The 109,360-nt window shown below is 34.5% G+C and overlaps 10 protein-coding genes across 10 annotated transcripts; 8 read left to right on the top strand and 2 right to left on the bottom strand.

The window, feature by feature from the left end:
* Positions 1–2,837: 2,837 nt before the first annotated feature.
* Positions 2,838–3,776, bottom strand: LOC138384466 (olfactory receptor 5J3-like). The gene has a single exon (XM_069469972.1). The coding sequence runs from the start codon at positions 3,774–3,776 to the stop codon at positions 2,838–2,840; it is 939 nt and encodes a 312-aa protein (XP_069326073.1).
* Positions 3,777–11,659: 7,883 nt separating this feature from the next.
* LOC138384465 (olfactory receptor 5AS1) lies at positions 11,660–12,598 on the bottom strand. Its single transcript, XM_069469971.1, has one exon. The coding sequence runs from the start codon at positions 12,596–12,598 to the stop codon at positions 11,660–11,662; it is 939 nt and encodes a 312-aa protein (XP_069326072.1).
* A 7,160-nt stretch (positions 12,599–19,758) lies between these two features.
* Positions 19,759–20,703, top strand: LOC138384464 (olfactory receptor 5F1). Its single transcript, XM_069469970.1, has one exon. It carries the CDS (start codon positions 19,759–19,761, stop codon positions 20,701–20,703), a length of 945 nt encoding a protein of 314 aa, XP_069326071.1.
* Positions 20,704–33,080: 12,377 nt separating this feature from the next.
* On the top strand, positions 33,081–34,040 carry LOC138384955 (olfactory receptor 10AG1-like). The gene has a single exon (XM_069470595.1). The coding sequence runs from the start codon at positions 33,081–33,083 to the stop codon at positions 34,038–34,040; it is 960 nt and encodes a 319-aa protein (XP_069326696.1).
* Positions 34,041–37,000: 2,960 nt separating this feature from the next.
* Positions 37,001–37,945, top strand: LOC138384463 (olfactory receptor 5F1-like). Its single transcript, XM_069469969.1, is given in 1 exon segment — positions 37,001–37,945. A coding segment is annotated over 1 exon segment (945 nt).
* Positions 37,946–49,006: 11,061 nt separating this feature from the next.
* Positions 49,007–49,996, top strand: LOC138384953 (olfactory receptor 10AG1-like). The gene has a single exon (XM_069470594.1). The coding sequence runs from the start codon at positions 49,007–49,009 to the stop codon at positions 49,994–49,996; it is 990 nt and encodes a 329-aa protein (XP_069326695.1).
* Positions 49,997–61,104: 11,108 nt separating this feature from the next.
* Positions 61,105–63,379, top strand: LOC138384462 (olfactory receptor 10AG1-like). Its single transcript, XM_069469968.1, has 2 exons — positions 61,105–61,120; positions 62,430–63,379. The coding sequence occupies exons 1-2, from the start codon at positions 61,105–61,107 to the stop codon at positions 63,377–63,379; spliced, it is 966 nt and encodes a 321-aa protein (XP_069326069.1).
* Positions 63,380–75,012: 11,633 nt separating this feature from the next.
* LOC138384461 (olfactory receptor 5I1) lies at positions 75,013–75,957 on the top strand. Its single transcript, XM_069469967.1, has one exon. The coding sequence runs from the start codon at positions 75,013–75,015 to the stop codon at positions 75,955–75,957; it is 945 nt and encodes a 314-aa protein (XP_069326068.1).
* A 14,904-nt stretch (positions 75,958–90,861) lies between these two features.
* LOC138384460 (olfactory receptor 5I1-like) lies at positions 90,862–91,806 on the top strand. Its single transcript, XM_069469966.1, has one exon. It carries the CDS (start codon positions 90,862–90,864, stop codon positions 91,804–91,806), a length of 945 nt encoding a protein of 314 aa, XP_069326067.1.
* Positions 91,807–100,170: 8,364 nt separating this feature from the next.
* Positions 100,171–101,106, top strand: LOC138384459 (olfactory receptor 5W2). Its single transcript, XM_069469964.1, has one exon. The coding sequence runs from the start codon at positions 100,174–100,176 to the stop codon at positions 101,104–101,106; it is 933 nt and encodes a 310-aa protein (XP_069326065.1). The 5' UTR covers positions 100,171–100,173.
* Positions 101,107–109,360: the final 8,254 nt, after the last annotated feature.

The raw sequence follows: 109,360 nt of genomic DNA, 5'->3' as shown, positions 1-109,360 counted from the left end.
GTACTTGCTGATAATAGTAATTTAAACAAATTCCAACAATAACAAAGTAAAAAAGACAGCAAAACTTTAAATACTTTCAAAACCAAAATAAAAATGTGGGAACTTAAAGCACTTAGTAAATAAAGCTTATTAAATTAAATAAATTAAAATAATATAAATCTATTTATACTTAATGTTAATAAAATAGGTAAGTTCATTTTTTTGAAAACCCACCATCTCAATCCAATTAAGGTGATATGTATCTCTAAATATTGCCAAATTATTAATCAAATACTTCCTATCCATATGTATTATTAAACCCAAAGAAAAATAAAGAGAGTTGCATTTTTTTCTCTAACTTATTTGAAAGAATTCACCAGACTACACAGCATGTACTCACACAAAGATTTTATTTAAAGCAAAAACTATATAATTTATGAGAAAAAGAAAGTTGCAAGCAAGCATTGGAGATCTCAGAGGTGCTAAGCAACAGGAAATTGCTAGGGCCCTGTTTTTTCCATGCACACAGCTGTGTTCTGGTGAGCTCTGCGAAAAATCTGGACTTCGGAAGAGCTCAGGGAGTAAAAGAATTGAAGTAGGATATAATTTCTCTTCGTCCTCTAATTAGTTCAGACTGTCAAACCCATTAGGACAGTGGCACCAATGCACTTAGCCCCTCTTTAAAAAGCCTTCACTCTCGGTTAGCTGGGGAGATGGATTTGAGGCTGTTTCACAAGATATCTTTCACATTAAAATTTCCTTTGTTCCTTGGCAATCCTCCTTGTCTCAGCAATTAGTTATTCTGTGCCTGGAGAAACGCAGTCCAAAACCCCCTTGCAGTTTCAATAAAAATATGAATATATAATATATAAATAAATTAATATATAAATAAACCACATATATGGCATCATATTTCGTACATAATATATAAGTAAATACATAAAATATAGCTTTATTCTGAAGATAGGAATTTTCCAGTCTACATTATAAAAATGTTCCATCACCCTCCCTATTTCAGTCAGAATTCTAGGAGAATAATATTTTTCTCATTGACACACCTAGTTTCTGTTTATAGTACAATATAACTATTTGTTAGAGTGAATTCGTTTAAGGTTAAAAAAAAAAACACCACTTTTTTCAGATGAAACACCACCTCCCCTCCTATATATATACCCTTAGTGAACTGTATTATTTTATTTATATCCTGGCCTGGCAGGCCAGCCTCTTTCGTGGAGTATATAATGCAACATAATTCATAAGTAGTTCAGTTTTTTCTTTTTGAGTTTCAATTATCTTGCCTGTATAACATTCTTTGTGTTTCATAATCTAGGCCTAGGATGTAATACATTGAATACTTTCATAAAATTATGAAGGGCTATATAAAATTAGGCTTACTTATCATTATTATTTTATTTCATTCTTAAAAATTTTCACATAAATGCACTTATATAAATGTCTCACATATGCAAATGTCACATATATGTGATCTTTTACCCAATTTCAAATAATATATTGAATGGTCTTAAAAAATCATGAAGGGTTACACAAATGTTATCTGTTTTTGTTAGTGTTACTACTATTTTTTTCTGAAAGTTAAACTTTCATATCAATTTCTTTGCATGAATGTCTAATATAGTAAGCATTTTAATATGCTGCCTTCATTTACATTATACAGATATTGGTGCCATTCTCTTATATCATTGTTTAATTTAGGCTGCCATGTAAAATATGAATTAATACTTATTGGGTCTTCAGCTGTCACACTGCACTGCTTAGCCTTTTTGCCTCTATTTATTTCAATATTTAAACAAACTCCAAAAATTTAGCATAATTTTATTTATAATTTAATGAATATATTCTCTAGAATACTGTTTTTTGTTGTTGTTTTATTTTTCCCACTAGGATAGCAATTTGAGAAGAGATCACTATAGAACAATCAGTATTTGTGGGTTTGAGTTTATGATGCTGCACTTGTATATATAATTTGAATTGAAGGAAAAACAATTGGCTTCACAGGTTTTCCCTACCTAGAAAATATCATCAGGGGATATTTTGTTTAATGTCTAAAAAGGATGCTAGAAGATCCTTAAAGAAAACAGAAGAACAAATCTGATTATGAATGACACCCTAATGGTCTTGGAGTTGTTCTTTCTAAATATGAAGTAAAATTCTTCAGAGTAAGCTTTCTCTGAGTATTAGGAATTCTTTCGTGTGGAGTAGTAATAAACCATAACATTCTGTCCTTTTTGAGTTCAGATGTAATAGTGGGAGCTGAGGCCAGGAATGGGAAAATGGCTTAGACTGACCACTGTTGAGTGGAGAGGTAATCTAGGACCATGTTCCTTTTCTGAGTATTTTATGTGTGTGTATTTATTTTGAAGACTATTGGGCTATAAATAATCCAGGCTAATTTCTGGAACATGTAGCTGTCCATTTTCTAGATAAAGCAAGTACCAATACTTTTTGACTTGAACGTATTTTACTTATTTCCATACTCAATAGAGAATCAAGCTAAGAGATATTTTATTATTTATGAATTTTATATTTGTCTCTGTGCAAATCTATATACATTTGACTGTCTAATTTCTACCCAGGTAAAAAAATGAAAATATTACTAATTGACTGGAGATAACGACCCTACACCTTCCCCTGGTTTTTATGTTAGTTAACACAATAAGCAGCCATGTGTTCTATGGCATTTCCCTCCCGCCCCCAACCAGGTCTTTTTCTTCTTCTGTAAAACACGGGACTCCAATTAAATAAACTCTAAGATTCCTGTGTAACTGAAACTTTACTAAATCTTTATAGATATCATTATACAAATCACCACTTTGTAGTCTATTTGCAGACTTATCAAATTAACAAGGAAAATGTTTCATGTCTATAGCCCTTTTCACAGCATCCTTCACTTCCTTGTTCCTTAGGCTGTAAATCAAAGGGTTTAACATAGGAATCACGAGGGTGTAAAATACAGATACCACTTTTTCTTGTTCTAAGGAATATTGGGAGCTTGGCTGAATGTAACTAAAGCTTATGGAGCCATAGAATAAAGTCACAGTCATTAGATGTGAGGCACAGGTAGAGAAGGCTTTGTGTCTACCTGCCGCTGAGCGGATCCTCAGGATAGCAGCAACGATGAAGATGTAGGAGATCATCACAATCAAGAAAGTGATCATGGCAATGATGCCAGAAAAAATTAAAAGCAACAATTCATTCATGGATGTATCAGAGCATGACAGTTTCAGCAGAGGGGGAAGGTCACAGAAGAAGTGACTGATGACATTTGGCCCACAGAAAGATAGTTTCACCAAGCCAATTGTGTGTGTCAGCGAATTAATTAAACCCCCTACACATGAGCCAAATACGAGCACAACACAGACTTTCTTCGTCATGGCCACTCTATAAAGTAAGGGGTTTACAATGGCCACATAGCGGTCATAAGCCATTGCTGCCAGCAAGAAGCCCTCCGCAGTGAGGAGTGACACAAATAAAAAATACTGCACAATGCATGCGGAGAATGAGATTGTCTCCTGTTCCATAAAGAAGTTCAGCAGCATTTTGGGTGCAAAAACTGATGAATAGCAGGCATCAACATATGACAGACAGCTAAGGAAACAATACATGGGTGTGTGGAGTTTGGGAGTTATCTGGATTATAAAGAGCATTCCCAGATTCCCCACCAAGGAAATGGTGTAGATCAACAGGAACAGTAGGAAGAGGAACACCTTCAGCTCAGCACAGTCTGTCAGTCCCAAAAGGATAAACTCGGTAACCAATGTAAAGTTAACATCAGCCATATGTTTTTGTTTCTTGGAACCTGTTAATGGTAAGGAGATTTGAATGAATTGAGAGTAATAGTACTGTAACATCAAGACTATTTGAAATCCCTAACTGGCTGTGTGTGTGATTTGAGTGACTTCTCTTCTCTGGTTATTTAACCTTAAAATCAGAATATTTTAAGTAGAAATTTGCTACTCTCTTCAAAAACTGTTTCTTGCCGATTCCATAAAAAAGTCCATGAATGGATAAAGAAAGGGTCTTAGCTTCAGGATGCAATTAAAATGCTGGTCTTAATGTGTACAACAAACTAAAGTGAATTTCATTCTAAAGATACATAAAGAAAAGTCCAGTTTATAAAAGCAAACCAAAGTTAGAACTTTAATATGCAATCCCATGGAAGCCTTCTCTTATATTTCTTGCTTTGAATTTATGAGTAGCTAATGCCAAATATATCAAGAGAGATGAATAAATATGAAACATAATCCTATGCCACATACAGATACTTGTTTGCATTACTTCCTGTCCTTCATGCTGCAACATGACTCTTAGAATATGCAATGTCTATTTCAAACAACTAACACATTACTACATTTTGCCTGAAAAATGTAACTATCTTTTCTTATACAAAAATAGAAATAAATATAAATATAAATTAGTAGCATCTTTTATGACTACATTTTTGTGCTTTTAGTTGACTTTGTCCAGATTCTTAAATGGAGTACTACGTATCATTTTTAAAAAATCAATTGAGGAAGAATCTCATTCTTAGTTAATCTAAACCATATCCCAAACTATTACTCACCAGTATCCCACTGGATAAGCAGAGGCTTATGACCTACCTCCTTACATAGTAATTCAAATGAACTATATTTTCTCTCATTCAATCTTTGCAAGATTTCAAAATGGGTATTTCTTTTTTTTTTTTTTAATTTCATCTTATTGTTATGGGGGATACAGAATTGCAGGTTACCTACGTTGTCCATGTACCGCCTTTCCCCCCAAGTCAGAGCCCCAGGCGTGTCTGATCCCCGGATAGTGCGCGTTGCACCCATCATGTAGGTATATATCCCTCCCTTCCCCAACCCTATTTCTAATAGTCTGACCTGGGTTCCAGTAACTCAGAACTTTGTTTTACCTTTCTTTGTTTGTGTTGTCAAAGGAAAAGAACCAAATCTCTGTAAAATAATTTAAAGAGGTTTATTCTGAGCCAAGTATGTGTGACCATGGCCTGGAGCCATGCCCAAGATACTCAGAAAGTGGTCTTGCCGTGGTTGAGTTACAATTTGGTTTTGTACAATTCAGGGAGACAGGTATTACATGTAGAGTCATCAATCCATACATGGAAGGGGTACATTGTTTGGCCTTAAAAGGTGGGATATCTCCGAGGAGGGATTGATTATAGGTTATTGGTGGGTTTTAATTTGTAATTGGTTAAAGAAATGACGCTTTGTCTAAAGGCTTGGAATGTTTTAAGATAAGGAAGTGTATTAATCAGAGACAAGCCCCCAGATAGACCCAGACTCAGGTGATCTGTTATGTAAATTGATGACCTGCAGGTGTGATTTAAGCTTGGTCTTGTATAGCCTTAGGCCTGTTAATGAATTGCAAAGGACATCTCTAAGAAAGGAGTGGGGCATGACAAGGCATGTCTGACCTTCCTCCTCGTGGTTAGAAACTCAGCTTTAGGTTATTTCTGGGGCCCCGTTGGTCATTCACTCAGCTGAGAGGCTTAAGATTTTATTTTAGTTCACAGTGGGATCAAGTCCTGTTTATTGTAGAGCATAAACAGCGGACCTAGGAAGGAGTGATGAACACAAGGCACCAGCCCTTCTGACAGGGACAGATCCGGCACAGGTCCCGTCTAAATGTGTAATCAAGTCCCACCCAACAGCCTCAGTCAGCTTTTTCCAGTGAGGACAGTGTGTGACAACCTGGGCAGAGGTGACTCTGCCATAAGGATGGACTGGAGTGAATTGGCTCTGGGTTGCTCTGGACCAGGTGAGGAAATAAATAAACATGTTAAACATATCAGGATACTCATAACATTACCTCTACAGAATAAAGAATGATGTATTTGGTAGCTTCATCCTCCTTTCATTTGGGAGACACTGTTCTTAAAGAGTAGGAAAACCTCAGGAATAGAACATTGCAAGACCACTGAAATAAAAACAAACAAGAAGACAGCTGTGAGATCTAGAGTGTCTACAGGGATAGGCGAATAATCCCATGGGAATATGTAGTTATGATTTAGATTGCAATTCATCCTTATTAAAGAATATTCCATTGTATTAAAATGCTGATTTTTTTATTACTTCAGTAGAAGTTGCACAAAAAACTTTGATGTTAATGTAGAAAAAGAGATTGATAAATAAATTTCCAACCCTTATCCTACTTGGGAAAGTTACAAATTCCCCCTGCTCCTGTAATTTGAAATGTTTATCAGATTAAAATACAAATATACTTTTTCCTCCTCTTCATTTTTTAATTTTAACTGATTTACAGAATGCATGTGTATAATATATTGAAATAAGTAAATTTAACTTACCAATAGAAGTAAAAATGTTCAACTCCTTTGCTCATTTGGAAACTTCATGTTCATCTGGCTGTAGTCCCTCAAAACAAAAACAAAACAAAACACCAAACACAATTAATTAAATTTGTCTGACTTTTACAGTTATAATAAATTAAATAAACTACAGGACAGTAGTCACGGGCAGTGGGATTAAATGAAAATTTATCCTTTAATAAATGAGAATTGAAGACACAGCCTCCTTTGTATGAAAGTAAGAGCAAGGTGATCAAAACACACTCATGCCAGAAGATAGGTTTAGATTACAAATTCAGTTATGTATGTACCTTCCTTCAAACAGGGAATAGTCCCATGAGTTAATCTTCTGATTAAAAGGATTTGATATATATGTTGCTAAGAATTCCTCCTGTTTCTTGGGGGATTTAGGAAACTCTCAGGAACTTAATGGTTCCCTGATGCATTCAATTTCTTGACTGTTAACAATGAATAGAAAGAAATGTGGGGCAGATATTGGGGGAGGCAAGAATCAGCATATATGATCTCTGAATAAAATACAACAGAATTAATTCATAGTGATGTCTATGAAGGAAGTTTTAAAAATTTTAACCCAAAATATATTTCTTTGACATATTTTGGGATGAACATCATGAGTCTCACAGATAGAAATAACACAGTAAAGTTGTCTTTAGTGGGGGAAAATTTATACCTGTAAAGAATCTGCATTAATACAGCCAGGTATTTCCTCTCCTGATGTAGATAAGATTAAGAGAGAGTCTAACACTTTCAAGATCTGAAAAGAACCACTTAACTATCTACATCTTTTCTCTTTGAGGGCTGCTACTTGTTTATTTACATAACAAGACCACCTTTGGAGCTAGTCAAGCCTCTTCTCCTCTCCTTCCCCCATCCCCTAGTCTTTAGAAATATTTTGCCTCATTGAGGAGTTGAATCTTCATTCCCAGGGTTCTGTGTGTATATGTTAAATGAAATAAATTTGTATCTTTTTCATCCTATTAATCAATCTGTCTCACATCAGTGACTTTTCAGCAAACCTTAATGGGGCAAGAGCCTTTGCTCTCTACATGTGCTCTGTACTTTAGCAAGGGTACTTTAGCACGCTTCTCAGGAGAACATCTTACTTTGGCCTAGTTATCAGAAAATACCAAAAACAAAAGCTAAATGCACCAATTCTGTTAGGGGGGCTCATACTGCAGGCTGAGAAAGAATTCTCAACTCAAAGATTAAGATAGGTTTTAAAGCAAGAAGTTTATTTTACTTTCCAACAGAGCAAAGGGCATAGCATGAAAGGAGGAAGAAAGACTGACCTGAAGATGAGTGGTTTGGGATTTTTATTGGGGTTATAGAGAGAGCAAAGCAGTTGTTGCAAAATAATAATAAAAGGTGATTGTTTTCCAGAGCAGGTGTTTTCTGTGGGTCTGGTTTCATCTGACTTCTCAGAATGCGATCTCGCAGATGCTGAGAGGCTATGTTCCCTTTTCTGTTTGTTCAGTACTCTTCCAGTTCTGCAAAACAAGCTCTTAATTAAAAAACAAACAAACAAAAAAGTTAAGCCACAGGTGGTCAAGCAAGAAGCAAGTAATGGGGGCTGGCACACCATTGTGTACAGTCATGTTTTTATGTTAGATGATTTACTAGCAATTCCATTCGAATTCTAATTCCTTGATTTTCTTGGATTATAAGAATGTCACCAAAGAAAATTAAAACTACTACTTAAAAGGCTTTCTTGAAATAAACCCAACTTCCTTATTCTTCTGAATGTTTATTCCTCCAGTCTAATATGTGTCTGCTCATAGAGACACTTTTGTGGCTTATGTCTTAAGCTTAAATTGTATTATGAAGGATACTTCATAGTTACTTGCTACTAACATATACAGACAAACTAGACTTTTATATATTGATGATGTATGCATTGCTAAGGATTTCCTACATACAGAATAATGTTTCCTGAGAATAATGAGTTATACTTCTTCCTTTCCAAGTTGAATGCCTTTGTTCATTCATTCATTGCTAAATTCTTATCTCATTTTTTATTGTTCTTCTTTGATATTTAGGCCCACCTATACCTGAAATTTACTTTGTGTGTTTTATATTATGTAATAGGTGTCTCCAATCAAATGCTGGATATAATTGCCCCACCAAGTGCAGGAAGTTTTGTCCTTTATTATTTCGTATTGTTTTGTTTTGTCTTTTACTTCCTTCTCTTGTTTCCGCATCTTTGCAATTGTGAATTGTGCTGCTATAAACATTCAAGTACAGATATATTTTTAAATAGAATTTCTTTTTTTCCTTTGGGTGAATACCCAGTAGTGGTATTGCTGGATCAAATGGTAGTTCTACTCTTAGTCCTTTGAGGTATCTCCACGTTATTTTTCATAGATGTTGCACTAGTTTGCAGTCCCACCAGCAGTGTATGAGTGTTCCTATCTCTCTCAATCCACACCAATATTTGTTGTTTTTAGACTTTTTGATAAAAGCCATTCTCACTGAAATTAAGTGAGGTCTCATTGTGGTTTTGATTTGCATGTCCCTGATGATTAGAGATGTTGAACATTATTTCATATGTTTGTTGGCCATTAGTCTAAATTCTTTTGAAAAGTAAAAAAAAAAAAAAGTCTGTGTGTGTGCGTGTGTGTGTATATATATATATGCATTTTTTTTCCTCTCTAATAATTCAGTAGGCACCATAAATCCATGGATTATGTCTTATAATTTTTTTTGGTAACTTCCATTTTAATGAAGCAGTAGTGAACATGGGAGAGGGTGGCAGATGATTTTGTTAAGATTTTTGTTGGCCGGGCGCGGTGGCTCACGCCTGTAATCCTAGCACTCTGGGAGGCCAAGGCGGGTGGATCGCTCGAAGTCAGGAGTTCGAGACCAGCCTGAGCAAGAGCGAGACCCCGTCTCTACTAAAAATAGAAAGAAATTATATGGACAACTAAAATATATATATACAAAAAATTAGCCAGGCATGGTGGCGCATGCCTGTAGTCCCAGCTACTCTGGAGGCTGAGGCAGTAGGATCGCTTAAGCCCAGGAGTTTGAGGTTGCTGTGAGCTAGACTGACGCCACGGCACTCACTCTAGCCTGGGCAACAGAGCGAGACTCTGTCTCAAAAAAAAAAAAAAAAAAAAAAGATTTTTGTTAATTCATTAGTATGTATTAGATATTGTTACATAAAGGCAGAGGGCTATATGCAGAGAAATAAAATAATGAAGCTTTACGTTAATCCAAATATTGCATAAAATTCTAAGAATTATGACAAAATTATATACAGTTGTGATGATCTCAACTGAATAACATTGCATTGCCTTTGGATACAAATGGAAGCTATTACGATGTCTTAAAAGAACAATAGAAATTCAAAATTCAACAAAACAGTCAATGGATGAATGGATTTAGGTGCATAGTGAAAATACAGTTGCAGATTCAAAGCAGAGAAAGTACAATATGATTAAATGTAGGGAAATCAATGGCACGTGCTATAAACCACTTCCTTGATAATTTATGAAGTCACTACTATAGTAACTCAAGCAAGTGATTGGTTTGAATAGATGAGGAGTTACTTTTTATGGATGAGCAAAGAAAGTGGTTTCTTGAAATGGAATCTCCTCGTGGTGAAGATGATGTGAACATTGTTGAAATGACAGCAAAGGATTTAGAATATTACATAAATTTAATTGATAAAGCAGTGGCAGGATTTGAGAGGATTGAATCCAATTTTGAAAGAAGTTCTGTGGGTAAAAGGCTATCACAATAGCATTGCATGCTACAGAGAAATCCTCCATGAAAGGGAGTGTCATCAATGTGACAAACTTCATTATTGTCTTAAGTTTCCACAGCCACCCAACCTTCAGCAACTACCACTCTGATCAGTCAGCAGCCATCAACATTGAGGCAAGACACTCCACCAGCAAAAAGATGACAACTCACTGAGGCTGAGATGATTGCTATCATTTCTTAGCAATAAAATATTTTTAAATTAAGGTATGTACATATTTTAGACATAATCCTATTGCACACATAATAGACTGCAGTATAGTTAAGCGTAACTTTTTTATGCACTGCAAAACCAGCAAATTCATGTGACTAAGGTTATTGCAATATTTATGCTATTGCAGTGGTCTGGAACTGAACTCTCAGTATGTCTGAGGTATGCCTGTACAGATTAGATAATTTAATCCACAAACCATATGTATACTAATAGCTTTACATATATTAGTTTATTCAATCCTCAACACAACCCATTTCAGTAGCTGATATCTTATTGTGTCAATGTATAAGATTATAGTCAATGTACCTAAGTCATTTATATTTTCATAGTTATTACAAAATTCACAACATTATGTGTCCACATGAATACAGTTTATTGTCTCACCTTTGTCAGAATAAAATAAAAAGTAAACAAAGACTGAAGGGTCAAAAGGAATGGCAAAAAAAATCTGATAATTTGATGATCAAAATTGATCCTGGAGAAAAAAATGCTTATAATTCAATTGGTTTTGCATTGTAAATTTACAGAATAAAATTACTAGAGCATTTTTTCATCTCTTCTTGAAGACAGTGCCTCAAAGACAATGTCAATAACATGCACAGAAATAATCAGTAATTTATACAGTTTATAATCTTGGTATTGTTCACACACTTGTTTGGTTTTCTCAAGTACCCACTATTAATTAAAGAGTAGAGGGTTTCTTGCAGTAATCAATTTAACCTAAAGAGAGACAATGTGATAAAACTTTACTTGGAATAATATTAATGAGACTATTGTTATGCACCAGATTTTCTGAGAGCCAGTGAAACCATCATCATTACTACTGAATTTAATAAAATTACCCTGTAGATAAAAGTTTTATAAATGCAAATACAGACTCATTTTCAAAACAACGAAGGCTAGATTTACCCACTCATTCATCTATCTACCCATCCATACATCCATCCCAACCATCTATCCCTTAAAAACACAGGTAAAGAGGATGTGCAATATATCAGGTGCTATACACATATTGAAAAAATAAACCAATGCACATATTCCCTGCTGCCAAGAAGATTCTAATATAGGGGTGGAGAATTGACTGGAATTCAGTATATACCTTCAATACAATATGATAAGTAATATAATGAATCATAATTCAGTAATGTTTTACAGAGTAGGATAATTTTGGAGAGAACATTTCTGTAAGAGTGAATGAAAAATTTTAAGGCATTAAGGACAAAGCATTGACTTTATTTTTAGAAAATGTAATACATTTAAAATAGTTGACACATAAGATTTTCATGGCATAATTGGAGATGATGAGATTAGAAGGGCAAGCTAAGCTTTAGATAGTCTTTAATGCAGTAAATCCTTATTCATTTGAAAATCCAATTTCTTTCAAATAGTTTCTTGAGAGCATTTTTCACATCCGTATTTCTGAAGCTGTAGATTATTGGGTTAAACATGGGGAAAACAACTGTATAAAACAGGGCAACCACCTTATCAATATCTGGGGAATAGCTGGTGGTGGGGCGTAAGTATGTAAACAGAAGTGTTCCATAGAATAAGGTGACCGCCACCAGATGGGAAGCACAGGTGGAGAATGTTTTGCTTCTGCCACCTGAGGACTTGATACTCAAAACAGCGATAAGGATGCAGAAGTAAGAGATAAATATGACCACAAAAGTGCTGGTCTGGATGAAGCCACACAAGGCAAAGAGCAGAAGCTCATTGATGTGGATATCTGCACAGGATAAAGCCAGGAGAGGTGGGATATCACAGAAAAAATGGTTGACAATATTGGAGCCACAAAATGGTAGCCTGAACGTGAGGCAGACATGAACCAATGAAGTCATGCTTCCACTGAAGTACGCCAGCACAATGAAGCAGATACAGACTCTCCTAGACATCAGTGTAGGATAGAGCAGTGGCTTGCAGATGGCTGCATAGCGGTCATATGCCATCGCTGCCAGGATAAGACACTCCGCATCAGCAAAACAAGCAAAGAAAAACATTTGTAGTGCACATCCATAGGGAGAGATGCTCTTCTTGGATGCTAAGAAATTTATCAGCATTTTAGGGGCAATTGCTGTGGAATAGCTGATATCCAAAAATGACAAGTTGCTAAGAAAATAATACATAGGGATTTGAAGGCTTGAATTAATATTAACCAGAATAACTAACCCCATATTTCCCCCCAGAGTTAATATATATGCCACAAGCAATACCAAGAACAGTGTGACTCTGAGAGGTAGATAATCTGTGAATCCAACAAATATAAACTCTGTTGGCATGGTAAAATTACTCTCCAACATCTTCTTAGCTTTCTTGTTTTTCTTGTTGGCCATAGATGGTATCAGAAGCCATGAGTCAACTTGAGTTATAGATGACCTCAAAATATCTTTATTCTCTCGTCTATTGGAAGAAAACAGAAGGTTAATAAAATCAAAGATATAGCATTTTCTGTAACATTATTTTTTTTTGTTTGTTTTTGTCCTTTTTTAAAAGGAATTAATTAGAGATCATTAGTGCTAGTAGAAAATGTTATTCAGGTGGTGGTGTTTCATGATGCTCTTTAAAAGCTATGGACTTTACATGATGATGTTAGTTCTTTTCGAGCTGAAAGGAGATGAATGTGGCTCCTATGATGAGACCTGGTGGAATAATGAGAGTAAAATCTTTAGAGACAAAGCTGTAATTTTATAGTCCTAAAATCACATTCTTCCATGTAGAGTTGAGAAAAATGTTGGGGAAAAATTTCCACAGTTAAATTATATAATTCCACGAAAGAACATCTGTGATCTTGGGAGATTGCTTGTCATACTAGTTAAGATCATTTAGTTATGCAAGAGTTGACTAGATTTAAAACTTGGCTTTGGGACAGGTGTGGTGGGTCCTGCCTACAATCCCAGCACTTTGGGATGCTGAGGTCAGAGGATCGCTTGAGGCCAGAAGTTTCAGATCAGGCTGGGCAAAATAGGCAGACCCTGTCTCTACAAAAAAGTTAAAGTTAGGTGGGCACTGTGGCATGCACCTGTAGTCTTAGCTACTCAGGAGGTTAAGAGGGGAGGATTGTTTCAGCCCAGGAGTTTGAAGATGCAGTGAGCTTTGATTGTGTCACTGCACTCCAGCCTGCATGACAGAGCAAGAACCTGTCTCTAAATAAATAAATAAATATTTCTAGTATTACTGAAGGATCTGGCAAATATACAATGATGGCTGAAATATAATTATATCTAAACTTAGTGAAGACAAATTTGTTCTATAGGTTAATAGCTTTAAAATGTGCACATTCTTTTATGATTTTCTTGTAGCACATTAATTTCTATGTCAAAGATGTGTGTTCAAGAATAGTATAAATTGATAGGTAATTTATTAATGAATATTATATATCTATACAATCCTTAAAATATGTGTTGGAATATTTTGGGGGCAATGAGAAATTTTTCATATTAATATGGAAAATAAAACTAACTGTGACCAAGAGTACATCTAATGTTTTTCACACTTGAGCCTACACTAAATCAAAAATTAAATTCTAAATATAAGGCAAGAGTGTAACTTTGTTAATCACTGATATATATGATATGGGAAAATTGATAATTTTTTCTCAATGATTTTCTGTACTTTCTAAAAATCACATTATCTGTTAATTTTGCACATCAGTTGTTTCAAAAACAGAAGATTCAATACGTAGTTATCTGCACTAATGATGACGATGGCAATGATGATGAAAATAATAGTTGCTAAAATTTATGGAGAGTTGCAAAGATATTTGCTAGGCATTTGACATGCATCATTTTGTTTAAGCCTCATGATTATCCTGTAAATTAGATATTGTCATTTCTGGTTTTTTTTTTTTACAGATGATCAAACTGACTGAAACCGAGAAATATTATTAACTTCCTCAGGTTAAACAAACAAAGAGTTAGATTCCAGTTCTGCCTTATTTTTTTTTTTTTTCCTTGACAGGTTGACAGGGTCTCATTCTGTTGCCCAGGCTAGAGTGCAGTGGTGTCATCATAGCTCACTGCAGCCTCAATCTCCTGGGTTCAAAGGACCCTCCTGCCTCAGCCCCCTGAGGAGCTGAGACTAAAGACACACACCACCACGTCTGGCTAATTTTTTTATTTTTCGTAGAGTCTCGCTCTTGCTCAGGCTGGTCTCAAACACCTGGCCTCAAGCCATCTTCCCACCTCGGCCTCCCGAAGTGCTACGATTATAGGTGTGAGCCACCACGCCCCGCCCAGTTCTGTCTTCTTGATCAAAATACTCTGATGTTGAAGTGTTTCCTACTGCTGTAGAAATTTTATGATAGGTTATTTATAGAATATTAGTGCCAAAAGGAATCTTAGGAATAATCTAATTTATACTCTTATTTTTCAGACTTGGTGGCTAAATCACATTCACAAGTTCATATAAACAAGTGACATTTATATTAATGAATTTGATGTTTATATATTATAACCATAAACATTTTATGAGATCAAAGTTATATTTTTCTTCCTTAAACTCCATGATACCTAAAAAACTGTTTAGAGGGATTTTGTAGTCAATTATTCAGAGACTGAGCATCCCAGGGCAACTTTACTTTTCTTAAATATTTCATTTCACTTTACTCTGAATTGAGATCAGAAAAATATCCTAAAATGAGTTGGACCCCACTGGATCTCAGGGAAATCTCATCTGACAAACCTTCTATTTCTAAAAGGTGTCCATTAATGAATTTGTATTTGCTACTCTTTTTGAAGGAGACATGTAGATGACAGAAATATTACAGCTATTACATTCAATCTATTCTCTCTCTTTTATAAATGACATTGTGCTGTGGTGGTTAAGCATACAGGATTTGGAGTCAGGCAAACTTGAGTTTAACCTCAAGTCTGACACCTAATCATCTAGCAGTCATTGAACTTCTCTATTGCTAAGTTTACCTGTTTATTTAATTAACATAACAATATATCTTAGAATTGAAAACAAGATTAAACTAGATAAATTATTATAGCACCTTTTACAGGGCTTGATATACTATAGATGCATAAAATAGATTAATTATATTTTATACACTATTAACACTATTAATGCCATTATGATTATTTAATAATTCAATATCTGAATTGAAAATCATAAATTATCCTAGATTGTTTTTATAAGAACAAACACAAAATTGTTAACCATACTGTGGATGAATATGTATTATATACTCATGGAATCTGAGGTTTTAGCTTCCTGACGCAGAAAATGAATTAGACCATTGGATTTCCCAAAATTCTTAAATAGGTGTAGCCAGCTGCCTTTCACAGCAATAAAGCACATAACAAATTAGGCAGTGATTTTTTTGTGATTGCAATGGATAAGGTAAGCTTAGGTCTATGCCACCACCACCCTCTGCCCTCTTCCTCGGCCCACATACACAGGCAAACTGAAAAACAAATCAAACCAAAAATACCATCACAGGGAGTCAGCAAAGAGACATTTTATCTCAGGTAAATCTATTCTCTTTGCTACATTCACAACAGACATATTGTTGATGCTTTCCGGAATAAATCATCTACCTACCGTAGCACCAGCTAGAACTTTCAATTTGTAGAACTTATTTGTCACAAGAGGCTGGCAACATTTTTCTCCAGGTTTTAGAAATAAGTCTTATAAGGGATGAGTATTTATATTCTAGTCTGCAACAAGTGGAGCACTGTCCCAAGATAATCCCCAACCCCAGTAGGCCTTGGGTAGACAATTACTCTGTTCCTAGTGGTGTGGCTTGGCTGATTTCTTGTAAATGAAAAAGATGAAAACTAGAACATAATTGGCTGTGATGTAGGCAGTAATAAAATGTGTCTTCATCATGGAGAGTTTTTTTTATTAAAACAACAACATACTGTTAATTCTACCAACCAATAAAAAAGAATAATTTTTCCTATAAATTCTATGATTTCTATCAGTGCCTACTATGAATTCAGACAATTGAAGATACTTTGAAGTATTTAGTTATGTAAGGGAATTCTAAAGTACAAACTCAATGCTATCGATAATACTGTCAGGCATTCTCATTTTTATTTGTTGCTCAGTTTTCTGGGTGCCATAAAAGAAATACACCTTGAATATTAAACAGGAATAAGACTCAGGCAACCTGAATTTGAATGTTAGTTTTGCGATTTGACAACAGTGGGACGTTCAGCTACTTATTTAATCTAATTTGTATAAATTTTTAAATTATGAATAATAATTACACACCATGAGATTCTTGTCAGGACTGAGACAGCACACGTAAGCATTTAGTACCATGTTCAGCTAATGATAATCATTTTATGACTGGTAGCTTTCTTTAACAATTATAGCAACATTTGCAGTAGTATTTCTTAATACTTTAAATTGCAGGTCTATATCTTAATTTTCCTTAAATTATTGCCAATGGCATAGTTTATAACTTTGGACACTTTAGTGGACAAACTAGAGAATGGATAAATACAGGATCCTAACTGGCCTCTTTCTTGTATCTGATGGGAAAATTGAAATCAGTTTTGTTGCTAATAGGGACTTTATATTTAACATATGAAATATCTGTATATATATTTTTAAAAGGGTTATTGTTCCTCATTCAAAAAACCAATGCGGCTCACTCTTGAAATCCTAGAAATCTGGGAGGCCGAGGTGGGAGGATTGCTTGAGCTCAGGAGTTAGAGACCAGCCTGAGCAAGAGCGAGACCCTGTCTCTACTAAAAATAGAAAAAATATTAATAGCTGGATGTCCTGGCTTCCCCCACTTAGTCCCAGCTACTTGGGAGGTTGAGGCAGGAGGATTGCTTGAACCCAGGAGCTTGAGGCTGCAGTAAGCTATGATGACACCACTGCACTCAACCCAAAGCAACAGAGCAAGACTCTGTTTCACAAACAAAAACAAAAAAAAGAAAAAAGTATGTGAGGAATTAAAAGTTGGAAAAATACAGCTGAAAATATTTCAGAGTGAGAGGTCCCCAAATTATTTTTTTCTTTCTTCTTTCTTTTTTCATTTAAGGACCTTACAAGTCTGAAAAAAATAAGTAAAATAATTTCCAAGTTGTATTTTTTGAAAACATTATTGTAAAGAAAAGTTTCCTTTCTATATGGAATGTGTGTATTATTAAAGCATAACATTAATGCTTAACTTTAAGGGTTCGATTGTGTTTTTCAAATAGTGATATTAGCACATTCAGCAATAAAATAGTTTTGCTCATTTAAAGCAGAAAGTGAATTCACTGAAAAGATATTGGATAACTTATAGATATGATAAGGAACCTGGAAAACTAATTGAGAAAACTCGCAGGAGCTAAAGGAGGCAAGGGTGATGATTTCACTGGAGGAAGAGTTTGTTCACATAGGACAATAGCCAGCCACTTCCATCTCCAACTATTGCGAACAATCTCTTAATTTGCTTCACTTTCTAAAAATTCAAAAATCAGGAATGAAATTTTTCATTAGCCAAGAGTAGTGCAAATACTCAAGCCTTAGTTTCCAAGGAGCTAAAAGAGGAAATACTTACCTTCTAAGCTTCAGTAATGACCCTTAAAAGGCACAGTGGAATTCTTAGTTTCCAATTTAATGGAATCATTGTCTTGTATCGTAGAGGAAATATTGCTCTTCTTCATACAAGAGTCTCTAAAGGAGCTGAGCCAAGAATTACAGTGCAGGGAAGAAACATTTTTAGGAGTGTGTAGGTAGTTGAACACTTAGTCCACATTATAAAGTGCATTCACATACAACTTCCTGGAATCTTCCCTTTACTACCAATTGCAACCATTGTTTGATTTGCTCAGGGTGTAATATGTCTTTAAACATTGTACAATGGATATGAATTAGTTTCCCCTTCTCGTTAATTTCAATCAGGAATAGAACTAGATTGGAAGTTAAATTTATACAGACAAAGGGAGGGACAAAGGGGATATTAAACAAAGTTTGTAAGAGGCTCTCCTTTTGGACTGGGCTCCTGCACTAGGTCTTAGCAGACCAGACCAAGCCAGAATGGAGACCCCTTGCTAAGTACCAGGAAATTGAAGCAAACTTTGAAATGGTCTTGTTTTCCAAATAAACAGAAGATTCTAGTGAACCTGAGTCAGCGTAATAAGGAAGTATCCTCTGTTTTAACCCCGCAAGGAAAGTAACTTTGAAATGACCAAGCTACTTTTTTGTTCCCTGTTTCTGCTTTCTTCAATCCATTTATGTCAATAAGGCCAAATTCCTCAGCTCATTGGAACACTCATTCTATTTTATAGAATTAGGTGTTGCCTGATTCTAGAATTGCAAATGAAAGCCAATTAGATTTTTAAGATACTTTTGGTTATTTTGCCTTTGGGCAGGGAAGAATAATAATTTGGCAGTGGGCTATGTACACAATTGGAATAAGCTCAAGATACAGAGAGAGGGGCAATGTAAATAACTGTCTGAGATATTTTCTCTGACTTTAAAATAACATGGAGGTCAGAAATCACTTCCTGATATGAACGCCATGTAATGCCTGATTCCATATATTTGGATATAATTTTCTTTAGAGACTTAGGTTCCTGCCTTTAGAGGATTGGCTCCACAATTAATACCTATTATCTAGTCCCCGTGATGATCCAAACTGCTTGAAGGAAAACAAAATAGGTGCAATAGCATGTATTTAATCAGAAGGTGTTTCAGAATTTTAACAATAGATAATTCAACTTTCCACTACGTTTGGAAAATAAATCTTCTTCTCCTTATATTTGACCTCCAAGTGAGAAATCCATACACACACACAAAAAATAATAAGCTAAGAGATAAGACACCACCTGGAAGGAATTTATAAAAATCTGTTGCTGTTATTCACTGCCATGGACAGGTATCTGTCTGCTGCTATATAGCATTAATTCAATATTATACCTTGTAACTAGAGCAACCATTTGCTTCACTATTAAAATATTACAAAATTATGCTTAAGAATAGAATAGATGTCAAAATATTGATTATTTGAAATGGTCACTATTCTTGCTGCTTGCGGTTACATGAGAGGTATTTTAAAGAGTATTGATGCATTACATTTGGAGATAAGAATGTACAGAGTGGTTTTGAGGGAAAAGATCTATTTGATTTAAATCCATATATCTTTCCAGAAAATAGGAGAAACTTTGGGAAAGATATTTCTATTTCCATTTTGGATGGAGGCTGATATAGAAAGAATACAACAATAGATTTGCATTTGCAGAAATTAAAGTGGAATATATGCACTTAAATCAGAGATTTGGGAGGTCTGCAACCCAGATTCAATACAGATAATTGTTCATTAAATTTAAATGCTTACCTATTGGTACTCTAATTTTCTTTTTACTTCAGTCACTCTAGTTACTATGCTATATTATCCTAAAATTTTTTCTATGTGTGATTATGCTTATTAACATTTCTATTTTTTCCTCTAAACTTTCAAAGGGAGAAATATTTATGCTTCATACAAAGTTTATGTAAAATCTATTTGTAATAAATGACCAGAAAAAATCATACCTCACTGACTGAGTTCATCCTACTGGGATTAGCAGACACCCTGGAGCTAAAGATTATTCTCTTTCTACTTTTTCTTGTGATTTACACACTTACAATTCTGGGGAATGCTGTGATGATCCTTTTAATCAGGATCGATTCCCGACTTCACACACCCATGTATTTCTTCCTGGCTAACTTGTCCTTTGTGGACATTTGCTATTCATCCACCATCACCCCAAAGATGTTGGTAGATTTACTATCAGAGAAGAAAACCATCTCCTTTGCTGGCTGCTTCCTGCAGATGTACTTCTTTATCGCCCTGGCAACAACCGAATGCATCCTCTTTGGGTTAATGGCCTACGACCGTTATGTGGCCATATGTAACCCACTACTTTACTTCTTGGTCATGTCCAGGACAGTCTGCCTTAAAATGGCAGCTGGGGCTTTTGCAGCAGGGCTCTTGAACTCCATGGTTAACACAAGTTATGTAAGTATTTTGCCATTCTGTAGCTCCAATGTCATCCATCACTTCTTCTGTGACAGTCCCCCACTTTTTAAGCTCTCATGTTCTGACACACACCTGGAAGAAAGCATCATTTCTACTTTTGCTGGTGTGAATATGGTCGGGACTCTGCTGGTCATCCTCACCTCCTACTCCTACATTCTCTTCTCCATCTTCCGTATGCACTCAGGGGAGGGGAGGCACAGAGCTCTCTCCACATGTGCTTCTCACCTGACAGCCATAATTCTGTTCTACGCTGCCTCTATCTATACTTACCTGAGACCTAGTTCCAGCTACTCCCTGAATCAGGACAAGGTGGCTTCTGTGTTCTACACAGTGGTGATCCCCATGTTGAATCCTCTGATCTACAGCCTCAGGAATAAGGAAGTAAAGAAGGCTTTATGGAATGTAATTACAAGGAAAAGGATTCCTTCCTTTCTGTGATTTTTGGCTAAAAATCTGAAATAGGTATTTAATTTACCTTCTAAGTCTAGTTCAAGCCTATGTTATTCATTATAATTGTTTTCAGTTAACATATTTTGTAAAAATTCAAAGTATTTGTATCTATTTAGGGATAAAGTAAATTACTGAACAAATACAAGACATGGGACCTTTACTTTATAATCATTCTTACCTCATAGGGTCCCAGAGTTAGGGTTTATTTCAATAATATTTTGACTAGGAGAAGAAAGGGATTGAGTGTTTAGAGATCAAAGTCACAATATCACTTGTTAATAACCATATACAATAATTTAGACCATTTGTTTTTTTTCTTATACATTATTTTTCCCTATTTATTATTTGCAAGAGATTATTAAATATGATAGAGTACAGAAATGTTTTAAATTATTTCCTTTTTTAATTGAATGCATTTTCACTTGGAGAGATGCTTAAATTAAATTTTTGGATTATAGTTTTAATGGAAACTGAACTCCCCATCTATTTTCCCTCCCTCTCCATACACATATATATATTCCTTAAAGAATAAGTGTGAGTGTATTCAAAAACGTGCCATCAGGAAAGGCACTGTCTAATTAGAATGCATAAATTAAAGCTCTCTTTTCATTCCCTTTCATTCTTCTGAAAAATTTCCAATACCTTTGCTAGGGTATGGATATGTTCCCCCAAAATTTATGTGTTGAAACTTAATCACCAATGTGATAGCATGAACAGGTGGAGCCTTTAGGGCTGATTAAATCATGAGACTGGAGCCCTAATGGATGGAATTAGGGCCCTTTTAAAGAAGTATGAGGGCATTGTTTGATCTTTCTGCCATGGGAGGACATAGCAAGGAGGCGCCATCTTTGAAGAAGAGAATAAGTTCTCACCAGACACCAAGTCTGCTGGTTCCTTGATCCTGGACTTCCCAGCCTCCAAAACTGTGAATACTAAATTTTAGTTTATTTATAAATTACCCAATCTGTTTTTCTTATAGCAGCCTTAATGGACTGAGCTGCCCATGTTTCTGTCTCCCAGATTGATGCATACACACAAGGTACACGCACTCACATTCAGGTGCTGCAAAGACTTTAAACAGTGTATATTTCCAAAGGAGGTATGAATGTTCACTGAGTAAAACTGACATATTCTTGAAAATAGGCCCATGGATTTTCTGCTCATGGAAGTCTTCTGTTCATTAGAAATAAAGATCAATTGTAATAAATCTTAATGTTCAAGCTAAGCATTATAAATGTGGAGTTAGGGAGTTGGCTTGGTAGAACTCTAGAGCAAACTGAATTGGGCCAAGTTTTGCTAAAGAGACAGTTATAGTTTCTGGAGCAAAACTCCCCATGGCCCTTGTCTTTACTACTGAAGTTACACCTATTAGAAGCAGTGACATTCACATAATCTGAGATGTTGTCACAGCAATATCATGGCCTGTCACAAAGAGGTCATCCAGCTTGATTTAACAAAAATTTTCATATTTTCCTGTTTGTTGTTCAATGTATTTATGTCAAAAAAAAATGTTCCAGGGTTCTTTCTTTAAAGTTTTCTTTAACTCAAAAGAAATTTTTCAAAAAAGTAGCGAAAAATGAAAGTATCCAGATCTAAGAGTCCCATGGATTCAAATAGAATAAGCAAAAAAATAAGACGATATTAGTACATGGAGTCTTACATTAAGGCAGAAAATGTGTAGAAAGGTTGGATATTACTATGTAAAAAGAAATTTGGATTTGCTTGTTAAATATAAACTAATATACACATCATTTTCATTGGTGTATAAAAAAACGGGAAGTCATACATTTTGTAAACAGTAATTAGATAAAGACTAGTACCTAGGCTAAGTGAGGTTAATTATCCCATTTAACATTATATAGGTTAATAATATCAAAGATAGTATGTTAATTCATAGTCAACATGTTTCAAAGGATAGAGACAAACAATTATGTCAAGAAGGTAATATACAAATGGTTTTGTTTATGGAAAATAATCAAGTAAAAAGTAGTTGGCTTGATGTGAGAATATGTAATCTGTAGAAGAAAACACAAAGAACAAAATCACTTTATTGAAAATAAATAGAATCTATGTCAAAGACAATGTGTGTCATCAGAAAGCAGAAAGGTGTGCCATTTGTTTCTAAAGTTAGGTACAACTTACTGTTTGGGTTTGAAAATTGGTATGTACTATCTTTAAAATTTTGTTTAAATTTTCTGATGTTAATGCTGCTATGAAAATGTTTCATATATCCATGCACCATCTCTAAGCTCCAGAAGAGTCCTTGGAATATTTCAGCCATTTGAAAAAAATTATTAGCCCCATATTTATTACTAAAATGTGTGGTGATGACTATTGATTAAGTTTTGCAAGTAAAAAATTAAACTGATGATCCATGTAAAAAATGATGAGTTTCTAAATTGAGCTTCAAATTCTCAGACTCCAGAAATTGTATAATGATAGTAACCATATGTTGTAACACAAATAGATAAAAAATAAATAAAATTCAGTTTATTTTCTAAGTTTTGGGGTGGTATATCAAATTTATTAGTATACTGGTAAGAGAAGCAGAAAGAGAAAATATTACAGACCTAGAGAGAGCTTGGAAACAGAAAGCTTATAATCATAGAAGCTGGGAAGTGAAATGCTTATAAGCAGCATGAAAATGTGAATAAAGGTTAAGAATTTATTTAATAAATCATAAAATCATTATGCCCAAAGTATGTGTTACAGAAGAGGACTGTGACAGACTCATCATCGTGAGAGGCTAGATTTGGTGAGCATTAGTCAAAAATAATAAACAATACATTTTAAGAGCAAATGATAAAAATATATCTATAGTTGATTAGAATTATATAGCTTTATTCCCTAGCAGTAAGGCCCAATAGATTCAAGTAACAGAGACTCATATAACAGTGCTGTGATGATAATTTTAGGTATTAATTTGACTACATAAAGGGATACCTAGATTATTGATTAAACATTATTTTCACTGTGTCTGTGAGTCAGTGGACTGAGTGGGGAAAATCTGAAGTCAAGGGGGGTGGGCACCATCTAATCAGCTGGGGGTCTGAATGGAACCAAAAGGCAGAGGCAAGAAGAGTTCATGCACTCTCTCTCCTGGAGCTAGAACACTCTTCTTTTCCTGCCCTTAGACATCAGAACTCCAGATTCTCAGGTCTTTGACTTCTCTTATTCTGCAGCCTTTGGACTTGGACTAAGCCATGCTACTGGCTTTCCTCATTCTCAGCTTGAAGATGGCCTATTGTGGGACTTCTCAGCTTCTTTAATTGTGTAAACCAATTCCCTTAATAAATCCCCTCTCTTTATCAATCTATAGATATATCCTATTGATCTGTATCTCTGGAAAACCTTGACTAACACAGAATTGGTAGCAGCCGTGGGTCTAGGCCACTAAGATGAGGTATACAGTTTGATCCATGAGGACATGCACTCTACCTTAAAAGAAGTACTTGAGTTTTCTAATTTATATACACAGAAATCCAGTGAACCTGTGTGGGACCAGATTCTAAGAGTGTGGGATAATAGAAGGAATATCAAGTTGAATCCAGTCAAATTTATTGATATGGGCTCACTAAGCACAGATGATACATTTAGTGTTGCAATTTGAAGAGTTAACGGAGCTAAAAATGTGTTTGTTTTTTGTCTGAAACATGGTTAAAAAAGTGGCCCACCTTGAACAAGTTGGATATGACCAATCTCCATTGGATTACCATAAAGGAAGGGATTCAAAGGCTTAAGGAGACTGGAATGTTAGAGTAGATTTGTCACTTAAAACCTACTCACTCACATCAGGAAGATCCAGAGGACATGCTTTGTACCAATACTTTAAAAAATAGATTCATGAAGGAAGCCTCAATATCCTCTAAGAGCTTTGTGACTGCTCTTCTTTGTAGGCCAGACTTCACAGTGAGATCCACAGTCATCCAATTGGATAACTTCAATGCACTGGGAATAATTGGATTCCAGAGTAGCAGGGCCAAGTGGCAGCAGCCAACTAACTGCTAAAAGCAAGATGGACATAGTTACCATGATGGACAGTAGAGACAAAGCAACAATCAGAATAATCTGATTCATGTGGACTTATGTTGTTAGCAAATTAATCATAGTTGTCCTAGAAATGAAATAGATTAAAAAAAAAACAAAAACACCCCTAATTCTTACTTGATCTGTATAAGCAGAACACCTACAGGTGAAATGAATTAAAATCTAACTCAAATCATATAAATAGAGAATCAGGGCCCCTCTATCAATTCCTATACTTGAGCCAGTTCACAGAACCAGAACCCTTTGAATGAAGAGAAGGCCAGGTCTCTTTGAGGAAGGACTCCAATATACTGTCAGCCGCTAGATTATTATTACTATATTAGAGACAGAACTATGATTTCAGGAGTTTTGCAGGGCTTTGCCCTGAAGGAATATGTAAACATGTTAGTTCGCATATCAAAAGCTGCCTGCCTCAGGAGGGCGTCTCAATGGTCAGTAGCAGCTGCTTTCCAAGTGACGCTGCAGTCTCAAGCCTGTGGTTCTCACCTGCTTTGAATGACAAAGCAGGTTTGCATGGAGTTAGGGGAAGGGAGTTGATCAAAGAGAGTTCCTGCCTGAGAGACAGACACCCATGGCTAAAAGCAATTTGCCCAAGGGTCAGCTCTTTCTTGACTTCCAACGACCTGTCTCAATTCACAATAACTAGATAAAGACATATGGAGCCACTATGTCTCTGTTTAACTTTTCTCCTAAAGTGATAGTTTTATCTTAGAAGTCAGAAGTTTGTCCTAGAAAGATTTTGTAACCATTTGTTCACATAGATAGAGTTAACTAAGGGATCTAGAGAAGCCTTGTCGGAGACTTTGAACCTAAAACAAACTACCTGTTATTATGCAAATCTGTTACCCCTGGCAATGGATCACTGTACCTATAAATACTGATGTAAAACTTTAGTCTTGGCCTCAAAATTCACGGAAATATTTTGGGGTCCCCTGAGCACCTCCGCTTTTTTTCTAGTTTCATAAATCTATTCTTTATAAACTGCAATTTGGCCTCTGTGTATTGTTTTATTTCTATTTTCTATTATTTTTTCATCCTTTGCGATGACCCCTGCCTGAGGTTCCGATTCTTTGCAGGGAGCATAGCTAACTCCCCGCAGTACACTACTGACAATTTTTCTTGCTAATCTTTCTCCCAACCTTCCCCAGAGGGAGCAAGGCCCTGCCATCATCCACAGATAACCACTCTCTTTTTGAGAGTCAACACTTGACCTGCTACTAGGCTTTACTAGAAACTCAGTACTTAACCATGGACTGCCAAGTTACCATGAGACCCAAGCTATCTATCAAAAACTAGGTATTATTTTACCAACCAAGCCATACAGTTGGGTGTATACAGCACTTCTTCATCATCAAATGGAAGTGGTATATGCATGATCAGGCCCAAGCAGGCATAAGTAAGTTACACAAAGGAGTGGCCCAAATGCCCATGATTTCTACTCCTACTACACTGCCTTCTGTCTCTCAGCCAGAATCTATAGCCTCATGAGGAGTACCCTATGATCAGTTGACAAAGGAGGCAAGTACTAGGGACTGGTTTACAGTTAGTTCTGCACGATTTGTAGGTACCACCTCAAATGTACAGCTGAAGCACCACAGCCTCTTTCTGGGATGTCCCTGAAGGACAGGCAAAGGAAATCCTCCCAGTGAGCACAACTTGAACAGTATTCCTGATTGTTCACATTCATTGGAAAGAGAAATGGCAAGGCATGGGTTTATATATTAATTATGGACTGTAGCCTAGATTGGCTGGGTTGCCAGGGACTTGGAAAGAACATTATTGGAAAATTGGTTACAAATAAATTTGGGGAAGAGGTATATAGATACACCTCTCTAAATTGTCAAAGAACATGAAGATATTTGTGCCTCATGTGAATGCCCAGCAAAAGGTGAGTCCAGCAGAAGAATTTTAATAATCAAGTGGAAAGAATGGCCCATTCTATGGATATTAATCAGCGACTTTCCACAGACACCCACAATGGGCTCATGAGCAAAGTGGCCATGGTGGCAGGGATGAAAGTTATGCATGGGCTCAGAAACATGGACTTCCACTGACCAAGGCTGACCTGGCTACGGATACCACTGAGTGCCCAGTGTGCCAGCAGGAGAGACCAACACTGAGACCCCAACATGGGACCATTTCCTGGAGTAATCAGCCAGCTACCTGGTGCAGGTTGATGACATTGGACCACTTCCATCATGGGAGTGTTGGTGTTTTGCACTTACTTGACTAGACATTTACTCTGGATATGGATGTAGAATAGGCAAGACCTATGATTCTTAAGATCTGAGAGCTTTACAAAAGAATAATTGAGGACAGGAATCCCAGGTTTAGCTTGAGGTTCTACTATGAACAGTCATTCAGAGACAAGCAGCTTTAACATTTTCCACTGGTGACTTCTTTGATTGCTGTGGCCCAGCCAGCTGAAATGGGGAGAAGTTGAGTTCTAGACGAAGACACACTCTCACACAAATGAGGTAATATCTTCACACATTGCTCTTTGTCTTATTTCATTGTCAAATGAAATAGTCAAATGGCCATTCAAGTCAATATATCCCAGGCATTATGGAAATTTTGTTTTGAAAGAAAGTACATAAATCACAATATAATCATGGGGGCCCAGTGATTATAGAACTAGTGAAGTAGGATTAGGGAGAAAAATGACATGCTTCCATTTACATCATAGAAAATTATTACCTCTGAAGTAAGATAGAGAAGATTGATAACAGTGGGATGGCACTGAAAATAAGAGAATAATTTTTAAGAAGTATATCCCTTTAAAAAGATTACAAGCATGTGCACTAAGGAAGTTTCCATAAAAATTGAGAGAAATGAGTAGAATTTATTAATATTTAGAAAGTAGAGTCAGAATGCTTTGGTGACTGACTAGATAAGATGGGTAGAAAGAGATGCATAATGATAAATATGTCAGTTTTTCTAAGTGGCTGATTTATACATGGTAAAATTTAGAATCAAACAGAGGAAAATGGGCAAAATCTTTATGTAAATCCTTCAACCACTTCTCACAATATATATTGGTGCCCCTTATTTTGGCCACCATCCTCTCCCACATAGATTATTGTGATAACCTCCTAACTGGTCTCCCTGCTTCCACTCTTGTCCACACTGAAGTATACTGTGTTCTTATTTCATATGGTTTAATGAGGACAGGACATTTTACTCACTGCTAGCAATGGAAGAAAACATGTTACACACACACATATAATTAATGATTTTGGGAGATTAAATGACATAGGTGTAATTTACTGAAAAAAACCCAGAGTGTTCTATGTGCCTGGCTCCACACTTGGAGCCAGATGTGTGCCAGTAAACAAAACTAATGCCCTAGACTCAACGAATTCATGACAAAGGGGGAAAGTTGAATTGTGAAATAAAAATTAAAGTATCATATATTAAGGGCTAAAATAGAGGTTGTATTGGAGGGATATGGGAGGATTGCATTAGAAATGTTGGATGTTGCCTGCAGGAATAATAGGTCACTTTTCACAGGGTGACACACCACCTAAGTCTAAAAGGTGAACAGAACTTTGGAAGTCAAGACATTGTGATAGGCCAGGCGAGGTGGCTCACGCCTGTAATCCTAGCACTCTGGGAGGCTGAGGCGGGTGGATCGCTCAAGGTCAGGAGTTCGAGACCAGCCTGAGCAAGAGCGAGACCCCGTCTTCACTAAAAAAAAAAAAAAATAGAAAGAAATTATCTGGCCAACTAAAATATATATAGAAAAAATTAGCCGGGCATGGTGGCACATGCCTGTAGTCCCAGCTACTCGGGAGGCTGAGGCAGTAGGATTGCTTGAGCCCAGGAGTTTGAGGTTGCTGTGAGCTAGGCTGACGCCACGGCACTCACTCTAGCCAGGGCAACAAAGCGACACTCTGTCTCAAAAAAAAAAAAAAAAAAAAAGGCATTGTGATCAATCTACAGATACAAAGAATTCCTGTGCTTTCTGAAGAGTATAGCACAACATCTTATATAGTTAGATATTTATTGAATGTGTCAATAAAGAAAAGGTAAATGTATAAATTAATTATTTTATATAATCTTGCCAAAGATCCATAACAACAATAAAAATTTTCTCTACCTTCTCTCTCTTAATAGTTTTAAATTCCTCATAGTGTCATTTCCCCATCTTCACTTTCTTGATATAGAAAACCCTGAGATTCAGTGCACTATATCCTCTTTTCTAAACTCCATTATTTTTTTCCTTATGAAAGTACTTATAAATTAAGATAAATCCTCTCCATGGCATGAACAGAGGATACTAACACATAACAACCTAGATGATGAATGAACTTTAGGTAATTTCCAAGTTGCATTTTGGGGGATTAAAAATGATATATTAATCATTTCAAATTTAGTGTCCTCTGATTTCATAAGTAGATACAGGCCGATTTAAAAACTATGAATATCTTATACAGTCTTTACCAACAGGGGAATTGCTCTACTCTCCAGGGATGGAGAGGACAGGGAGAAAGGTAAGGAGGATCGGCCAGGAGGCTGGTGCCCTCAGACCATATTCCATACAGACAGAAATGTAACTTAACGCTAATTCAATCAGAGATAGCTTTGGTTATTTTCTAAGTTACCACTTGATAAGCAGATTACTGAGCTTAAAAATGCAACCATGGAGAAAAGAATGAAGCCCTTAAAATGAATAAGGGGTTATTTCCTACCTAAGGTGTACTGATTTAAAAGTAAAGCATGCATTTCAAGGGCAAATAAGAATGGCTGGCTTTTTATTTGAATAATTTAAATGAAAAATTCACACTGCATAAAACCATATTCTCTATAAAAGAAACAATATATAGTGATTTATCCACAATATTAAAAAAAAAGGTAAGCAGTATTTATTTTACCCTGCTTATTCTGGCATTACGCTCCTCAGTTTGGATTCAGCTGAGTGACATGCTAGCATTTGACTTTGGGTAAATTAGTTAATTTCTCTGTGTTTCTGGCTCTTTATGTAAAATGCGAATAATAACAGTAACTGCTTTAAAAATGAGATAATACAGGCAATGTCATTAGCATAATAAATGTTCAAATAGTGTCAATAATTTAAAAAATAGTTTAATTAATTAGATCAGTCTATTCTCCTTTATAGCTGTGCTAGTGTCTGCTAACATAGAAAAACTGATAAAGACAGATACTTCCTTAATGGAACAGAAACTCTTTTCAGGAAAGACATTGGAACAACTAAAGTTTTCACATTAGAACTGACAAAGTACCACTAATTGTTGATGAAGGGAATAAATAGATCAAGTTCAGAAAAGAAAATAATCAAAGAAGGTTATTTATGAGAATGGTTTCATATATTAAGTAGGATCCGAGTTAGACTTCTACATTTGAATTTGCTTACATTTATAGAACACAGTCTACTTAATTTTTTTACACGCTCAAAGTGCAACTCTACAGACTGATATAAATGAGAAAAAAAGTCTAGTTAACTAGAATGTTTTTTCTCTTAGTATTGCTGCTAGTTTGTGTCCACTCAGCATAGATTAATAATTTTCAGCTCAGTATTTCTGCCAAAACACTGCCTTATACATTTGCTCTTCTCCTAGATTAAGAAAAGGCTACTCCAGGTCAGGATAAAAGCTGAGCAAAGTTCAAGAGAAAAGAAAAAGAATATAAGTTAAAATAATAATGATATAGAGTAAGTATGATAATGACCATAACAATGCCTAATAAAATTACAAATGCCTGTTGTAAGTCAAGCAGTTAACATATGTTACGACACTTATTCTACAAAACAACTTGCTGAGTTACATAGTGTTATTACTGTGAATGTTTTAAAACAAGGAAAATCAAACTTTGGTGATTTCAATAAGGACATATTATCCTAATATATCTAATTTCCTTTGTAAGTCACTCAATGTCAAGCCATGTCAATGTCCCTGTCAAATCAGAGTACTTGATTCTAGGGAAATGGAATGTGATTGCTCAGATAAATGGGAAAGGATCCCACTTCCATGAATGATCAATGAAGATTTATGAAATTACCTACTGGGAAATATTTATAAACTACTCACTCATGTAAGTAAATGACTAGTTATTGGAATACAAAACTGAATGACAATATGAAGACTATTATATTTCCTGGGAAGTATTGTATTCTCTTTTCTTAAAAGTAAAAATAACAAAGTGATTCAGTGATACCCTAAAATTTGACAAAGTCCCAGATTAGCTGTTACGTCCCTAATCTATTGTCTCATGTTCCAATGACAGCTTGTATTAATAATTCTCTCTCCGTAGACTCTGATATAGTTCAAAGTAATACAATAAAGTGGTCTGACTTCACCATTAGTCCATAAGCTTATTAAGACAGAAGCTGAGACCATATGTTTTTGTTATTGTCAATTCTTTAATATTTCACACACAACATGGTCCATAATAAATTGCAAAATATATATTGATTTACTACCTTATATACTCATTCGAACATATCTGGATGGCTGAAAATTTAATTTAATTTTTGCTCCAGTTGATTTTCCAAAGGTATAACTGATGGAGAAAATATGACTCTCTCTATAAAACATATATATATAATAAGTATATGAATAATACAAATTTTAAAGTTTTGCGAAGATATAAAGTGGAAAAATTACCAAAATATGAAAAAAGGAAGTAAAAATAAAAAGAAGAGATCAGAAAAACAAAAATAGAGATAGCAAAAGTTTCAGGGAGTGCACTAGGTCTCAGTTTACAGAAAAAAATTTTTCCTCTTAAACTTCCCAGGTTGTAAGCAGAGAAGAGCTGGGAGGGAGCTTGAAGTATGCTGTGAAAAATAAATGAGAATGGAGGATTCACTGAACAAATAAGGAACAATTAGTGAGACGAAATTCAAAATAGAGATTATAAATTGTTTCAGTTGTGTGGAATTTGTTATAGGGGAGAGAACCTTGAGGTTTTAATAGAAGAAGGGAAGTTGTTTTTTGCAGGAGATGAATATCTATTTAGAGTCTGGAGAATGGCGGAGAGAATGTAAAACTTGTGACCATGTAGATTTTGGAGTATGTGACAATCTGTGAGAAAGGTTACAGTTTAGCATTAATGTAGGGAACAAAGGCTGGATGGAGATCATGAAAAGTTATATCTAGGATCCAGTAGAGTGGAGGACAGAGTGAACATCTTTGGTTTAGAAGTGTTTAATTCTTGAAGGAGCTGATTAGCTTCAGCATACACTGCATTTAGCTCTGCGGTTCCTGATAACCATTCAGAAAAAAGTATATTTAGGACACAAGTATACATTATATACACTATATATGTATGTGTATATATATGATTTATATTATATTCAGAAACTCATATTTAGAGGTAGAAAAAAGGTACACAAAGGAAGAATTTACATTTTGTCTGGTGTCAAGTGTGACCCCATGATCAAATTTTCTTGCACATTTTGTTTTCCCTTTTCCTTGTCTATTTACCCCTGTAAAGTCCTAAACTTACCTAATGATTCCTTAAAGGCTAAAATTCAGAATATAAGTAAAGTTGTTAAGATTTTTGGGGGGTGGCATGATAGGGGTTTTTTGTTTGTTTTTTCAAATGATATATTATAACAAAACCTTTTTTCCTTTATTTCACGTCCCAAACTTCAAGTGAACATAGGACTTGCTATGATATATTATTTCTAATAAAAAGTTGTATGCCTTATTAAATAGGATTTATTTCTATAATGGAGGAAAGACAACATTTCATACTTTTCTGGTCAGTGTCTAAGTCTCTATCCTAGATAGTGAGTGCTGAAACCCCAGACGGCCTTTCCTGGGCAGGGCAGGGGGATCTCACTGACCACCTTCCTTTTAGGTTATCTGGGATGCAACTCACAGGGGAAACATCAAACCAAATATAAGAGAGATATGAACATATTGTAAATTAGAAGTTACTAGACAGATAAAATACAAATAAAAATCAAATGGAGACCAGATTGATAAGGACGTAGAAACATTTCACACTTTAGTTTTTTACGTAAAGCAACTCTTATCCTGAGAATAGGCTACCTGACATATTTTGCTCTTAGTTTATTACTGTCTGTTTTGCTGTGTTTTTTAATTCACATATCGATAGTCTTTCTTATGAGCAGGAAAAATAGATTTTAGAATTATTTCTCCTATTTACATCCTGGAATTTTAGGATATTAGATTTGAAAATATATTTCCAAAAATATAAAACAAGCAAACAAACAAAACTGGGTTTCAATACTGTGTCATTGATTTGAAATCATCTATTCAATATGTCCTGTTTTGCAGCTGAGGCCAGAGGATTGAAGTGACTTCTAAATGCTAAAATCATTTTATTCATAAATGGAATCCACAGGAAAAAGTCCCCCACAGGAAAATCACACTACCTTAATGGAATTCATCTTACTTGGCTTTTCTGACATTCCTAACCTGCAAGGATTTCTTTTTGGGGTGTTTTTGGTAATCTATGTGATTATTCTGATAGGAAATAGTCTCATTATCATATTAACCAAGGTTGATCCTTGCCTCCAGACTCCCATGTATTTTTTCCTTGGGAATTTTTCTTCCTTGGAAATCTGTTATGTGTCAGTCACTGTTCCCAGATTACTAACAGATCTTTGTAGACAAAATAGAAATATTTCCTTTTTGGCTTGTGCTACTCAAATGTATTTTTTTCTGGTCTTCGGAGCCACTGAATGCTTTATTTTGACAACAATGGCTTATGATAGGTATGTTGCAATTTGCAACCCATTACTCTACCCTCTCGTCATGAACAAGAGGCTGTGTATCCAATTGGCAGCTGGCTGTTGGAGCAGTGGAGTTCCAGTACATATAGGGTTCACCTACCTGATCTTCTCTCTACCCTTCTGTGGACCTAACCAATTGAATCATTTTTTCTGTGACATACCTCCAGTACTCACACTAGCCTGTGGGGACACTTTTCTGATTGAGATGTTAATTTATGTTATTGCTGTTCTAGTTGTCACTATTCCTTTTATGCTGATACTTGGATCTTATGTGAAGATAATCTCATCCATCTTAAAACTGCCATCAGCAACTGGGCGAGCCAAAGCCTTCTCTACCTGTTCTTCCCACCTCATGGTTGTGGCTTTATTTTTTGGATCGGGAATCATTACATATTTGAGACCAAAGTCCAGTCATTTGGCAGGATTGGACAAAGTCCTTTCTCTATTTTACACCATTGTGACCCCAATGTTTAATCCCATGATATATTGTCTGAGAAACAAAGATGTTATGGTGGCATTAAGAAAATTCCTACTGAAATGCATTATGTATGCATGACTTACAAAATTTGCTGTATTATTTGTCAAAATCTCCATATATTTGTTACGGTTCTTTTCTAATAGTCTTAGAAATCTTATTTGTTCTGAATAAGTTATTTCATATTTTTAACTCATATGAAATCAACTCTTCTTTTATTTTCAAATAGTAAATTAATCCCAAACATTAATATTTTCTATGGGCAAAGAGCAGCCACCTATGAAACTCAATCCAAGATATTGAAGAGTTGGAAATAACACCTTGAAGTCATCAAATCCTTGTTTACTGGCCATTAGTTCGCTATAAAATGTCTTTATCTCTTTTGACAGTTTATTATTAAAACCTGTTTTGTCTAATGTAAATATGGCCAACCCTGCTGTCTGTTAGTTATAATTTGCATGGAATATCTCTTTTTATTCCTTTACTTTTATTCTCAGTGTGTCCTTAAATCTAAAGTAAGTTTCTTGTAGACAGCATACATTTGGGTTGTGTTTTAGTATCCTTCCATGCTCTATGTCTTCTGATTGAGTTCGATTCATTTACATTTAAAGTATTTATAGACATGAAAAAATTTTCCATTCCATAGTGTTAGTTGTTACCTATTAGTCTTGTAGATCTTTGTCTGTTTTTTTCTTTCTTGAAGACTTCCTTTCTATCGTGTTGATTATTTTTGTATTAACTTTTTTTAAGTTCAGAATATTACACTGAACTTTATTTAAGTTCAGAATGCTTTGCTTACATGAATTGCCTTTGGACCACCTGAGTCAGAGATACAAGTGTGCCCATCACCCAGACAGCATGCATGGCATACATTAGATATGACTTTACCCATCCCCTCCTCACCACTCCCACCTGCCCAATATCTGATGAATGTTACTTCCATATGTGCACATAAATGTTGATCGATTAGTACCGATTTAATGGTGAGTACATGTGGTGTTTGTTTTCCCATTCTTGTGATACTTCACCTAGAATAATGGGCTCCAGTTCCATCCAGGATAATACAAGAGTTAGTTTACCATTTTTTATGGCTGTGTAGTAGTCTATGGTATACATATATCACATTTTATTAATCCACTCATGTATTGGTGGTCACTTGGGTTGTTTCCACATCTTTGCAATTGTGAGTTGTGCTGCTATAAACATTCAAATTCAGATATCTTTTTAATAGAATGTCTTTTTTTCCCTTAAGTAAATACTCAGTAGTGGGATTGCTGGATCAATTAGTAGTTCTACTTTTAGTTCTTTGAGGCATCTCCATACAATTTTCCATAGAGTTTAGTATTTACTGAAAGTGGGAAATGTTAGTATTCCATTTTTGTTTTTTTGTTTATTTGGTTTTTTTTTTGTTATTTTGTTTATTGCAGAGAGTTACAAATGGCCATGGAACAGTTCTAGACCATCACTGTCAGGAGGAGGCTCTCTATGCCTCCAATCATACATAGATACACACACAGGCCGGGCGCGGTGGCTCACGCCTGTAATCCTAGCACTCTGGGAGGCCGAGGCGGGTGGATCGCTCGAGGTCAGGAGTTCGAGACCAGCCTGAGCAAGAGCGAGACCCCGTCTCTACTAAAAATAGAAAGAAATTACATGGACAACTAAAAAATATATATACAAAAAATTAGCCGGGCATGGTGGCGCATGCCTGTAGTCCCAGCTACTCGGGAGGCTGAGGCAGTAGGATCACTTAAGCCCAGTAGTTTGAGGTTGCTGTGAGCTAGACTGACGCCACGGCACTCACTCTAGCCCGGGCAACAAAGCGAGACTCTGTCTTAAAAAAAAAAAAAAAAAAAAAGATACACACACACACAAAATGACAAAGGGGGAGAACAATAATTTGGTAGTGTGCTATATATCTACTCAGAATAAGCTAAAAATTACATGGAGTCAATGTAAATAGCCAATTAAAAATTATTTGTTTTCCAAAGATCATAAACCAATTTATGATGTAATCCCCTCACAATGTCTGATTCTGCATACAATCATATTTAATATTATTTTGGGATGGGAGTTCCTGCCTTTAGAGAATTCACTCTGCAATTAATACCTATAATCTACTCCCCATGGTTACTCAATCTTTTGAAGGAAAACAAAATAAAATTGCAGCGACATGTATTTACTCAGAAGGTGTCTTAAAATTTTACCAGTAGGTAATTCAACTTTCTACTGCATTTTCAGAGATCGATTTTTTCTTCTCTTTGGTAATAACTGAGAACCTCTGATCAAAAAGAAAATAATAGGCTACTTAGGTAAGACATGATCTTTGGAGGAAGATATAAAAATTTGGTAATGCTATTCAGTGAGGTAGATGGGTATCTGCTGCTTCTTGGAATTAATTTCATAATGTACCTTATAATTAGAAGAATCTGTTTTGTTCACTTTTAAAACATTATAAAATCAATTTTAATGATATGATGGATGTCAAAGTATTGTTGATTTGAAATAGTCACTGTATTTTCAGCTTAGGGTTAGACAAGAGTTATATTCAGGGGACCATGTATGAATTTTCAACGTGAAGAATGTACGAATTTTCAACGTGAAGAATGTACGGACTGTTATTGAGGGAAAGAACAAAACATATATTTGAGTTAAACTGACACAACTACTCAGAGAATGGGAGAGATTTTAGCATAATATTTCTATCTTTCACATTGGATGTGAGCTGGTATAGAAAGAATAATAAAATGTCCACTTGCAGAAAGGGAAGTGGAGTATGTGGACCTAAACCAGTGATTTGAGAGGCCTACAACCCAGTTTCAATACAGATAAACGTTTATTAAATTCAAATGCTTATCCATTTGTCCTTGAATGTCCCGTTCACATTAGTTACTCTAGTTAATATGCCATATTATCTCAGTTTTTGTTTATTTTTTCCCACATGTGATTGCTCTCTTTAACATCTCCTTTTTTATGTAAATTTTGGGAAAGGAAAATATTTACAGCGAACACAAAGATTACACAAAATATATTTTTAATAAATGACCAGAAATAATTATACCATGATAACTGAGTTCATCCTAGTTGGATTAGCAGACACACTGGAGCTAAAGATTATCTTCTTTTTCCTTTTTCTTATGATTTACACACTTACAGTTCTGGGGAATGCTGGGATGATCCTTTTAATCAGGATCGATTCCCGACTTCACACACCCATGTATTTCTTCCTGGCTAACTTGTCCTTTGTGGACATTTGCTATTCATCCAGCATCACCCCAAAGATGCTGGTAGATTTGCTATCAGAGAAGAAAACCATCTCCTTTGCTGGCTGCTTCCTGCAGATGTACTTCTTTATCGCCCTGGCAACAACTGAATGCATACTCTTTGGTTTAATGGCCTACGACCGTTATGTGGCCATATGTAACCCACTACTTTACTCCTTGGTCATGTCCAGGACAGTCTGCCTTAAAATGGCAGCTGGAGCTTTTGCAGCAGGGTAGCTGAACTCCATGGTCAACACAAGTTTTGTAAGCACCTTGCCATTCTGTAGCTCTAATGTTATCCATCACTTCTTCTGTGATAGTCCCCCACTTTTTAAGCTCTCATGTTCTGACACACACCTGAAAGAAAGCGTCTTTTCAACTTTTGCTGGTGTGAACATGGTCGGGGCTCTGCTGGTCATCCTCACCTCCTACTCCTACATTCTCTTCTCCATCTTCCATATGCACTCAGGGGAGGGGAGGCGCAGAGCTCTCTCCACATGTGCTTCTCACCTGACAGCCATAATTCTGTTCTACGCTGCCTCCATCTATACTTACCTGAGACCTAGTTCCAGCTACTCCCTGAATCAGGACAAGGTGGCTTCTGTGTTCTACACAGTGGTGATCCCCATGTTGAATCCTCTGATCTACAGCCTCAGGAATAAGGAAGTAAAGAAGGCTTTATGGAATGTAATTACAAGGAAAAGGATCCCTTCCTTTTTGTAATTGTTTGCCGAAAAATCTGAACTAAATAGTATATTTAATTTGCTTTCAAAGTCTAGTTCGAGCCTAAATTTTTTTCATTAGTATGTTTTCTCAGTAAACACTTCTGTTAATATTCAAGTATCCATATCTAATTAAGGATAAAGTAAATTGTCTAACTGATACAAAATCATGGCACCTTCTTTATAATCATTCAGGGTTCCACAAAAATAAGGAGTATTAATATTTATAATTAAAATTGTCTATAAAATGAAATAAATTGTTTAGCCACCAATGTCACATGAAATTAGATGTATAGAAAAATTTTATTATTCATTCACTTTTTTCTTATGCACTATTTTTCACCATTTATGATTTTAGTAGTATGTTAAATATGTACAACAGAAATGTTTTCAATTTAAAATGTATTTCTCTTTTTACTTATTGAATTATTTATTAGTGGGATGCTTAAATCAAATTTTAGGACTACAGCTTTAGTAGAAACTTCAAACTCCAAATCTCCCATCCAGAGATTAGCCAGGGACTAACCAGACCCTGCCTAGCTTCTTAGATCAGACAAGACTGGGCATGTTCAGGGTGGTATGGCCGTAGATCAAACTCTGAATCTTTTGTTTCCCTCCCTTTCATGCACACACGCACACACACATGTTAAAAAAGTGTGAGTTTGAGCAAAAGTGTGCTATCAAGAAAATTTTGTGATTAATATGCATCAATTACAGCTCTCCTTTCATTCTTTCATTTTCCTCAAAATTTTTCAACTCCTATCTCCCTTTCTGTCCCCTAGGCTGACATACACACACAAGACACATGCACACAGACTCAGGTGTTGCAGATTTTAATAGTCCCTAGGTAATAGCTGCATGTCAAATGAATGAATCTGATATGCATTCTTTAAAATAGGGTCTTAGGCCGGTCGCGGTGGCTCACGCCTGTAATTCTAGCACTCTGGGAGGCCGAGCCAGGTGGATCTCTCAAGGTCGGGAGTTTGAGACCAGCCTGAGCAAGAGCGAGATACCGTCTCTACTAAAAATAGAAAGAAATTATCTGGCCAACTAAAAATATATATGGAAAAAATTAGTCAGGCATGGTGGTGCATGCCTGTAGTCCCAGCTACTCGGGAGGCTGAGGCAGGAGGATTGCTTAAGCCCAGGAGTTTGAGGTTGCTGTGAGCTAGGCTGATGCCACGGCACTCACTCTAGCCTGGGCAACAAAGCAAGTCTCTGTCTCAAAATAAATAAATAAAATAAAATAGAGTCTTAGAATTCATGCTCACAAAAGTCTTCTATCAGTTGTCATTTAGGATAAATTAAAAATAGTTTTCATGTTAAAGCGAAGCATTAATAATGTGAAGGTAGACGAGGAGTAGGCTGGGCAGAACTCTGAAAGAAACTCAGTGGGGGATGCTAAGGGAATGGCCACATCTTTCTGGAGGGAAATTCCCCCATGACTTTTATGCTTGGCCTTATCACTGAATTTGCACCTGATAGAAGTGGAGCTGTTCATATCATCTGGGATGTGGACATAGCAGACACTATGGGCTGCCACAAAAAGGTCATCCAGCTCAACCATCTGATTTCCCCCAGTGGTCCAGGTAGCTGAATTTGGCTAGACAGATGTCTTGGAATGCTTCGGTGTTGTCTAGGCACCTGTGAACCTTGCCTGGACCTGGAGGCCTTACCGGGCTACTCTCAGAGATGGTTTGCTCTTTCACTGGGTGCCTCACCTATATTCTTCTGCACCAGCTGGCTGATGGTTCCCTGGATCTCTCCATTTTCTCTGTCCCAGTATATTTTAATGTAATTGTATATGGGACCAAAATATTGTGCAAATAAATGCTAACATTATATTTCTTTTGAAGTTTTGATGTAAAACAGAAATAGTAATAATGTTTGGGATATGAATTTCAATAATTCTGGAATGTGTGGTTTTAGACATATTTTGAGCCATATACCCTGCTCTCTAATTTAGCTTTCTTATACCTAATTAATCTCATTTACAAATTATTGATATTTCTAATCTTAGGACCTCTTATCAGTTAGTGATATTGATTATTTTTTAGTTTATTAAATGTGTGTTTCTTATGTCAACTTATTTACCTAACTCATCATATTAGTAATAAAATATTTGATAATTATATTTTTGCCTATTGTTCAATGCACTTACGTGAAAAACGTTTCCAATATTTTTACTTTTTTGACCCAAAATAAATTTAACCTGTAAAAGCATTCAGAAATTGCTAATTATGATAGTGAATGAGACTTTCTCATTAGTTTCCTTCTTTAGAACCTGACACTATTTATTAAACCCTCTTATATGAATGTAATATTTTAGTCTCTTTGTTATACTGCTATCTCTACTGCTTTCTGATTTTTCTAATTTCTCTAATCTTTTTTATTTTTTCACTTAGATGTTTAAGGTTACTACATTCTCAAAATATACAGATATCAACCAATGTGCTGTCTTATTCAATGGTTTTTGAATAATTTATGTATTAAAATTGATAAAGAGAATTTAAAGTGTATGACATTAGGCTGTGTTTGGTCAATATCTTCATTAGTGATTAGATGAGGTCAAGTAGAAACTAGATAACAAAACTGAATGTGACAAAGTTGGAAATAAACAAACAATTTGGAAGCAATGCAAGAATCAAATTTCAAGAATCACTTCTATACAAATAAACAAATCAAAAGAAAACAAAGAGATAATGTTAGTAGATAGAGTCCTCCATTAAGGCAGAAAATACATAAAAATGGTTTGTTTTTAGTATGTAAAAATAATGTTTTATTTAGTTTATTAAATGTAAACTTGCATGCACAATGTGGTTTTCATTGATCTATTAAAAATGGGAAATCAAACATTTGGTAAGCAATAATTAGACAAATGATGGTACATTAATAAAGTAATAATCCCATTCAAATTCACATAAGTCAAATAAAACAAAACATAGTTTAATTCAAAGGCAGCCTGTTTTAAAGTATAGAGATAAACCCTACTATGTCAAGAAGGTAATACCCAAATGGTCAGATGTCTGGATGAAAAATCAAATACAAAGTAGTTGAGTTGTGAGAATATGTAATCTCTAGGAGAGGAATACTCAATAACGTAATAGCTTTGTTGGAAATATATAGATTATGTGTGTCCAGTAGAATTTGTGGCATCAGAAAACAGAAATATGGCAATTTATTTCTAAACTTAGATGCAATTTACTGTTTTGTCTACAATATTGGTATGTACTATCTTTAAGATTCTCTTTAAAATTTTTTATTTTAATAGTACTGTAAAACACTGCACATATCCTTTCACTATCCCAGAGCCTTGAGATACAAGAATCTTTGGGATGTATCAGTCATTTAATAGAATTATTTTCTCCATAATTTTTATTAAGCATGAGGTGATGAATATTAATCAAGGAATTCTGAGGTTTTGCAAGCAGAAGAAGAACCTGATGAAAATCTGTGTCAAAAATACCGAGTTTCAGAATTAGGCTGCAAACCCAAACCTGAATTTGTATGATCGTATGTTGTAAAACAAGTAAATAAACTAACAAAATGTAATTTATTAGCTGTGAATTTTTTAGGGGATGCCAGACTTATTAATATACTGGTAAGAGAAGCAGAGAGATGAAGAGAGGTACAGACTGGGTGAGGATATTGAACACGATGTATATTTGGTTGAGAAACAGAATGCTTATAAACAACAGAAAAATATAAAATAAAGATTGAGATTTTAGTTTAAAAATTATAAAATCATCATATCCAAATAATTTGCTATAGAAAAGTACTGTGTGTCAGAATCATCTGAAATGCCACACTTGGTGACTTTTAGTGAAAAGGAACAAACAACATACATAAAGAGCAAATGAAAGTGATATATCTATGCTGACTGTGAAGACATAGCTTTAACCTCTAATATTAAGACCCAATAGAACCAACTCACATGGACTCAAAGAATGGTTCAAACAGAGATCAGAAGCAAAGTGACAAGCAAAATACTCTGTTTTATTTATTTAAAAAATTTCAAGCTTTTAAAATTGATATACAATAATTTTACGTATGTATAGGGTACATTTGATATTTTGATAAATGCATACAATGGGCAATGATCAAATCAGGGTATTTAGGGTATCCATCACCTCAAACATTTACCATTTCTTTGTACTAGGAGCATTTAAAATCTTCTTTTCTAGCTATTTTGAAATATGAAATACATTATTGTTAACTACAGTTTCTTTACTCTAATAGAATTAGAACTTATTCCTTCTGGGTGACTGTATGTTTGTACCCATTAGCCTACCTCTCTTCACTTCTCCCCACACACACCCTTCCCAGCCTCTGGTAACCACTATTCCACTCTCTACTTCCATGAGATCCACTTTTTCAGCTCCCACATATGAATGAGAACATGTGATATTTATCTTTCTGTGCCTAGCTTATTTCATTTAACATGATAACTTCCAGTTCCATCTATGTTGCTGAAAATAACACAATTTCATTCTTTTTATGGCTGAGTAGTATTTCATTTTGTGTATATACTACATTTTCTTTATACATTCATCTGTTGATGGATAATTAGATTGATTCCATACCTTGACTATTTTGAATAATGTTGCAATAAACATGGGGAGGGTGCAGATATTTCTTTGATATACTTATTTCCTTTCTTTTGGATAAATACCAAGTAGTTGGGTTGCTGGATTGCATGGAAGTTCTTTTTCTAGTTTTTTGAGTAAACTCCATACTGTTGTATGGAGTGTATGCCTGTTCTTCTTAGGCGTACACAGAACATTCTCCAGCATAGATCACAATTTAGGTCACAACACAACACAACGCAAGTACTTTTTTCTGACCACACTACAATAAAAATAGAAATAAAATAAAGCAATAAAACCTGATTCACAAATATGTGGAAACTAAGTAATGCAATCTTGAATACACACTGAATCCAAGAGACAATCAAAAGACAAGTTTAAAAAATCTTAAATAAAAATACAAATACAATATAACAAAACATATGACATGCAGCAAAAATAGTATTCAGAGGAAAGTTCACAGCAATAAATGCCTACATTGAAACAGAAGAATATCCTCAAACAATTTAATGTTACACCTTAAAAAACTAGAAAGAAAAAACAACAAACTAAGCTGAAAGTTAGCAAAAAAATAAATAAATAAATGTAAAAATTAGAGAAAAATAAAATCCAACAGATGAAACAGAAAATAGAAAAGAAACACAACAAAATTTATGTTTCTGAAAAGATAAAATTGTCAAAGCCTTAGACAAACTAAGAGAAGAGAGAAGATTCAAATAAATAATATTAGAAATGAAAGAGAAACCATCAAACAAGATGTCTCAGAAATAAAAAGGATCATTAGTGACTACCATGAACATCTATGTGCCAACAAACTGGATAACTTAGAAGAGATAGATAAACTGTTGGAAAAGTATAAGTTGATAAAACAAAATCAAGAGGTGAAAAAGGAATGCTTATACATTGTTGGTGGGACTGTAAGTTAGTACAACCTCTATGGAAAACAATAAGGAGATTTGTCAAAGAACTAAAAGTATACTTACCATTTGATCCAGTAATCCCACTACTGGGTCTATACCCAAAGGAAATGATTTTTGCAGCACAATTCACCATTGCAAAGATATGGAACCAACCTAAGTGACCATCAATTGATGAGTAGAGAAACACACACACACACACACACACACACACACCGTGGAGTACTACTCAGCCTTAAAAAGGAACGAAATAATGCCTTTTGCAGCAACTTGGATGTTATTGGAAAATATTATCCTAAGTGAAGTATCCTGGAAATGGAAAAGCAAACATGACATGTTCTAAGTAATGCATAGGAGCTAAATGATGGGTATACATGGTAATATGGTGGTGTAAAGGACATTGAAAACTAAGAAAGGGGGAGAGAAGAAGGGATGGGTACAAACATACCTATCAGGTACAATGTGCACTATTACGGTGATGGAAACAGTAAACACTGGCTTCAGCATTATTCAAGTCATCTGAGTAGCAAAAACACTTGTACCCTCTTATTATTTACAAATAAAACAAAAATAAAGCCTGAACAGGTCACTAGCAAATACAGAATTTGAATCAGTAATAAAAAATCTCCCAACAAATAAAAGCCCAGGACCAGATGGCTTTATGGTGAATTCTACCAAACTTCCAAAGGGGAATTTATACCAATCCTTATTACCTCTCACCACTCATAAAAATCAATGCACAATGGCTAACAGACTAAATATAAGGCATGAAAGTATAAGAATTCTAGAAGAAAATGTTGGAAAAACTCTCAGCCTAGGCATCAGCCTAGGCAAAGAATTTATGAACAAGACCCCAAAGGCAATCACAGCAACAACAAAATAAATAGAAGGGACCTAATTAAATTAAGAAGTTTCTGCACAGCCAAGGTAACACTCAACAGAGCAAATACACAACCTACAGAATGGGAGAAAACATTTGCATGCTGTACATATGATAAAGGGCTGGTAACCAGAATCTACAAAGAACTCAAGCAAATCAGCAAGAAAATATCAAACAACTCCAATAAAAAGTTGGCAAAAGACATCAACAGAAACTTTTCAAAAGAAGATAGACTAATGGCCAAAATACATATGAAAAAAATGCTCAACATCTCTAATCATCAGGGAAATGCAAATTGAAACCAAAATGAGATATCACCTAATCCCAGTGAGAATGGCTTATATCAAAAAATCTCAAAACAATGAATGCTGGCATGGATGTGGAGAGATAGGAACACTCATACACTGCTAGTGAGACTGCAAATTAGTACAACCTCTATGGAAAGTAGTATGGAGATAACTCAAAGAACTAAAAGTAGACCTACCATTTGATCCAGCAATCCCACTAATGGGTGTTTACCCAAAGGAAAAAAGGTCGTTTTATTAAAAAGACATCTGCATCCAAATGTTTATAGTACAACAATTCACAACTGCAAAGATATGGAAACAAGCCAAGTATCCATCAATATGTGAATGGATTAATAAAATGTGGTATATGTATATCATGCAGTAGGACTCAGCCATAAAAAATGGTGAACTAATATCTCTTGTATTAACTAGGATGGAACTGGAGATCATTTTTTTGAAATGAAGTATCACAAGAATGGAAAAACAAACACCACATGCATTCAGCATTAAACTGGAACTACTTGAACAATACTTGTGTGCACATATAGAAATAAATCTCATCAGGAATCAAGCAGGTCAAGGGGTGAAGAGGATGGGTAAATTCAAACTTAACAGGTACAATGTACACTATCTGAATGATGGGCACACTTATAACTTTGACTCAAACTGTACAAAAGCAATTTGTGTAAACATGGCTTTTCATCATTTGAGAGAACATAATAATTTGATTAAAGTATTCTTAGTTTCTGTAAGACAGAATTACCATTGTCTTCATAACAGTTACAATCACAAATACCTAGGTTTGCAAAATAAATTGGTACCCTTTAAAGATAAGAAGACATGCATAGTATGTTCAGATGATGTTACCAAGAGACATAATCTGCTGAAAAGTTCTATTCAGAGGAATTATTGAAAATAAAATCAGACAGGTAATAAATCAATGGGTAAATAATTTAAATATTTTCCTGCAGGTAATATTGGACAACTAAGAGTGTATCTTCTAGGATGTCCATGCACATTGCCTGTATTTGGGAAAGTAAGAGTGTATAAGATTATAGTCCACAGAGAGACTGCAGAAAAGTCTGGTCTGTTTGGGAGAATTGTTTGGAAAAAGACAACAAAATAATTGCAAGCAGAAGCATTTAAGTGATTTAGTTCTAGGGAGGGAGAAGACATATTCCCATTGGGAGGAAGTGACTATTTCCTCTATAAGAGCACTTGCTGTACCAAAAGCAGGTTGAGGTTGTGTTCGGAAACTGTATGGATCTTACACAATGCCATCTTTAAATATTTAAATAAATATTTAAAATACACAAAAACTTCATCAGTGAGAAAGGAGTTACTTCAGCAAAACTGAAATGGTAAATATAAACTATTAATATTTACTATATTATTTTAGTGCAGAACTATTAATTGTGAAGATTCAATAAATAATATCAATCATCTAAAATAATGAATATATCTTTGTTTTGAAAATGCATTCACTGTTTAAGATAAAAGCGTAAATTTCTGACATTCTGAATTAAAATGTTAAATTAACTAATGTGTTTCAAGTATTTGAAATATATGAATACCTAACAAATTTGTCTATTTATAATTATCATATTCATATTATTCATTTTAAGAAAATTGGTTAAACTAGAATTTCTTTACTTGTAAGGAAAAATAGGGATAAAACTATTTTCAAACAAAAAAATAACAGAAAATATGATTAAGAAAGAATTCATCCACTGGAACTAATATAATTAAATATTATTAATATAGTCACTAAAATAAACTTGGGAGAATTAAAATGATAATATTTACATCTTTTAAAAGTTCAACTAGGATATTGAGTCTTTGATTGAGGTAATATAGAGATATCTCAAATAGATAAAAGTAGAACTACCATTTGATCCAGCAATACCATTACTGGGCATCTACCCAAAGGAAAAAAAGACATTCTATAAAAAAGACATCTGCACTTGAATGTTTATAGCAGCATAATTCATAATTACAAAGATGTGGAAACAACCCAAGTGCCCATAAAAACATGAGTGGATTAGTAAAATGTGGTATATGTATACCATGGAGTTCTACTCAGCCACAGGAAACAATGGTGATTTAGTACCTCTTGTACTATCCTGGATAGAGCTGGAGCCCAATCTACTAAGTGAAGTATCACAAGAATGGAAAAATAAGCACCACATGTACTCACCATCAAATTGGTATTAACTGAACAACGCTTATGTGCACATATAGTAGTAACATTCATCAGGTTTTGGGCAGTTGGTGGTGGCAGGAGGGGATGGGTATATTTACACCTAATGGGTGCAGTGTGCATCGTCTGAGGGATGGACACGCTTGAAACTCTGACTTGGGTGGGGCAAAGGCAATATATGTAACCTAAACATTTGTACCCTTGTAATATGCTGAGATTTAAAAAAAATAAAATAAAAGTTCAACTTGGGTTGTTTGTGCAGAATGAATTGTAGGTGAGCAAGACTATCAGAATAATCCTGGAAATAAGAGGGTAAGTTTAAGGAGTTAGGAGTGCAGATAAAAAGAATAAACATATTTTGAAGGTTTGGGAACAGTGAGTGGTGAGCTTCAGCCAGGTGAGTTTATGCAAGGTCTGCAGAACTTGAAATTTGGTCTTAGAAGTAGGTAAATGTTATAAATCAACCCCTTTCTCAATCTGGCTACCCTTACCCTCCACAAAGCATTTTTGCAAGTACACTGGAAGTCAGGACAGACTGATAGAATTCATGCAGTTGTGAAAGGAAGGGATAAATCACTCTGAATGTTTTGCTGGGAAGGGATGGATTGTTTTAGAATGACTGGGTTAGACTTCTTTGGATGAAACTTCAATGGTACACTTCATCCAAATGAACCAGGAAGACAAACAAAATAAAGCTTATTTAAGTAAATGGAGACAGAAAATTAGTTAACATGAAGATATTGAAATTTGTGTGGACTTTTTCTGACTCCTTAATTAAAAGTTAGACAGTATAATCATTTAGTAGGGATGACAGGTCATATGGAATGGTGAAGGTAGATCTCTGAGAAGAGAAAATATCCACATAATTGTACTAAAAATTGGTAGAAAGATAGAGCACATATATTAAGGAAGTTTGATAGTAACTTTAAGCAAAAGTAATTCCTTGTTTTCTCTTTGTGTTCACTAGTTATTTTATTTATTTATTTATTTATTTATTTTTGACACAGCGTCTCACTCTGTTGCCTGGGCTAGAGTGCCATGGTGTCAGCCTAGCTCACAGCAACCTCAGACTCCTGGGCTCAAGAGATGCTCCTGTCTAAGTCTCCCGAGTAGCTGGGACTGACACACAGCTCACTTTTCTACTTATAGTAGAGACAGCGTCTTGCTCTGGCTCAGGCTGGTCTCCAACTCGTGAGCTCAAGCAATCCTCCTGCCTCGGCCTCCCAGAGTGCTAGAATTACAGGCATGAGCCAATGATACTGTCCTGTGTTCACTATTTTAAATGAGACCAAAGACATACGTGTTTCTCTTGAGTGTATTTTTCTCAGACGCCTCAGCCCCTGGTCAGAAAAATAAAAAGTCAGTTTTAATTAAAGCCTGGCTTTTATCATGGAACAAATGTAGGAAAAGAGGCTTAGATGTGGTTTAGGGAGGTTTTAAATAAGGAAGCTTGGATTCTAACCCTAGCAAAGGGATGAATATGAATATAATTGGTGATAGAAAATAAAAATATTTTGAATTAAATTGAGTATATATCTTGAGGTTATGAATTAATAATTATTAAATGCAATTATTATCATACAGGAGATGATAGGAAAATTTGTAAAAACAGAGGCCTAGCCTCAATTGCTTACACATTCACTTAAACAAATAAGACAATCACATGAGAATAGAAAATAAAAATGCAAAACCTTATTCCCTCAATGACAAATGAATGGGAAAACCAAATCCTGTTTGAGTATAATGGTGTGAGGGATTCAAATTCTTTGTACAAAGCAGAACAACAATGAAATAGGCAAGCTCTCAAGGAGATATTTGAGACTTTAAGGAAGAACAATATTTGAAAAGTGTGGAGTCTTTCTAAAAAGGGAGGTGGTTTGAGCAAAACCTTGGGTTAAACAAATCAGATTGAAAGAAAAGTCTCATCTGCAGTATCCCTTCTGGTATTGTAATTTGATCAAAAATATGTAGTTATGTGGATATTGTTGGTACAATTAGAGTGAAAATCTATCATTATCAATCAATTGTTCAAGCATTTAATTGACTGAATTGATTTTCTTTTTCTTCAGATGAGTTCTTTGCTTCTGGTTTCACATCAAATCTCCCAGAATCACAGAATACAAATGTGAGAAAGAAACTGAGAAATTTTAAAAATCAAAACCTATGTCTCAGTCCAATTATTAAAGACAAAAATGCAGCCAAGAAATCTAAATCCACAGACAGAAAGCAAACTGAAAATTACAGAAACAAATCTCACTACAATAATAGAATTTATTCTCCTGGGCTTTTCTGATATTCCCAAATTTCACTGGTTTCTTTTTGGTCTATTCTTACTCATCTATGTCATTATTCTACTGGGGAATGGCATCATAATTCTAGTAATAAGAGTCAATTCTACTCTTCAGACCTCCATGTATTTTTTTCTCAGCAATTTTTCTTTCCTAGAAATCTGTTATGTGACTGTCACTCTTCCTAGAATGCTCATGGATCTTTGGACCCTGAAAGGAACTATTTCTTTTTTTGCCTGTGCTACACAAATGGGTTTTTTCCTCATGCTGGGAGCCACAGAATGTTTCCTTCTGGCAGTGATGGCATATGACCGCTATGTGGCCATTTGTAACCCTCTGCATTATCCTTTAATCATGAACCACAAAGCCTGTATCCAGCTGGTAGCTGGTTGCTGGATCAATGGAATTCCAGTGGCCATAGGGCAGACATACCAAATTTTCTCTCTGCCTTTTTGTGGATCGAACCAAGTCAACCACTTCTTCTGTGACATTCCCCCGGTGCTCAAGCTGGCCTGTGGAGACACCTTTGTGAATGAGATGTTGATCTTTATGTCAAATATACTATTTGTCAGTGTTCCCTTTGTGTTGATTCTTGGGTCCTATAGCAGAATTATCTCAACCATTCTGAAGTTGCCATCAAAAACAGGGCGGACCAAAGCCTTTTCCACTTGTTCATCCCACCTCATAGTTGTAGTTTTATTCTATGGATCAGCCACTATCACCTATTTGAAACCCAAATCCAATCAGTATGAGGGAACGGACAAACTGCTCTCTCTTTTCTACACCATTTTGACTCCAATGTGTAACCCTTTAATATACAGTCTGCGGAACAAAGATGTTACAGAGGCCCTGAGGAAAGTTCTTCCCAGACTGTTAGCTTTGTGTGGCAATTGAAGTTAACAGAATTTATTGTCTGTCCTATTTAATTTTTATGAAGGTTTAATTGATTTCATTTTATTTTAATGGACTTTCATGTCCTTAGAGTTATGACAACTGTATTAATTTATTTAGCAATGGTGTATTTCAAAGATCAATCTTCCTTCTCACTATAAACTGTAAATTGCGATGTGTAACTAAAAAAGATGATGTGATATATAGTATTTCGTCATTGAAATCATGCCATTTTCCATTCCTTTGTTGAAGCCTTTCTGAAAAAACAAACCTTCTGCATACCACATAGTCATTGCTAAATAATTATCTAATAGAAATAAAAACCTAAATGCATAAGAATATGTACAAAGATGAGTAATACAAATAATAATTGTATAATATATTTATTGTAGTACTATTTGTCTAAGAAAAAGGTATAAATGAATGCACATTTTGAGAATTATTTTAATAAATATGGCTCATACATACAATAGACAATTATGCTGTCATTAAATAGACCATTCTAGGCCAGGGTCGGTGTCGCACGCCTGTAATCCTAGCACTCTGGGAGGCCGAGGCTAGAGCATCGCTTGAGTTCAGGAGTTTGAGACTACCCTGAGCAAGAATGAGAACCCATCTCTAAAATGAAAAAGAAAAAACAGGCTACACCTATGTGGTAATAACCTCAATCATTGTTTCTTATGTTGATACCTTTTTTGTTGTCCTCTCCCATATTGACCCTTGGTTTCACCATGTGATTAGCTTTGGTCAATAGGACATTAACAAGCACGAATAGTCCTCGGGCATTAGGACTGTCGTGTCTTACAGTGCAAACCTTTCTACTACTATGTCAAAAAACCCAGGCTAAACTCCTGGACAATGAGAAAGCATGTAGAAAGAGGCCACAGCTTATATCCAAACTGTATAATAATGAAGTCAAATTTAAACAGACTTACAATACAATATGCTATTTGAAAAGTTTTTAACATGTTAACATATTATTGAATATTCTCTACTATTTTTTAAACCATGTTATACTTAGGCTTTTAAATTTTGTTTATCTCTTTCTATATTGGAGAATTTGCTTTTAGATATGTTTTTAAATGTCTTTAAATGGTAGATTTTTTAAAGTCCTTGCATATTTAAAAATTTATTTCATAAAATTAAACTCTTTGGTTCAAAATAAAAGACTCTGTGCTGTACCAGAGATCAAAATTTAAAAAAAAAAAATCAGTAATAATACAAAGGGAAGGAGTATATATGCATGTATCTACAATACTCAACAAAACAGCATTATGTATCCTTTCTAAGAATTTTTAAGTGTTCACCATGATACACCAAAAACTGGAGCATAAAAAAATTCTCAATACTTTAGATAAATAATACAGAATATGTTTTTTGGCCACAATAGTGTTAAATTCCAATTTTGTTTTTGTTTTCTGTAATAGGGGGAGAGAGTGCTTGAGGAAATTTCTGGATGTGATAGATATGTTACTGGTACATTCATATGCAAACTTTTCAAATTGTAAGCTTTAAATACTTGTTCTTGATTATGTTTCAATTATGCATTAATGATAGTGTTTGAAAAATAAAAAGAAATATTGAAATTGAATTTAAAATACAGAAACTGTCAGTAAAAGAAAACTAAGAGAATCCATTACTAACAGACCTGATCTACAAGAAAGAAAAAAAATTCTTCAGGCCGAATTAAGAGGATACCAGAGAAAATTATATCTTCAGGAAAAAACAAAAGGCACAAAACATGGTAAATGTATAGGTAAATATTAAATATTACATTTTTTTAAATGTCTTTAAAATATACATAAGTTTTTAAAGCAAAAATTTTGGGGGGTTATAATGTATGAAAATCTAAGACTTATGTAGACATTGCATAAAGGGTAATGGGGGAGTGTTAAAGAGACTCATGTCCTTCCAAATTTTCTACATTTTAGATAAAGTGGTACATAATAAACTCAAATAAATTGTGTAGGGTTAAAAATATATATTCTGTTCTCTAGAGGAACAACTAAAATTCCAATAAATAAAATAAAATCGAACTTTAAAAATTATTTTATTTTATTTTTTTTTGTTCTTCAGCTCATTATGGGGGTACAAAATTTCAGGCTATATATATTGCCCATGCCTCCCCATCCCCCCCGAGTCTGAGCTTCAGTTGTGTCCATTCCCTAGACAGTGCACATCACTCTCATCATGTAGGTGTGCACACATCCCCTCCCTCCACCCCATCCCCTCCAGTCAGAACTTCAAGCGTGTCCGTTCCCCAGGCAGTGCGCATCACACTCATCAAGTAGATATACACCCATCCCTTCCACCCAGCCCCGACCTCTGTCCGATACCCAATTGGTGTTATTCCCAAATGTGCACTCAGGGAAACCAGTTTGCTGGTGAGTACATGTGGTGCTTATTTTTCCATTCTTGGGATACTTCACTTAATAGAATGGGTTCCAGCTCTCTCCAGGAGAACCAAAAAGATGCCATATCGCCATTATTTCTAATAGCTGAGTAATATTCCATGGTATACATATACCACATTTTGCTAATCCATTCATGAATTGATGGGCATTTGGGTTGTTTCCACATCTTTGCGATTGTGAATTGTGCTGCTATAAACATTTGGGTGCAGGTGTCTTTTTTATAGAATGACTTTTGTTCTTCTGGGTAGATGCCCAGTAATGGGATTGCTGGATCGAATGGTAGGTCTACTTGAATCTGTTTAAGGTATCTCCATATTGCTTTCCACAGGGGCTGCACTAGTTTACAGTCCCACCAGCAGTGTATGAGTATACCTGTCTCTCCACATCCATGCCAACATGTATAGTTTTGGGACTTTTTGATAAAGGCCATTCTCACTGGAGTTAAGTGATATCTCATTGTGGTTTTGATTTGCATTTCCCTGATGATTAGAGATGTTGAACACTTTTTCATATGTTTGTTAGCCATTTTTATATCTTCTTTTGAAAAATTTCTATTCATGTCCTTTGCCCACTTTTTGATAGGGTTGTTCGATTTTTTCTTACTGATTTTCCTGAGTTCTAAATAGATTCTTATCAGTCCTTTATCTGATGTGTAGTATGCAAAAATTTTTTCCCATTCTGTAGGTTGTCTGTTTACTCTCGTGACTGTTTCTTTGGCTGTGCAGAAGCTTTTTAATTTGATCAGGTCCCATGTATTTATTTTTGTTGTTGCTGTGATTGCCTTAGGGGTCTTCTCCATAAATTCTTTGCCTAGGCCAATGTCTGTAAGAGTCTTTCCTACGTTTTCTTCTAGAATTCTAATAGTTTCCGACCTAAGGTTTAAGTCTGTTAACCACCGTGATTTGATTTTTGTGAGAGGTGAGAGCTGTGTGTCCTGTTTTAGTCTTCTACATGTGGATATCCAGTTTTCCCAGCACCATTTATTAAATAAGGAATCTTTTCCCCAGAGTATGTTTTTGTCTGCTTTGTCAAAGATTAGATGGCTACATGAGGATGGTTTTATATTTGGGTTTTCTGTTCTGTTCCACTGGTCTGTGTCCCTGCACTTATGCCAATACCAGGCAGTTTTAAGAACCACAGCCTTGTAGTATAGTTTGAAGTCTGGCAAATTAATACCTCCCATTTTTTTGTTTTTTTTTGTTGCTTAAGATTGCTTTTGCTAAATGGGGTCTTCTCTGGTTCCATACAAAGCGTAAAATTATTTTTTCTATATCTGTGAAAAATGATGTTGGTAATTTAATAGAAGGAATACCCGAAAGGGGAAAACAGTTTCAAATACACAAGATAAAAATTTTTAAAAAAAGATTGAAAAAATATTACAAATAAATCTAAACACACCAATGACTACACTGAATGTTAATTTAATTCAATTAAATAGTATAATTGAAAAGTTGAGAATAGATTGCAAAGCAAGATTCAAATTTTAATATATTCTATCTATATGAGACATACTTGTTATTAAAATATATACATAAGTTAAAAATAAATAATAGGAAACAAATGTATGGTGCAAACCATAAGCATAAAAGCTGGAATGACTATCACAATACAGAAAAAAAGCAGCCTTTAAGATAAAAATGTATCACAAAAGTTAAAGAAGTATATTTTATAGAGATGAGAGAATTAATTCATTAGAAATATATAAATATAAGTTCATATGCATGTAGAATCAGAGACTCAAAATATAGGAAATAAAATTTGAAATAATTAAACAGATCATTTTATAATCCAGGTAGGAGAGCTTTACACCTATTTTTCAATCACTGATGTAACGCTAAAAAAAAATTTTTTTGTTGATGCTGTGAATGTTTTGAATCTTTATGCTAGCTATAGTTTCACAAGTGTATACTTCTGTCAAAATCATAGAATTTTGAAACTCATTAAATATATTTCAAAGAATGTTCTTTATTTTATTTAATGTATGCTTTATTATGTTGTGCTAATGTAAGAAAAACTCTATATTTAAACTAATAATGCCATTGAAATAGAGACAAATATACTTCAGAAAGCAACTAAAATATATCAATATGTACTAAGAATCATAAGTCTACTTAAGTAAATTTTTGTATTTATAATTTAATCTAAATGCAGACCGATATGTTACAGCATACCATTTTGCTTTTCAAAGTTGTTTGTAAACTATTATATTGTTTATTTACAAGCCAAACAACATCTACTGAAGAAATGGAGAAAGTGATCTCCCTACACCATTTGTTCCCCGATATTGAATCCTAATGTATACAGTCCGAGAAATAAAGATGTCATGATAGCACTGAGAAATTTACTAAGTTATTAACATGAGTAAAAGACTTGAAAATACAAAAATATTTGTATACCTCCTTGTCATGTAGATAAAACAATAACAACAAAAACTTTTAGTTTGTTTCTAAGTTCCTAAATGTGTGTGATAATAACATCGCATTTTATCAAGGTACCTTTGTTTCACAGGGTTTAGTTAAGGGCTTCTGTGTAATCAAAGCACGATTCTTTTGAGTAAGACCTCAAAAGCACAAGCAAGAAAAACAAAAATAAACAAAAGAGATCATATCAAGCTAAAAAGTTTCTGCATAGCAAAGGAAAGAATCAACAAAGCAAAGATACAACCTAGATATGGGGAGGAAATATTTGCAAACTATCCATTTGATGAGGGATTAATACCAAGAATATATAAGGAACCCAAACAACTCAATAGCTAGAAAAAACAACAACAACAAAAAAGTCCTCAAAAATAGAAGCATTAAAAAGCGAGAAAAGATCTGAACAGATATTTCCCTAAAGAATATTATCCAAATGGTCAAGAGATAAATTTAAAAATACTCAACATCACTAATTATTAGGGAAATGTAAATGAAAAACACAATGGCATATCATCCCATCTCAGTTAACTTGGCTATTACAAGACATAAATAACAGAGGCTGGTAATGATGTGGTGAAAGGTGAAGGCCCATACAGTGTTGGTAGAATGTAAATTAGTACAATCATTATGGAAAATAGTGTGAAGCTGCCTTGAAAGACTATAAATAGAACTACCATATGGTCCAGTTATACCACTTCTGGGTATATAGCCAAAAGAAAAATGTGAAATCAACCTAAGTGGCCATCAATAGGGGAATGGATAAAGAAAATGTGTGGTGTGCATATACAAACACACACACACACACACACACACACACACACATACACTGGAATACTATTTGGTCATAAAAAGAATGAAATCCTGTCATTTTCAGAAATGTGGATAGAACTGGAGGTCATTAGGTTAAGTGAAATAAGCCAGGGACAGAGGCAAGAATCACAGGTTCTCACCAACATGTGGGGGCTAAAATGAGTGATCTTATGAAAGTGGAAAGTAGAATGATGGTTACCAGAGGCTGAGAAGGGGAGAGAGGAAGTGGGGTATGGGGACAGTTTGGTTAACCAGTACAAAAGTACAATTAGGAAAAGAAATAAGTTTTGATCTTTGATAGCACAGTAAGGCAACTATAGTTAACAATGATACATTGTATATTTCAAAATAACTAGAAAAAAGCTTTGTGATGTTTCCAACACACATAATACCTAGAATATCTTAAAGCACCTAGAAATCAACTCTTAAAATAATTACGTGAACTTAGCAAGGATATGCTGTTAAATGTTAGTATGATGGCAACAGTTTATATATTAGTAGCAAACACTGGAATGTGAAAATACAAAGATGAATTAAATATACTTAGTAAAAAGAAGTATGGGATATTTAGGAAAAATGACAAAATGTGAAAATTATATTATGAAAACTGATATATCACTGAGAGTAACTGGAGATAAGCAGAAATTTATATAATGTTCATGGATTGCAATACTCAATATTGTTAAATTAATTTCTGCACAAATTGACCTGTACATACACTTATTTGAAACCCAGTGGAAAATTCCAGCATACATTTTATAGAAATTGATAAACTTATTCTAAAATTTGTATAAAAATGCAAAGGACCAAAGGGAGACAAAGCAACTTTCACAAAAGAATAACACATTTAGGAGAAGGACAGACTTGTCTTCAAAACTTAACTATAAATTTACTGTAATGAAAGCAGCAGGTAATTGTGAAATGATAAATGTGTAGACCAATGGAACAAATTGGAAAGTCCAGAAAATCATACATATGTGTATTGCAAGCTGAGTTTTGACAAAGATGCTAGTATAATCCACAGAAAATGGAAAACCTTTTCAACAAACAGTGCAGGAACAATCATATATTTATTTAATACACAGGGTAAAATAAGCATCAAACCTTACCTCATTATCATATACAAACATCAGCTCAAAGTGGATCACAGACATAAATGTAACATCTGAAGTATTAAAAGGTCAAGAAAAAAATCATAACAGAAAATCTGTTTGTGATACAGGATGAATAAATATTTATCAAAAAGATCCAAAACAACAAATTTTGGTGTGGATGCAGAGAGATGGGAACACTCTTATACTGCTGGTGGAACTGCAAATTAATACAACCTCTATGAAAATTAATATGGAGATACCTCAAAGAACTAAAAGTAGAACTACGATTTGATCCAGCAGTTTCACTACTGGGTATCTACCCAAAAGAAAAAAAAAAAAAAAAGACATTCTATAAAAAAACATCTACACTTGGATGTTCACAGCAGCACAATTCACAATTACACAGATGTGGAAACAACCCAAGTGTTCATCAATATATGAGTGGATTAACAAAATGTGGTATGTGTATACCATGGAGTACTACTCAGCCATAAAAAATGATGAAGTAATACCCCCTATACTGTGCTGGATGGAGCTGGAGCCCATTCTTCTAAGTGAAATATCACAAGAACGGAAAAACAAGCACCACATGTACTCACTATTAAATTGGTACTAATTGATCAACACTTACGTGCACATATGGAAGTAGCATTCATAGGCTGTTGGGCAGGTGGGAGTGGGGAGGAGAAGAGGGTAAATTCACACCTAATGAGTATGGTGCATGATGTCCAGGGCTTGGGCACACTTGTAGCTCTGACTTGGGTGGTGCAAAGGCAATATATGTAACCAAAGTGTTTGTACCCCTGTAATGTTCTGAAAGAAAAAAGAAAAGGAAAGAAAAGAAAAGAAAGAAAGAAAGAACACAGAAAGCATACTTTTGTGGATTACACTAAAATTAACATCTCCTTTTCTTAAAAATATGGTGTTAGCAAAATGAAAAAGAAAACAGGAGAATAGTAGAAAATATTCCTTATACATATTTCTGACCAAGGATTTGTGTTCAGAATAAAGTACACTTGTCATCCAGTAGTAAGTAGACAAACAAGTAATAAATGAGTAAACTGATTGAACACTTCACTAAAAAGATACCCAATAAGCACATAAATATACGTAAAACAATTCTAGTCATTAGATACATATGAATCAAAACCATAAGGAGATATCACAACCCCCTCATTACAATGGCAAAAGTTGAAAACTCTAATAATGCCAAGTATTGGCAAAGGTGTAGAGGTATTGTTACTCTCAAACAGTGTTGGGGGAAATGTAAAATGGTATAAGCACTTAGGGAAACATTTTGACAGTTTCTTAAAAATTAAACACACACCTATAAGAGGACCCAAACATTCCACTCCTAAATATGAATCCAAATAAATGAAAATATATGTTGAATCTAAAACTTGTTTACTAATATATACAGCAGCTACATTTATAATAACCCAAACCTAGAAACAACCAAAACCCCATCAAAAGATGAATGGATAGACAAATTATGGCATATTCATCCAATGGAATTCTATTCTTCAAAGATAATGAATTAACTATTGTTATATACAACATAGATACTATTTAAATATTTATACTGAGGGAAAAACTCCACCCTTAAAAGAGTATGTTATATTAATTACGAATGATCTGTAATACAGAAATCGGATTAGTGGTTTTCTGGGGTTAAGGGCGGCAGGAGGATATATCAAAAAATTGCAAGAGGAAATGTTTTCCAATAATGTGAATGTTCTATATCTTAATTGTGGTGATGGTTTCACAAGTGAGTATATCTGTCATCTCATTGAATTTTAATCTCATTGAAAGTATTTTAAAGCATACACTTTATTTTGTCAAAATTATGTCTCAATAATATTGTTATTATAAAAATAAGACACTACTGAAAATAATATTTACATTGTAGAAGATGTAAATAAATCTTTAAAAATAACTAAAATACATGTACTATGAATAATCATTTTGTTATGAAAATTTTAATGTTTAAACTTAAATATAAATATATACTTGTAGCATGCTATTTTTCTTCTGAAACTTGTTTCAAAATACAGATTGTACAATATAGTAATAGTTAATTTTATCCTCCCTATTCACTCTTAGAACTATCTAGAATTGAGCAGTAAATAAACTGATGCTCTAACTGATGCCTACAATTTTCTAGAGCTATTAGTTGGTCAGCTTTAATTTGAAACAGAGAGACATGGGTACTAGAATATTAAGGATTAAGTTTCAGAAAAATTTGTCACAGGGAATGTTGTGAAATAATTAGACTAAAAGTTTTTAAAATTCCAAAGAAAATGTCGTAACCAAAGAAATCTCAAAGTCAAGACTTAAGAGACTTTGGCTCTTTGATCTGTAAACAGGTTTTAGGTTCTCCACCATTAAGTGAGATGTAAAAGCTGAGCAGAGTTCAAAGAGGTTCTGCTTGTTGAAATTTCCTTCAGATGAGACGAAGAAAGAGGATTAATAAAGTTAAGAGTGAAGCCAAGTGTCACAAAGAAAAAAAAATTAACAAAGGAATTTCTTTATATCCAGGGTGTCCTTAAGATTCTATCCAGTTGACTAGTGACCGCTATGTCTCTCTAAAGCAAAAGGGGAGAGTCTAATTTCTCTGTATACTGAGTGTGGGATGAAAGAAAATTTTCTTTTCTTTGGTCTCTGAATCTGAAGGGGGCCACCCATACCTAGTGTAGAAAAATGTGTTATAATCAAAGATCATAAATTTTCTGAGACTGAACCCTATGGAGTTGGGGAAATATAGAGTGAAACACAGTTAGTGACCAAAATTGAGGACTAGGGGGGAATCTGGCTTGATGTTCTCCAAACACATTTCTACTTTTTTGGCATACAGTAAAATAACATTCCCTAGCCTTCACATATTTAAGTAGGGCCATGTGATTAGTTTATACAGTATTCTGTATGTGTAAAAATTACATGTCTATTATGTGTTCAGGATCTTTGGGTAGATGTTCTTCCTTATGCTCTGCCTTTAATTCTCAGCTTTCTGAGCGCTAGTTGTGCAATACAGGACTACAAAGATGACCTAGGGAACAGTGGGACTATGAGATGGAAGAAACTATAGTTTCCTAATTAGTAACCACAAAATTGAACTGTGATATGAGTGCAAGATACTTCTTTATTCTGTTAAGTCATTGATACATCTGAGGTCTTTTTTCGGATGTTAGCTTTTTCCAGGTGATTGTAGTATTTAAATGAAGAATGAAATATCCAATTCTCCTTTTTAATGATAGGATAGGGATTAGATCAGTCTACCCCAATGGAGGATTACATTCAACTTGCCCCAGCCTTTATGCAATTGATAAGTTTGCGGCAAATCATGCGTGCAGTTTTCATTTGTAGAGATAAGTGAGGAAAGCCTCATCTGAGAATATCAAATCAGGGATGATGAGTACAGAGGACCAATGTATGAGATGCATGCTGTAGTAAAGAGAAACAGATTTAAAATACATAAAAGGAATACAGTTTTGAAAACACACTGTGAAACAGCCATAGAACCCCAGATTGGAAGAAACAAATATAATTAAACACAGTGGATTTTGGGTTCACTACTTCATGTCTAAGAATCTTCTCTCTACGTTCCTGGAAGTAGCTGAAATAGGAAAAAGATGTGGATAAGGCAGTTTATTCTTTTCTTTCTTTCTTAAATAATCTCATTTAAAATGTTTTTTTTTTTTTAAGGCAACTTGCATTTCCAATCAGCTAGATGTTTTCCCAGATGCCTAAGTAGATAACATAATATGAAAAAAAAAAATCTATATTTTTGTCAGTAGACCTGACATTCTTTAATTTCCACAAAAGTCAACGTAGGAACAGAACTTTCCACTTTTGAACAGGGATCTCATCACTCAATATATTGAGGACACCAAGCATAGCATGTTCATTTGACAAAACACATAACACATGTTTTTAAAGATCTGGGTAATCTGGATCTAGATGAGTTATGGAAATAAAAATAAGGAAGGCAAATTCACACCAAGTGTTAAGAGCTGAAATACAATAGCTAGAAAGATTTTAACTTTTTCTTGAAAGTAATAATAGACAATTAAGTGGTATTTAATTGACTCCCTGCATAGTAAGGGCACTTCATGCCATTCAGGGCTGAATAGGAGGACAAATCTGTCCTAAGTGTAAGTTTTGAAAATGAACCAGAATGGCTGGCAAGCAGAAGCAGCCTTCTCTAAAAGTTAAATCACTGCACAAGAGAAGATATTCCCCAGGGTGAGTGTGACTATTCCTATTTAAAAGCAGTTGCTGTTTGAAGCAAGCAAGAGTATTGTAAAATTCAAGTGACTTCCTGAAAAAAGAGTTTAGTTTTTAAGTTAAAACTCACTTAAACTCTTATATACAGATTCATGCAAATCTATAAAGGTAAGCTATAATTGTGTTGATAGACTATTTTATTTAAGGACAGTTCTAAGTTTCAGGACCAAGATTCAACTAATAAAATAAAAAGTATGAAACTATGAGATCTTTATCTGAAAAAATTAATTTATAAATCATGTAGCTCTTAACTTTATTATAAAGTTAAATAAAGTTAGGTATAATAGAAATATGTAAATATGAGAGAATATTTGTCTGATCACTTTTATTTATCAATGTATTAAGTCAAAAGCATCAGCTGATGGAGCTGAAAGGTATACAGGTGGGGTAGATTTGAGGAGATAGAAAAATACATAAACATTTGTTCCATAAAGTTAGAGAAAAAACATTAAGAAATTTGTAATGGGAACTATCAAGTAGTGCTGACTTCTTCATACTGGATGACATTAATATGAAATGAAGTAAGACAGTGTGTTTTTGTTTTGTTTTGTTTCATATTTTGGTCCCATTCATATGTTCTGGCCATGTATATGGCCAGAGTAAATAATAGTTAGGTTTAATGAAAATTACATTTTTATAAGACAACCTTATGAAGGGAAAATAGAAAAAGAGAGTTGCATTTGGTTGCAAGAGAACTATATGAGAATGAAGAATCTCACTTGTGTAAGGAGGGAAATATGAAAAACTATGGAGAGGAACTGATACTTCTTGATTCAGTTAAAAGTTAATATTTAGCATAAACTGGATGGGATATTAGTAGGGAAAGTTAATGAACAGAATTCTGGAATTAATGTTCTTTATATTTGGCATAAATAATGAGAGATATATAAAATAGAATAGTAATGCATATATTTATTCCCTCAGTAACAAAGAAATAGTTTAAGAAAATTTATTCTCATTGGTGTATAAAAGGGAGGACTTAAAATTCATTATGAACAAAAATTAAAAGATTCAAGGGAAAAGTTTTGAATCAAAAGAAAGTGGAATATGGTTACCAATACAAAGAAAAGTGTTAATCCAAGACAAAATAATGGAAAAATCCTGTATGATAATTCCACTCTTAAGGGTGAAATAAGACATTATTTCTCAACAATATTCTCTAAATAACAATGCACACTTCTCAATACCTCTAATATCCTTACATCCCAGTCTAATAAAACATATTAGGATTTATTTCTTGAATTGATTTTAACTCCAAATAAGTTAATTTCTGAAGTTCTGAATCTCATTTCCTAATGGTGTAAATAATTTAAGAGTTTATGTAAGTATATTCATGCATTTCATCCAGTTAACATAAGAGGGAAATGTGGTTCAAAATGTGAATGAATTAACCATTTTGAATTTACCGTATCTGCAGATGGAGATCAACTTAAAACAGAAAAATCAAATACCACTGTGATAATGGAATTTGTTCTTCTGGGGTTTTCTGATATGCCCAAACTCCAGTGGATTCTTTTTGTGATGTTTTTACTGATATATTTGACTATCCTCATGTGCAATAGCATCATAATACTACTAACAAGAATTGACCCTGCTCTGCAGAACCCCATGTATTTTTTTCTTGGCAATTTTTCATTTCTGGAAATCTGTTATGTTACAGTCACTATCCCAAGAATGCTCATGGATCTTTGGACTCGGAAAGGAAATATTTCCTTGTTGGCCTGTGCTACACAAATGTGTTCTGTTCTCATGCTTGGAGGCACAGAGTGCCTCCTCCTCGCAGCGATGGCATATGACCGCTATGTGGCCATTTGTAACCCGCTGCGCTATTCTCTGGTAATGAACAACAAGGTCTGTGTTCAGCTGGTAGCTGCCTCCTGGACCAGCGGAATTCCCGCAGTAATTGGGCAAACATGCCAGATTTTCTTTTTGCCCTTTTGTGGGTCTAACACAATTAATCACTTCTTTTGCGACATCCCCCCAGTACTCAAGCTTGCTTGTGGAGACACATTTGTGAATGAGATAACAGTCTATGTAGTCACAGTAGTGTTTATCATGGTTCCATTTCTATTGATCGTTGTCTCCTACAGCAAAATTATCTCCAACATTCTGAAATTGTCATCAGCCAAAGGAAGGGCTAAAGCCTTCTCCACCTGCTCTTCTCACCTGATAGTTGTAGTCTTATTCTATGGAACAGCTACTATCACTTATTTACAACCCAAACCAAATCAATTTGAAAGAAAGGGGAAACTGATTTCTCTTTTCTATACCGTTTTAATTCCAATGTTGAACCCCATTATATATACTCTGAGGAACAAAGATATCATGGTGGCACTGAGAAAACTACTAGGTAAGTTATTAACATGAGGCAAAAACTTGAAATTACAGAAATGATTTGTTTCTAGGTTTGTCATGTAGCTACCAAAGGGGAGAAAATTTTTTTTAGCTTTGTTCCTTATTCTTAAATAATGATAATTGAAATTATGATAACAATCTCACATTTCGTCAAGGGGCCTTTGTTTCATAGGTAACTTTATTTCATAGAATTACAGGCTTCTGTGTTATCAGAGTACAAATTAACTCAATCGCAAAGATCTCATTTTGAGAATCAACGGTTAGCTATTGATTTAAGGGACTACCTGAGTAATGCAATGAAAGATAACTGTGTCATATAATCAGGGATTACATATTTTGAGATAAATTTTCTTTAACTATCTCATTCTCTTAGATGGATTTCATGCCTTTCTCTGACTCTGTGGTTGGATTTAACCAAAGAGAAAAAAGAGAAGTAGCAAAAATGGTGGAAATGAGGGATTTGGGGGTTTCTCTGCATTTCTACTTGCTTTTCTATCTCTTGTCTCTGCCCATGTCCTTTTAAAACTAAAAATCCTGAGGGTGTTTACTCTATTGCCCCTGATCTCACTATTCTCTGATCACTTCATTTCCTCCCATTTGTAGCTTTAGTCATATCTATTTAGCATTGGAAGCTTCTGAATTTTCCCATGTGCAGTGGTTTGAATATTAGCCTCTCAAAGTATATCTTTATCCAGAACCTGCAAATGTGACCTAATTTGGAAAAAAGGTCTTTGTAGCTATTAATAATTTTGAAATGAGATCACCATGGTTTAGGATGTGTACTAAATCCAATGGCAAGTATTTGTCACTTATAAGTGACAAAGAGACAGAAAAAAATTTAGAAAACAGACACAGAGAAATAGAGAAGAATGTCAAGTGAAGGGGAACACAGAAACTGAAATGATTCATCCACAAACTGAAGAAGGCCAAGAGTCACCAAAAGTGAAAAGAACCAAGGAATGATTCTTCCTTAGAGCCTGTGGAAGAAGTGAGATCCTGATGACATGGTGATTTTGGACACTGGCCACAAGAACTGGTAAATTGTTCTCTAATTAACATTCTTTTATTTGAATCATCTGGAATGAATTCGGTACCCCACCAGGCCCAAGCTGGTATACCATTCCACCCTCCCTTCAATTACTGTATCCATTTTGGGCAGTATTTGACATTTTTTTAAAGAAAAAATAAAATTACATATATTTTTTACATTATAAGCTGAATTAATGAAATTTTATCTTATTGAAATATTATTTCCCGAATAGTTATTACAGATATGTTTTTCAAAAATTTCTATAGAACTTTTTTTAATAATGCAAGACAAAATTGGAAGCAAAGGGAAGGCACTCTCAGAATATATGACAAACACTGAAATATATCTACACCATATAATAATGTATGACCACTCAAGAAAATGTTTTAGAACAGCTCCACTGATGAAATTCCTACTTTCCTAACATGTAAGAAAGAATATAAATGTAAATGTATTTGTAAAACATAACATTATTTTTGTAAAACCAAGAAGGATAGTACTTCATAATTTCATATAACATTTTCCATGTACATGTTAGTAGTAGGTGGTTTGTATAATATTTTAATGGCACCTGGGAAGATGTGGATTAGAAGAGAATATTGGCTTCCTTATAATGGCAGGATTTCACAAGATTTCTGTTTTATTTCATTGTGTTTTCATTTATAGTTTATATTTACTACATCAAGAATATAGTAGGTAGATCACAAGAAATGTTATTTTTATTTCAAAAATATAAAATTACATAGCAAAGAAAATGTTTTTGTTTCTCCCATTCTTATTGCTGCTAAATGTCTCAAAGTATATTTAGCATCAAGTAAGTAAATTTCTATATCAGCCAAATCATATTTGATTTTTGAAAGAAAAAATAGATTCATGAGATAAAAGGAGTCAGAAAATGTAACATTTAGGGCCATTTTTCTGAAAAATGACAAAAAGGCACATATCAAGAGAACCAGAGATAGACAAAGTTAAGGTAAGAAGAGTGGACATAGTTACAATTAAATGACTAACAGTGAGCATAGAATAATGAAACAATGCAGAAAATAAAAAAGGATAAAAATATGAACAAGGATCAAATTGATGAAGGGATTCTTAGTACTTAACAAATCAAATAAATAATGAGAAAAATAAAAATTTACACAAATATTGACATGTATAATTTTTCAGTCTTTAACAAATAAAAAAGATAAAAATGAAGGTACCTGATTATCAGAAATCATGTAAGTGGTATACTTATACACTGAGCATTTATTTTTTTTTCCAATACCCAAATATATGTAAACTTTTTGTTCTGTACTTGTTCATAACAGTAATTTAAACAAATTCCAAAAATAACAAAGTGAAAAAGATCTCAAAGATTTAAATACTTCCAAAAACTAAATAAAAATGTGAGAACTTAAAGCACTTAGTAAATAAGGCTCATTAAATGAAATAAATTAAAAAATTTGAATCTATTTATACCTCATGTTAATGAAATAGGTAAGTTAATTTTTATTGAGAACTTACTATCTCAATCCAATTAAGGAAATATGTACCTCTAAATATTGCCAAATTATTAATCAAATACCATTCATATGTATTATTAAACCTAAAGAAAAATAAAGATAGTTGCATTGTTTTCTCTAATTTATTTGAAAGGATTCACCAGAGTACACGGTATTTATTCACACAAAGATTTTATTTAAAGTAAAAAAAAAAACATGGTTTATGAGAAAAAGAAAACTTCAAGCAAGCGTTGGAGATCTGAGAGGTACTCAGCAACAGGAAATTCCTACCTAAGGCCCTGTTTTCTCCTTACACACAACTGTGTTCTGATGGACTCTGCAAAGAATCCGGACTTCTGGAGAGCTCAGAGAGTAAAAGAAATTGAAGAGGGATATAATGGAGATAAGGAATTTTATATGCTAATTACTTAAATTCCACTGGTGGATAGAAAATAAGCCAAAAGGATAAACAATTAATTTCACTCTTTTCACAGACTGAAACCAAACCACGGGAAATAAATTTCACTTTTGTTTGTTTGTTTTGTTTTGTTTTGTTTTCTGGCCCACAGCATTTTATTTTATTTTTTTATTTTTTTATTATTTTATATCATCTTATTGTTATGGGGGATACAGAATTGCAGGTTACATACGTTGCCCATGTACCGCCTTTCCCCCCAAGTTAAATTTCACTTTAATAAAGAAATTTCTTCGTTGGAGATTTTCTGGTGTTCTCAATCTCTGAATATTTCTTTTTGTGATATTTTCCTTGTCTGTGTGAGATTCCTGATGGGAAATGGCATCATTATTTTAATAGCCAGATTTGACCAGGCTCTCTGGACTCCCAGGTATTTCTTTTCTGCAGCATTTTTTCCTTCTTGGAAATCTGGTTTGTGCCTGCCCATCTTCTGAGAATGTGCATAAACTTCTGGACTCAGAAAACAAATATTTCTTCATTTGCTTGTGCTATGAAGAGAAAGCAAACGCGCTTTCTCCTGATGCTTGGAAACATAGAGTGCTTTCTCTGGACAGTGACGGCCTATAATCATTTTGTGAATCACAAGGTTCGTCTCCAGCTGATGGCTTACTCCTGGATCATTGGAGTTCCAGTTAAGATAGGACAGACATGGCAGGTTTCCTCCGTGCCCTTTGGTGAATCTAACCAAATCAATCACTTCTGTGACATCCGCTCATTACTCAAGCAGGCCTATGGAGATATTTTGTGTATGAGATTTTGGTTTTTACAAGTGTTGTCTTGTTTGTTATGATCCCTATTATGATGATACCAGGATCCTATAAGAAAAGCATCTCCACCGTCTTGACACTATCATCAGCCACAGGACAAATCAAAGCCTTCTTCACGTGCTCCTCTCATGTCATAGTTGTGGCTCTATACTATGGGTCCAGAATCATTATACATTTATGACCTAAATCTAAACATTCTTCCAGAAGACATACATTTTCCTCGCTTTTCTATATCATGGTCACCTCAATGTTTAACAACATGACATACACTCTGAGGAACAAAGATACCATAATGATCTTGAGAAAATTACTGCTTTAATATTTAATGCATTAACTACTTGTTTGAACTCAATATCAGTTTTCTTATTTAATTTTGACATTATCTAATGAGAAATTAACTGTTACCTTGCTTTCCTGACTTAATATAGATTGGTTATCCTTGCTCATTCTTGAACTTGTCATTTTATGCTGGACTTACTGAAGTCAGAGTTACAACCAGAGTGGTGGCATTTACAATAAAAAACTAAGTTTTCAGCACATCTTGTATTTGGTTGACTAGTCTCTGTCTGCACAAATCACCAGTGAGTTTGGATGCTTATTGCAAAATGTAGTATCTCTTATCTAGAAAACATCTTATCCGGAAAACATCTCCAAATATTTTCCCCCAAAAAACCATATTGTATATTCTTGTTGCTTTTTCCTTTTATTATTATTAGCATTTTAAAAAATAAAGATATCAGCTAGTAAGAGTACTGTGTATGATTAGCTTTTGAAGAATATTTGTTGAATGACTATAGGCTTAAATTTTTAGATGTACACATTTTATACTTTGAGGTTGCCTCTTATGATTTACAGATTAATCTACAGTTAATCTAAGGAAAGATTAACAGTGGAACCTTCACAGAAGTGTTTCTATACTCACTGTTCCAAATATTGCACAGCACATATAGGTGGCAATAAGAAAGAGATCTGTGTTACAATGTAGGCTGTAAATGTCACATTTAAGTGTCAAAATGTTGAAATATATCTTTCTGCAATTGAGACCAAGAAAAGGATGCTCTTTCTTACAGTTTTTACTCAAAATTTTCCTAAATTTATTATGCATTTTAAAAAAGAAAAAAGTATGAGAATTAGAATGAAATAAGTGAATATAATTATTGACAAAAAAGATAAACATATATACATTTATAAATTCAAGAATCTAAACATTATTAGAGTTAATAAATGAGTATAATTTTTGCTGGATACAGACTCAAATACAAAATAATAAATTTATTTTCATATAAAAGAAGGAAACAATATAATTTTAAAAGATTATATAAAATAGGATCAAAAATAGCAAATAGTTAAGAATATTTCTCATTAAAAGGTTTAGGAAGTCTATCCAGTAAATCATAAAATAATTTGAAAGAAATTTAAGCGAAAGTAAGTACATTGCTATAAAACATGCTCATGTATTGGAAACTCAATATTGAAAAGCTGTCAATTTTCCCCAATGTGAGCCACAAGTTAAATGAAATAGAATGCAAGTGTGTGTGTGTGTGTGTGCGCGCGCGCATTGTGTGTGCACACTGCTCTAATATTGTTGTGGAAAGGAAGACAGCCAATAGTAGCCAAGGTCTTCTGAAGAACAGTCAAGTGGGAGGAATCACTCTTCTGGACATGAAGGATTATTTTATTGCTTGAGACATTCAGACAGTGTGATGTGATTCAGCAATAGATTAAGGGACCAATGACAAATAATAAATAGCCTAACACACACCCAGCACATGGACACATTTGAATATGAAAAAGGTAACACTACAGAATATTACAGAAGAGATACTCTTTTAATAAATTTCACTAATTTAATTGAATATATATGTGTAGAACACAAAAGAGAGTGAAAATGTGACCCTTACATCACACCATTTGTAAAAACAATAATTTCAGGGAGTTTGTAAAGCTAAATATAAAATGCAACACATTAAATATTTTCATAGATAATGTATATTATCTTTATAATTAATATTTTCATAGATAATGTATATCATCTTTATAATTTTGGTAAGGGAAATATTTTAGTACAATTAGCTATCATGGAAACATTGATATAATAAGTTAAATTGCATTGATTAAGAAGTGATCTTTCTCCACAGAAGCCATTAAGAGTAAAATTTTGCAGTGTAAGGGGTTTAAATTCACCACACATAATGTGCTACCAATCAAAAACACAGAAAACTCAGAAGAAAGGTTGATAAGAGACTTGAAGGGGCATGTCGCAATTGGCCAGAAAATAAAGAACATAATTCATTAATGACAAGCTAAATGAAAATTAAAACCAAATGAGATCCATGACACATCCATCGGAAAAAGAAATGTGTGCACAGCATGGCAAGGAATGTTGATCTTCGCATGATTCACAGCAGCAAATACTTATCAAATTAGAATGGAAAAATGATTTTCATAATATCACAAGAGGGAAAATGAGAGAATGACCAAGATGAACAAACATAATCACATACAACATGCATAAAGCATATTTTTTAGCAAAGCAAGCTATAATCATACTGTATATTTCCATTTAGATAAACTTAAAAGACAGGTATGCCTGCTAATTATAGGTACATTCGTTCATAAATACATAATTATATAGATTTGTAATTATATTGTTTTTCATTTTTTTTATTTCAGAATATTGTAGGGGCACAAATGTTTAGGTTATATATATTGCCTTTGCCCTGCCCAAGTAAGAGGTACAAGGGTGCTCATCTCCCAGACAGTACCCACTGCACTCAGGTGTGAATATACCCAACCTCTTCTCCACCCTCCCTCCCACCCAACACCCGGTGAATGTTACTACCACATGTGCGCATATGTGTTGATCAGTTGCTACCAATCTGACGGTCAGTATCAGTGGTGCTTGTTTTTCCGTTCTTGTGGTCCTTCACTTAGTAGTCTGGGCTCAAGCCCTATCCAGGATAATACAAGAGGTGCTAGATCACCATTGTTTTTGCGGCTGAGTAGTACTCCATGGTATACATATACCACATTTTATTAATCCACTCATGTATTGATGGGCACTTGGGTTGTTTCCACATCTTTGAAATTGTGAATTTTTCTGCTATAAACATTCAAGTGCAAGTGTCTTTTTTATAAAATGTCTTTTTTTCCTTTGGATAGATGCCCAGTAATGAGATTGCTGGATCAAATGGTAGGTCTACTTTTAGTTCTTTGAGGAATCTCCATGCTATTTTCCATAGCAGTTGTACTAGTTTGCAGTCCCACCAAGAGTGCATAAGTGTTCCTTTCTCTCTGCATCCACACCAGCATCTGTTGTTTTGGGACTTTTTGTTAAAAGCCATCTTCAGTAGGGTTAAGTGATATAGAAACCCAGAGTATTTTTGTATTTACCTTCTGTCCTATGACCCTTCTACAATCATTTATTAATTCTAGCACTACTTTTTAGCATACTTGGGATTTCCTATGGAAATAATTTTGTCATGGTTGATGATGATGTATGTTGCTTCTTCATTTTCATTTTGTAAGCCTTTATTTGTTTTCCTTGCCTAACTGAACTGGTTTGGACCTCTATTACATTGCTGAGTATCAGTGGTGTTAGTGGATATCCTTGTTTCTTTATGATATTAGTGGGGGGAAATTCAATATTTTACTGTTAAAGTTAAGTATGATGCTAGTTGTAGACTTTTTAGAGGTATTGAACAGAACAGCAGATTTTAGGGAGGCTCCATAATCTCCACTTCCTGGCATTCACAGTTTGTATAATTTCCTTCCCTTGAGTATGGGAAGGAACTGTGAGTTGCTTCTAACCAGTGGAATATGGAAAGAATGATGTGTTGTATGCAATCATGTGTAAATATTTATGTTACATGAGATTATACCACATCTGGTTAGAGAATCATTTTTGCTGTCTTTGACATAGCAGGAGGTGTGGTTGGCAGCACATGTATCAAGAAATTATAAGTGGCCTCTAGGAACTGAGAGAAACTTTCAAACAACAGCACAAAGTAATATATTCTGGCAAAACCCTGAGTAATCTAAGAAGTAGATTCTTTCCCAGTCAAGCATTCAGATTAGACCCCAGTCCCAGCTGAAACTTTGAATGCAGCATTACAGAGCAGCTAAAATATGTCTATAATCCTAATTCACTGAAAGTGTGAAAACATAAAAGCATGCTATTATGTCACTAATGTTGTGGTAACTTATTCTGCAGCAGTAGATCAGTTATAGAGATTTTGGTACCTGGAGAAGTGCTGCTATAGTAAATACCTAATCAATATAACAATGTCTTTGTAAGCAGGTAGTGGGTGGAGGCTAAAAAAATTTTGAGGAGTGCCCAGAGAGTAGAGAAAAAGCCACAAAGAAACTATTCTCAGGCCTTGAAAACTGGAGATTTGCCTGCTGTATTTCATAATTGCAAGGGACCAGTGACTTTTTACATCTTCCATTTTAACTTGCTAACTGTTCTTCTTTTCTTGCTGATTATGATGAAAAAGGCCGTGATGTTGGGAAACAATGAAGCAAAGAACTGAGCACAGACTCTAGGAACTGAGGTCTAAGCAAGCCATCTATCATGCACAATGGATAGAGTAATCAACTTGGTGATTACAATCTGTATTTACTTTGGGATGTCCTTGCTGTTATCATGATACTACTCTTTAGTACAAAACGCTCCTTCTATTTTGTCAGAAAACATCTGCTGATACTAGTTTTACAGAAGTCTCCACTGGGATCACTCCTCAATACTACAAAAATAATTTAACAATTATCAGTACTGGTAATAAAAAGGAAAATTTTTGCACTTTCATGTGGTTTTTGAAATAATTTAAATGGCAATAGTTAATTTCTAAGTATTTGAACTATTTGGAAAGAATCTGCATGATAAAGTGCATCTTTTGTAGGCTTCCAAGTTTTATTAAAAACAATCCAAATATTATTGAGAATAAAAATTACCTCTTCAAATTAACACAATAGTATTATCGTTAAAATTACCAATGTGTTTTTAGAAAAAAAAATATTCACATTGGCAATTATCCTATTAATTATTCCCTAGGAGAGGAGTCTCTTGGAAATTAGCATGTTTGGAATCATTTAATAACTAGCTCCCTGATGACATAAAAATGCATGTACAATGCCTAGATTTTACTGGTGAAATTATTCATCTAGGCAATTGGAAACAGTTCCTTCTTTGGTAAGTAACTTCTTCGGTTATTAGACTGGCTGTTACGGTGTTAAAAAAAAAAATCAACTTCTGCAGTTTGAGAGTAAGAACCACTGATTTGTGTTCAAAGAGTTGAGAAAGCCCATTAATCACTCAGTATGTACTTACAGATAATCCTTCTTGAGTCGCTCTTTCTTATATAGCTTTTGCAAGGATGTGAAACATCTTTTGATTAAATAAGTTTTTTGTTACATCTAAGAGAATTGAAGCGTGACTACATAACTGATAATTTGAATTATTTTATTTTCTAACCTAAGATTATTTTGTTATATGTATAAGAATTTAGTGAATCATCATATTTTAATTAGGTATTTTTGTTAATTTCCTTTTAAAATAAGAATCAAGGACTCACTGTCTTTTTCTACCTCTAACCTTGTATCTCTTCTCTCTTGTTTAACATTTGACTAAATAGATATTTAGACTATCAGAAGAGATGATAAATGTGAATTTCCGAATAGTGCACACCCTGCTTTTTAAAGGAAATATGTGAGCAATTTCTTTCTTCCTTCAGCAAGTCCAGGAACCTCAGCCTGTCTCAGAATGTAGGACTACTTTTGACCATCTTCATGCCTGCTCTCATGGGCTTTGACTTCAAACACACCTGAATATGAATCACAACTGCTAAGTGCCAGCTGTATGACATTGGAATAGTACTCTAAACATCAAAGTTCTCACCCAAATTATAGAGTTAATAATATTATAAGAATCTTATTTATAGAGAGACAATGTGTGATGAGGCTTTGAAGTCATGATCTGTGGTTCCAATCCTGTTTTCATCATATCTTGATTCTCAAATTCTCAGTTTCTTAGTTCCCTTCATTTGTAAGAAAAAGATGATAATGATAGAAAGCCCATGGTAATTGTGTTAGTTGTTTTGGTGACAGTTAAATGAGCTATAGGTAAAGCGTTAAGAATATTGTTTTATACAAAATAAGCACCATTTAAGTAACACCTATTGTTAATAAAATTTTGACAGTAAACTCTAGCAAAAGCTAAGAATAAGAGTGATCAGTGTAGAATTTGGTACAAGTTTTTGCTGTTTACAAAACACTAATATATGTCAGTATCTCTAAATGGGAGGATAAATGAGAGAGAGAGGTAGACAGAGAGAGAGAGAGAGAGAGAAATAGAAAGATTTTCCTAATTTAATGAATACAGAAATCCACTATGAGATATTTGTTGTCATTGTTGCAGTATAGATTAAGATGCTTTACATTAAATTGTACAAGGTCACACAGCCCACATACAGCCAATATGGGACTTTAATGAAATTCTTACTACCTCAAAAACAATATCTTATACTTTCTAAATACCTTGATTATTTTCAAAACAGACAAAATAAGAATAATTAACCACTGTCCTGCTTTATTGCAGCATCCCATTTACCCATTTGAGGCATTAACATAAGACAGCACTTTGAGCCAGTGATTAACTCTTCTGATTATCAATAGCTTTCGTTATGCCTATGTCATAGGATGGTTTTATTAATTAAGTGAGATAAACAAATAAAGCCCTCAGTACTTTCATAACATTGTCATAACATTTATTACATAAATGAGGGAGTGACTCAGAAATATTTTTAATTTTCTTCCTGGACCTCTCAATATGAATCACATGTATTGGATGCTTTGTTTATTTGTTTTACATATTCCCAACTCTATCCTTCAAGGCCAAGATCAAATTCCTCGGACTTCAAAGTCAATTTAAATTTCCTTATTCTTTTGGAAATAATTTGAGAGCCCAGAAGTAGTGTTTTACTTCTTATCTTAAACTAGCATAAAAGTAAATGCAGCTGTATTTTGTTGCTCATAACATTTAATCAAGGAAGATGACATATAAAATAATTTTATTTAATTACAAGTTAACTTATAACTGAATATTTTGTTCACTGTACTCAGTCAGTCCACTGACGTTCATTGAGCATTTCCTAGGAGGCAAGGATTGATTGGGATAATTGCCAGAAGGACAGAAACAAATAGCTAACTAATTTTCTCAGCATGGTTTATATATGAATAGAATTGATGGAATTACCCCAAGCTCTTTCATGGCAAAAGTATACTCACAGCTGATATTTGCTGACATGTGTTTTCATTTCACTAAAGCACGTGTTTTATAATGAAAAAAATAGTTAGCATGTTTCATCATACCACTCTGTTCACTCTGTCAAGAGAAATAGCGTACTAGCATATTTATCAAACTGGGCAGAAAAAGCAAATTGTTCTAAAATTCTCATTTTCAAGAACACTCTGTGAGGTCAATTTATTTTAATAACATACATATTTTTCTGTTTTTATATGATCCTAAATCTGTTCACCAATTGAATACTTCCTTTAATACTCTGGGCCAGTTATTCTGTTCTATTTGGGGTATAAAGAGGTAAGGAAAATCAGATATGATTCCAGTACACAAGAAACCAATTGTTCAATAAAAGATGTAGTCATTAATCAAGTAAGTAGAATAAAACATGCAACCATAAAATTTGATGCTAAATTCTGAAATATAGCACTCAGAGTTTATATTTGAAAGAAGTTTGAGGTTCCTTTATTTGATTACTTGTTTTTTAAATACAATGTCATCACCTTATGGATTTGTCTAATCATTTTTCCTTTTTCCAGCAATATAACATTTCAGGATGTTGAAATTCTCATAAAAAGAAACAACACAGAAGATGGAATTTACAGAGGGAAATTACACCTTGGTGACTGAGTTTATTTTATTAGGGTTTCCTACTCGCCCCGAACTGCAGATTGTCCTATTCCTCGTGTTTCTGACATTGTATGGTATAATCCTGATTGGGAACATTGGGTTGATGCTGTTGATCAGGACTGATCCTCACCTTCAAACCCCCATGTACTTTTTCCTTAGCAACCTGTCCTTCGTAGACCTCTGTTACTCCTCAGTCATTGTTCCCAAAATGCTGGTCAATTTCCTCTCAGAGAACAAATCTATTTCCTATTATGGCTGTGCTCTACAGTTTTATTTTTTCTGTACCTTTGCAGATACAGAATCCTTTATCTTGGCTGCCATGGCCTATGATCGCTATGCCGCCATCTGTAACCCTTTACTGTATACAGTTGTGATGTCTCGGGGCATCTGCATACGGCTGATCGTCCTGTCATATATTGGTGGCAACATGAGTTCCCTGGTTCACACCTCCTTTGCCTTTATTCTGAAATACTGTGACAAAAATGTGATTAATCATTTTTTCTGTGACCTCCCTCCCCTGCTTAAACTCTCCTGCACAGACACGTCTATTAACGAGTGGCTCCTCTCCACCTATGGCAGCTCCGTGGAAATTATCTGCTTCATTATCATCATCATCTCCTACTTTTTCATTCTCCTCTCAGTCTTAAAGATCCGCTCCACCAGCGGCAGGAAGAAAACGTTCTCTACCTGCGCCTCTCACCTGACCTCCGTGGCCATCTATCAGGGGACGCTTCTCTTTGTTTACTCGCGGCCCAGCTACCTGTATTCTCCCAACACTGACAAAGTTATCTCCGTTTTCTACACGATTTTCATTCCAGTGCTGAATCCATTGATTTATAGTCTGAGAAATAAAGATGTGAAAGACGCAGCTAAGAAAGCTCTAAGATCAAAGGTAGGTTCCTCGTGACCTAACATTGCAAGATTCATCTAATTTCACAATGATAAGCTCTAACTGCAAACTTGGAACAACTTTACGAGTACACACACAACCTCTTACAGTAGAGGTTTTATCAAACACCTCTTTTTGATACCACCAAATTAATTTTATAATCCCAGAACATCAGTGAACATTAAAAAGTTTCAAAAATGCTGATACATACTAATCATACCAATAGTCCATGATTACTGACTTGGGATTTATGCTATAATAGATTGTGTCATGCCATTCTAAGGGATATAGTAAAAACCTCAGAAAAGTGTGCATGTGCATGTGTGTGTGTGTGTGTGTGTGTGTGTTTGATAGCTCATTTACAAGTGTAGATTACTGGATACTGGATAAGAGGAGAAGCCAGATTGCTTTGGTTTATATGCTAGGTCTATACCTGGCTAGTAAGCAGCATATTGAACAACTTACTTAATTTTTCTGTGCCTCAGTTACCTTACCTGTAAAATGAGGACAATATGGTACCTAAATCATTGATTACTGCATGATTAACAGAGTTAATACACTTAAGTGCTGAGAATAGAGCCTGCACATTTTAAGCACTTAGATGTTTGTTTTGTGTTTACGTAATATCATGTTAAGAGCTAAGGATGTTGGCAAAGCAATAACACAAAACGAAATAGTTTTTTTTAAGTAAGGTGAAACATATTGGTAACTAACTATGTCTGATATACCCCAAGATAATTTGGGAAGTTTTTCTAAGTAGCAGCTTGAGCAATGTCAGTTAATCACAATGCAAAAGATTTGTTTTCTCTCTATCTCTTATTTTTTATTGCACCAAAATATTACTGAAAATGTGGAATATTCTTCTCTGGCATCCCAGAAACAGAATAAACTATCTAATTCATTTAATGGTTTACTCTGGATTCTCACTGGGAGACAAACACAATGCTTTGGTGGAGCACTACTCAGTGAACATGCATTTGAAAACTGAAACTGGAGGAAATGGAGGATGTTCATTATTGCAAAATGTATTTCGGTAACCAATATTTTTGCTGTAAATAGTTATTATTCTACAAAAATAAATATTTACCAGCTGTGACTTGGAAATGTCAAAGTTTAAAAGTATAGAGGTACTTATCACTTTACTGCACTTTTCATTATTGAATTTTGTAGATGCTGTATTTTTTTTACGAATTGAGGGTTTATGGCAACCTTGCATCAAACAAGTCTATCAGTGCCATTTTTCCAATAGGATGTGCTCACTTCATGTATTTTGTAACATTTGGTAATTGTCACACTGTTTCAAACATTTTCTTTATTATTATATCTGTTATGGTGATCTGTGATCAGTGAAATTTGATGTTACTATTGTAATTGTTTTGGAGCACAAAGTACCATGCCCACATAAGACAGTGAGCTTAATTGATAATGTGATGTGTGTTTTGACTGATCCACCCACTGGCCATTCCCCATCTCTGTCCCTTTGCTTCAGCCTTCTTATTTCTTGAGACACAAAAATAATGATATTAGGCCAATTGATAACCCTAAAATGTCCCTTAAGTGTTTAATTGAAAGGAAGAGTTGCACATCTCTTGTTTAAAACAAAAGTTAGAATTGATTAAGCTTAGTAAGAAGTCATATCCAAAATAAGATAGGAGAGAAACCAAGCCCCTTATGCCAAGCAGTAACCAAGTTGAGAATGCAAAGAAAAAGTTATTGAAGGAAATGTAAAATGGTATTTCAGTAAGCACATGAATGATAAGAAAGTGAAACAACCTTATTGATATGGAAAAGTTCTAGTGGTCTAGATAGAAGATCAGATAAGCCACACATTCCCTTAAGGCAAAGCCTAATCCCAAGCAAGGCCTAACTCTCTTCAATTCTGTGAAGGCTTAGAGAGGTGAGGAAACTGGAGAAGAGAAGTTTGAAACTAGCAGAGGTGGGTTCAAGAAGATTAAGGGAAGAAGTTGTGCCTATAACATAAAAACACAAGGTGAAGCAGAAAGTGCTGATGTAGAAGTTACAGCAAGTTGTCCAGAAGATCTAGCTATGATGACTGATGGTGGCTACACTAAACAACAGATTTTCAGTATAGATGAAACAATCTTAAATTGCAAGGAGATGCCATCTAGGGCTTTCATACTTAGAGAGGAGAAGTTAATGTTTGGCTTAAAACCTTCAAAAGATAAGCTAATGCTCTTGTTAGAGGCAGCTGGTGACTTTAAGTTGAAGCCAACATTCATTTATCATTCTGAAAATCCTAGGGCCGCTATGAATTATACTAAATCTACTCTGCCTGTGCTCTGTAAATTTCTCAACAAAACCTGGATGTTCTCAACAGGCAGCTGGTGACTTGAAGTTGAAGGCAACATTCTGAAAATCCTAGGGGAGCTATAAATTTCTCAACAAAGGCTGGACATTTGTTTACAGCATGGTTTAGTGAATATTTTAAGCCCACTGTTGAGACCTAATGCTCAGAAAAATGTCCTTTCAGAACATAACTGCTTTTGACAATGCACCAGGTAACCCAGGAAGTCTGGTGTTGATGTTTAAGAGTAATGTTGTTTTCATGCTTGCTAACACAGCATCTATTCTGCAGCCCATGGATCAAGTAGTAATTTTGAATTTCCAGGGTTACTATTTAAGAAATACCTTTGGTAGGGCTATAGCTGCTATAGATAGTGATTCCTCTGATGGATTGTAGCAAAGGAAATCGAAAACTTTCTGCAAAGCATTTACCATTCTAGATAACAGTAAGTACATTCATGTTTCATGGGAGGGTGTTGAAATATCAATATTAACAGGAGTTTGGAAAAAGTTGATTCCAACCTTCATGAATAACTCAGGTTCTCATGACTGTAGTGGAGGAAGTAACTGCATATGTAGTGGAAATAGCAAGAGAACTAGAATTTGAATTGAAGCCGGAAGATGTGACTGAGTTGTTGCAAACATATGATAAAACTTTAACAGGTAACTTGCTTCTTATGGATGAGCCAAGAAATTGGTTTCTTGAGATGCAATCTACTACTGGTGAAGATGCTATCAAACTGTTGAAATGACAACAAAAGATTTAGAATATGACATAAACTTAGTTGATAAAGCAGTAGCAGGGTTTGGGAGGATTAGCTATAAATTTGAAAGTTCTACTGTGGGCAAAATGCTATAAAAGAACATCACGTGTTACAAAGAAATCTCGTGTGAAAGGAAGAATTGATAAATGTGGCAAATTTCATAGTTGTCTCATTTTAAGAAATTGCCACAGTGGCTCCAGCCTTAGGCAACCACCACTCTGATCACTGAGCAGCCATTGACACTGAGACAAGATCCTTTACCAGCAAAAAGATTGTGACTCACTGAAGATTCAGAGGATCCTTAGCAATTTTTAGCAATAGACTATCTTTAACTTAAGGTAATTACATTGTTTATTGGACATAATACTATTACACTCTTAATAGGCTACAGCGTAATTACAACTTTTATATGCACTGGGAAAGAAAAAGTTCTGTGACTTGCTCTGTGGCAATATTAGCTTCACTGCAGTCATCTAGCACCAACTCTGCAATATCTGCAAGGTATTTGTGGATTCAAACACTTTGTTGGAAAAACCTGCAAGATACAGCCAAAGGTACTTTTCTGTCAGTTTTGAATTCCTCTGAGAAACTTTCCTTTGGGTTTCTGACCAACAGTGCTTCTCAGGAGTATTTGTGCTCCTTCACTTGGTAGAGAGAAAACCCACTTATCTACAGCTAACCGAGCACTCACACACTCTTTATTCAATTAAGTTTCAGATTTACTCAAAGTTTACTTAGCCAAGGTTATAGAGAATCACAAAGAGCAGATTAGATGCGTGTATCTCGACACAGCTTTTCATGCCCTAAAAGTTCTTAACAGATACCAGCATCTATTGGTGATAACATCTACATTGCATTCTTCAAGCTGCATATGTAAATCCTATTTTTGCTATACCACTGCCTTTTGATACTCAACAAATACATCACTAAATGTTATATCACTTATAGGAAAATATGACTGTTAGCAAGTAAGGAAGTATGGGAAATAGAGCTTCCCAGGGCTTGTCTGAGTTCTACAGGAGATTCCATTGTACACAATGGCACAGCACTTAGACGAAACTTTGATTCATCTACACCTGCCTTCTAGTGGTCCTGGAGGCTTCTATCATCCTCTGAGCTGTCAGGTGGGCTGCACTCCACATTCTACAGGGAGCACCCTGTATGTCATCACCTGAGGCCAGACACTGAACTTCCTGCAGTTGTAAGGTAGTTAGGAAGGCTTAATGTATATTTTAGACCCAATGGAATCACACTGTACTCATCATTTTCAGAGGCCACTCACTTACCTATAATTTGGGGCCTTCCTTGTGGTCTTTCCTGAAGCCTGTGTAGTTCCTGTGATGCTACTGAAAGCTGCTTAATCCTCATTTCAGGATTAGAAGCAGAATATTATAAATAATATAGGAATAGGAAAGTTACTTCCAAGTCTCATTCAATTACTTATTTTGACTAATTCTAACCTCGAAGGATAATTTGGTAAAGGTAGCTCGCAGCCATAAACATGTTGAAAGCAATATGTCAAATAGTCTATCCTTTTCAACCTGCCATTTATACACATTTCTTGTAACCATATTTAAGTTTCAAATGAAGACAGCAGCAAAAGTATGCTTACTTGTCATAGAAAAGAGGATACACAAAGTCTCATAAATCATTTTACCCACCTGAGGTGATTTAGGATTCCTCTAGCTAAGTCACACGGCCCCTGTGATGTCCTATACCTTGTTAAAATTTTGAGATAGAAGTGCAAATATTCTTACCATGTCTTATGTTAGGAAACAGGGGAATAGGAGACAAGGAGAAATATGGGATAACATATTTACAAATACATTCATATAAAAGCAAGGGAAAACATGCTTCATTACTACAGTATAGTAGTCTGCCTTATCCATGGGGGATACAGTCAAAGACTCCAGTGGATTCGTGAAACAGAGGATAGAACCAAGCCCTACATATGCTAAGATTTTTTCCCTAAAACATTCTTATAATAAAGCTTATTTTATAAATTAGGCACAGTAAGAGATTAACAATAACTATTAATAAAATGGAATAATTATAACAACATACTGTAATACAAGTTATCTGAATGTGGCCTCAATATTCCTCAAGGAACTAGGAAGAAAACAATGTAAGCCCAAAGATAGTAGAAAGAAGGAAATAATTTTGATCAGAAGAGAAACAATTAAAATGGACACCAGAAAAATAATAGAAAAGGTCAAAAACACTAAAACTAGGCTTTTGAAAAGATAAAATTGGCAAATTATTTGCTAGACTAAGAAAAAAAGAGAAAACTCAAATAAGATCAGAAATGAGAGTGGAGACATTGCAACTGATAGCACAGAAATGCCAAGGGTCATAACAGATACTATAAACAATTATATGCCATTGAATGGAATAACCTAGACGAAATAGTTAACTACCTCGAAACATAAAATCTACCAAGATTAAATCATGATGAAATAGAAAATCTGAAAAGACAAATAGCATATAAAGGGCTTGACTCAGTAATAAAATATCTGCCATCAAATAAGAGCCTGTGACCTGTTAGCTTCAGGACTAAACTATATCAAACATTTAAAGAAAAACTGATAACAATATTTCTCAAGCACTTTCAGAAAATTAAGGAAAATTACATCCACACTCATATTACAAGACCAACATTACCCTCATGCAAAAGTGACACAATTACATTAAAATAAAAGAAACTTACAGACCAATATTACCAATGCACACGGATGCAACAATCCTCAATAAAACACTAGGAAACCAATACTTAACAGCATATTAAAGGAAGCATTCACCATGAGCAAGTGGAATTTAGCCCTGTTATCCAAGGATCATTCAACAGCCACAAATAAATAAATGTAATACACACTATCAACAGAATGAAGAACAAAAATTAAATTATCAGCTCAGATACAGAAAAGCAATTGAAAAAATTTAATATCATTCCATGACAAAAACTCTTAACACTTAGGCATAGAAGAATTATACCTAAACACAATAAAGGCCATATATTGCAAGCCCATGTTAACATTGTGAAAAGGTGATAACTTTTCATATAATATCAGGAACAAGACAAGAGTGCACAATGTCACTGCTTTTTTTGTTGAGACAGTGTCTCGCTCTGTTACTGTTATACTGGCTAGAGTGCAGTGATATCATCATAGCTCACTGCAACCTCGAACTCCTGGGCTCAAGCAGTCTTCCTGCATCAGCATCCTGAGTAGCTTGGACTATAGGTGAGTGCTACCACGCTCGACTATTTTCTTTTTTAATATTTTTGTAGGTATGGGTTCTCCCCATGTTGCTCAGGCTGGCCTCAAACTTCTGGCCTCAAACAATCCTCACACTTTGTCCTTCCAAAGTGCTAAAGTAACAAGCTTGAGCCACTGTGGCCCTCACCACTTCTTTTCAATATAGTACTGGAATTCCTAGCCAGAGCAGTTAGGCATACACACACACACACACACACACACACACAATAGAAAGAAAGAAAAGTAAAAGAAATAAAAGGGATAAAAGCCATCCAAATCAGAAATGAAGAAATAATAATATTCCTGTTTGCAGACAACACTATCGTACAGAGAGATAACCTGAAAGATTCCCTCAAAAACAGATTTTTTTTTTTAAAAAAAGAACTAATAAATGAATTCAATAAACTTTTAGAATACACCATGAGCATAACACAAATTACCATTTTAATATATTGACAACAAACTATCCCAAACAATGAATCAAGAAATCAGTCACATTTATTATTACCACAGCATCAGAAATCACAACATATTGTGGAATAAATTTAACCAAAAAATGAAATTTCTCTACACTGAAAACAGTTAAACATTGATTAAATAATTGAACGAGACACAAATAAATGAAAAGATATCCCATTTTCATGATTCAGAAGAATTAATATTGTTAAAGTGACCATAATACCAAAAACAATCTTACAGATTCAATTCAAACCCTCTCAAAAATCCAGTGGCATTCTTTAGAGAAATAGAAAAAGAAATTCTAAAATTTATGTAAAGCCACAAAAAGCTTGAATAGCCAAAGCAATCCCCTGCAAAAAAGAACAAAGCTAGAGGCATCACAGTAACACATCTCAAAATTTACGCAAAAAACTTTAGGATGCGGCACATATTGTAAATTAAGGTCACTGTCTGTTTGAGATCACATAGGTCTCCAGTTGTGGCACTCTGCTCCTGTGCAATTACCAAAAGTTCCGCATGTTTTACTGACTCCAGCTGCAGCCCTCTTCTGGGTACCATATCTGTGGTCTCACCTGCGACATGTGCCTGCATTAGCAAGCATTCTCAAACAAATGGGGTGAAGGTTTGCCATTGTCAAATGACAGTTACCACCTGGATTTCATAGTTTTCTTTCATTCTCAGAACCCAAATCTGTAGCAGGTCTTTATATCTTTAGCACTAACAGATTGGAGGAAATTCCACTTTGCTTTCCAATTCTTTTTAGTGTTTGAGTCTATTTCATGCTGAAATTTGAATGTAAAAATGTCTAAACTAGGAAATCCTCCATGTGTTTGAGGTCCTCACGTCTCCTCAGTTTTGGCATTCCAGCCCTATTTAACTGCCAAAAACTTGGGAAAGCACACGTTCTATCTCTCACCCATATTCATAATGAATAAATGACTAAAGAAACATGTGTCATTAGCTGAAAGTTCTGCCTTTTTTGAATTGTACACATGCTATTCCACGTTGATGAGTTTATATGTGTGATGCAAAATCTGACTCCCCAAGTATCATCAGAGTAAGGAGTTGATATGAGAAAGATGAATCTATTGTTTAGCTTGGTAAGGGAAAATACCACCTCCAAAAGCTTTGGCACTCTGTGGAGAAAAGGGAGGGAAGGAACGAATGCATTAAGGATGAGAAGTTTGTTTTAAGGTGGGTCTACCAAAGCAAAAGTTTGATTAAATTAGATAGAGATCAAGATATAACAATCAACGTTGGTGGAAACAGCAAGGCAAGTGTTTTGAGGCAAAGAACTTGAATAATCGAGGGAATAAGATTTCTGTCGATATTTTCCATTGATGAGTCCATGGGTCATATAGGAAATTACTATAATGAGAAGCTAAAGCATGTGCTTAAGCAAGAATCTCCTGGAAAAAATGAAGAGATGCTAATGATAATAGAGGAATTGCAAAGTCATGATGATGTAAACATTAAGGTGTGGTTTTAGTTCTTACTTTCCAGGTTGAGTATAGGGGCAGACACTTTCAGTTCTCAAAGACATTTGTAATTTATCTCTTTCTTCTTTTTCCTTTTTTCCTGTAATACTAGTTCTCAGTGGGAGAAATAAACTACTATGAATTATCACATACTACCTAAAGTGGTAGGCTTATAATTTTTTTTTAAGATTTTTAAAATGGAAATTACTTGGCAATTGAATTATGTATATATTACATCTCTTTCTTATCTCAGTAATTCATACATGGGAGAAATCTGGTCAGTTGATTACAAAGTCCTGTGTGATCTCCTGATATGAGACAACATAACATCAGATGTAGCCAAACAGTATCTGCAGTGCCTTCTCAAATCTAAAACTAACATTATACTTCCTGCATCCCAGCTGATCTGATGTTACGAAGAAAAGTCTCCATATCTAGAGATGTAAAACCTGTATTTTTGTAGACACCTGAATAAGGAGTACAGTTAGCTTATGTCTTAAGAAAAATTCCCTTCCATCCGTCCGTGCCCTTTGTCTCTCTTTGATACTATGTCAGGGAAATTTAGAATCACAGTAGAGTGGTGCAAAGTCCCAAGAATTGAGCAGGGATTGCAAGTTTTTTTCTATAGAGAAACCATTATACTTACTAGAGAGAATGGTCCCTTTTTACACCTATCTTACAGACTTGGACGTCTGCCCACAGATTCTAATAGGTCATTCAATTTTAAGAGTAATCACTTTCCTTTCTGAAGAGTAGGAATAGCAAAAGATAACAGATATTTTCTTGTGGGTAAAATTCTAAATAACTGAATTTTTGGATTTAAATTTGTAAATTTATAAAGAATCATATTCATAAAATTAGTTTTATGGAGTAAATTTTTTTTTTGATTTTTTATTCTTTTTATTGTATAAATTTAAGGTATACAACATGATGTTTTGATATACATATACATAGTGCACTGGTTTCTGTAGTCAAGCAAGTTAACATATGCATCATTTCACATAATTATCTTTTATGTGTGTGTGGCAAGAGTACCTAAAGTTTTAGCAAAAATCTCAAATACAATATCATATTAATAAATATAGTCCTCACGTTGTACACAATTAAATCTCTAAACTTACTCATCTTACATATTTGCAACTTTGTATCTATCCCCATTTCCTCCCCTGTCCCACCCCTAGTAACCACCATTTTATTTTCTATTTCTGTGTATTCAACTTTTTTCCTGTTCTTTTTTTGTTTTTTAATATTCTACATGTAAATGAGATCATGCAGTATTTTTCTTTCTGTGTCTGGCTGGATTCATAAAGCAAACCCTACTAGATCTCAACCAAATGATAAATAACAATACTGTAATAGCTGGAGACTTTAACACCCCACTGACAGTACAGGACAGATCCTCTAAACAGAAAATAAACAAAGACATAATGGACCTAAATAGAATGCTAGAACAAATGGGCATGGCTGACATCTATAGGACATTCTACCCAAAGTCCACAGAATATACATTCTTCTCATCAGCTCACGGGACATTCTCTAAGATTGACCATGTCCTAAGACATAAATCATGTCTTCAAAAATTCAAAAAAATAGAAATTATACCATGCATCTTCTCAGATCACAGCGGAATAAAAGTAACAATGATCACAAACAGAAACCCTCACTCTTACTCAAAGTCATGGAAGCTAAATAACTTTCTCCTGAATAATTATTCTATAAAAGAAGAAATCAAGATGGAAATCAAAAATTTCTTTGAATTAAATGACAATGGAGATACAACTTATCAAAATCTATGGGATGCAGCTAAAGCAGTCCTGAGAGGAAAATTCATATCCATAAATGCCTATATCAAAAAGACAGAAAACATGCAAATAGACAACCTAACGAATAGACTCAAAGAGCTGGAGAAAGAAGAACAGAAAGATCCCAAACCCAGCAGAAGGCGAGAAATTACTAAGATCAAATCAGAACTAAATGAAAAGGACAACAAAGAAACTATAAGGGAAATTAATAAAACAAAAAGTTGGTTCTTTGAAAAGATAAACAAAATAGACACACCCCTGGCTAGACTAACCAAGAACACAAAACTAAAATCTCTAATAACCTCCATTAGGAACATGAAAGGAGAAATCACAACCGACACTACAGAGATACAAGATACCATCTATGAATTCTACAAAAATCTTTATGCACACAAACTGGAGAACATGGAGGAAATGGACAAATTTTTAGAAACACATAGTCTTCCCAGGCTCAACCAGGAAGAAATAGAATACCTGAACAGACCAATATCAAGAACTGAAATCGAAACAGCAATAAAAAACCTTCCCAAAAAGAAAAGCGCTGGTCCAGATGGGTTCACACCTGAATTTTACCATACATACAAAGAAGAACTGGTGCCCATCCTACATAAACTATTCTCCAATATTGAGAAGGATGGAATTCTCCCCAACACGTTCTACCAAGCCAATATAACATTGATACCAAAACCTGGAAAGGATGCAACTAAAATAGAGAACTACAGACCAATTTCCCTCATGAATATAGATGCAAAAATTTTCAATAAAATACTAGCAAATCGAATCCAAGTACTTATCAAAAAAGTAATCCACCATGACCAAGTGGGCTTCATCCCAGAGATGCAGGGGTGGTTCAACATACGTAAATCTATAAATGTAATTCACCACATAAATAGAAGCAAAACCAAAAACCATATGATACTTTCATTAGATGCAGAAAAAGCATTTGACAAAATCCAACACCCTTTTATGATAAAAACGCTTAACAAAATAGGCATTGATGGAACCTACCTAAAAATGATACAAGCCATATATGACAAACCCATAGCCAACATTATGGAGTAAATTTTAAAAATATTTTTCACATTAGTTTATTACCATCATTATCACCTTGAATTTAAAAACAAAAAAGGTAAATTCCCAGTATGGCCATATTATACTAAAATGACAAAGTTTTATTTTTGTTTAAACAATTAACTTTTAGTTCACCAACACTATCTTAAATTGTCCTAAATCATGGAATAAGTTCAATATTGTGTCTATGTAGGTGGAAGGATCACACAGAAACTAAAGAGGAAATATGTATTTAGATTTGAGCACACAATAATGAAAATTTTTTATGACAGTTAGAATTTACACAATAGATTGAAGTCATGGCATTCTTGCCCTAAGAAATAATTAAACTGAGATTGGCTGACCATTTTCTTTGGTATTGATCCAGAAGTGGATCTTTGCATTGGATATAAGTGTTAACAAGATTCCCCTTAGGCATCGTTGATAAACCCGTCTTATGCTGTGAAGAAACTAGAGACTGTAATTGGTAGAGTTAAACTAATTACAACTATTAAATACAGATGTCTTCATAAAACTGTCATGCACAATGTATATCAGAGTAATGAATTTGATGATGAATAATGAGTAATGAATTTGATGTATTTACTTTGGGATGGCCTTGTCATTATCTTGATACTCTTTAGTACAGAAAGCTCCCTCTATTTTGTCAGAAAACACCTGCTGTTACTAGTTCTACAGAAGCCTCCACTGGGACCCTCCTCAATGCTACAGAAATAATTTAACAATTTATAGTACTAGTAATAAAACCTAACAGTTTTGAGCTAACATGGTTTTTGATATAATTTACATGACAATAGTTACATTTTTAAATATTTGAACTATTTGCAAAGAACTTCCGCAATAAAATGGGTCTTTTGTACAATTCCAAGTGTTATTAAAAACAATCCAAATATTATTGAGAATAAAAATCATCTCTTCAAATTAACACAAAAGTATTGTCATTAAAATTACCAATGTGCTCTTAGAAAAAATATTCACATTGGCAATAACCCTATTAACTATTCCCAGGAGAGGAGTCTCTTGGAAATTAGTGTGTTTGGAATCCTTTAATCACCAGGTCCCCAATGACATAACAATGCATGTAAAATTCCTTGATTTTATTGGTGAAATTATTCATCCAAGCAATTAGATACTGTTCCTTCTTTGGTAAGTACCTTCTGCAATTATTAGACTGGCTGTAATGGTGCCAGAAAAAAAGAAATCAACTTCTGCAGTCTGAGAGTAAGAACCACTGATTTGTGTTCAAATGGTTCCAAAAGCTCAGTACTGTGCTCGCAAGGTAATCCTTCCTGAGTCACTCTTTCTAATACAGCTTCTGCAAGGATCTGAAACATCTTTTGTTTAAATAAACTTTTTGTTACAGATGAGAGAGTTGAAGCATGACTGCTTGCCTGATAATTTGAATTAATTTATTTTCTAAGCTAAGATTCTTTTGTTATATTGTTGAGAAGATTCTAGTGAATTATAGCATTTTGAATAGATATTTTCTTAATTCCCTTTTAAAATAGAATCCACTGTTCACTGTATTTTGCTACATCTACTCTCCTGCCTCTTCTGTCCCCTTTAACATTTCACTAACTAGAATGCAGTGAATTTAGATTATTAGAAGGGAAGATCCATGTTAATTTCCCAATAGTGCACATACTGATTTTTTTACGGAAATATGTGAGACATCTCTTCCTCCCTTCAGCAAGTCTAGGAATCTCAGCCTGTCGGACAACGGACAACTAATACCGTGACTTGTTCTCATGAGCTTTGACTTCAAACAAACCTAAATTTGAATCAGACCAGCTAACTACCAGTTGTATAACATTGGAATATTACCCTAAACATCAATATTCTCACCCAAATAATAGAGTTAATATTATAAGAATCTGGCTTATAGAGATCCAATGTGTGATAAGGCTTTGGAGTCAGGACCTGTGGTTCCAATCCTGTTTTCATCATTTCCTAATTCTCAAATTCTAGTTTCCCTCATCTGTGAGAAAAAGTGATGATAGAAACCACATGGTAATTGTGTTAGTTGTTTTGGTGACAATTAAATGAGTTATAGGTAAAGTGTTAAAAATATTGCTTTATACAGGATAAGCACTATTAAATAAAACCTATTGTTAATAAAATTTTGACACTGAACTCTAGCCATAAGCTAAGAATAAGAGTGAGCAGTATATAATTTGGTGCTAGTTTTTGCTGTTTACCTACTATATGTCAGTGTCTCTAAAGAATGACACATGGACAGATAAATGGGAGAGAATGGTAGAGAGAGAGAGAGATTTTCTTAATTTAATCCATACAGAAACTCACTATGAGATATTTGTTGTCATTGTTGCAGTAAAGATTAAGATAATTTACATTAAATTATACAAGGTCAATATGAGATTCTAAATAAATTCTTTAACTTGAAGGCAATAACTTATATTTACCAAATACCTTGAATATTTTCAAAACAGGCATAACAAGAATAAATTAACCACTGTCCTGCTGTATTGATGCATCCCATTTATACTATTTGAGGCATTAACATAAGACAGCACTTTGAGACAGTGATTAACCCTTCTGATTATCAATAGGTTTCTTTGTGCCTATGTCATAGGGTGGTGTTATTGATTAAATAAGATAAATAAATGATGCCCTCAGCACTTTCATAACATTGTCATAGCATTTATTACATAAATGAGGGAGTGACTCAGAAATACTTTTAATTCCCTTCCTGAACCTCTCAATATGAACCATGGGTATTGGATACTTTGTTTGTTTGTTTGTTTTACATGTTCCTTGTACTGCAAAGCCAATTAAAAATTCCTTATTCTTTTAGAAATATTTTGAGAGCCCTGAAGTAGTGTTTTGCAGAATTCTCAGACTTTACACACTGTATCAAACTAGCATAAAAATAAATGCAGCTATTTTTTGTTTGCTTATAACATCTAATCAATGATGATTACATATAGAATAATTTTATGTAATTACAAGTTAACTTATAACTAAATATTTTGCTTACTGTACTCGTTCAGTCCACTGATGTTCATTGAACATTTTCTAGGCGACAAGGATTGGGATAGTTGCCAGAAGGATAGAAACAAATAGCTAACTATTTTTTTCAGCATGGTTTAGATATAAATAGAATTTATGGAATTAACTTAAGCTCTTTCCTGTCAAAAATGCACTCACAGCTGATATTTGCTGACATGTGGTTTCATTTCACTAAAGCATATGTTTCATATTGAAATAAATATCTAGCTAGTATATTTTATTATACCACTTAATTCAATATGTCAAGAGATATAGCGTAGTAGCATATCTGTCAAATCCTGGGCAGAAAAAAGCAAATTGTTCAAAAATTCTCCTTTTCAGGAACAATCTACAAGTCAATTTATTTTTAACAATATGCATATTTTTCTTATTAATACGATCACCAGCTTATCCATTAATTGATTACTTCCTTAAATATTCTGGGGCAGCTATTCTGTTATATTTGGAGTACAAAAAGCCAAGCAAATCAGATATGATTTCTGTACACAGGAAGCCAATTGTCCAATAGAAGATGTAGTCATTAATCAAGTAAAGGAAATAAAATTTGCAGCCATGATATAGGATGCTAAATTCTGAAATACAGCACTCAGAGTTTATACTTGAAAGAAGTTTGAGGTTCCTTTCTTTATTTGAATACCTATTTGTTTTTAAAAAACAGTGCCATGGCCTTCTGATTGTATCTACTTATTTTTTTTTTCTTTTTCCATCAATATAACCTTTCAGGATGTTAGAATTCTCATAAAAGGAAACAACACAGAAGATGGAATTTACAGAAGGAAACTACACCTTGGTGACTGAGTTTATTTTATTAGGGTTTCCGACTCGCCCCGAACTGCAAATTGTCCTATTCTTCGTGTTTCTGACATTGTATGGTATAATCCTGATTGGGAACATTGGGTTGATGCTGTTGATCAGGACTGATCCTCACCTTCAAACCCCCATGTACTTCTTCCTTAGCAACCTGTCCTTCGTAGACCTCTGTTACTCCTCAGTCATTGTTCCCAAAATGCTGGTCAATTTCCTCTCAGAGAACAAATCTATTTCCTATTATGGCTGTGCCCTACAGTTTTATTTTGCCTGTACTTTTGCAGATACAGAATCCTTTATCTTGGCTGCCATGGCCTATGATCGCTATGCCGCCATCTGTAACCCTTTACTGTATACAGTTGTGATGTCTCGGGGCATCTGCATACGGCTGATCGTCCTGTCATATATTGGTGGCAACATGAGTTCCCTGGTTCACACCTCCTTTGCCTTTATTCTGAAATACTGTGACAAAAATGTGATTAATCATTTTTTCTGTGACCTCCCTCCCCTGCTTAAACTCTCCTGCACAGACACATCCATTAATGAGTGGCTCCTCTCCACCTATGGCAGCTCCGTGGAAATTATCTGCTTCATTATCATCATCATCTCCTACTTTTTCATTCTCCTCTCAGTCTTAAAGATCCGCTCCACCAGCGGCAGGAAGAAAACGTTCTCTACCTGCGCCTCTCACCTGACTTCCGTGGCCATCTATCAGGGGACGCTTCTCTTCGTTTACTCGAGGCCCAGCTACCTGTATACTCCCAATGCTGACAAAGTTATCTCCATTTTCTACACTGTCATCATTCCAGTGCTGAATCCATTGATTTATAGTCTGAGAAATAAAGATGTGAAAGACGCAGCTAAGAAAGCTCTAAGATCAAAGGTAGGTTCCTCGTGACCTAACATTGCAAGATTCATCTAATTTCACAATGATAAGCTCTAACTGTAGACTTGGAACAACTTTATGAGTACACACACAACCTCTTACAGTAGAGATTTTATCGAACACCTCTTTTTGATACCACCACATGAATTTCATAATCCCAGAACATCAGTGAACATTAAAAAGTTTCAAACAATGCTGATGCATACTAATCATACGGGTAGTCAATGATTACTGACTTGGGATTTATGCTATAATAGTGTCATGCCATCCTAAAGGATATAGTAAAAACCTCAGAAAAGTGTGCATGTGCGTACGTGTGTGTGTGTGTGTGTGTGTGTGTGTATGACAGCTCATTTACTAGATTACTGGATACTGGATAAGAGAAGCAGCCAGATTGCGTTGGTGTATATGTGCTAGGTCTATATCTGGCTAGTAAGGGAATAAAGAATCCAGAAATAAATACGTGTATCTATGATCAACTGTCTTTGAAAAAGGTGACAAGAACACAAAATGGGGAAAGTCTATTCAATCAATCTTTTAAGACAACTGTAATATCTACATGCAGAATAATGAAAATTAGACCCTTATCTCACATTATATATAAAAATCCACTCAAAAGGTGTTAAATGTTTCTGTAACTGTAAAATGTAAAAGAAACACAGAAATAAATCTTTTGACATTGGTCTTGGCAAATATATATTTTGGCTATTACCTCAAATGCACAGAAAACAAAAGGAAAAATAGAGAAATGGCATTTTATAGAACTAAGAAGCTTCTTCTGCACAATAAATGAAAAAATTAATGGTTTTAAGATATTAATACAACCTACAGAATGGGAGAAAATATTCTGAAACTATACATTTGATATGGGGTTAATATTCAAAATACATAAGGAACGCAAATAACTCAATGGAAAGAAATCAAATAACCTCATTAAAAAATGGGAAAAAGCTATTTGAGGATATAATGGAGGAAAATTTCCCAGGCTTTGCTAAAAATCTAGATATCCAGGTACAAGAAGCTCAAAGGACTCCTGGGAGATTCATTGCAAACAGGAAGACACCAAGACACACAGTCATCAGCCTGGCCAAAATAACCACCAAAGAGGTCCTCCTATGAGCTGTAAGGTAAAAGAAGCAGGTAACCTTCAAAGGAAAACCCATCCAAATAGCAGTAGACTTCTCAACTGAGATCTTACAATCAAGAAGAGACTGGGGTCCCATTCTCACTCTTTAAAGTTTCTATTAACACAAATGACTATAGCATTATTATTCATAACAGCTAAAAATAGAAATAAACCAAATGTCAATCAACTGGTGAATGGATTATCAAAATACATTCCATACAGAAAATGACATATTATTCTACCATGAAAAAGAAGGTCCTATTTATTTATTTGTGTTGTTGCTGTGATTGCCTTGGGGTCGTCTTCACAAATGCTTTGCCTAGGCCGATAAGAGTTGTTTCAACATTTTCTCCTAGAATTCTTATAGTTTCCTGCCTTAGCTTCAAGTCTATTATCCATCATGAATTAATTTTTGTGAATGGTGAAAGGTTTGGATTCTGTTTCAGTCTTCTACATGTGGCTATCCAATTTTCTCAACACCATTTATTCACTAGAGATTGTTTACCTCAGTGTATGTTTTTGTCTGTTTTATCAAAGATCAGATGGCAATATGAGGATGGATTCATATCTGAGTTCTCTGTTCTGATCCTAGATCTATATCTCTGCTTTCATGCCAATACCATGCCGTTTTGGCTACTATAGCTTTGAAGTATAGCTTGAGGTATGATAAAGTGATGCTTCTTGATTTATTCTTATTACATAAGTTTGTATTAGCTACCGGAGGTCTTTTCTGGTTCCATATGAAGCACAGAACTAGTTTTTCTAGATGTATGAAAACTAACATTGGTATTTTACTGGGGAATGCATTAAATCTGTAAATCACTTTGAGTAGTATAGGCATTTTATCAATGTTGATTCTGCCAATCCATGAGCATGATAGGTTTTCCATCAGTTTACATTCTCCACAATTTCTTTCCTCAGTGTTTCATAGCTCCCCTATAGAGGTCATTCACCACCTTAGTTAAAAATAAATAAATGGGATGTAATCAAATTAGAAAGCTTCTGCACAGCCAAGGATGCAATCAATAGAACACATAGACAACCTACAGAATAGGAGAAAATATTCACATGCTATACATTCAGTAAAGGGCTGATATCCAGAATCTACAAAGAACTCAAGCAAATCAACAAGAAAACGTCAAACAACCCCATCAAAAAGTGGGCAAAAGACATGAACAGAAACTTTTCAAAAGAAGATACACTGATGGCCAACAAACGCATGAAAAAAATGCTCAACATCTCTAATCATCAGGGAAATGCAAATAAAAACCACAATGAGATATCACCTAACTCCAATGAGAATGGCTTTATCAAAAAGGCCCAAAATGAACAGATGTTGGTGAGGATGCATAGAGAAAGGTACACTTATACACTGTTGGTGGGACTGCAAACTAGTATAACCTCTATGGAAAGTAGTATGGAGATATCTTAAAGAACTAAAAGTAGATCTACCATTTGATTCAGCAATCCCACTACTAGGTATTTACTCAAAGGAAAAAAAAAAACACATTTTATAAAAAAGACACTTGCACTTAAATGTTTATAGCAGCACAATTCACAATTGAAAAGATGTAGAAACAACCCAAGTGTCCATGAATACATGAGTGGATTAATAAAATATGGTATATGTGTACCATGGAACACTACTCAGTCATAAAAAAAATGGTGATCTAGTATCTTCTTTTTTCTTTTTTTTTTTCCCTTAGCATTAATGTCATAAAAAAGTATCTTTTTAACAACATGGATAGAATTGGAGACCATTCTTCTTAGTGAAGTAGTGCAAGAATGGGAAAACAAAAATCACATGTACTCAATATTAAATTGGAACTAACTGATCAACACTTATGTGCACATAGGAAGTAAAACTCAAGGGAAATCAAGTAGGTGGGAGGGGGGAAGAGGGGGTGGGTAAATTCACACCTAACGGGTATAATGTACAGTAACTGGGTGAAGGGCACACTTATAACTTTGACTCAAACTGTACAAAAGCAAAATATATAACCAAAAAGTGTGTACTTGAAAAATATTCTGAAATTTTAAAAAAAAGGTGGATATCATGACACATGATTTGCAGGAGCCCTCACACCATTAAGCTGAACTTATTTAACTGGCCTTCTATTCAGTATTTTGACTTTAAGAAACACTTCATAAAAATGGATAGCTAACTTTAGTAGTCATCTCAGAAATAACATACTCTACATAATAGTTAAAATTAAAATGACAGTCAGCATTAGGTATTGGTGATGACGTGAAACAACCAGAGGACTCACACACTGAATAGTATGACAGTGGCAGTGTGGATTGCATACTGCTTTGGAAAACTGTGTGAGGATATTTACTAAATCTACAGAAACAGACACAGAGACACACACACAGACACACATATTTCTAACTCCTGTGTTTGTACACAAGATAAATGATTATGTATCTTTACCAAAAGACCTGTACAAGAATGTTTACTATAACATTATTGGTAATAGTAAAAGGGAAAAGAAATCAATTGCCTATCAACATTAGAGTAGATAAATAAATGATATATTTGTACCAAGGAATACTATACAACTATGAGAATGAATGTACTACAACCACATGCAACAACTTAGATGGACTGCACAAATGTTGTTGAGTAACATAGTATATACTGTAGGCATCCTCTTATGTATGGTTCAAAAATATGAAACTAATCTATCGTGGTGAACATCAAGAAAGTAATTACCTCTGGGGAGCAAGAGAGTAGTGACTGAGGAGGGAATATGAAGAAGGCTTTGGGGGTTTCTGGTAATGTTCTGTTTCTTGGTCTGGGTCCTGTTTAAAGGAACGTTTTTATTTTTTTGAAAACTTACCTGGTTGTATAATTATTATTTATGTATTCTCTATATGTACATCAAAAGGTTTTCTAAAAGCAAAGTCTGTTTACCATTCGATTGTAAGAAGTTTCAAAATTTTATTGTAATTTTCATTTTGAGTAATCCTTGTATACAATTGAGTTCAGTGTATTTTTGTGAAATAAATGGTGTGTTTTCATAGAATACTTCAGTGACTATTCCTTTTGTTATTAAAATTATTTATTTAATAAAACAAAGACGTTTTATTCAACCCATAAGCACTTTTAGTATTTTTTCCTGCAAAAAGGAAGCTTAGTGAGTCTTATTCTCCTTGGGACCAGTACCACACACTGAGCTTATTCATAATGGTCCATGATTAAGGGTCAGACAACAATTTTCTGAAGGAAGGAGCTAATAAGCAGATAGTTGCCTACACAGTATTATGTTTAGGGGTGCCTAGGATACCAGGCAAGATGTTTAGATACAGATTCATTATTTTTCTCATTTGCTTACCTCTGATGCCTTAAATTACAACTAAGTCATTTTCTTCCATGATATAAGAATGCCATCTTCAATTAAATACAAATCCCTTAAGGAACCTAATTATTCAACTTTTAATAATAATGTAACCACTGAAGCTCAGGTTTTAACGGAAAGAGTTGAAGGGAAGTTAGACTAAACGGCCTACAGGGGCAGTGAAGTTTAGGAAGCTAAATCTAGATCCTACCTAAACAGTGTAACCTGAAGAGATTTGTTATCCCTGGAGACAGGGAATCACCTGATGGCTAAATGAGTTTGGACCAAGAAAAATTCCCATTCCATCAAATATGCATCAGAGAAGAAATAATGGTAGTAAAACTCTCGGGTAACACAAATACATCTATGTCTTCAGTTTAAAGAGGGGAAAATTATCACAATTACATAGTATGGGCTTGGCCTAAACAGTATCTCCCATTGCTGTAAATTTAATATATTTGTGTCAGCACCATCATCCAAAGAATGACATTAAAACATGAAAAGGCATTGAAATGTACCATTAAGAAATCATTTTCCCCAAATCATAAATGCTTTAATAACTTTAGCATAAGGTATAGTAGAGCTTTATAGGAATTTTGAAAAAAAGGCTATGTCCCTGTCTACTCCCAGGTAAGGTTTGATAAGATACAAGAATTGCCTGGAGTATTCATGTATATGCACTGGCTTATGCCTATAATTTGCCATATTATTTTTGTGCATACAATTTTTTTCATTTACTTTTCTTGTGGTTAAAAAATATAAATTAACTGCATTAAGACATACTGTAAGTAGGAATACCTTATTGCACATTACAGTCAATAGTAGACTGTAAAGAACACATAGAAATCTGCTCCTGTAAGCACCTTGCAATGATTCACACATTATAAAATATCACTCAGAACATGGCCAATACAGAGAGTTTCCTTCAAGGCTTCTACATTGTGCAGCCTCAGGGACACCGTTTTACTTATTTTCTATGTGTCTCCTGGAAATATGCCATACGGTGGCCCTTTGCGTACCCAAGTTAATAATAGTGGAGTGTCCAGTGAAGAAAATATAAAACAAAGTATATTTTAATTTGGCAGCCTTTCCTATAACTCTCTTCTGTCTTCAGTCACCGGTGAAATCTTGTTTATGAATCTAACTTTAATGTAAATACATTATAACATTCCATAAGAGTAGCCAAGGTAGCTATTTTTTCAAAGATAGAGGGATTTTTTTGTTTTGTTTAGTTTTGTTTTTTTGTAACACTGTAGAAAGCTATTGAGAGCAGGTACATTGGATTGAGACAAACTTAAGGCCTATGAGACTCCAGAAATTTACTGATTACTTCTGGATCTCACTTTTGTTATCTGTATAATGAAGTTACTAGAGTTAGAAGCACAAAATAACGTTTGAAATATATGATAATATATATGGTGATTAAATATACGAGAGACATATGACAATTTGTAAGATATCCACAGTAACCTACATTTAAATCCCCACCTTTTGCCCCACAAGTCCAGTGCACAATAAAGAGGTGCTTTAAAAGCACATTTTTGGAAGGGAGAGTAGAGGCATTTTTTATGGTCAGAGCAGTGTGAATGCAGAATTTAGCTCTCTGCCCCATGCAGCCAGAGACTAAGATGGTAGACCAGGATTGGGGGTGGGGAGCATTGCATTGGTACCTGTATAGGAGACACTAGAGTAGGCACAAAATTCACACTTCCAGTACCTTCCAATTATCAAAGGATTGCCATGAGTAATAGTGCGCAGAAGTTATTTTGGAAATAAACAGAATTTGGCTTTTTTTTCCTGAAAGCAGGATTCCAACACACACATTTTTTTTTAAAAAGAATCATCTTTGTACATATGAACTATATTAAGAAAGATACACCTCAAAGGCTGTTATGTCTATTCTTTGTTGAGCATCCACCAGCCTGACAAACTGAACATATTTACCAACACATATTCGTATTTAGCAACACATGTTACTCATGAATATCACTGTTCTAGGGACTGTAGGGACATACATACTCATGCAAGAACAGATAAATAAAACATAAGCCACGAAAGAGTTCACTAGCTGTAATGGATGTTGCACAGCCATAAAATAATTGAAATCAGGGTACTTAGAATGTAGTGGGGGGAAAGGAATCAAACAATGACTAAGGAAAAAAAGCAGCATGTAAGATGACCGTATTTCTAAATGGGAGGTGAAGAAGACTGCTTCAGCAATGAAAGAAGCAGGATGAATAATGAGGACATGCCAGGCATTAGGTAGGGGATCTATTCGAGTTTCATTGGATGTCTGGTTTCACTGGAGGAGGGTGAAGATTCATGGTAACCATGAAGCATAGTGTTAAATAAATTCTGGCAAATTTCAGACATTGATCAATGTGGTGATGTGGATGAAGGATTAAAAGTTCAGCCTTTGCTAAAGTAGTTGCAGCATTCACAGGGGAAAATAACAAACTAGGAATTAATTAATCATATTTCAATCACATAAAAGAGTTAGTGCAGAGGCTTAAGAGACTCAAGTCCCAGCAGTCACCAGATAAAAATAAAATGAGATCCGCCTATTGTTCACATATCAGAGATAAGGACGGAAAGACTTGCTTATCGCAGGTAGGTTTCTGCATGGTTCAATTTAAAGAATATAGGGGGAAAATCTTACTTTTTTGGAGACATGAGGAATTAAGTACTGAGGAATTTATAAATACATTTTATGCCTATTTTGCTCAGTTAAACTCTGCAGTCTAATGGTCAATGATATTTTCTTGTTAGAGCTTTGTGAATTTGACTGACCTCATGTGTCATTTGTATAGATAGTAACGATTTTACTTATTTATAATTTAATAAAGATTAATAAGTAAACCATTGCTTTTTAAAATCACTATGCAATATTATTTACGGTACATGTAAATTTAAGATTTGCTCTAGTTTTCTTCAAATTTTAACAGAAGTAACACATCAAAAATACCACTTTATGTAAATTCAAGTTCATATGGACCACATGCCAAAATATTTAAGTCTAGAAGAAATAACAATCAGATCAACACCCACATTGCAATTTTCACATATCAACAGATACACACAGAGATAATCCTCCTTCACACACACGTGAACGTGTACATAGCACAAGAAACAGAAGCCTATATATCTCAGAAATATTTATTGTTCTTCTTTCCATTTTGATTTTAATAAAAAACCCAATTTAAAAGCCAAGAGTAAGCAAATGTGCATGTTATAATCTGTCGTACCCACTTCATTTTATCACTTCTACCTGGCTTTTCAAGGAATTTGTCCTTTGGAACAAAATGCTGTGGCAAACAAGTGATAAGGAATGATAGAATAGTTCAATAAAGCATGTTTCATTTTTCAGTAAGCACTAAAAGACACCACACCAAAAAGAATATTTTAATAATTTTCATTTATTAACCTGTATGTAATATCATTATCAGTGATAAAATAAATTGTATTTTTTGAATAATGCAATAAATAGGATTCTTTTTTGTCAAACGTATGAAATTTTTGGTCTCATATCTTCTGGCTTTGTCTCTCTGATGTTGGTGTTTCTTTGAAATTATTTTGGATCTGGAAGGAGTTCTTAGTTTATTCAAATCTGCTGGCTGAGATCAGCAATAGAGGCCAAGACAAATCACATATCTCAGGAATAATTACATATAAATCTAGAATCAAAGTATATCAACTTCCTATGCTAGACATTTTTAATTATTTTTACAAGATAATTCCTTTAAAAGTGACACTTGCCTAAGATATTTTCTGAGGGTAAAGAAGAAAAATTCACAGAAACAAATCATGTTACCTTGCAGATAACATTTTTTGGGTATCCAGAAAACTCAAACCCTAATTTATCATTCTCTTGATGATTTTTTTTGTAACAGTGTAAAAGAAGAACAAAGAAGAATGAATGGGGGAAATTGTTCCTCAATAACTGAATTCTTTCTTTTGGGAATTACCAATAACCTAGAGGTAAAAGTGACCCTATTCGCCACATTTCTAGTTGTTTATCTCATAAATCTCCTGGCAAATCTTGGAATGATCATTTTAATTAGAATGAATCACCAGCTGCACACACCGATGTACACTTTCCTCAGCCACCTCTCTTTTTGTGACCTCTGCTATTCCACAGCAGTAGGGCCCAAGATGCTGGTAGATCTACTTGCCAAGAACAAATCAATTCCCATCGTTGGCTGTGCTCTGCAATTCTTGACCTTCTGTGTCTTTGCAGATTCTGAGTGTCTGCTACTGGCAGTGATGGCCTTTGATCGATACAAGGCCATTAGCAACCCCTTGCTCTATGCAGTCAGCATGTCCAGCAGGGCGTGCTCCCTGCTCCTGGCAGGGGTTTACCTGGTGGCAATGGCAGATGCTCTGACACATACGACACTGACATTCCGCTTGTGTTTCTGTGGCTCTAATGAGATTAATCATTTCTTCTGTGATATCCCCCCTCTCCTTCTGCTGTCTTGCTCAGACACACAGGTCAATGAGTTAGTGATATTCACCATTTTTGGTTTTATTGAACTGAGTACCATTTCAGGAGTTCTTATTTCTTACTGTTACATCACCCTGTCGGTCTTAAAGATTCACTCTGCTGAGGGGAGGTTCAAAGCTTTCTCCACCTGCAGCTCCCACTTAACTGCAGTTGCCATTTTCCAGGGCACCATGCTCTTCATGTATTTCCGCCCAAGCTCTTCCTACTCCCTAGATCAAGACAAAATGACTTCACTGTTTTACACCCTTGTGATTCCCATGTTGAACCCTCTGATTTATAGCCTACGCAACAAGGATGTAAAAGAGGCCCTGGGAAAATTGAAAACTAAAATTTTGTTTTAAGTAAATAGGGCATACAGTCATACAGTATAAATACATATGTATTTATATACACAAATGCATACATACCCTTGTTTTCCTCAAGTTATGTATTATAACATAAAGTTGTCCTAAATATTTTAATTTGATATAATACATATTTTACTAAGCCACGATATAGCAATATTTTCATTTCTTAATTATGCTTAATTCATTATGTGTTTTCAATTTAAATGAGGTTCACTCTATTTTTGGAAAACTCTCCAGTCTTTTCATTAGTGTGCCAAATTTTCATTTGTTTAATGTTTATTTTGTGCATTAATTTTTCTAAAAGTTATCAAGTGTTTTAGTAAATTCCTTATACACTTCTGTGTGCTTTGTATTTCATGGTGAAAACACAAGTTCCTATGCTAATGAATCTTATAATGTAGTGGAAACTAGAAATGTTAATTGATCAAACTTACAAATAATTCATAATAAACTATAAAATGTAATGAAGTCAATAGGCAGGGCACTGTGAGCTTCAGCAACATGACTAACTAGAATGCAGAGAAGGAAAGATTCTTTGAAATGGGGACATTTACTTCCAAATCCAAAAATGAGTAGAGCTACGATGGATTGGTGGGGAGAAGAAAGGATTTCAGATGGAGAGGCTGAGAATTGGAGATTCTGAGGTGGGAAGGACAGCGCCTTATTAGAGGGAAGGAAGTCCAACATGGAAGGACTAAAGAACAAAATGAAAAACTTCAGTGAAGTCCATCCTTGTGCTGATATTCTCAAATCAGTCACTTCCACTCAGCTTTTCTTCCCATTTTTCCCCATCTCAGCCCTCATTAAATGTTTCTTTTTGAGGATCATAAATACTATTTTCCTAAAGGCATTATTTGATCTCTCACTGTTTATTAAAACACTGCCTCCAATGTGAAACAGCAAGAATTCTTTGCTCAAGGACTGCATGCACTATGCCTGTCATCCCAGCACTTGCCTTGTTCTGAGACACAACCAGAGTAGCAGGGAGAAGGGATATGGTGTGAATGGTTAATAGGTGTAAAAAGACAGTTAGATAAAATGTATAAGATTTAATAGTTGACAGTGCAACACAGTGACTATACTCAACAATCATTTACTGCACATTTCAAAATAAATAAAAAACTGAATTGAAATATTCCTAACACAAAGAAATAAGTGCCTGAGTTGATGGACACCCCAGTTACCTTGATTTGATCATTATTTATTGTATGCCTGTATCAAAACATCACATGTACACCATAAATATGTATACCTACTATGTACCCATAATAATTAAAAATTAAAAAATTAAGAGTATTATGGATTAAAATAAATGCTAAAAATCACACATGGTATATCATTTTTGAGTGCTTGTTAGATATCAAAGTATAAATAACTAAGTGTATGATATGTACTTTGAGTATATGTTTTATAGCTTTTAAGAAAGTAAATAAAATGGTTGTGGATACTAATACAATGACTCTATAAAGACATGTCTATTAAGTACACAGGAAATAAAGAGCATCCATCTCAGTGCTTTCTTGATGTTCATCAATGTCATCTGGCTCTGCTCAAGTTTATGATGTCAAAACACCAAAACACTGGGAGAAGCTTGCTAAGAAACCATGGCTATGGCCACATATTTGAAGAATCATACAAAACTTAATGACACTTTTAATTATCCTTTACAATTGTACAGTTAAATGACAAGCTAAAAGTCTTAGGTTTTCTAGCTACCACTGTGAAACATCCTTCTCTGAGAACATTTCAAAATGGAAGGAAAGCCCAGGAGGCTTCTCTGCTTTGCAAGGTGGCTTTTATGGGACACTGTACCAGGTTAGAGGAACGTACAGTGATGGAAAAAAAACTATGAGAAATGCTTCTTTTAAAATCATGTCTTAAGGTTTCTATCTGTGCCATATGTTCTCAATGTACCTGTAATCTTTTGTAAATCTTTCTTATGAGCAGCAGCAGGGCAGAAAACATCATTTGAAATATTGTTATAGTTCAGACAAATTGGAGGGTCAGCGGATTGTTGTTCATGCATAAGATATAAAATGACATCTCCCTGTCATAGGACATATGACAGTTATGTCATGGAAAGATCTATTTGATCTGCCTGTTGGCTCTTTTAGTCACATCCAATAAGTGCAAACTTTCAACCCCAAGAAAGGCAGGATTTTAAGCTTCATAAATATATATCTAAAAAGGAAGAAAACAAGTTGATTAATTGTAGGCTTCATCACTCTGAATTTGTGCAAGTAAAAATCACTTATTGGAAATATAACTTAGAAAATTCATGACTTACAAAGGAATTTGGGGCGGATCGCCTGAACTAACCCTTCCATCTTATTATTCCACAGAAATAGGGGAAGCCTATGTCAAAAGGCTTTGATCTGTTCTAGCTTGTCCAGTTCAACACCCAACATTCCCTTCCATTCTCTGTCTCTGTACACACAGCTACCAATGACTGCTGGACACAGTATTGTCCAATATGATACTACCAATGACTGTGTGTAGTAGGTTAACACTGTGGGCATGCTTCTGTGTCTTGACTTCTTTCCTTCAGCCTTGAAACTGAAATACCTAACCGTAATAATGACACAGTTATGGTGGATTTGGATATATGTATAAAACAGTGAAGAGACAGATACACATTGGCAATAGGTCCTATAACTTTACTTGTTAAAATAGAGCTGTAATAATTCCAAATGGCACAGTAAGTGAGAGGTCCTGTGTTAAAACCAGAGGCAGCAACTTTTAATCTCTCTGGACTTCTCTTTCTAGAAATGCACTTATGAACTAAGCACCCAATGCCACTCTAAATTTTTAATAAGTCACTCTTCCTCACTAGACATCAGTACCTCGTTTCTCTCAATAGATAGGATCACACTAGATTATCTATAAGGTCCGTTCTCATAGCCACATTTTTTCTTTGTATATACATGAGCCTATTACTTTGTAAACCTATCCCTGCTATCAGAGATGTAGTATTAAAAAACAAAACAAAACAACAAAAATAATGAGTGTCTTTGTCTTCATAAAAAAGAACTACATACATTGTGTCTCCAGACTGATTCAACATGAAATGACAATGACAATGATGTAAGCTAAAATGTGTGAGCTGTGAAAGGCCAGATACTGTTAAACACAGCCCCTTTAACTGGCCTTCCATTCTGCCTTCAGACTTTAGTAGACAGGTCACTGAAGTGGTTACACAACTATTAGGGTTCATGTAAATAAAAATTAAACCCTCAATGCAGTACTATGCCTCACCTAAATATGTCTAAAATTAAAACAATTGATAATATTAACTTCAAGTATTAGTGTGGATATGAAAAAACTATAGTTTGTGCATGTGGGCAGTAGAAGTCAGAATTGGCATTGAACTTTCCAAAAGTGTTTGGCAGTATCTAACATAGCTGGACATGTGCATACCTAAGGCACAAAAATTCCATTCCTTGTTTTATACTCAATAAAACTGAGTGAATATATACACCCAAGGTTTGTTCAGAAATGATCGCAGTACCATTCTTTGGAGGTTAATAAATAGCATACGGCGTGTTTGTTCATTAAGATGCCACATAACAATGAAAATGAATGAACTGCCACCACATGCAACAGTATGGAGGAATCTTATATAAAATGAGTGAAGGAATCTAGACAGACATGAATACAAGCTGAATGATTTCACTTCTAAATTTGTTTTAAAATATACAAAACCAAACTATCATATTGGACATCAATTTATATTAGGGTAAGGGACAGTCTCTGAAATGCTGATTATGTTCTGAGTTTTGTTTTGGGTTCTAGGTGCAGGAATGTTTTTATTTCTGAAAATTCACTTGATGGTTATATATGTGTGTGTGCAGGTGTATACATACATACATACATATATATGTATGTATGTATGTATACACCTTTAAAAAATTCATCTATAAAACCTTTAAAAAGTTTTCGAAAAACAAAAGCTATTTACTATCAGATTGTAAGCAACTTCAGGATTTCATTGTTACTTTTTAAATCTCTAATAGTTTCCAGTACACAATGCATTTTCAAACTACACTTGTTAAATTAATAAATCACACAACTCTTATAGAGTATTTCATTAAATAATTATCCTTTATGCTACTAAAAGTGTGCTCCCTTGCTTATAGAGCATAGATGATAGCAATCCACAGGCACTGTTTTTCTTATTTTCAGCAAGAGTGAGATTAGTGAACTTAGTTTTCCTTGGTACCAATATCACACACTAAACTTATTTGGTAAAGGCTCATGACTCAAGGACCGGAAACTATTTTCTGAAGGAAGAGCTTTATATTTAGACAGTTTCTTACATAGTGTTATGGTTAGTGGCACCAACGAAACCAGAAAAGCCATGTAGATGGGGATGATTTTGTTTTGATTTTTTTCTCACAGTTTGTCTTTGATGTCTTAAATTCTACTTTATGTCTTTCCCCCGCTCCCCGTGATTAAAAATGTCATTTCCTATTAAAGCACAAATCCCTTTGGAAGGCAATTTAAATTAGCCAATTTTCAACAATATATTGCTCCCTGTGCTCTGGTACGAATGGGGAGAGGGAGTTAGACTGTATGCTCTGAGGAGCAGCCCTGTTTATGAAGTTACAATCTGGATCCTGATTAAACAGAGTGTAGCCTGAGGAAATTTGGCATCTCGGGAGACAGGGAAGCACATGAGGGAAAAATGAGTTTGGAAAGGAATCAGAAGAAGATGACCAAGGATGACTCTACCTCCTCCAAATATGCACCAAAGAAATAGACAACGATAGTAATGGTCTTGGATAACACAAAAATATTACTTTTTTGAATTTACCTGATACAAATTTATTAGCAATTACGTAGATGGTTTGAGCTTTGCCTCAACAATATCTCCCACAGGAATACATTTGGCATTTTGGTATTGGGATCATCACACACACAAAAAAATGACAATAAAATATAAAAAGTCATTAAAATTTTCACTAAGAATCACTTTTCAAAAAATAATAAATATATTAATTTTATTAAATTTCATGCAACAAATATTCTAGCCTTATAGAAAGCAAGGGGGAAATTCCATAACAACACACAAGAAAAACAAACAAAAATAACAACAAAACCTATGACTCCATTTACCCCAAGTGGGGTTTCAGAAAAAAAATATGAAATTATCTGAAGTATTGGAGTGCATGAACTGTTACATGTCACACACATTTTTTTGCTGATGTCTGCACAAATTTTGCATATTTAGTATTTGTGACAATTAAATTAAACCACATTAACACTCAGGATGTACAGCTGATTACATGATTATTGTGTATTTTCTTGAAATATCCATCAACAACAGACATTTAAAGATCACGCAGCAACCTACACTTGTAAGTGCACTGTAATGATTCACATATTATAAAATATCACTTAGAGGATGACTACTACAAAAAATATACCCCCAGGCTACCAGGTTGCAAAACTTCAAGGGGCACCAACTTCTTTATTTTCCATTCGTTTCCTGGAATTGTGCAGTGCAATGGCTCTCCACACTATTTTCTATTAGCACCAATATTAATGATGTTCAAGTGCCTGGTTGATATAAATTAAACAAATCACCCCACGATGTAGCAAACCTTATTCACTCTTCCTGCCCTCAGTCACTGTTGGGATCCTGTCCTGGGTGAGAGGTGAGAACTGAATGGCCTCTGAGGAGTCTATGGGTCATTAATTTTGTGAATTTTCAGACATCACTTTCGTGTAAACATACCACTGTATTCTATGGGAGTATTTAAGAGAATGATCTTTTAAGACAAATATACTTCATTGCACTTTATTCAGAAATCTATTGTAAGCATTTCCTGTGGATTCAATGAAACTTAATGTCTGTGCCATTCTAGAAGTTTACTTATCAGCACCAGGTTTCAGATTTTGCATCATATAATCGTTTTGAGACAACTCAGAACATACAAGAAACAGATGATAATATGTGTCGATAATTAGACAATATAAAACACCTGACCAAGTCCAAAATTGTCTTTTATTAAAGGTTAAATCTCCTGTCCTTAAAGGCCATTTCTTAAAATACATTTTAACGTAACACTTGAATAGGATAAATTATGTATATGTAATTTTACTCATATCAGACTTATGATTTGAAGAATTGCATTAATATATAAACCAAATGGCCATTAGCAGAGGAAAAATTAAAGCAATTAATGTACATAAATAGAAATCAATGCATTATCTCTAATAGTATTATTTATATAGAAAGCGTGTTTATTCTGACATCATTTTTGTTTAAAAATTAAAAATCTGACATTATAGACAACAAAAAATCTGATTATCCCTAGGCAATGTGATGACAATTAATTTTTTTTAGACTCTTTCCAGAAGAATGATGATAATTAATTATTGCTGTCTTTACAAAAATCTTATTTTGTGCATGTGTTTAGAGAAAACTGTTTGTATATATGTCTGTGCAAGTGTGTGAGGGTGAGAATTTGTTATGTACAGTATGTAATTAAAACAAAATGCCTCTGTTGATGTTGGTGAACTGAAAATTATGCTGATTGACTAGAGTCATTTTACTATTGCTAATTATATATAATATTGGGCATTAGGCTAGATAGGAACAGAGGAAAAAAAATTAAAAGATCTGTATATTTTCCTTAATCATCCTACCTGTATAAAATATTATGTGTTAAACCATATTATTATATTTTCCATGTATTCCTGTGAGACCAAGTGCTCGACATCTAGGGACCACACACACAGCTAGTTATATAACCCAGGGCAATCAGGAGACAATACTGAACCTTTGCACTGATAAAGCTGTGTCCAACAAAGAAGTCAATAGTTCCGCATCAGGTACTAATATTTTTGGATGTTTTCTAATTTATTTTGAATATTTATTTAGCATCTTACAAAACCAAAGGAGAATATAAAACAATGGGAACATTTCTTTTAATTACTGTAATCTTTTCATTTACTATTTTAAATATATACATATTAAATACATAGCAGGGAATACAACAAAATGCTAGCATGGACTATAGATGTGGCCACACAATATTACAATTTTTAGTCTCTTACCTCTACTTTTATATATATTTTTAAAATGTTAAATTATAAATGAAATCATTATTTTTAAAGATATGTCAATAGGGACAAATATCTAGATAAGTTTAAGTCAAGGTTTTGGAGACCTGCACATTGATCACTATACCATTATTCAAATGTCATCCTTTTTTTGATCTTCATCTACCTTCAGCTCCACTTTTCTTATATCTCCACAGAACAGAGGGGGCATGTATGATGTTATATAGATTATAATTGGTTTAGATAAAATATAACAGCAGGATCTAGAATTCAATTGGCCTCCCAAGCACCACTAACCTTTTTAACCAAAGGCCAGCGGATTTCAGAGGTATGCAAGAGAAACAGAGATCAAAGAGCACAAGACAACGTTGATGAAAAGTCGTCTTTTCCTTTGGGTAGATTCCCAACAGTGGGATTGCTGGATTGAATGGGAAGTCTACTTTTAGATCTTTGAGGAATCTCCATACTGTTTTCCATACAGGTTCTACTAATTTCAAGTCCCACCAACAGTATAAAAGCATTCCTTTCTCTCTGCTTCCATGCCAGCATCTATTGTTCTTGGATTTTTAATACAAGCCATTCTAACTGGGGTAAGGTGATTTCTAATTGTGGTTTTATAATTTCTGGGGAATCGAGATGAGGAACATAGTTAAGAAATGAAATTCTCTGTAGTTATGGGACTGTGGGCATAAGAATATTCTTGCTATACGCTTTAAACGTTCTAGTGCAGATTTTCTTTTATAGAGTGTCTTTTTTTCCTTTGGCTAGATGCCCAGTAATGGGATTTCTGGATCAAATGGTAGTTCAACACTTAAGTGCACAAATAGTAGTAACAATCATTGGGTGTCAGGCAGATGGGAGGGGTTAGGAGGGGATGGGTATATTCACACCTAATGGGTGTGGTGTGCACCAACTGGGGTATGGACACACGTGAAGCTCTGACTCGGGTGAGGCAAAGGCAATATATGTAACCTAAACATTTGTACCCTGTAATATGCTGAAATAAAAAAAATATTCTTGCATATCTGATCTGTTGGTGAATAGATCGTACGGATTCTAGTTGATCAGGCGAGAGGAACTCATATAGTAAACCATAGTCCTTTATTTTTGCCTCTCTGCCCTCTGTGCTACCACCATTCCTGCAATTAGGTTCAAAATGTGCTTTATAATCTCCCCTGAG

This window comes from Eulemur rufifrons, chromosome 6, assembly GCF_041146395.1.
Source record: "Eulemur rufifrons isolate Redbay chromosome 6, OSU_ERuf_1, whole genome shotgun sequence".
Classification (NCBI taxonomy): domain Eukaryota; kingdom Metazoa; phylum Chordata; class Mammalia; order Primates; family Lemuridae; genus Eulemur; species Eulemur rufifrons.
Note: the sequence above shows the minus strand (reverse complement) of the source record. Positions and strands in the feature narration are given on the sequence as shown.

What these genes read in the sequence shown, in the direction of transcription:
- LOC138384460 (XM_069469966.1), top strand. Translation starts at nt 90,862, where the DNA reads ATGGAATTTACAGAAGGAAACTACACCTTGGTGACTGAGTTTATTTTA.
- LOC138384461 (XM_069469967.1), top strand. Translation starts at nt 75,013, where the DNA reads ATGGAATTTACAGAGGGAAATTACACCTTGGTGACTGAGTTTATTTTA.
- LOC138384953 (XM_069470594.1), top strand. Translation starts at nt 49,007, where the DNA reads ATGCAGCCAAGAAATCTAAATCCACAGACAGAAAGCAAACTGAAAATT.
- LOC138384955 (XM_069470595.1), top strand. Translation starts at nt 33,081, where the DNA reads ATGGAATCCACAGGAAAAAGTCCCCCACAGGAAAATCACACTACCTTA.
- LOC138384464 (XM_069469970.1), top strand. Translation starts at nt 19,759, where the DNA reads ATGACCAGAAAAAATCATACCTCACTGACTGAGTTCATCCTACTGGGA.
- LOC138384466 (XM_069469972.1), bottom strand. Translation starts at nt 3,776, where the DNA reads ATGGCTGATGTTAACTTTACATTGGTTACCGAGTTTATCCTTTTGGGA.
- LOC138384465 (XM_069469971.1), bottom strand. Translation starts at nt 12,598, where the DNA reads ATGTTGGAGAGTAATTTTACCATGCCAACAGAGTTTATATTTGTTGGA.
- LOC138384459 (XM_069469964.1), top strand. Translation starts at nt 100,174, where the DNA reads ATGAATGGGGGAAATTGTTCCTCAATAACTGAATTCTTTCTTTTGGGA.